Consider the following 144179-nt stretch of genomic DNA (forward strand, 5'->3'; position numbering starts at 1 on the left):
TTGTCCTTTGGATGTGGTTTAAGGGTGTTTGCTTTAACTAATCACCTAGTTTAATGATAATAAAGTAATCTTAATTAATTTAGGGTCAGGTGGTTCAAATTTGTCTCGATTAGATCACACTAGTTTATATAAACTTATATTATTAATAATTTATTATACCTGGTGGTTCAAATTTGTCTCGATTAGATCACACTAGTTTATGTAAACTTATATTATTAATAATTTATTATACCAAGTACTAGTGTTAAAGTCTAAAATGGACGACTGTCAATATTATAAACAATTTTATAAAACAGTGGTTTAATATTTTCGTATTAAATTTAGTATCCCCAAAGTGTCAACATTTTAGTTCCATTCAATTGTTAATATTTGAGTTCAATATCGTTAACATCTGAGTAAGGAGACCAAGGGAGGGGCAACATCTGAGTAAGGAGACCAAGGGAGGGGCAACATCTGAGTAAGGAGACCAAGGGAGGGGCAGTGAAGATGAAGTAGGGTGAAAAATATTGTGTAAGCTAAACCTACTAAAGTTAATAAAAGATAATAAGGTATTCTAAAAAATATTAAAGGATTATCTCAAAAGGAAAATTTATTACAACTAAACAAACACTGACATGCTCTTGAAACTTCTGTTTCTTTTATAGTAACTCGTCACTCAGTCGGTACAACAAGAACTTCATCTTGAATTGATTTTTTTTTTATGTTTTCTTATCTTTATTTGGTCCAAATTAAACAACAGAAAACATTAACTTACATTCTCAACAGCAGAAAGAGCAAAAAGTGACCATTCATGTCTTCTAAAACTTATTACAGTATTACTAAAGAAAAAACTAGTTTATCAACAGCGCAACCTTCATGGGATGTTCGGATTGCTCTCTGCAGGTTATCCTCCTCGAAACTCTCGACATTAAAAGTGTTACTTATTACACTACTAAAGGAAAAGCAGTTTATCAACAGCGCCAACCTTCACTGAATGTTCGGATTGCTATCTGCATGTTATCCTCGTCGATACCCTCGACATAAAAGTGCTCATGCGCTCAGCAGTTTATCATCGACTCGGTTGTAAACAATGACCTTGTACTCAATTGCTTGTGCCGGTTGCCTTGGCCATGGAAGTCAGATTCAACCTGTGATTCAAATATAATTGGACAAAAATTTTTTAGTCAGGTGGAGTGTTATCGCATTATGGTCAAAACTGAGGCAAAATCTCAATAGTGCTATTGCAAATATTCTAGATTGATAATGTTATTTATATACTTATATAAAGGGTATTGGCGCTTGAAATATACCTATTTGGACACATGAAACCTTAAAACCTACATTTTAGCTTTTACAATTTGGCTTTTGTACATGTCGACCATATTGGCCATTTTCCTTTCTATAAATGACCTTGCCAGAATTAGGAAACAGCCAGAAACTGGAGTGATTTTTGCCGGATCCGCTAATTACATCTCATATATCAATTTCCACCCACTAAAAACCTGATTTCATGATCTTGAGACAACAAATCATATGATGCAGTTACTTATATAAACGCGTATGTGTACACCAAATGTATACAACTATAGTGCTTTAAACACCCGACAAAACACTTTACGATCACAACTGAAAAGCCTTGTTCAATTCCTAATCAATAATATGATCCTTGAAAATTCAAACCAAAAATGCTTTTCCAAATCAGGCTAATTTTAAAATCTGGCGAGGGTATATTTCAGAAAAAAATAATAAAAGGGTCGAACTGTACAAAAGCCAAACTTGAACCGCTAATTTGAACATTTTTTTCCTTGAGGATTCATGTGTACAAACGGCCATACTTCAAGGGTCAATATATAAATAACCCTTATATCATATTAAGGAGCATTATTGTGGATTTTCATGTTGGCACTTCTTCAAAGGTGTATAGAAAAAAATATATATTAAACTAAAAAATGACTATTTTTACAAAAAAACATATATCCTCCTGACTATCAATGAATTTCTGATTGCTACCTGATTACCGGCTTCTTTTGTACCGCAGACATGGAACTCATGCCAGTAGAAGACGGCACTGAAAGCTCATCCGTAGCCTTCTTCAAAATAAACAAAACCATTATATAAAACAAATAAAAGAAAATGTATAATGCGTTAAAATTAACATTTGAATAACTTTAAAGTCCATATAAAATCAAGGAACTTGACATATGCTGATATGAAGGAACAGACAGAAAAAAGCAGCAGTTCCAGTAGAAGTGCTGCACACATCCTTGATGTGGGTGTGGCCGGATTAGGTGATATATATATATATATATAAGAAAAGTTTTATGGAGACCACATTTTTATCGGAGACCTCGGAGACCACATATGCTCTGCAATCAAAACACTATGAAATATATTATTTTGTGAAGTATGTTCTATGAATATCACTAATTCATTAAAATTGTTGAAGATCGTTTGAGTTTAATAAGTATAATGTGTATGTTATGCAATTTGAACAAATGTTCTGCAATTTGAACAAATGTTCTGCAAACTAAACATGTTTCGTAGAATAAAACTTTTTGTGATGTTCTACATGCGGTACATGTATGATATTCAAGATTTTGATTAAAATAATGATCTTTGTAGAACATTATTCGCAAAATAATACGTTTTGCAATATTTTTATGCAAATTTTTAGTTGCAGAACATAAGTGGTCTCCGTGGTCTCCAACGAAAACGTGGTCTCCATATATATATATATAAATCTAATTATGTAAGAGTGCAGTGCATAAAGAGAAGACAGATTAAAATGCACCATGAGTGAAGAAAAGATTATCTAAGCAAGACCTCGAGCTCATCTAAGCTTCCATTGAATGGAAAATGGGGGTTTATGTGTGTGGCCGGATTAGGTGAAATATATATATATATACAAAATACATATGTAAGAGTGCAGTGCATAAAGAGAAGACAGATTAAAATGCACCATGAGTGAAGAAAGGTTTATCAGAGTAAGACCTCCAGCTCTTCTAAGCTTCCATTGAATGAAAAATGGGGGTTTACGCAAGCACCGTTGCTGGTCATAACAGTAACTACGCCTGCTCCATTTTCTGTTGAGGACTGACCAAATCCTCTGCTTTCAGTGTTACTAACGATGTTCGCCTGGTCTTCATACTGAAAGCCTTCTTCAATTTCCCCAAGTTCTGCTACAGGTTGGTGCAAGCCAGGAATTTTATTCTCCGTTTCACGCTTCTCTGCCTCTCTAGAGCTTGTTGCTCCATTCATTGCAGATGACAATCCAACCAGATTCACAGATTCATTAACTGCCCCACCATTCCACGAAGATAATGTAGGCAGATTCGTAAACCTCTCTGATCCTTCATTGACACTACTCTTGCTAATTTCACTCCAAGTATCCCCAGACTCATTTGCATCTATATTACTGACATCTTTAGGACATGACTTTGCAGATCTCAGGTCCGTCCCATCACCACCATCCTCCAGCATTCTTTTCCTTGAACCATCAGATACATCAGCAGAGACCATATTTTCACATACCTTGCCAGGAACTTGCTCTTCAGAAGAAACTCGCCTCCTCTCTCCAGGCAATCTAACTGGACGAGGACGGGCCCCACCAGGAAATACAAAACTAGGTATGTTTCTACGCCTTACATGGGTTACACGTATCTCCATTCCTGGTTTCCACATTGTGTAATTAGCGACTGATTGCTTAAATTCATCAACAGTCAGTCTGATATCATACTGTTCCCCTTCATTAGCTGGAACACCTTGTTTCCTTTGCAGGCCCATGAAGTAAGAACAGTGGAATGGTCTACTTTTGTCTGGGAATCCACCTGGGTGTGGATGGCACTGAAGCATGTTGAAAGTGTGTCTCTCAATCTACATCTCCAACGAACAGAAGTCAGTAACATTGAGAAATAATCGAAGGAAACGGAAATACTGAAATATAGTTATACACACACACACACGTGTTACATGTTGTCACCTTTAATGTAAGCTGGCGAAGACGAGATTCGACCCATCCTTTCCAATTTCTAAGGTCATCTTCATTTGCTGCACATATATCAATCTGCAAATAATTCTTGTACGATTCGAAGAAAGGATATGGCTCAAAAAGTCTATCCCATTCAGTCCTGTTAGCCTCCATAACCTGCATTTGAAGCAATAAGCATATCTCAAGGATATTGTTCGAATAAATTATGGAACTTGAGGGTGTTTAAAAATAGTAGCTTCTTTTGCACGAGAGGCAAATAAGCCACTCCTAATATTATAGTATACAGAAAAAAATATGCTTGTCTCGTCATTTAGGTTTTAAAAAATACCTTCTTTTAGGACAAAGGAGCCACATAGGCACATCCAATATTCCAGCACAAAGCACTCAACATCTAGGTTGATCTCTTATATAGTTAAAGCAATTTCACTGGTTTCCAACTTTAACCATTTTAAAAACTTTAAGCACTCAGCAAACCTACAGACTATGTTTTAAACCCGCTTAAATTGCAACAAACAATAATACACCAAACATATAAACAAATCAAAAAGAAATTCAATGAACACAAAAATCTGATCAAGATTCAAAAGTGCACAATGTTTATTAGCTAGAGACCTAACAGGTAACAACTAACCATTCACCAACATATAGTAATTAATAGTTTACTAGGCATTAACAGTTTAATGACATTTAACAAGAAGAATGACAAAGCTTTACCCATAAGAAATGAATAGAATTGCAAAATACATGTTAAATATACCAATAATAATCCTCCAAAAATTCTTTGATAACAATGGGCATTATATACACACTTAGAATCTGTTCATGGTGTTGTATTTTTTATACATAGGTTTATACAAATGAATGAGGTTTACCTCACATATATCATACCCCCTTTGAAACTCTTCTGTCATAATCCGCAAAGTACTTGATGACACGTTATAGCTAGAGTTCATGCAGGGATAAGCTGGGGTAATAATAGGCATCAAGTGAAACCTGTCTTTAGGATTCCTTCTAGGATCCCAAATTTGTAGGCCAAGTGATCGCTCTTCATTAGCACAGAGCATGACTGGATTTGGCCAACGCCACTGAGTGTATACCCTAAAGAACCGAGCAACTAGCATATTGGGTAGAGCATTAGGGTATAGCTGACATATCCGAGCAACAAGCAGTGCCCAGTTTATGCCCCCTAAAAAACCTGCAACCTGATCATTCAATTGAAAGAGATGCCACCGTATTACTGGCAAGGCCAACAAATAAAACTTTGTCAGGAAAGAAAAAACCCCATACGTTAGAATAAACACCACGTCGTTTTGCCCAGAATCTCATACACCTAAGTGTTGTTCGAAAGCTCTGCACAGCAGGAAATACATAGAAACAAAAAGTTAGTAATACAGAAACTCCAAACAGCAGATTGCCTGTCAGTCGAAGCGAGACCCGCATAAAATTATCACAATAGAATCTTATGTTGACAAAAATATGAACCTGAATGTTCGGCACCAGTCGCAGGATTTGGTCTGTCACTCTACAACCATTAAGACTACGGACCGTCGCATCATCTGTGTTCTGAAGTATGGAGTCTTGTGAAATATCCAAATCCTGTATCATTTTAAATTTAAAAAAAAAACAATAATGGTGGATCTATTTTAAATTTGAGAATTATAAACATCTTCAATAGTGTGTTATTTGATAACAAGCACATTATGTATACAAGTAACAATAGGTTTTCTTACTATTAGTGTGGAATACCGGATCTGTGGTTCTACAATTTGTTAGATGACAAATAAAATATAGTCGCTTCATCATTTTATAGATATATATTTAGTTTTAAATTCAAAATCAGAAGTGAAAACGAAGAAGTACAATGCTCGCGGTCTTATTTCCAGGGAAGAACCTCCATCTCACCAGAATAGCCTTGCAGATTCTAGCAGAATCCCATACAACTTTTCGCCATAGCAAATAAAAAAAAAGTTCCAATTTCATCCTATCTAACAGTGTTGCTTAAACTTAGTAAAGAACAATTGACATCACAAGGAAGCATCGCAGATCTAACAGCTGGTATCAGGATCACAGGAAAATACATAACAAGCTTAAAAACCTCGACCTGAGTTGTATATGTCACAATTTTATCCCTACTTCTAAGGCCCAGAACCAGCCTCCGCAAACAATTTTTTATCTTCAGCATGTCTTTTCCCGGAGATAACCATGGAAAGGTTTACATGGACTTCGTTCGGGGAAATTCTAGTCTTCACAACCTACAATTGGTTCCTTCTATCAAATGACTAGTTATTTTGTGATCCTCGTGTCAAGTTATAATAAATTGCTTTGTAACTTTGGCCTCTAAATAGTCCTTAAAACATTCCCATGTCTGATAATTTGCATGAGCCTGTTGGGGTTAATCCCAATAGGTAGTATGGTCAATAGGTAGTATGGTCTTGGTGATAGAAAACATAATTGAATTGGGTAATAATTGTATGGGTAGACAATTATTATCATAATTGAGTTGGGTAATAATTGTATGTGTTGACAATTATTATTATAATGGGAATGGGTAATAATTGTATGGGTAGACAATTATTATTGTAATCAGATTAGGTATGTCTTGTTGGCTAAGTTTGTGATGGCTATATATACATAGTCATGTTATTATTTTGATGTATGCTTGAGTATTGTTTGACTTAAGTATCGCTTGAGTGAATACCGTTTGGTGAGATTGATTGTATTATTGATAATTGTTTTGATTAATAATACAAGTTGGGACGTGGGTTTTTCCGCGTCATATATTGAGTGTGTGTTTTGCATTGTTTGTTTGGTTCTATACTTGTGTGTGTTCCCCCTAACAATTGGTATCAGAGTCAAGAGCCAAGGTTCATGATGGAAAAGGTTGGGGGATTTGAAATTGAATTGTTTAATGGAAGAAACAATTTTACCTTGTGGCAAAGTACGGTAAAAGATCTGTTAATTCAACGAGGGTTATATGCGACTCTCGGAGGGAAGAAGCCTACTGAAGTTGATGATACAAAGTGGGGAGACATGAAGTTACGTGCGGCATCAACGATCCGGTTGGCCCTTGCACCGGAAATCAAGTATGATGTTCTTGAAGAGGACAATCCCAAGAATTTGTGGGAGAAGTTAACGAAGACTTATCACTCAAAGTCTTTGGCCAACAAGCTGTTTCTCAAGAAAGATTTGTTTGGGCTCAAGATGGAAGAAGACGGAGATTTAAGAGATCATCTGAATCGTTTTAATGGCTTAATCAACCAGCTAAATAATTTGGATGAAAAATTAAAGGATGAGGACAAAGTTGTTCTACTACTAGTGTCTCTACCGAAGAAGTATAATACTGTGATGACTTCTTTATTGGTTGGGAAAACGAAGTTAGATTTGGATGAGACTATTGTTGTTCTTCTGGAGGCCGAAAGATTGATGAAACAAGAATCGAGTGACACATCTGATGGAAACATCTGATGGAAGTATATTTGTGGTACGTGCGCGTGACACGGAAAAGAAGTATGCTAAGAAACATAACCCTAATATCAGGTGTTTTTATTGTGAGGAATTGGGTCATCTACAATTTATGTGTCCAAAGGCAAGAGAAGACTTGAGAGAGTTGAAGAAAAACCGAGGGGGTAGTGTTTCGATTGTAGAAACTGATGAAGATGTTCTTTTGGTTCAAGAAGAGAAGGGATCAAAAGAAGAATGGGTGCTTGACTCGGGATGTTCTCATCACATATGTGGTAGGAGAGAGTGGTTCTCGTCCTATAAAAAGTGTGAGGGAAAGATTGTAACTTTACCGAACGGTAAAACGGTAAAGGTTGCTGGCATTGGTGAGGTAACAATGAAACGTCACAACGGTCGTGTTCAGAAGTTAACTCAAGTAAGATACATACCGGAGTTAAATCGAAATCTGATTTCGTTGGGTAAATTAGTTGATTTGGGATATACTGTTATGATGAAGAACAGTATGTTGAAAGTCACTAAAGGAGATTTAGAGATACTCAAAGGTCGAAAAGATAAGAGAAATCTTTTTGTACTAGAAGGAGGGGTTATTGTTCGAGGGGAGGTATTGGGCGATCGACGTCGATGGCTTGATGGTAACCGTTAATTCGGTTGTGCATGAAATCATATTGGGTTGAAGGGGAGGATTGTTGGGGTTAAACTCAATAGGTAGTATGGTCTTGGTGATAGAAAACATAATTGAATTGGGTAATAATTGTATGGGTAGACAATTATTATCATAATTGAGTTGGGTAATAATTGTATGTGTTGACAACTATTATTATAATGGGAATGGGTAATAATTGTATGGGTAGACAATTATTATTATAATCAGATTAGGTATGTCTTGTTGGCTAAGTTTGTGATGGCTATATATATATAGTCATGTTATTGTTTTGATGTATGCTTGAGTATTGTTTGACTTAAGTATCGCTTGAGTGAATACCACTTGGTGAGATTGATTGTATTATTGATAATTGTTTTGATTAATAATACAAGTTGGGACGTGGATTTTTCGGCGTCATATATTGAGTGTGTGTTTTGCATTGTTTGTTTGGTGCTATACTTGTGTGTGTTCCCCCTAACAGAGCCAGCAGCTAGCATTCAATTTTCTAGAACAACAGTACCCTAATATTTGTGCTCTTGAAAATTTAACTCCTTCCTGCATTCAGTTTAGAAAATTCTAAATTTACATTAACAACTTCTCTCGACGAATGATACAAGAACCTTTATTCACAAGTCAGATGGGATCTGGTTTTTATAAATGAGGATTACAGAGCTCTACAACACATCAATATGGAGGAAGCTTCGCTACAGGAATACAATGATCACATATCCAGTGTGAACCAATTTCATCAATGAGATTACTTGTGAGAGACGAAAAATAATAAAGATTCTAAAAAATGATAGAACCAAGGGCATTTAAATATAGGAATCTCACTCATAATCAGTGTCAACGGATTGATAGGGCAGAAATTAATCAATCAGCAAAAATTAACTAAGTTTGACAAACAGCAATAACAATAAAAGAAAAATATATATATATAGCAAGCACTTACATCAGGGATGACCCAAAGAGAGAGTCTAGCATATAAAAGATCTATAGAAACCCCTTTAAACTTGAATCCCAGCACCGGAACATGAGCATCAGGAATGGGGTGTAACTCTGTTACTTCAGGTATCTCCGAAAGCATTCTTTGTAGCTCTCCGAAGAAATCATCCTGTTTATAATTTGTTAAATAATTTAATTTCCAATATGCATACCCTAAATAGTTAAGTCAGTAATAAGTTCACAAGGCTAGGGCCAATCATAGTATCATACATCCCGTTCAGCATGTCTAGGCCCCACACAAAGTGTATCTATATCTGCACCAGGTCCATGTACCTGAAGATAAAAATTGATACAAACTGAATCTCAAACGTATACTTCACAATAAAAATGACAACAATAAACTTTGATAACTGTCAGAGAGCATAGTGATGTGATAAATCATCTTAATAAAAGGCTAATTAGTATATATAAAATGCCTAAAAAGTCGAACTATTAAATCAACATGCGCTAATCAAAAATCTTCCGTATAAATGCGAGTACTAACTCCTCGAGAAGCAATTTCATGGACAACAAGAAAAAGGAATCATAAAAAAAGCACACATACAAACAGATGTAAAAATCTCAAAACAAGCGAAGTTCAGCTTGCTAGACTTCTCGAAATCCCGCCCCATAAAAGCTTTAAACAGTTTGAGTAGAATCTACTACATTGAAGTTAAAGTTTACTAGCCCAAAATTTAGGTAAAATATATTTATGCCCCTTTTGGATTTTGAATATCAACTACATGGACATTCAATACCTCTACATGCAATCCTTATCTTAAGAGAAAAAGTTCAGCAGACATTCATGTAATCTTCTTAAAAACATAAGTCCAAGAAATAGCCACCCAGAAATCTGAGTAGTGATAATAATAGCTTCTCAATGCTTATTAATCTTGCATCCCTTTTCCATTTTAAGATTTTAGCTATTTATAAAGTAAAATAACTTGTCACTGAAACGAATTTATAGAAAAGAATCCTACCCCAAGACGATAAGAACCAAAAGTGAAAATCTTGGCATTGGCTTCATGTACCAGCTGCTCATTTAACCCCTTTGCGCGACTTATAGACTTTACCCATATCTTGACAAGCTATTCAAGTTAACAAACAACCAAAAATAATAACCTTGTTACATACTTACACAAGGAGTCTAGAATGTTAACCAAAATAAATTTAACTTGACGCTCAACCTGGTCAAGCCTCCCAAGTACTTCCTCCCGGGCAATCGATTCCTCATGACTCTCATACAAACCCGCATCAGCTAAAAACTACACAACCAAAATAATTCACACTGTAACACAATTCTTGAACAAATAAAAACGGCAAAAAACTACTAAACTTCGATCAAACACAAACCTTTTCAAGTTCACGGGTCTTCATCACATCATATTCCGTGGGTCCAGCCAACGAAATCGGTTCAGTGATTCCCAAGTGTGGAACATGATTCTGATTGTTAAACCCGGTCATTGCCATTTACACTTACAAAATTACGAACTTTTTTATAATATTTCTTTTTTTCAAATATAGGAACCTCGTAAACTCATCAAAATACAAAATCATCCATTTAAATTTACAATATTTTCCCCACAAGAATCTCAAATATGACTAAACACAACAACAAACACAATCAAAATCAAATTATTATAGAAAGTACAAAACTGGGCTAAAGGGTCCCTCAATTGAGACCAGAACAATACAATTTCAAATCTAAAACAGCTAAAGATACAACTTTACAACACCCAACTTAATCTTTTTGCATCTTTTTTCTTCTTTTCTCTTTTTTTTTTATTTTTTTATCAAAAAAAAATGAAACCCTAAAAATAAAAGGCACAAGTAAAATTGTTAAAAACCCAAGATTTCTTCTCCTCTTTGCTGCAGTTTTTCAGGCATAAATATTGATTGTAAGCATCAAAGCTGTGAGCCTGTAGATAGATATAAATATATGCACACAAAGAGTGAATCAGAATATACAGAAATTTTTCAAGAAAGAGAGATGTATACAGGAAGAGAGAATGCTTACAGGTGGATGAAAGTTGAGAAACAGATATTAAGAACTAGTAGTTTCATTGTGCGATTAAACTTACATAAAAACGTTTATTGTTTATGTTTGTCTCTGTGTGTGTAAGCAAGGACAGGTGTGGGTTTGCTAATCTGCGGCCTCGTTGTTTTGGTTTTGTGTTTTTTTCTTCGTTTTTCTTGGCTAAATAGTAATTTTTAATTTATTATTATTGTAATTAGAGATTTAAGAAATTGAAATTAATCATTTTTTTTAACAAGAAATAATGTTTTCATCAACAAATGTATTCAAAATATGATAAGAACATATTTTTTGGTCACAAAATTTAATCTAATCGAAGGTTATATAGAGATGCTCCTGGAAATATAAATAATAAAATCTTAAAATATAAAAAGACCCACAAAAAAGATCTCATTAGAGCATCTCTTACCTGAATGAAATCTTAAATTTAAAAATATAAGGAATTTGACGTACTGCTCGTCTCCCTCATTTTTAAATAACTCATGTCCGATCTCTTATTTCATTTTTATGAATAAAATATTCATTTCCTCCCTTTTTAGTCCTCATTTTACCGTCTTTCTCTGTTTACTTCTTTAAATTTAATAGTATAATAATGATAAGAAGCATATATAATAAATTTTGTTGAAATCGTGTTCTCTTGTAATCATGTTCACTTATAATCCTAAATCTTATTTTAATATATTTAATACATAAGGAATGTCCTAAGAGTCTCTGTTAACATGCTTTTAAAATCCTGCAAACTGTTGAAGAGTCTGTGCATCAAAATCTAAAATCAATCTTCACAAACTCAACAATAATTTCAACTTGTATTCCTCTTATTTATTTTTCATCAACGGGTATCCATCATCCGTTGATAAGTGATTGTCCTTCAACGGATATGTTTCCCAACAGTTATCTGTTGATAGTCACAACTACACCTTCAACGGATATCTCACATCCGTTGATAGTCACTGCACAACTTGTCATTTCTAAATCTATTACAAGTGTAGATGACTTAGTAGTTGTTCAATCACTTTTAGGATTGAGGGAAGGGGTGAACAGAGTGAGGAGGTTACTCCCAGGCAAAAGGAGAGCATGAGAGTTCATTAATGCACACTATTTCTTCCAGTGTGGCAAAAGTGAGTGGAGTTCCACCTTAGTAACTGAAGGTGAGGGTGTGAGTGTGGTGAGCTAGGGGGAGCCCCTGATGCAAGAAAAGATAGAAAATGAAAGAAATGTAGGTACAGGAGGAAAGGGTGGCAACCATTGCTAGTGAGTTAATGAATGTCAATGATGCTGAAGAGAAAAGACTATATCAGCAAGAATACAGAGCTGTAATATATTCTATTTCTTTGGATGTTGAGACATATACTCATCATGTTACAGCCTCTCAAACTTTGTCTATTCGGGGCAATGAGGGGGCTGAGAGGACTTTAAATCTAGTTCACGCAATTGCATCTATGCAAATAGCCAAAGATGCAATTTCAACCTTGCCTCTTACATCTAATGTTGACTCAGATTTTGGAGCTGATAATGATGATGAGTTTGATGAAGATTTTGATGAAGAAGTTGCCTTGAACATAGGGGAGAAGCAAGCCATAGTTCTACAACTAACACTCCTGACTGGATGTTTAGCAAGGAGTGCGGCTCTCATCATTTCACCTTCACAATTTTCAAATTGATCAATAAAACTCAGACAGCTCTAGCAGCCACTACTAATGCTGGTACAAGGTCAATTCTCCAAGCACATCTAGAGTCCCTCCAACTTCAAAAAATTCAAAATCTCCAACAAGATTTAGAACTGGATGGTCTCAAACTATCATTGATGAAGTGAAGAAGGATGTGTACACAAGGTTGGATGACAAGCTTCCTAAAACTACAATGAGAGCAATTCAGCTAAAGCTAAGAAAGAAAAGTGACATATCAAGAAAGATTGAGGCTTTGAGTACAAGGATGTCAAATGTTGAAAATTCAATAACCAAGATACTTCAGAATCAAGAGACTCAAACTCAATTGCTTCAACAGCTAGTGACTACACAAACTTCAACTCCTACACTTCAACTTGAGAAAAGGGGGAGAATGATGTGCAGGTTCAAGTCTCAAAAGTAATAGTTCCATCTATTACCATGTCAAAGGGGAGCTGGACAACATAAACCTCATAAATCTAATTGCAGCTTGGTTGGAGCTCAAAGAAAAGAAGAAGAAAATTGATGAAAAAATTGCTCAAGTTTTTGGCTCAACTCCACAACAATCAAAATATGTGAAACACAACACACAGTTGAGGCCACTAACTTTAGGAGAAATGAAGATGGGGAATGGTGCAAAGGGAGAAACTTCAATATCAAATGAATTCAAGCCCATTGTGGTGGTCAAGCCAAAACCATCAACTTCAACTCCCAGGCCTGATGAGCAAAAACTCATGAATAAAACAATTGTCAGTTATAAGACAACCATGGATGCCACTTTGAGAGACTGAATAACAAGGATTTATAAATATGGAGCAATGATCCGTGTGATAAGTGGACATCCAAGGTTTGAAGAAGCTAAGTAGGAAGAAGCCAAGAGGGTAAGGCCAAGGAAAAAACAGACTATTAAGGAAGCTCAAAAGAAATATGAGAAGCCTTCTACTATAACTGAACTGAAAATGGCTGAGAAGAAAGAAGAAAAGCCTGTGTGGCAGACAGAAAAAAGGGTGAAGGTAAAAGCAAAAAGACCAAGAAGTGCTACAAAAAAGAAAAGTGGATCATCTCAATCTATGCTTACAAGTCAACCATCTGTAACCATAATGGGAGCAATTGAAATTAAGGTCAATCATGAGGTCAACTTTCATGGTGAACCTATTGTGCCAAAGGATGAACCTATAGATTGGGATAGTTTACTAATTCCTGATCTAAACATTCCATTTCCAACAAAGAATAGAAATCCAAGAAAAAAATAAGGGAACCAAGCCAACCTTGTCTCCAACTAAAGCCATCTCAAAACCCAAGCCTACTGTCAACAAGGATGATCAACTCTACATCTGTGACATGAAGTAATTCTCAGACATTGTACTCTTTTTGGAAGAACTAGATGAAGTGAGAGAAATTGATGCTAATTATAGACTTCCAAAAAAATTGGTCTTTAGATACAAATGGGGTAATGAGATTACATGGCCTTTCTACATGATTCTCAATGAAAGCTACAATGTCTTGGTCAAAGTATTTTCTGTTATAAAGAGGGACTTTGGATTCACAAATATTGTCAAGTCTAAAACACACAAAAAAGATCAGTTCAACCAAACAAAGCTGGAGAGATCCTAGTGCACTATCAAGAATTCTAACTATTTCAAACACTGGGAATAGAGTGCATATGAAGCCCTACTGGATTATGGAGTTTAGGGATAAAAAGTATGTCAAAAGATTTTTTAGACTTGAAGACCACCATAAAATTTCAAGCAATGAAACTCTCAAGAAAATGCAGGAGATGTTGAATATCAATGAAGAAGATGAAGTTGAATTCTAAACTCCAGATAAAGGAAAATAATGAGAAATTAGGGAAGAAAACAAAGAAATCAAGGAAAAGGAAATGATCTGCTCAGTCTAGAGGAGCACTTTGTAAATGGCATGTAAACTTCTGTAAACTTTCTTTGTACGGTTCAATTTTAATGCAACATTTTGCAATTTTTCTACTCTTTATTGTATCAATTTTATAGGGTATTTTGTCATCATCAAGTCAACCTAAATTTATGCCTATAATTCTATTAGACATAAATTGGGGGAGATTGTTAGGAATATGTTGTAGTCTTGATGATAATTCACCAAAACACCTTAAGTAGATTTATTTAATGTCTTTTATAGTCTTCAACGGATAACCACAGTTATTTATCCGTTGAAGTAGTAGCTTATGTAAGTAAATATGCAGCATATTCTGTATACTAGAATAGTTAAGGGGTTTGGGAATTTTAGTAGTTTCTAATTTAAATTGACTACTAGCAAGATATATAAAATAGGTGGATTAATTATAAATATAAAATGCCTTGTAATTTTGTATAAGTAAAAGAGTATCAACTCCTATGGAAAAAACTTCAACTGCTAATCTACAAAGCTTTAATGGATTACTCTACAAGCTTAAACGGATAACTCAATATGCCTTCAACAGATAAGTCAAGCCTTCAACGGATATCAACTAAAGCTATCAACGGATGCTATCAATAAGCAGATGACACCAATATAATGTCAACGGATAACATCTATGAAGTTTCAATGGATAATCAACAAGATAACAGTTGAAAGGGACTTGACAGAAGCTGACAGAGTCACATGGGTTGATAGTGCACAAAAGGAATGTGGTAGCCTGATTGCAGGTGTTGAAAGAAAATGAAGCATTTCCATTTGTTGTGCAAGACATGTATCTACTATAATAAGACTAAGTCAAATTGACAACCCTAAGTAAGTTGTATTGTAATCCAAGTTTGCATTTTGTATTGTAACATTTAAGTCTGTAAAAATGTAAATAGACTAGACTGAAGTATTTTTCTGTAAACAGTCTCAAGCCTAAGAATAAGCTCCGGAAGAAGATCATGAAGATCATGCCTCAGAGAAAGTGTGAAGAAGCTTGAAGTTGAATAAATATGTTTTGTGAAAAACATTCTAAGTCAAAAAGTCTACAAGTCACAGATTAAGTGTTATAGAGAAGTCATTCGAGAACTCCAGAATGACTTATCGAGAAGTCAAGAAAAGTTTATAGAGAAGTCTCAGAGATATCGACAAGCCAAATTGAAGACATGAAGATTGGAGATATCGACAAGTCATTTCTTTACTAGCGAACTCTGAGATATCGACAAGTCAAAATGTCACTCGAGAACTCAGAGATATCGATAAGTAAATTCTACATGCAAAGAAATGAAGACCTCGATAAGTCAAGTTAACTCGAGGACTCAAAGACTTCGATAAGTCAAGTCCATTCGAGAACTCAGAGATCTCGATAACTCAAAATTACACTCGAGAACTCAGAGACTTCGATAAGTCATATCAACAATAGAGTAATGAGAGATCTCGATAAGTCATTATACTTGTCGATATATTGAGTTTTCTATATAACAAAATGGAGATCTCGAGGAAAAACTCAAAATACAAGATGCAGACCAGTTGAATATCCAAAATTATCAATCAACAAACAAATCAATCACTGATTTGAAAAGTCTACAAAAGCAGCTTGAAGAGTACAAGATCAAAGATCAAGATTAACTGGAAAAGTAAACTCACAGGCATGCATGGTTTGCAAAGATACACTAAGACATAAATAGAAAGATTTGGTTATCCAAAAGTAGGGTTTAGTACATGTTGTTGCATGCTGCGTAAAAACCAGTATTTACTGTTCTATAAATTAAACACTGGTTGCTCTGTTTTAAGTGTAACAAAATAGATATGAAAAATTCTTGTAACTCTCAAGAGAGAAGCCGAGTTCTTAACATGCTAAAAACCCACAAATTTGTAGCAAAACACTATCTTGATTTTAATATAAAATTAAGTGAGTTTTGGAAGGTAAGTGTGTTCATGTGCATGTTTTAATTATTCTGTTAAAGCACATTATCTCTATAATACATATTACTTTGTTCACCATTCTTAAAAGCTCGAAAAGCCATTAAAATTGTCTAAAACACATTCACCCCCTCCTCTTTGTGTTATATACATTACCCAACATCAGAGCAAAATCTAAAGCAAACAGATTAAAGATCTTGGAAGAATGAATACGGAGAAACTTAGCAATATCAAAATCCCCACCTTTGACAGATTTAACTATACACTATGGAAAAAGAAAATGTTGTTGTTCTTCAGAATGGCCAATCCACTATACATTCAGATCCTCAAGAATGGGCTTTTCACTCCTATGCTAAGAGTTGAGGAATTTACAGATGGAGACATGGTCATTCCAGCACATTATGCTCCTAAAGATCCTTCTGAATACACTGAACCTGAAAAGGAAAAAGTCTCTCTGGATAGGTTACAGCCAAATAAATCTGGGAGAAAATTGAGATCTTATGTGAAGGAACAAAGGAGTTTAGGTCAAACCAAATGAGGATTCTTGTTTCTCAGTATGAGGGGTTTATGGTTAAACCAAAAGAAGGAATCACTGAAGTTTTTGAAAGGTTCAATAAATTGATAAATGACTTGCAGCTACATGATTAATATTATGAGGCTGAGGAGGTTAACCTAAAGTTTCTGTTAGCTCTTCCTGACCATCTTGAACAGAAAATATCAGATATTAGAGAAGGAAGAGATTTGAGCAGAATAACTTTGGAAGTTCTGTATGGAATCTTTAAAACTTATGAACTTGAAATGATGCAAAGAAAGTCATTGAAAGCACACCATGGTCATATTGTTGATGGTTTAAGTGCTTTAATTGTAAATGACAGAGAAGAAAGTGAAGATGATCAAGATGATCAGGTTTCAGTTGTTCAAGTTGTAGAACAAAAGAACAAAGGACCTCATAAGTAAGTTGTGTTGGAACTGGAGGAAGATGAATATTATACCCTGGATGAGCTAGATGAGATGGATCAATCCATGGCTTACTTGGCTAGGAAATTCTCCAATATAAGGGTCAAGAAGCCAAGTTTTTTCAAAGGCACGGGACAATCCTCCAACAGCAACAATTGGAAACCAAAGACTAAGTACAATTCAGTTAGCAAAGGTGGATATAAAACTGGATCTGTGGACAGATCAAAGATATAGTGCTTCAACTATGATGAGTTGGGTCACTTTGCTACTGAATGCAGAAAGCCTAAAAAGGTGAAGAAAGGCAAGGCATATCTTGAACTACAAGCAAAGTATGGAGCTCTCTTGAAGAAGCAGTCTGGAAAAGCTTATATTGCAGATGGAAAAAGTTGGGATGACACTAATGCTGATGATGAAGATGAAGAAGTTAGAAACTATGCACTAATGGCTTTTGAGCATGGAGAAGCATTCACTTCAAAATCAAAGGTACCAACTCTAACCACCATTGATTTAAATGCTAGTCAATATAAGGAGACTGTTGAAAAGATGAGTGTGGAGATGTTCCATATACACACTAGCTTAGTAGCTGTTACTGAAGAAGTCAGTAGGCTAACAAAAGCTAATGAGAAGCTTGAGAGTGAGAAACAAAATATGGATCTACTGCTTGTGGAGCTTGAGTCAGTCAAACAAGAAAATGAATATTTGAAAAATAAACTAAAGTGTGCCAATGAGATTGAAGTTGTGTTAAGAGAGAAGATTGAAAAAAATGAAGTTAAGTTGAAATCTTTCAGGTGTGCATCTGAGTTAGTTGGACAGTACCATGAGAAGAACAAGCCATGTGCTAATATAACCATTGGTCTTGATTATGATGCTTTGAACAACAAGAAGAAAGATATAGGTGGTAAAGGAAAAATAATAGAAAATGAAGATGTTCCAGCTATGCAGAAAAAGGTTAAGTCACCCATGTTCAAAGCATGTGAGGCAGATTTCAGTGAGGAAGAGTTAATCATTATGCAAGAAATTACTGATGAAGACAATGAGAAGAAAAATGCAGAAACAACTCATATTTCTAAAGCTGAAAAGAAGCCCATGGTCAACCAAGATTCCAAGACACCTGTCAAAGAAATGAAAAATGAGGATGCAAGAAAGAAAAAGAAAAATAGAAATGGCAAGATTGGGATAAACAAAAGCAACAAATTTGCTTATGTTGCATATGCTCCAAGGAAACAATGTCAAAAATGTGGTTCTGTAAATCATCTAACTCACCTTTGTAAAAAGGTTGTTAGCAAGCCAGTAGAAGGAGCATGCAAGTACAATGAAGCAAATGCAAATGATCCCTACTCATTCTGTGACAAGTTTGATTGCATCCCTTGCAACTTGAAAGTGATGAAAAGTTGCCACAAGCTGAGAGTAGACCTCAAAAAAGTAAAAATCGGGTCTACATCAAAAAGGAAAAATGCACAACAGCTCATTGTGTGCAGGGGAAAAAAAAGAAAGTCATATGGATCATAGACAGTGGATGATGAAGACGTATGACAGGTTATATGACCCTGTTATCACAGTTTGAGGAGAAGGCTGGCCCATTCATAACTTTTGGAGACAACAACAAAGGTTTCATAATGGGATATGGCAAGTTGATTTCTAAAAATACTATCATTGAAGATGTAGCACTGGTAGCTGGTCTTGAAGTGAATCTTTTAAGTGTCAGCTAATTTGCAGATAAAGGTTTCAAGGTTTTATTCAACAAAGAGGAATGCACTTTTATCAGCAAGAAAATTGGTGAAGTTGCTCTGAAAGGAGCAAGCAAAGGAAGCTTATTTGTCGCAGACTTGGACTCAGCAAATGATAATGGAATTTGTTGCTTCTACACCAAGGCATCTGTGGAGCAAAGCAAACTATGGCATAAAAAGTTGTCTCATTTAAATTTCAAAGCAATCAATACTCTATTTAAAAAGGAGTTGGTGAGAGACATGCTTAATCTGTAATTTGCTCAAGATGAAGTCTGCGATGTTTGTCAAAAAGGAAAAATAAAAAGATCAAGTCACAAGAGTAAAGCTGTGAATTCTATAAGTGCACCGTTGCAACTTATTTACATGGATTTATTTGGACCAGTTAATGTCCAGTCAATTTCAAGAAAAAGGTATGCACTTGTGATGGTGGATGACTACTCAAGGTACACATGGGTAGAATTTATGTATTTTAAAGATAAGACTCCACACATCATAATTGAGCACATCAAGAAGATTGAGAAGAAGGCCGAAGATCATAATTGTGTGAAAAGATTGATGAGTGACAATGGAACATAATTTAGGAATGCAACTGAATTCTGCAAAGGCATTATTCAAGAATTCTCAGCAGCTAGGACACCTCAACAAAATGGTATAGTTGAGAAAAAGAACATAATATTGGTGGAGGCTGCTAGAACAATGCTACAAGATGCAAAAATGCCAACTAGTTTTTGGGAAGAGGCTGTTAACACTGCATGCTATACTCAAAACAGATATCTCATCAATAAGAATCTTGGCAAATCACCCTACTCAATTTTGTCTAAAAGAAAGCCTACTGTAAAGCATCTTCATGTGTTTGGAAGCAAGTTCTATGTATTGAAGGACAACTCTGAATATGTGGGAAAATTTGACTCCAAAGTTTTTGAGGCAATTTTTCTAGGATATTCATTGAAAAGAACTGCTTACAAAGTCTATGTGATTGAGCAAAAGAAGATCATGGAAAGCACATATGTTACTTTTGATGATGATAAGTGCCCCGGATTAGAATGCCTTGATGATAATGAAGCTGAAGCCCTTAAATTTGAAAATTTCAACATTGATAGTGATTCTAATGATGAAGTTGAAGTCAACACAAATCACAGAATAAATGAAGAGTCAACTGAACAAGTGAATCATAAGAGTGGAAGCTCATCTCATGGACCTAAATTTGATAGTACAAACTTAGGGGGAGAAAAAGAAGAAAATTATGGAAGACATGTCAGTAATGAAGAAGATGCAGAAAACACAAGTCAACAAACTCACATAAGGAAGTGGGACAGAAGTCACACTAGAGAAGCAATTATTAGTGATCCAACTGCCGGATTGAGGACTAGAAGTACAATTGTAAATGAATGTCTTCATGCATATTTTCTATCACAAGTTGAGCCAAAGAAAACTGAGAAAGCCCTTTTTGATCCTGATTGGATATCTGCTATGCAAGAAGAGTTAAATCAGTTTGAGAGAAATAAAGTTTGGAAATTGGTTCCTGCACCAAAGAATAGAAGTATTATTGGAACAAAGTGGGTGTTCAGGAACAAGATGGATGAAAATGGAATTGTTACCAGAAACAAAGCAAGGTTGGTTGCAAAAGGCTACTCACAGGAGGAATAAATTGATTATGATGAAACTTTTGCTCCAGTTGCAAGACTTGAAGCAATAAGGATTTTTCTGGCATTTGATGCACATTCATATTTCAAGGTATATCAAATGGATGTGAAGAGTGCATTTATTAATGGTGAGTTGGAAGAAGAGGTTTATGTGCAACAGCCACCTAGCTTTGAAGATCCAGAATTTCCAAATTTTGTATACAAGCTCCTTAAGGCTCTTTATGGACTTAAACAAGCACCTAGAGCTTGGTATGACACACTGTCATAATTTTTGATTAAGCATGGATTCACTAGAGGTACAATTGACAAAACTCTCTTTTAAAAGAAGCATGGTGATGATATGATCCTAGTACAGATCTATGTGGATGATATTATCTTTGGTTCTACTAATGAAAAACTGTGTCAAAGATTCTCTAAGCTTATGCAGAGTGAATATGAAATGAGTATGATGGGGGACTTAAGTTACTTTCTTGGACTTCAAGTCAGTCAAAGAAGTGATGGAATCTTCATCAGCCAACTAAGTATGTCAGAGATTTATTGAAAAAGTTTGGCATGAATGATTGTTCACCTGCATCTACACCTATGTCTACAGCAACAAAGTTGGATGAAGATAAAAAGGGCAAGAGTGTAGATATTTCAAGCTATAGAGGAATGATTGGATCATTGCTTTACTTAACTACAAATAGACTAGACATCATGTTTGCAACATGTCTGTGTGCAAGATTTCAAGCCAATCCAAAATAATCACATTTGATGGCTGTAAAGAGAATTTTCAGATACTTAAAAGAGACTCCAAACTTGGGATTATGATATCCTAAGGGAACTGATTTTGAAGCTGTTGGATACACAGATGCATATTTTACTGGATGCAGGGTTGACAGAAAGAGTACCAGTGGAAGTTATCAGTTTCTTGGACAAAGACTTGTATCCTGGTATAGCAAGAAACAATAATTTGTGTTAACTTCCACAACTGAGGCTGAATACATAGCTGCTGGAAGTTGATGTGCTCAAGTGCTCTAAATTATAAATCAGCTAATGGACTACGGCCTCGTGTTACACAAAATTCCAATCATGTGTGACAATACTGGTGCTATATCTATTGTGGCTAATCTAGTTAATCATTCTAGAACAAAAAACATTGATGTAAGGTACCATTTTATTAGAGTTAATATTACAAATAGTATCATTGAGCTTATTTTTGTTCCAACAGAAAACAATTAGCTAACATTTTTACTAAATCTTAGGATGAAGCAACTTTCACTAGACTTGTAGGTGGAATTGGTATGTTAAATTCTTCATCCTAAGACAAGAACTCGGCTAATGTGTTGCAACAGATTAATTTCTAGTAAATCAAAATTAATTTAATTAATTGGAAATTAACTGAAATATGAAGTATAAATATTTCAGAAATCTCTATATATTTATTTTTCAAAATTCAGAATTCAGCTTGGAATTTTTCAAATTCTAAGTAAACTGCCTGATTGTTGATTTACATTTTTAATATGTAAAATTAGCACAAGGCAGAATCAAAGTGATCAAAAGTATATTGAGAACTGAGTTCTCGATAAGTCTAATTGACTTATCGACAAGTCATTTTAAGACTCCTCGAGTGAGTTCTCGATAAGCCATTTTTCTGACTTCCCGAGTGACTTTATTATGACTTATCGATAAGTTATTGTAGAGTTCTCTATAAGTGTTAACTCATAGAATTCTCTACAAGTATAATTTTAGACTTATAAATAACTCAGAACTGAAATAATTTAATCCAATAAATTATTTTGGTAAAATACTTTTGGCAAAATTATTCTGATTTTATTTTGATTTATTTAAATAAAAATTGGAAATAATTCAGTCCATTTTGGACAAACTGGATATATATTAGACATCTCGATAAGCCTATTTTTAGTTTTCTACAAGAATAAAACAAAATAACTTATCGATATGTCTTTCACTGTTCAAAATGACTTCTCGATAGACAAATCTCAAACGTCAATTTTTGAGTTCTCGACAAGTCATTTACTTTTACTGTAAATACCCAGACATCTCAACATACATATACTTACGCCTTCGAGAACTCTAAGTGACCTAGCCTTTTCAATTCCAAACCGATTTCTATCTCGTTTTAAATCCTTTCTCACTAATTTCTTTTATCCATTATTAATCCTCACAATCACAACAATGGCAGCAAACATTATTGTACCCTTCATCCCAAAGGAGACCAACTTCCTTGCATTCTCAGATGCAAATCAAGCATCTGAAGCTTTTAAAATATTTGTCAAGTTCTTATTTGAAACCTACTTTGTTGCAGCTCTTACAGCTAACCCAGTTCTCTATCTCGATGTATTGGGTGATTTCTGGAACACAACTGTAGCTAGGACAATTGTGCATGAAGATCAATATTCAAGTCTAGTGGTTAACTGTCAAATCAAAGGACAACAAATTGAGATAACTGAAGCTGATATGAACCTGGCCTTGAACATTCCAACTGACAATGTAGTAGAGATTCCAACTCAGGAGGAGTTGTATGAATTCTTGGATTTTATCAACTACTCTGAGAAGATTAACTTGGCTAGCTTGAACAAGAAAAATTTAATAAGGGAGTGGTCGTTTCTGTTTGACTCTGTGATAAGAGCTTTCACATGCAGGAAATCAGGATTTGATAATATTTCTAGTGTTGTTCAGAAGCTGGTCTACTCAATGGCTCACAACAAGCAGATTAATGTAGGACAATACATTATGGAGGAATTGAGCACCAGGCTCATCATGTCATTCACTTCAAGTGGTAAAGAAAATTTTCTTCCTAGATTCATAATGTCTGCTTTAAATCATAAAGTAAATGACATACATATGCTTGAGGGTGTAGATAGGTTATTAATAGGCAACTGTAAGCAAGTGTCCAAAATCTTATTTGGATCACTTACTACTAAGAATAAGTTACATGTGGGTCTTAGATTAACACCTTTCATGATTGAAATATTTAAGACCTATCCTTACCCTATGCCTAACATGAGAACCAATGTAGTTCAATCTAGTGCAATAATGGTCCCTAATCCTGTGGAAGTACCCATGTTGAGCCTACTTCTTCAAAACCAATAGTTGCTAGGAAATCAACCATTTCATTTTTTCAAAAGGGTGAAGTGAGTAAAAAGAAGAGAAATGAGATAACCCTTAATGTATTGAGTGAGAGTAGTGAAGAACAAACACCAACTGAGTCACCCTTGGTCAAAAAACCAAAGAAGGCTAAGCAAACTGAGTTAACCACTCTAGATATCTCTGCATCCTCCCAAAAGGATGTAGTTGTAAACAAGGGTCTTGAATAGACTCTAGAGGCATCCTCTCAATAGGGTGTCTCTATTGAAAAGAGCATTCTCCCAAATATTCCCTGTAAAGAGTCTGCACAACCATCACTTTATCAAATACAAGTGTATGAAAGAAGAAATAAGGATGACACACACAAGGAGAGCACATCCCTTGAAGTTCCCTCATCCATTCAGGGGGAGCTGCCAACACTCACTACTCACCAACAACTCTTAATCTCTCAAATTTCTTTTTCACATACTGCACTTGAATCCATTCCTCAAGTGCAAACTCAATCAAGTGGCATGGTTCAAGAAACCTTGCTCACCACCCAGACACCAAATTTAGATGGTGAGAGGCTACTAAATGGGGTAGACCTTGATGACACCATCACAAACATGAGGGATTCATCAGTTTTTACTGAAGACCCCATGGTGATCACTAATGCACCTTCATGTGCAAATCAGCCTTTACATGCTGTTAGGTTTGAGGGTAGTACTCCTGAGGGGGAGCTATCTAAATCATCTCCAATACAATTGGAGGTTCCTGTTCCAGGAATAACTCCCCTCAAAACCCTAGCAGAAATTGCATTAGCAATTGATGCTAGGAGTACAATTGTCAATGACCCTGTTATGGGAGAGGCAAGTATAGCACATTTAAGTGATAGTGTGGTGCAAAACACACAAGGGTTTGAGGTTGTTGCAAATGACAGTAGCACAGTCAAATCCCCTCCAATTCAAATGGAGGTTCCCACAACTAGTGAGGAATAACACCTTGTCATAACCACATTGCAAACTGTGAGTCCAACTGTGACTCATGTTACAGGTGTTCCTGGCTTCTCTCAAATCCAAACTAATGAACCTTCAACCTCTCAACGAACTCATCTAGTCTCTAACTAGCTACAAGAAGCTGCAACTCAACCTACTTTTGAAGATTTCATGGTTGACCAGCTAGCAGGACTTGCACAGATCTCTCAACAACTCCTCACATCAGATATGTCCAATCAGGACTATCAAGCAACAATGTTGTCTTATTAAACAGATGTGGAGGACCAACAGGCCAAAATAGTAGATGAAGTTGGTAGATATGCAAAATGTGATGCCTGGTTGGATAAGGAGTTCAAGATAGAAATGGACACACTCCTAGCACAGTTTAGAGAATAGTATCTCACCATTCTAGAAGCAATGCCAGATGCCTGTCTCCACAGGAATTCTATGATGCAGTAAATGTAGTGACTAAAGCTCAAATCAAGGCCTTTCATAATTTTGGGAAGGCCCTCACTGTCACATTAACTGGCCATCAAGACAAAATTATGGGAATGGTGAGGAAAAAGATGAATGAGATAATCCCCTCACAGGTAGAGATCAAGAATCAATTCAAAATCTTTTCAGAACAAATGTCAAGGTATGATCTAAGTGGTGTGGACAAGAGTGTGAAACTATCTACAGGGCAGTAGTTGTGAATGTTGATAACTATCTACTTGGCCAAGACAATCAACTCTAGAAGGGCAGTAGTTATGAATGTTGATAACTATCTACAGAAGAAGATTGTTGTTAACATCAATGATGGTGGTGTGGATAGATGCCTTCAAGTCTCTCTATGAAATCTCAGAACCCTAAGGGTATCTGAGCTAGATGTTGTGATTGACAAAGTTCATGTAGTCATCACAGAGGACACTCAGTTTCTTCATGAGCTCAAAAATGCACAGATAACAGCTTTTCCTGAAGCCTATCTATATCCAAGCAAAGAGATATCCTACATCTGCTCACAAACCAAGAAGAACAAAATTTTTAATGTTCCCAAGAACTATGTGAGAGGGAACATGAGGCTGGTCATGACTCTTTAATCCGATTTAAAGTACAAAAAGACCAAGAAAATTGAAGATGAAAAAATGATCAGGATTCTTGAAAGGTATCTGGTAAATGTTAACACCATGTTGCCATCTACTCAATTCAACTTAAAAGATGACAAGGATGATGACGAGCAGAAGGATGATAAACAAAAACCTTCTGGATCAAATCCAAGTCAATCTTCAAGAGCAACTGGCAGCAAGTATAAAAAGAAGGATGAGAAGAAGGATGATAATAAGAAGAGAGGAGATGATAGAAGGAGGAAAAAGACGGAAGACAATCCAGGACCACACCAACAAACCCTACAAATCCAAATGACACAATCTCAACCTACCAAATCTCTTAGCTCAAACACTCAACCATCTCTCACCTCAAAGCCAAAATTTTTATACAAGCCAACTGCAAACTCACTTCTCAAAATTCCAATCACTACCACTCAAACCATCTTGAAGAAAATCACAACCCTACCTTCATACAAACCTCCAATCCAGATACACATTAAATATGTTGGAAGAAAAGCAAAACAACTGCCAGTTACTGAGAGATCATTATGGAATTGCTATGATCAAACTGACTTTCTTGTACTAAATTGGTGCCTCACAGATGAAGAATATTTTCAACAGCTAGCTGAAGAAATAGTCGGAGTCTGGGTTGTATCATATACAGAAGTCAAAATCTATTATGATGATGGATCTTTCACTCTACTTGGCAGTAATCTAATGGACACACTTTCAACCACATAATTCAAAAGGGTGATCAGCTTAATGAAGGACAATGATACAATCACAAGATTTTGGAAACCTGCATATTGTGTATGGGTGAAAGAAAGGGATGAGAAAATTGCAAGGGCAAAGGCTGAAAAGGAAGAAAGAGATAGGAAGTATGAAGAAGAACTTGCAAGAATTGAGAAAAGATCAAATGAGCTTAAAGCAAAGGGGATGAGCAGACTCTCCAAAGATGGACTTTTTCTGAATATAAAAGTTGGCAGATTCTCTTGATTTAGAGCATAATATCTAAATGGTTATTCATTGGATGATTGGCTCAAGTTTGTGGAAGCCTAAGGGGAACTGAGATCTTAGAAGAAATAGAAGTGTTAGTAACTCTTAAAGATCTCATTAGAACAGAGCCAAACTATGAAGATTTTATGTAATCAATACTTGGGTAAAACTTCTATGACCACTCAATGATAAAGATTGTAATTCTATCAATTTTTGTGTTGTAAAGATTGTTTCTGTCCATTATAGCTTGGGGTTAGTCTTGTTAACATACATGAATTTGTGATAAGCAATCTTCTCACAAATTGGGGGAGATTGTTGTGCAAAACATGCCTGTTCTATAACAGGACTAAGTCAAATTGACAACCCTGAGTAAGTTGTATTGTAATCTAAGTTTGCATTTTATATTATAATATTTAAGTCTGTAAAAATATAAATAGACTAGACTGGAGTATTATTCTGTAAACAGTCTCAAGCCTAAGAATAAGCTCTAGAAGAAGATCATGGTGATCATGCCTCAGAGAAAGTGTGAAGAAGCTTGGAGTTGAATAAATCTGTTTTATGAAAAATATCCTAAGTCAAGAAGTCTACAAGTCACAGCTTAAGTGTTATAGAGAAGTCATTCGAGAACTCCAGAATGACTTATCAAGAAGTCAAAAAAAAGCTTATAGAGAAGTCTCAGAGATATCGACAAGCCAAATTGAAGACATGAAGATTGGAGATATCGACAAGTCATTTCTTTACTAGAGAACTCTGAGATATCGACAAGTCAAAATGTCACTCGAGAACTCAGAGATATCGATAAGTAAATTCTACATGCAAAGAAATGAAGACCTCGATAAGTCATGTTCATCCGAGGACTCAGAGACTTCGATAAGTCAAGTCCATTCGAGAACTCAGAGATCTCGATAACTCAAAATTACACTCGCGAACTCAGAGATTTCGATAAGTCATATCAACAATAGAGTAATGAGAGATCTCGATAAATCATTATACTTATCGAGATGTTGAGTTCTCTATATAACAAACTGGAGATCTCAAGGCAAAACTCAAAGTACAAGATGCAGACCAGTTGAATATCCAAGATTATCAATCAACAAACAAATCAATCACTGATTTGAAAAGTCTACAAAAGCAGCTTGAAAAGTACAAGATCAAAGGTCAAGATTAACTGGCAAAGTAAAGTCACAGGCATGCATGGTTTGCAAAGATACACTAAGCCAGAAATAGAAAGATTTGGTTATCCAAAATTAGGGTTTAGTACATGCTGCGTAAAAACCAGTGTTTACTGTTCTATAAAGTAAACACTGAATGCTTTGTTTTAAGTGTAACAAAATAGATCTGAAAAATTCTTATAACTCTCAAGAGAGAAGATGAGTTCTTAACATACTAAGAACCCAGAAATTTGTAGCAAAACACTAGCTTGATTTTAATATAAAATTAAGTGAGTTTTGAAAGATAAGTGTGTTCATGTGCATGTTTTAATTATTCTGTTAAAGCACATTATCTCTATAATACAAATTACTTTTTTCACCATTCTTAAAAGTTCGAAAAGCCATTAAAATTGTCTAAAACACGTTCAACCCCCCCCCCCCCCCCCGTGTTATATTCATATTCATTACCCAATACCATTTACATGCAAGACGAGCTTGTTCAAAGATGTTGTATTTAACTTGGATTGCATTGGACAGAGAAATGAAGAAATTTGTGAATGTACCTAGCTGATAGAAATATTATTTGTCTCATTGCATATGTAACTTGGTAATATTTAAACCAAATGCAGCAAGTAACTTAGATCTAAGAAATCAACTAGAACAACAAGAAAATAGAGCAAGTTGTATTTGTAGTACTCTCAAGTTCTAAGTTGTAAAATTTACTTGTAAGCAACTGTGTGCATTCTTGCATCACATAAATTTCTTCAATATATACATATTTGATGGAAATACAAATCCACCAGTAAGTTTTTAAACTTGTGTTTATTTCCTTTGTGAGTTAAATACTTTTAAAGTCTTATTTGCACTGTTGCATATTCAAAACACAATTGTATATTAAGAAAGAATTTTTCAGAAAAGCAAAAAGAAACCAAACTTCCATTCAACCCCATTCTGTAATTCTGTTGTTGTATTTTTAGGGAATAACAACCTGTATAAAGCATAAAACTATATCATTAATTTGACGGATCTTATAGGTCTCAGTCTCTATTTATTCAGAATTTTAGACCAACACAAAAATTTAAAATTTATAATATTATTTTAATTATATATATATAATTTAAAAACATGTTTATAAGGTGTACGAAGATCAGCTTCGTAAGGTAGTTGTATATGTTGAACATGTGGAATAAATAATTCTAGTTTGATTAAAATAACGAGAACATTAAAAATTTTAATATATTTAATTTACATTTTAAAATTTCTACTTATCCAGAAAATATGATTCAGATTTATCAATTGATCTAAATGAATTGTTATTGTTCAGAGAATCGACTCGTCCAGATTTTAACCATTCAGAAATTATTGTTCAGATTTATCAAATAACCCTAAACTTTATTCAAACAAAATTAATAAAATGGAATAATTTGGTAGAAAATTACCCTTTTCTAAAAATGCACATTGATCGAATTGATCGAATTTATAACATTTTAGCAACTTAACCGAATTAAATCAGTATAAATTCTTTTAACCTGATCCATAAAAAAATTGTAACACAAACTAACATAAACCGGATTGAAAAACCTAGTCTAACAAATTCGAGTTCAGTTACTATTTTGCTTCAATAACATACGTTAGCACTTCATTATATTTTGGTACAATAAAACCTCTATACAGTAATATCCTTGGGACTAGGAAAAAATATTACTATAGGGAGGTTATTCCTTAATAGAGGTTTACATATAAATTTATAAATTTTTAATTGAAAATCATAATTTAAATATATATATCTATTTATATAATAGTTGCTACTGCGTTATTGCTACAGTTATTACGTCTGCTGGACAATTGTCACTAATTTTCACAATATTTACAAATTTACCACCCTTTACCAGCCTCTAAACAGCGTCATGTTTCACTTCTGCGGCCCTGCTCACTGCACGTGCTTTCCTTCCTATGACTTTTCTACAATAAAAAATTGAACTGATGATACTTTAACTACACTGCATAAACCATTTTATATTTAATTTAATCAACAACTACATATCAAACTTCCACAGAAAGCCTCATTTGAAATTTGAAAATCCCAACTACAAGCTTATCTCTGGATTGTGTTTCGTCATTAAACCAAAAACAAGCTTCCTAGCTTAAACCAACGATGAAGGATGTGTGTAATTTTTTTTAATTTCATTTGCTTAAATCTTGCATGATCTTCAAATTATATGATATTCATTCATTTTTTATAGGATGATGAATCTCGAAAATCTGACCATCTTTTTACTTCTGAAGATATGATCCAAGGTACAAACTGAAAGTTTTTATAATTCTTGATTTAGTACTTAGTTTAAGGATAATAGTTGTATGACTTTGTTTTGCAGGTTATATGAACAGGAAGACAAGAAAAAGAAAACTTAACATCGGCAAAGAAAACATATTCCCCACTCCTAATTCTCCAGAGTGTCGAAATCTAAGAATATGTAATTATGTTTCTCAAGTTTACTATTAATGTTTCCAGTTTGTCTATCTTCATAACTAAGTTGCAGTATTTTTATTGCTGTTAAAACTCCACCTTTAATGTCAAATTCTACCCTTGACAATTCCACTCCTTTTTCAACCCGTGGATCAGGTGCACTCTGTTATTTATACTTGCTATTTTAACATTTACATGTATGTATCCTTATTGTTTGTCCTGATTAATTTTTGTTGTGTTATGAAAATGTCAGTTTCAAAGAATACTCCTCTGTCCAAAATTCGTTTCCGAGCTGTTAAACATGCTACCAGATCTCCATTGTCTAATCTAACAAACATTGGAAGTTCGTCATTTGGAAAACAAAATAATTCAAAGGGAAATGCCAAATTAAAAGATTGTGACTCAACAAGAAACTTATTTGAACAAGAATTTAAGACGGAGAAGGAAGATATGAATGATTTATATGATGATCAAATAGGTAATTTATTCAAACATGTTGTAAGTCATATGTCATAGACCTATTTGTATATTCGAGGATTCAACTCAACTCAAATAAGAATGTAATAAGTAAATAGTGGATCTACCGTCAGAGAGATCTCGCAAAGTAATATCTGTCAAAGGATTCAGAGACAAGGTTCATCTACAGACTTGAGGAATTAATTCACTGGAAGAAGTTCAAGAAATTGATCATGCCTCAGTGATATAAGTCAAGATCGTGGATTTAATCAAGTGACAGAGATCTCGTCAGAGTATCAATTAATTACAAGGATTTAATCTGAAGAAAATCAAAGTGTCAGAGTCAAGACATGAAGAAACGTCACGGAAGTTAGTCACTCATGAACCAGACAGTACATCGAGTGTCAACGTTGAAGTGGTGGAATTGATTCATAATTTTCAGTGATTTTCAGAAGATTTGCAGAAGAATGGTTGCTGCTCAAGACTAGAATTAATTCTCTATTAATTAATTAATTCATCTAATTTAATTAAGAAAATAAATTATATCTGCAAAGAATAATTTATTTATTAATTGAATTAATTGATTAATTAATTCTGAATTAATTTTAGGAATTTTCAGAAGTTTAATTGGATTAAATTCAAGCATTAAATCAGCAAGACAAATGGAAATGAACTAGCATGACAATCTGGATTGTCATACCGATTGTCATGCTAGGCCATTTTCCATTGTCATACCGAAAGTTACTCTAGGAGGATAATTGTCTTGCTAGTTCATTCTGATTGTCTTGCTAGTTCATTCAGATTGTCTTGCTAGTTCATTCAATTGTCTCACCGAAAGTCTTGCCAGCTATAGGATTGTCATGCCAAGTCAATTCTATTCGTTTGTTGATTTAAAAAGGAGCAGAGAAGCAGCAACTTATTTATTAAGAACACAGAAGTCAAGAAACAAGGCAGAAAAGAAAATCAAGAAGAAATATTTCATCTTTTCATCTGCATACTTCAAGATTAAATTTCTAGATTGTAAAGTTAAATCCAATCCACTAGAAATCTTTATCTTGCTCTTGTGTATCAATCTAGCGGATTAAAATCCCTAGAACTTAATCTCAAATCGCGTTTAGCATTTGATTCTAATTATTGCAAAAATAGAAAAAGTTCATGTCGAATTTATTCTAGATTTGTGATAATTGATTTGAGATTAATACCTTGTAATCGATACAGTTGTTGTAACACCTTTCAAGTTTAATAATATTTTTATTTAACTTGAATTTTGTTTCACATTTTTTATTCCGCATTTAATTCGATTATTCGGTACTGTTTGTATTCAACCCCCCCTTCTACAAACACATTGGGACCTAACACATGTGTTTGCACACATATTCATTTTGTCACTAACAAAATTTAACTGATATCTGTTGGTTAACTACCTTCTCTAGAGAACTCCATAGTGGATCCATTGCAGTTGACAGATGATGAGGTGAAATCAGATGATACAACAAGTGTTGCTTGGTTTTTGACATTATTTAAATGAGAATCATGTTTTACTAATGATACTCAAATGTTAAATGTATTTTCTCTTTTTAAGTTACCATTGTGATTTATCATTTGAAATGGACAGTGATAACAATTCTGATATGGGTAAGCAAGCAAAACAATTCTAATTAGTGTGGATATTGAAATATATGAAATGTTAATGTATTCATTCATCTTTGCAAAGGAAGAAAATAGACAGGATAATGTGGACGGTCATTCAGAGCAGAATATAAACAATATAATTCCTGAGGAATATGCAACATTGGGACCTCCTTCTGTCAACTGTTCAAAATGTAATGCAAGAATGTGGAAAGAAGAACGAGTTAATAAGAATGTTACAAAGGGACAACCAATATTTTCTATGTGTTGTAAGAAAGGTGAGGTGAAACTACCAGCCCCATTACCCACACCACCTTACTTGCGTGATCTTTATGCGGACAAACAGAAAGGACCCTTCTTTGAAAGATGCATAAACATGTACAATGCAATGTTTTCCTTCACGCAAACTGGTGGAAATGTAGATCATTCCATTAACCATACCAGGGGTCCGTATATTTATCGTTTGAACGGCCAAAACCACCATGTTTTTGGTTCGTTGATCCCAGATGATTGTGGCACTCCTAAATTCTGTCAGTTATATATATATGATACTGCAAATGAAGTTAATAACAGATTGCGTTGGGTTAACGTCAGTAATAATCAAGTTGTTGATGCAGAGGTTGTGCAGGGTCTTATAACTATGTTAGATCAGACTAATGAATTAGTTACAAGATTTAGGATGGCTCGGGATCGTTTTGAGAACAACGATTTAGTTGATTTGAAAGTGGAGCTTAAAATTTGTCGATCTCAAAGTGGCAGGGAGAACCATGTTTCTGCTAGTGATGAGGTTGCTGGGATAATGATTGATAGCGCTAATAACTGTCGTGACATTATTATTGAAACCAAGATGAAGAAACTATAACGTGTTTCGTACATTCATCCAAAATTAATGGCCCTTCAATATCCCATTCTATTTCCTAATGGCGAGGATGGTTATCATGATAAAATTCTATTTCAAAGTGCTCCTCCAGATTCCACCAAAGGTCGTGATTTTATATCGATGAAGGATTACTACTCCTATCAATTACAAGTTCGAGAAAATGAAGGTGTGTAATTGTATTACATATTTAATTTCCAGCATAACCATATGTGTAGCATTTTTAATTTCTATCTCTTGTTTATATTTTCCATAGCTATGACCCCTCGCTTGGGTGGTAGGTTGTTCCAGCAATACATAGTTGATGATTTTTCTTCAATGGAATAAACTCGATTGTGGTGGTTTCGGGAGCATCAAACTATTTTACGAAATGAACTGTATAGCCATATCTGTGATGCTATTCGTAATGGTGATTCAAATGGCGCCAATGTAGGTAAAAGTGTAATTCTACCTGCTGGCTTTGTTGTGTCTAAACGCTACATGCAACAAAATTTTCAAGACGCTTTGGCTGTTTGTCGGCATGTTGGGCATCCCGATATCTTTTTGACAATGACTTGTAATTCAATGTGGGATGAAATTCAACAAATGATGAAGTTTGTTCCTGGTTGTAAAGCTCCCAACTGTCCAGATATTATTTCTAGAGTTTTTAAACTCAAATTAGATCAACTTACCACTGACATTGAGAAGAAAAATTCTCCGGGACATGTAATGGAGGTATATTTCTATATTTCAATCTTTATTCGGGGAATTGATGTATTTGCTAAATAATTAATCGAGTTCAAATTTTTTTTTATCAAAAAATGCAGTCATGTACGTTGTTGAGTTTCAGAAAAGAGGTCTTTCGCACGTGCATATGTTAATATGGCTTGACAGTGCTTCGAAGAAGAACTTGAAACTCAATGTTGACAAATTTGTTTCCGCGGAGATTCCAGACCCGATCAAAGATCCTGTTGGATATGCTGCAGTGAAGGCTTTTATGATCCATGGACCATGTGGTCTGCAAAATCCAAAGTCTCCTTGCATGAACAAATGTAAATGTATAAGACATTTTCCTAAAAGGTAACAAATTAACCTTTTCAATTTGCAGCTGCCAGATTACTAATGACAATTTTAAAATTTGTCAGCAAGTATTTAAATATGTCATGTTTATAATTTGTTAATCAGGTACTGTGATAGAACTATCTTTGATGAAAGTGGATTTCCCATCTATATGCAAAAAAAACAAGCTACAATTGTCTGCAAAGGCAAGGCTGATTTAGACCATCAATGGGTTGTACCATTCAACCATGATTTATTGGTAAAGTATCAATGTCACATGAACATTAAAATTTGTTGTCATGCTCGCAGCTTGAAATATTTATTTAAATATTGTCTCAAAGGACATGATATGGCTACTGTGGAGGTCAGAGGGAGAAGAAGGAAGCAAAATACTCAAAATAATGGTGACTGTAATGATGAAATTCAAGCCTACTTTGATGGGAGATATGTTTGTGGTGCTGAAGCGAGTTATCGGATATTTGGTTTTCCTATACACATTAGAACTCTTTCGGTGGAGCGTCTACCATTCCATTTGCCAGGCCAAAAGAGTTGTACTTTCCGCGAAGGTGACTCTTTAACAACTGTTGCTGATAGAGAAAAAGAGCGAAAGAGCAAATTAGAACTTTTTTTTATTGAATACATTTGATAATAATGCACGTCAATACACATACGATGAAATTCCTCAATATTATGTTTGGAATGACGGTGAAAGGTGGAATAAAAGGAAAAGAGGTTTTCAAAATTGGAAGATTATCTTATGCTCATCATAGCAGTGGAGAAGTGTAGTACCTGCACATGTTGTTAATAAAATTATGAGGACCAACTTCTTTTGAAAGTTTAAGAACTGTTAACGGAGTTTGTTTATCTACTTTTCGTGATGTTTGTCAAGAATATGGATTGCTTGATGATGACAAAGAATGGCACGACGTCATGGATCAATGTGCAGTTGAAGGATTAGCACCGCAAATAAGACAACTTTTTGTTCATATAATAGTCAATTGTAAAGTTACTGCCTTGAAAGATTTGTGGGATTGTCATTGGAAGCATATGGTTGATGATATTTTATTGAAAAGAAGGAACTTGACTAAAGATGAAAAGCTAATTTTAAATGATAGACAATTGGAGTTTTATGCTCTTGCAGGTAATTTTATCTTCTTATTTTTTCATTAATCAAAGTTTTGGCCCATTATCACTAATTATGTTATCACATATTTTTGTTCTAATTTATGTATAAATAGATGAATTTTTTTGTACTGTTGCAGGTAATTTTATATTCTTATTGTTTCATTCATCAAATTTTTTGGCGCATTATCAGTAATTATGTTATGACATATTTTTCTTCTAATTTGTGTAGAGATAGATGATTTGCTTCGTTCTATTGGAAGATCTTTGAAAAATTATGCTCAACTGCCACAACCTCCAAGTACTTATCTACATCATGGTTCAAATAATTTAATTCTTGAAGAAACAAACTACGACATGAGCCAAATGGAGACAGAGTACAAGGAATTGTTGAGAAATTGCAATGAAGAACATGTCACTGTTTATAAAGCAATTTTGGATTCGATTGAAAACAAAGTTGGGGGTTTATTTTTTGTGTATGGAAGCGGAGGTTGCGGAATGACTTATTTATGGAGAACATTAATTTCCAAACTCAGATCTCAGGGTGATATTGTTTTACCAGTTGCCTCATCTGGCATTGCTGCCACTCTCATGTCGTGCGGACGTACAACTCACTCACGATTTAAAATTCCAATTGTGCTTGACGAATTTTCTCTTTGCAGTATTGGCAACAGTTCAGACATTACAGAGCTCATAAGGCATACAAAATTAATCATTTGGGATGAGGCCCCAATGCAAGATCGCTACACATTTGAATGCTTAGATCGAACTTTGAAGGATATAATGAAGTTTGTCAATCCAGAGTGTGCAACTATGCCTTTTGGAGGAATTACAGTGGTTCTAGGTGGAGATTTTAGGCAGATTCTACCAGTCATCAGTTATGGTAAGAGGAGTCACATTGTCTCTGCATGCATAACTAGATCAAGATTATGGTCCATTTGTAAAATATTTCTTCTAACAAAAAATATGAGGCTTCATAAAGGTGAATCGCAGAAAGAAAGAGAGGATCTCGAGAATTTTGCAAAGTGGGTTCTTGCAATTGGTGACGGAAAAGTTCTGCCTCCCCAAGAACTGGTGCCTCCTGAACATGAAGTCTCAAATTACAATGAAGATGATATTCTCATTCCATCACAATTTTGTGACTTGAATAATATCAATTCGGTTGATAATATGATCTCCGGTACTTATCCTAACTTTTTTGAGAACTGCCACAATCCAAAGTATCTCAGTGAGAGGGCAATACTTACTCCTACTAATGCCACTATAAGTCACCTAAACTCTTTTATTGTTGAAAAGCTTCCTGGTGAATGCATGAGTTATTACAGTGTAGATAGTGCCGAAGACTTTGGTGGAACTGAAGATGATCTTAATTCAGCCTTCCCCGTAGAATATTTAAATTCTAGAAGCATTCCTGGGATGCCATGTCATGACTTAAAATTGAAAGTTGGAGTTGTGGTTATGCTGATAAGAAATTTAAATCAAACCCTTGGTCTATGTAATGGTACTCGGATGATAGTTACCAAATGCCTGAAAAATTGTGTAGAATGTGAGGTGATTTATGGATCATTTGTTGGGATAAAGCATTTCATTCCTCGAATGGAACTATGTCCAAGTGATACAAAGATGCCATTCAAATTGATTCGAAAATAAATGCCCCTGCAAATTTGTTATGCCATGACGATTAACAAAGCTCAAGGCCAATCACTTGAGAATGTTGGTTTATTTCTTCCAAAGTCAGTGTTTACACATGGCCAGTTTTACGTAGCAATTAGCAGAGTCACCTCTCCCAAAGGTTTGAAGATCTTTATTGATGATGAAGTTGGGCAGCCTTCCAATATTACCCAAAATGTTGTGTACAAAGAAATATTCTATGCCTTACCACATAGTTAGGTTGTTTAGCATGCAACTGTAATTCATGTATGTACTACAACCTATTAATGTGAGCTAAAAAAATTGGTATCTATTTCAAGGTAACACTCACTATAATTTTGCTGGCTGAAGAAGCATAACCATTGCCCAACAATATTATATATTCGTTGATAATATTTTCATAATCAAATAAGGTTTACATGTTACCCCCAGAACAAAATCCTTGTCATTGAAAAATACATGAAATCTCTAACTGCAAAGTGTAACTTGAAACTTATACTCTTCCTCATAATCAAATCTAATTTTTTGTCCCTCCTTGAATGAGTTATCAGTAGTAAACTTATCCCAACCCTTTCCGAATCTGCACATGTTCTTCTTACGATGAACTTGAACATACCATGATTGATCTTTGTATTTCAGTATACATACAGTGTCATCCTTCCAGGGTCCAAATATATGCAAAAGAGTAGGAGGACAATACTGCAAATTTTATAAGCCACCAATTAATAATGTTAAAAATTATACTCTACAAATTCAAACAGGATCAGGGAATGCCAATTTAAATTTTACCACCCCATGTCCTCTTTTGTCCACATGAGATTTGGAAAAGGTTTGCATGAAACTTCTTAAAATGAAATATCGGTTACAAATTTTCAAAAAACAGTCATTCTTTGTAGTTATTAATGCCCACATCAATTCAGCTATTAATTCTGACTTCTGCTCCACTTTTGAGTGGCTCTATAAAACTGATCTGATTTTATTTTCAAATATATTTTATTCTACATTTAATAATATGGTCACAAAATTAACCCATTTCTAAAAGTCATCAAATTATTCTCTCAAAATCATTATTAAATTATTAAATTATTAAATTCTCTCAAAAGTGGACTTATCCGTTAAATATAATTAAATTATTCTATACCAATATTAAATTTAAATTAAATAGTAATAAATTATTTATGGTAATTTAGCGTGCTTTGGGGACGTACTAAAAGTAATTGTTTTTTATTTTAGTTTTTTTAATAAAATATAGACTTTGCATTTTTATTCAGAAAAATTATTTATGAAAATAATATTTTAAATTACATAGTCAAGCTTTCTTAAATTACGTGCACAAATACAACTGACTATACAAAAGGAAGAGAGAGTACATTAAATATATAGTAATTTACACTTATCCAGAAAAATATTATTCATTATGTGCAACTAACATTTCGTACTCATACTCATAGTTCTAAAATTCCCAATTTTATTGATTGATCCCCGATATATCTTTTATATAGTACGTAATTAAATCCTTTTTTGAAATTATAATAATTTAATTATTTATTATTATATATATAATTTAATTTTAAAATTATATTAAATACTTATCATATATATGTGAAATTTATATTAAAGCACAACTATTTTTTCATCCGATCAATTATTTTTATTATTTATCGATTTACTAATTATTCCTAAATCGATAATAAATTTTAATTTATATAACATTGGTTATAGTAAAATAATTGAAAAATGAAGATAACTATACACGATGCTCGAAGTTTGTTAATACCCACAAGAAAATTACAACTTTAGAAACACCATTTTACAGAGTATCATCTCATTATTACAGATCTGGAACGGAGTTATTGCAGTAGCCAACTACCAAGCTCAGCTTTGAAGACATATTGAAGTGAAGTTAAAGCACAAGGTATGTTCAACCCCATCTCGGCTTAAATTGGACTGCATGTTAATTTAACTTCAAATAATAACTACTATATGTTTATTGTAGTTTTCGATTCCTCTGAATGGACCTTAACAAGTATGATGCCATCCAAAACTTAGACTGTTCCACTTTCAACTGGAAGTGTAGATTAAGAGTACAGGCTGTATGAAAAGGAATAAACAGAGAGACCAAACAAATTTCTGGCCTTAACATCCTTTTTGTTGATGACTGCGTAAAATCTATCTCCGATCTATTATTGTTTTTGTCATTTAATATTTCTATGCAATCTACTATAACCTTTCGTTCAATTTGTAGAATGCTAGAATCCATGCCTTTGCCAACGCTAAATATTGTGAAGAACTTTTCAACGAAATAGTCGAAGGAGAGATTTATATTTTATCCAATTTTAAAGTGAAAGATTTCTTAGGAGACGAGATATCCCGTCCTGTACGAAATATCAAACATATCTATTTTACACCAAACACAAAAGTTAACAAGGACGAGAATGATGGTTTACCAATTGAGAAATTTGCTTTTGATATTTTTCAAATGGCGGATATTGACAAGGCTGCAAATGACAACCGTTTTCTTATATGTTGGTTGAATTTGGTTGATGTATTTCAAGTTTCTTGCATTCAAACTTGACTAATTTACGAAAAATGTAGATTTGGTGGGTGTAGTACAAAATCGACAACCGAAAATCACTACAACTAAAAATAATCAGGAGAAGTCGATGTACAAGTTTGAGATTTCTGATGGAAGGTTGGTACACAGTAATTAGTTACACAAATATTAGTGACATATTTTTATTTACTTACTACGCTTCTTTTAACTTAATTTTATGTACTCACAGGAATTGCGTAAAAGTGACACCGTTTGACGAGTTTGGTGACAAAGTCGAAGAATTATTCAACAATTTGAACACAGAAGATATTTTCATCATCCTTTCTTGCGCAAAAGTTGGGAGATACGAGGGTAATGTATTCCTGTTTTTGAAGTACATAAATTTCCTATCTTAATAAAATATAGTACACCAATATTAATGATCTTCCTTTAATAGGATTACCAAATGTGACAAACTATCCCGCGACAAGGATATATGTGAGCCCGGATCATTATAGTGTTGACGAATTGAAAAACAAGTAAACTCTTTATTTATGTTATTCCTAACAATTTCATAAATTATATCATTTTAATGATACATTTGTCTTAGGTTTCACAAAAGGTCAAATGTGGAAATATCAGAAAAAAAGGAGGAAGCTCCCCCAACCTTTCTTTCAGTAAAAGAGATCAAACAATTACCTCCAAACTTTGCTGATGTAAATACTTTAAAACTATTTCACCCATAATTATAATTATTCAATTTACAAAATACACTAAATTTTTATTTCTGCTCATTTGCAGAGACAAGTTATCTGTCAAGTAAAGGTCAAGAAATTTGAAAATCGAACAAATTGGTATTATGCTAAATGCACAGGATGTGACAAAGAGCTGAACCGGGAAAATGGAAAATTCAAGTGTGACCAATGTAACCGCATAATTCCTCATCCGGACAAGAGGTGAAATTTGTTCATTTACGGATGAATGCATTAATAAAGTTGATCAAACTAATGAACTACACAATCTAATATAATGTATTTTTCCCTTTACAGGTTCAGGGTATGCACCCTATGTTCTGACAAATCTGGATCAATTGCAATTATCTTTCCCGATAGTGAAATTAGTCGTTTAATTGACATCACTGTTTTTGGCATACATGCAGATTGTGTTGAGGTACGTACATTTCCATTGTCATGTAAAATTTATCTGGATAATAGTAATAACTAAAAATTATACACGTTATTAGGAAGCGGAGGAAGAGCTATTTCCTCACATTCTCAACCAATTTCTCAACCAACAATACAACATTACACTGGACATTAAATAACAAAATGTTATAAATCGATCCACCGTATTTGAGGCTTCTCAAATTGTAACTGAAGGAGACATGTGCAAAAGTTCTGATCCTAATCAACAAACCATTATTGAGGACAAAAATATGTCAATTGTACAGGTATATTTTAAATATTATCAATAAATTCTTTTAATTTTCTACAACTCATATGTTTGATATATTCTTTAGGAAACTCCTGTTGAGCAAAACGCAAAACAAATTCCTCTTACTACTGCTTCATCAAGTAAGACCAGAGTAAGAAAGATTGAAGAACCTGTTCATTTTGATGCAACTGATGACTCTCCCAAACAGCAGTTAAAAATTATCAAGATCGAAAAAGTGAGTATAAAAATTCAATGCTTTCAATTTTTCTTAGTTCAAATATTGATTTGTGATTATGTTATATTTGCAGAAATAATTTTGCAACCACAAATTCTTAAGGAATGACCAACCACTTTTGAAGAAATGTAAAAGGATATTTCCTTTTTGCAGAAATATATGAACTGTGTTTTATTGTAAAATTATGATCAACTTTTATGGTTTGTTGCTTGCTGAACTTATTTTGTAACCAAACTTTATGGTAATTATAAAAACTTTAAACCTTTTCTATTTGTTTCTGTAGATTTTTAAATTTCTTCCATTTCTGTTTTTTAATATATAACTTTATAAATGCATCACATCAACATAACTCCAAACTTTTCACATCTTCAAATCAAATATAAATGCAAGTTGTGTTAGGTGTACTCAACACCGGTTATAACCAATTTTTTATGTACAAACCAGAGTCACCAAAAACACAACTTTACAACATCAGTTTTATAAAATGTCAACAAACAAATATGAAGCTTTGTCCGATCTGAAGACAGCTACATACGACTACAAAATCAAGGTGCGAATAACTCGGAAGTGGAGAGGTGTTACCAAAACCGGAGAAAAATTCAAGAGCTTTAACATTATGCTCATAGATAGCAAGGTAATATTAAGTTGTGCAAAAATATTGCAAGTTGTTTAGTTTTTTAAAAAACCTAACTAAACGCTGAAAAACAGAGGACAAGGATGCACACATTCATTCCCGGTCCGTGTAGTGAAGAACTGGAAGATAAACTCAAAGTAGGAAATGTATGCAACATTCAAAACTTCACTGTTCAACCATATAAACCGGATGATAAGTATCGATGTCTACGTAACGACAACCAATTGGTATTTTCCAAGCATACCAAGATCCAACATGTGGAGGAAACAGGAAACCAAATTCCTGACCAAGGATTTGATTTTTATGATCACACTGAACTAAAACTACTAACAACACAAGTAACCTACTTGGAAGGTATGTATTTAGCAAATTAATGGTATATTTTTTCAGTCAAAACAATTGGAACTATACACATAAACACATGTTATTGGTAGATGTTGTTCGCATCATCAAGCTTCATCAGCCATTTAACAACAAAGTTAAAAACAAACTTGGAAATATTCAAAGTCAGGCAAAGTTTACCATTACTGACGGAAGGTAACATATGACTGTGACATTTAATACCTATTCACCATAAAGTTGTAAACATAATACTAACACTACTATCTCTGTCAAAGCTCTAATGTGAAGGTAATATTTTGGGACAAGTTTGGAGCTGAATTTGAAAATGCTATTCAACAAACAACAGAGAAACCAATCATCATTATTATTGCAAGTTGCAAAGTTGGATTATGGAATGGTATTAGTTGTATGAATTTGTATGTACTTACATTCTTAAACATATCGATAGTTACTGTATTTTTTTGTACCACAGGTTAAGTTGACTTAGGCAATGTAAACTCGACTAGATTCTATCTAAACTACAAGCATCACACTGTACTTCAACTGAGGAAAAGGTTAAGTAATCCAGAGTTTCAGAACCAAGTTTTTGCTACAAGTAAAAAAAAATTGCACAACTACTTACCATTTCACAAGTTCAAAAACTGACCAAAGATGACATTGAGGTAAAACTATTTATATTTTCATGATCACTCTTTATTACACCGTGTTCAATGTTTACTTGCATAATGACCTCATTATTATGTTGGGTTCTGATAAACATTCCATAGAGTGAGGTGCTAATATATGCGAACATCAAGTACGTTGAAGATCAAAAGATATGGTATTTCAATTGTTGCGGTGGATGCCATATTGAATGTGTAATCATTGAGAAACAGTTCTATTGCAACAAATGCAATAAAAGAGTTCCAAATCCAGAGCAAAAGTATGATCTCATTTGATTTCATTTGTAAGTTGTACGATTTTGTTTGATTTAAATGAAGTGAAAAGTAATCCAGAACAACTGCACATGTTCAAGATTTCAGTTGTGGTTTTAGATAAAACAGGTGAGATGGAAGTTGTTCTACAAGATTGTGAAGTGCACGCTTTAGTTGGGAAGAGAGCTTATGAAATTATCAATGAAAATGGCAATGACAAGTTTCCAGATATTGTCAAACAGATTGCAGACAAGCGCTATACAATCAAATTACAAATCAAACAAATGAATGTGGTTGACAACATTCAACTGTATTTTGCAACAAACATCTGCAATGGTTTCAAGATGCCTGCAGAAAACAAGACTGATTACATGCAAGAATCAACTACCCAAATAAGCAAATAATTTTAACAGTAACATTAATGTTTACTTCCAATCAACCCATTGGTTTATTTTCTACACTGTCATTAACAGGCAATATCATCAACATACAATCTCGCCGGATTGTCTGATCTGCATTTTCAATCTATCTAAGCTGGAGTAAGAACAAGAAAGACGGCGCACAGGGAAAAATACTTTTGTCAAAATTGCCATACATCATTTTACTAGATGTATCGTAGAAAATCATTTCCTTTTTTTTTTATTTCATGTAATCATTAAGTTCAAGAACAATGTATGTTATTTTCACGTTCTCTCTTTTAGAACATGGAACAATCTATTATTTTTATAAAAGACAAGCAACGCGGGCTTAATTACTAGTCATATATATTTTTTGATTTTTACGAGGCATATATATATATTGTATCTTAATACTAGAATTTCAAACATACTTTAATACTTTAATATTCATGAATATGCATTTATTTAAAATGTAGATACATTATGCATGCACAATGTAGATACATTATGCATGCACACTGTAGATACATTATGCATACATGTGCAATATCTTTTGGTATTTTTTAAATATAACACCATTGGATATATATTATATTATTCGAAGCCAACCTTTTCTAACTAGCCATGGCACCTAAGAGCAAGCGAACCCAAATTACTGAAAGTATTCGTGCTGAGTTACGTAAATTGAAAGAAACCAACCCCGATTGGAAGCAAAAAGATCTTGCAAAATGGTTAGAAGACACCCATAAGCTTAAGTTGTCACAACTAGCAATATCAAAGATAGTAAAAATGTGCCTGAGCAGCTAGGGGACCCAGTTTCAAACCCAAATGTAATACGTCAAAAGCACGTGAAGTATCCTTTAATGGAGTCTGCTCTTTATGAATGGTTTATGTGCAATCAAGAGCATGTCAATATTTCTGGTGAATTATTGAAAGAAAAAGGGAGCATATTTTTAAAAGAATTATATCCAGAAGCTAACTCATTTGAATGTTCAAATGGTTGGCTGGAGAAATTCAAGCAACGACATGCAATCAAGTCATTTCGTCGTTTTGGGGAGAGTGGCTCGGTTGATATGGAGAAAATTGAATCTATTTTGCCATCTATAAGAGAAGAACTAGACAAATGGGCCTGGAAAGACATTTACAACATGGATGAAACTGGTTTATTTTATCGCATGCAAGCAGATACTCTCTTGTAAAAAGCAGCTAGAGGGGAGAAAATAAAATCGAGAAAGAATTACGGTGGTTATTTGTTGTAATGGTGATGGCACTGACAAACTTCCTTTTTGGATCATTGGTAAGTTTCTTAATCTCAGATGCTTTAAAAACATTAATCGTGGCAATCTTGGTTGTACTTATCGAGCAAACTCAAATGCCTGGATGACATCTTTAATCTTTGAGGAATGGCTAAAATGGTTTGATAGTCGTTTGAACAAAAATGTGTTGCTTATTTTGGATAATTGTACATCACATGGTAAAAAAGATAACCTGCCCCCTCTTCGTCACACAACTGTTATGTTTTTACCACCAAATAACACTTCCAAAATTCAGCCATGTGATGCTGGCATTATTAGAAATTTTAAAGACTATTACCGTCGTCGATTTAATCGTTTACTTTTGAAGAGAATTGAAGATCATGTCCTGGAACATAAAAAATATCTCTCCTGGATGGAATTATAAATGCAGTTTCTTCATGGTCGCTTGATGTGAAACAAAAAACAATTGCAAATTATTTTATGCACTGTAAAATTCGAAGTGTTGAGGTTGATGACTTAAAAGTTACATAAGAATTAGACAAAGAGTATGAAAAAGTACTTGCAGATTTGAAGAATCAGATCAAGGAACTTCATTATAATAACCAGATGGATAACAATAAATTTTTTGAACATCCAGAAGAGCAACAAGTGGTGTATTCCTTAACTGAGAAAGAGATCATTGCAGGAATCAGGCAAGAAACGCAAGGTGATCATCCAGAGGATGATAGTACAGAAATTGAAAAAGTTTCATGTCAAGAAATTTCGAAGATGATAGAGAAACTGAAAATATTTTGGATACAACAAGAAGGTGATCGTGTTGACGAGCTACTATGGACACACAAATTAAAGGATGCCATGTCAGCCCAAACAATTAAATCATTGTCACAAGCAACATTGGATAAATATTTTATGAGGTCTTAAATTGCCATATATGTAACAAGACTATTGTTGGATATATATATATATATATATATATATATATATATAGGGAATTGCTCAAATGAGAACCAATCTAAAGTGAGATTTGAGATCTAATCTCAACCATTAATTTTTTACATTTAAATTAAATCCTATCAATTCGGTTATTATTTTAAATATTATTTTAATTCCTCACCCTCACCCATCAACCAACCTCGTTGTCCAACAGTCCCTTCATCCAACTCCTCCCTCCCTCCCTCCCCCCTCATGTCCTCCCTCCCTCATATATACATATAACCATACACACACAACTCCCTCGCCCATCTTCATCATCCCCCACCTCTATCTCTACGCACCCGCCCAACCTCCGCCGCCCAAACATCGGCAACCTCCGCCGCCCGGTCAACGATACCGCTTAGTTGCCAACGTCAAATCTAGTGTGATTATATTGTTGCGATTCTTGATTTAGGTAATAGATCATAGAATAATGTATATTTTGTAGTGATTTTGGTTTTTAGTTAATGATCCTTCAATAATTTGGGGTGTATGTAGATGATAGTGGTGGTATAAATGGTGGTGCTAATGCGGTGATTATAACTTAATTGTAGTCTTTTGTAATAAATTTGGTGATTTTTGTTATAGTATTGGTGATTGTAGTTGATGAACGGAGTTGGTGGCCGAATCTGGTGGGTAGAGGCAGTGACCAGTTGTGGTGATTTTTTTGTTCCGGTGGTGATTTTTTGTTTGTTGGTGGCCGGATGTGGTGATTTTTATGTTTCCAGTGGTGATTTTATATTTTAACGGTGGTGATTTTATATTTGACAATGGTGATTTTCTGGAAGTCGCCGGAATTGGTGGTGGCCGAAATGGTGGTTGCCGGTGATTGGAGGAGGTGGTGGGTGGTAAGTAGAAAGAAGATGATGGAAGAGGTGATGGTTGGAGATGATGATGAGATTTAAAATGAGTGGTCTAGATTAAAAATAAATTTAAATTTGTGTGGTTGAGATTAGATCTCATATCTCACCAAAAAAAGGTTCTCAATGGAGTAAGACCCTATATATATATAAATTACATTTTAAGCGATTTTATTCCTATATAGAGGTTAATTTATAAAGAATGGACTTGTAAAAAGTATAGAATATTACAATGTAAACGTTATTCCCAATTATAACTGGTCCCGAGTCGGGACTATAATTTTTTATTACTATATAGAGGTTATTACTATATAGAGTTTTACTATATAGAGGTTTTACTGTATATGTGTTTGTTTAGGGCGTGAAAATATTAGGCTGAATGAAAGAGGAAATTGAAAAGAAATATTCGTTAAGTACTTGGTCAGGCATGTTAATTGATGAATAATATGTTGTATTTCAAAATCATGCATGGATAAAACCCTATTTGGTATTTTTAAAGTCTGTTCCATCCCGTTGGCCTAAAAAAGACGACATATTTTCGTAATAGGATAACATTGTTTCTTCAAATTTTTGAAAAAATACGTTCCAATTTTTTTTTATAAAAAGCCCGAGCTTTTAAGTCCGGGATCAAAATGCTATGCAAGAAAATAATTTTCGACACACAAGATTCGCTTATTTTAATATGATTATATATAGTGTGCACGAAAAATTATAATATGATGAAATAATAGATTGTGTAAAATTACAATAAAATAACTCATAAAAATGAGAATATTGATTCATATAAAAGCAAATTATATTGATTTACTATACTAAAATTTTATTCATATATATAAGATTTAGAATATATTTAATTTTGGTAGTTCAGATGGGCCTTTAGCGGATCAGATCAGTGAAAATTAATATCCAATTCTTATTGGATCGGATCTTTATCAATCGTAATATTATCGGATCGATTTATTTTTATTAAATCCATATCCACATATTAAGATCGAACCTCCGATCCTTTGGCAAACCTAGACGGAAAAAATGTTATTGTAGTACAACCAATATTAATTTAGAATTTAAAATGATATTTAAAATTAATATTATTAAATCTCGTTTTGACTAATTCTAAAATAAATCTTAATTTTTGTTGAATTTTTCAATAAACAATAATATATTTATTTATGTCCTTCGTGTCTAATATTTTTTTGGAAATGTGTAAAAAATGTATAACTTATAATTACTTTTTGTAAAAATACAGTAAAAACAACATATAAGATATTTTTCAATTATTTTTGTAAAAATATTGTAAGTCGCAAATGATATTGCACTAAGGTCAATTACATACAGAATTGCACATTGACATATTAAATTACATCTTGCACCTTTATTTTGCGAAAAAAGTTGCAATTTGGATATTTTTGTAATTTTTTTTTATATTTTACTTCTCAATTATTTTTATTATTAATTTTTTGTTGGGAATTTGACCTTGTTAAAAATAAAAGGGGTAAATTCCAGAAATAAAAAATAAAAAATAAAAAATAAAACGGGTTCAGACTGACCAACCAATCAAGAAGTGTTTGGGGGCAATCGGGTTTGCAAACACTTGGAAGAAGCAGCAAAGAAAGGCAAGAGGCACAAGATGGAGAATGATAAATCACCAAATAATGATTCAGTTTCAGTTTCAGTTTCAGTTTCAAACCCCAACAAGCGCGATGCCCTTTTGGATTCTTGCTCTGATTCTCTCTCCAAAAAGTCCAAAACTGACACTACCCAACAACATAAAACTACAAACACCAGTCAAAAAATTGAAAATAATAATAATGATAAAGTGTTGTTTGTAATAGAAGCAGATGGGGCTGAAGATAAGGGGTCCAGGCATACTATGGAGGATAAATTTGTTGTTTTTCCTGATGCTACTCTTAACTTCCCTCCCGGAATCTTGAGGTTTTCTTCATTCCTTTTTGTTATTTCCTTTTTACTGCACACCCATTTGCTTAATTGATGTTCTTGATTTTTTTTATTTGAAATTTATTTAAGTGAAATTTGATGTTGTGTTGGTTGTGCATTTAGCAAATTGATTGATAAGATTACTGAGGTGAGATGCTTGTGGTTATGAATGTATGTTGTCTTGTTTGTGTTCGGTACAAGTAATGCGGTATGGGTTCGGATTTTTGGTAATTTTATGTGTTTTTGAGTTATGTGGTTGTATGGAGCAAGTTCCTTATTTACTGCCACTGCAGTAGCTCCGTAAATGAGACCAGCTCATGGGCTTGGTGTTTGCCTCGAATGAATCTTGTTTGTATATTAGACAATGTTGAGCACTATGTTAAGGGGCTCACTTTGTATATAAACAGCAGAGCTCTAGCACGTCAAAATCCGGCTCAAAATTTCACTAATAAACTCGGTTACAGGCCTAATTTTTGAAGTTGGTCTTCTCTCAGCTTGACTACAGGCCTGCACTGTGTCACACACTATAATTTTTAATACCAACTAATGATATGTGATATGCTTTGTAAGTTGTAGTCATCAATTTCTTATGATTGGGCGGTGTAGGTATAGTGCGCAGGTTTTTATTTGTGTATGAGTATTGAAAAATGTAGTTAGAGCGTATATGTTACTGGAGAAATATGTTTTGTAGCATGAATTTCATATTAATATACCTTTTGTAAATTAATATATGCAAAAATTGTTTTGCTAATAAATTTGGAAGGTAATTTATTCGTATTGTTTTATCTTGTTTGACAGATGTGCTCACTATGCGATATATGATGGTCATGGAGGTCAACTAGCTGCAGAATATGCCCAAAGGCATTTACATTCAAATATTATGTCTGCTGGCTTACCACGTGAGTTGGTGTGTGTTTGCTTGGTCTTATTTATTATATACTTAATATTCAGCAATTAGTAAGTGAAATGGTCTTGAGTTGTAACTTTTGACTTTTTCTTCCATTTCTGGTACCCTGGTCATGGGTCTTGACATATTACTGTATCAATAGCTACATTAAATATATATATTTTTATCTGAGCTCTCTGTAGTTAGTAGTTACAAGTATGTACTTTTTTTTGTGAAGGTAGTAGCAATTTATAAATTATTTTTTGAGCTCACGGTGTGTGTAAACTGTTACAAGGTGGCTTAGTTATATTTGTAGGAGTGGCTCAATATCTCCAGGTTCATTGTCTTGTAATATTCAGCGGTAGCACTACAATATCACCTGAATGCTTGCAATTATGAAGACATTATTTTAAGGGAAAATTGAATTTTTTATCACTCAACTATTTATTTCTTTAAAAACCTACCACTCAACTTGCATTTTTATTTTATTTGTCACTAACATTACATTTCTTTTTCATTTTAAACCATTCCGTTAATTTTGTCCATAAACGTTAATTTTAGGGTTTTATTTTGGTTAATCATTCACTAATTTTGAAGTTATGAATGTATAGATCGTTCGATTTTGAGTTCACATGTATTTATTTCGTGATTTTTGGGTTATAATTTCGTGTTCTCCAGAAAAGTAGACGCCACTTGTGTTCTTTATGTTTTAAGTTATTATTTGTTAGTATAAGTTGGTGTAATAGTCTTGTAGGAGTGTATTGGTTCATATGTATTAAGTTTTATTGAGTTTTGAATCAATTTTGCTATTACCGGATTTTAAACTTCTGAAATCTTGACTCCTCCTTTCTTTCTACTCAATGGAATCATCGAGAAGCACTTTGGTTGTGATTTTTGTTACTAGATATGAATTGTTGAGTTTGTATAAAGTGATTTGGACTGAAAAATCATAGAATACAGAGCCAATTTGACCATTAATTGAGTTGGCTGGAAAAATGATAGGTCACCGGAACCGTGCCGGCTTCTGGGCTGCCCGGATTCCGGCAACACTTTCTCTGTTTTCCGGTTCTTTTAACAGAAAGAAGTCAAACTTAACGGAATGAGGTAGTAATTCATACAAAAGTAACTTTAGTGACAATAAAATAAAAATGCAAGTTGGGTGGTAGGTTTCTAAAGAAATAAATAGTTGAGTGATAAAAAAATTGATTTCCCCTTATTTTAACTTGAAGTCATTTATGATATTATGTGTTTTGTTAAGTACTGGAATGAAGTTCAAAATTAAATTAAGTTAGTAATTAAATCAATTTATTATATTATATACAAGTTATATTTTTTATTATTAGTAACATTTATTAATAACCAGTAATTTTTTAAATTTATAATATTTGTTGGATGGAATGAAATAATTATCTTAAATTTGATGCATCATACCCTCTTTTCATATTTACCTCCCCTAGGGTGTCAGAAACAACTCATATCTGGTGGGTTTGAGGTTTGGATTTGACCAAACATGAGGTATGGATTTTGTTTATTTTTAAACCCATACCTGATTTTTAAAACCAGCAAACAAAACGACCCCTTAAAAGTTTATGTTCATTGCAGCACCATATTATCTTTGCTATTATATGCGGAGAACTAAAGAAATTTATGAGTTCCAATCACGACATCCCTGTTGAAATTATAATTATTTTGATTTGCGTTCTCACTTGGTAACCCTTATACTGATTGCAGTTGGATGTGAAAGCTGCGAAAAAAGCCATATTTGATGGTATGCTACTCCTATATATATCTTTAGTTGTAAGGCTTTTTAAATGTTGCCAACTAAAAGTTTCTGGTGATGTATTAACACACTGTGATTTATTCATCAGGGTTTCGGAAAACTGACGAATCTCTTCTGCAGGAGAGTGCTGCAGGTATTGAGTATTTGCAGATCATCTTGTATTTTAGTTATTGAAAATTTCAGTGTCACCAATGATATGGCAATGTACGGTATCTGATTTCACATATTCACATGCAACGGGTAAATTGATAAACTGAAGGGATGTTCAGAACGATGCCTTGGATTATAGAAATGAAATAGAAAGACCCTACAACATGCGAAATTTCCGCAGGTCAACTTTATGTTGTTCTGGAGTCTGGATGTTTGCTTATGTATATTATGGGAATTAGGAATATAAGTACATAGTAGGGTATGTGCAAGAACATTTTCATGACAAAAGACTTTTATTTGTAATATTTTTTCATCTTCCTCGTCTTTCATTGGCAATGGGAGAATTCATAAAGCCTCAGACTATTATCTGTGTCAACACTTAAGGTTAATGAGATTCTTTTCTAAACAAGTATATATTCGATATTAACACCTTAATGTTATGGATTCCTTATTTAAATGTAAAATTTCATTTAGTTATCAATTTGTATAAATTTCAATTGTTTTTTTTTCAATATTTAAATAATGGTTTCTGTGTGATCTTATTAGGGGGATGGATGGATGGTGCTACAGCTGTTTGTGTGTGGGTATTAGGTCAAACTGTAAGTTTCTACATTTTAGCCAAGTAGTTCTATTTAAATTATATAGCCTACTGGTAACTTTCTACATCTTATTATGTTTTTACTGACTGTATATAGGTGTTTGTTGCTAACATTGGAGATGCAAAGGCAGTTGTAGCGCGTTCTTCAACCACCAACGGTTCAGAGAATGAGTCGAATAAATTAAATCCGCTCAAAGCTATTGTCTTGACAAGGGAACACAAGGCCATTTATCCACAAGAACGGGCGCGTATACAAAAGGTTAGGAAACTTTGCTTATACCGGGCACATGTATATTATAACGTTTTACTGGATTGTACCTTCATGTTATCCAAGTTAGCACACCCTCAAAGAACATTCTTTAGGTGCTACCTTACACTATGGATACACTTCACCGACCTTTATTACAATAGTATGATAATATGATAAATAAAGCAGTAGGGATAATGTCACCATTTTTCCACTCATAAGCATGCTGCATGCCAATAATTTCAGGCGGGTGGTTCTGTGAGTGCGAATGGACGACTTCAGGGGCGACTTGAGGTTTCTAGGGCTTTTGGAGATCGCCAATTTAAGAAGGTTTTTTACAGAATCATGCCACGAGTTTTTTTCCGTTCTGTTGCCTAAACTTAGTTGTATATAGTTTTTTAGAGATTAAAGCAAGATACATGTATTTTATGGAAATGATAAGATTGAATATTTTTGTCTCATGCTCACACTTCTGTTGCCTGTTGGCACTCAGTACCACTGTGAGTTTATAAAGAATCATTACTCGTATTTTTTTTTAAAGAAAAACCCTGTAATAATTTAGCTATGAGAATCAAGGGTTTCTGGGCTGGTAGCAGGTGCACTTCCATGGCTCCACACCCAACCTTCAAACCTTATATAGAACCAGAAAACAGCTATTCTATTCAAGACCTAGCTTTTTTTCCCTTTCGTTTATAAATTATAATCTTTGAAGATTCAAGTTTTCTTTAGAATATAACTTTTGACAAGGTAATGCTAATTTAATTATGTACTTAATGGTAGTCGAGGAGATACTTAATGCAAGGTTGTTTTGAAATTGTTCTGTCTTTCTTTTTATCTTAACAGCTGGTTCTTTATTCTTACTGTAGGATTATTGTTTCAGTTTTCTTCCGGCTTATTTAAAAATATATCATGACACGTCAGATTGTATCTGGAACTTGTCGACTTTTACTTTCATATAATGCATCATTTCTTTGAAATATGTCAACTCCAGGTGGGTGTTGTTGCAACCCCAGATATCCATTCGTTCAGCCTTACAGAGAGGGACAAGTTCATTATTCTTGGCTGTGATGGTTTATGGGGGGTAATTTCCCTAGTAGCTATCCTCATTTACATTATTAACGTTTTATTCCATCTTACTCAAAATAGGCATATGTTATTTTGTCTTTCAGGTTTTTGGAACAAGTGACGCTGTTGAATTTGTTCACAAGTTGTTAAAGGTTAGTTTTTGCACCTTTACAATCATAATTTTATATGTAGTTGATCTATATAGTAGTTTTGATGTGTTGAGTTCCTACTTAAGTTTGGCGAAATCGAAATGACTACTTTCCCAGTGATTATTGATATGTGAGGTGTTTGACAGAAAATAAATTGGATTGCTGTCACCTAATATCCCCATCAGTTCATCACCCTATCTTTTTGTCTATTTTTTTTGGGGTTAAATATCAAAGTGGTTACTCAACTGAAGGTCATATATCAGTTTAATCATCAAACTTAACGGGGTATCATTTGGATCACTAAAGTAATAATAAATATCAAACAGATATCTCAAAATATGTGCTCGAGAATTAAAATTTATTTTATGGAGTTCTAAACATTTTTTTTAAATCTTATTACAACCAAATGAAAAGTTATGAATTCATAGTATTTTAGATGATTTTTTGAGATTTTTAAAAATTTATCTACTAATTGTTTTTATTTAAATAAAGCAAATGACTACAAAATTAAAAATAAATAGTAGATAAATTTTAAAAAATCTTATTATATTATAGAAAATACTAGAATTCATACATTTTCATTTGGTTGTAATAGGATTTAAGAAAAATATATAGAACTCCATAAAATAAATTTTAATTCTCGAGCACATATTTTGAGGTATATGTATGATATTTATTATGACTTTAGTGATTCAAATGATACCCCGTTAACTTTGATGATTAAACTGATATATGGCGTTCAGTTCAGTAACCACTTTGATATTTAACCCATTTTTTTTGGTCAAGGTCAGCCACATAAATTTAAACACACACAAGAGGAGAGTTGTACCCATATACATAAGCCTTGCAAATTTCAATGTAATATGGGTAAGCTCTAAATTTTTGTCAATGGAATTGTTGATTCAATTTCACTGCTCACCTATAATCGCTGTCGAGATGCTTTCCTCGTACCCAGGGACAGATTTAAGCAGGGGGGTCCCCACCAAAGCCTCCCCAAGAACTTATCTTCCTTAAATTTATTTTGTATAGAAAATGATTATGTAGTGTATTTAGTCCCCCCCCCCATAAGCTTATACAAATCTTCATGCCCCCCCCCAAATATTCACAAATTCACATATTTTTTTGGGTTCATACACAAAGCCATAGTGTTGCTCTCGAAAACCTAGAATGTCATGCATTTCCGTCTTCAAATTTTTTCTTCAAAATTTCCCCTCCAGTTTTTTCCTGGTTCCGTCCCTGCTCATACCTAGGATCTAGAAAGTTCCCAAACTAAAAGGAACAAAAAGACTAAAACGCAATAACAAACAGTTCAAGACATTGATATTCAATATTTCAGCACTTTTATCACAGACAAGGGAAACTCTATTATACATACATTTTATTATTCCAGTTATAATCATTTTTATCATTTCTATTGTGTCATAACCTTGCCTGGAAATTATGATGCTGCCTTCTTAAAACCTTTGCTGCCTTTAAACAGGAGGGATTATCCGTTGCAGCCGTGACTCGTCACCTAGTCAGGGAAGCTGTGCGTGAGCGGAACTGTAAAGATAACTGCACTGCAGTTGTTATCGTTTTCAAAAGGCAGTAGCGTTATCAAGAATTTAATCTTGTAGAATTAAGTTAGTAATTAGTTTTCCTGCCCAAGCAACATTGCTACTGGATGAGTCTACTATTTTTTTGTTGTGTCGTGCAAGTTGGCTGCCTTTAAGTACCCGAGTGATGTCAGATATTTTATTGAAGTGTTGATATCATTAGCGAAATCAGTCGTATTCTGAAGTGCAAGACATCAGTGTTTCATTTAAAGTCATTCAAATACATGTATCGTGTGTAACATTTTGATTCTTATTTCAGTACTGTTTTTTTGATTGAACCCTGAACTAAGTTTCTTAAAGAAAAGGTTATGAAATGTGAAGGAATATTCTCATTGTCAAAGTCCATCGCATCTTTGTTGCAACCTTTGGAGTGCCAAGTTAATGGGACACATCACAAAGTTCATGAATGTGGCAATTTTTTTACAAGTTGCCATTATATACCCCCTGACACTAGTTTGAATATAGTATTAGGCACTATCAAGTGCATGAATCATAAGATATTGGTAAAGTATCAATATATATTTTATTTTGTATTTGCCAAATGGGGCTGCAAACAGTCTTATAGTCAGTAGACTTGACTAAAAAGATTGAAAATTTGGAATTATAATGGGTAAAAATCTGTTTAAAGAATAGGGCAGCAAAAAATGTGGCATTTAAAGTGTAGTACCAAAACTCAACAAGGCTATTAACCAGTCAGAAAAATAAAAACATGTAATTGAGTATATATTCTTAGATATTGTCGGGGTTATTTTCGGGTGTTAGAGTTGAAACCAAGACCTGCGAGAACAGAAGATAAACCCTTATGGAGGGTTGTATGTAACGACTGAGAATTTTGTGACGTAATTAAGTGAATAAAGTATGATTTTGTGATATAATTATTAATTTTGTGATTAAGTGATAGTTAATTGTCTTTATTGTATATTAGTATTTGGGAGCGTATCTAGACACGTTCCAATTTAAAAAGTCAGCTTAGGGGTTAAGCTGTGTTGTCGGACCGTCAGATAGAGCGGAACCCGTTCTAAAAAGGGATTAAAGTGTTTAAAATGTGGAATATGTGTTAATATGTGAAATGAAATGTTTAAGTATTGCGTTCTAGTGACGTGTCGGTTGGTAAAAGTAATTGTGAAGCGTAATTGAAACGCTAAGCGTCGGGCTGTCAGGCAGAACGTGACCCGGTACGCGAAAAGAGGAATAATGATAAAAAGGGAAATTTTATGATCATACATGAGTTGTGATGTGTGAGTATATGTGCTTACTTGTCTGTATGCATGAATACGTGATCTGTTAATTTTTAAACGGATTTAAGGGAATTATTTGATTTAAATAAGGTTTATTGAACCTTTATACATTTTTATAAAATTATTCGAGTAAGGTCAAGGCATGAAATTTGTTTTGTTACCTTCAAAATAGTCCTAGAGACTTTCTAAAAATGATAGACGGATTTATTTCGAGACCGTGGCTTTTTAAAATGATTTTTATGTAATTAAAATTCTATTTTCAGCATAAACTTGTAAAATCATATAAAATCAACCGTACGCTAAAAAGTTTATTATGAGTAATGGTGGGAAAGCTAATTTCGAGATCTACGTCTTAAAATTTTTATTCACAATATTTTTCAACTTTCTGAGAGAGATATATTTAATATTTAAATTCGATTTTATTGGAGTAAAAAGAGAAAGGAAATCAAACTTAAAAGGGGATTAGTAATTTACTAAATTACCCCTGCCCTGTATTATAAATACTAGCTCATTTCCCCCTTCCTTTCTTTTTCTTTCCGTGACACTCTCATCACTCTATCTCTCTCGATCACTCTCATCTCTCTCTTTTCTCTCCATCACTCCCGAGTCTCTCTCTCTCTCTCTCTTAAAAACTCTCTTGGTAAAAAGAGAAAGGAAATCAAACTAAAAAGGGGATTAGTAATTTACTAAATTACCCCTGCCCTCTAGGTATGACAATCGGGTCAGATCGGATCGGGTATTGCAGAATCCATATCCTAACCCGAAAATTTTATCCATACCCGAACCCGACCCGAACCCGAAAAATACCCGAAAATGAATACCCGAATCTGATCCATCGGATTTCGGATCGGATTCGGGTATACTCGAAACCCGAATTTTTTTGAATTGGATATTCGTACCCGAACACGAAACCCGAACCCGAATTCGAAAACTGAAAATTTGTATAATTATTGATATTGCAAGTGCTTGGGATCGAACACGCAACTTGTAGAGAAAGAGTTTAAACGTGTCATCTTCAACCACTACACCACATCATTAATTGTGTTATTATATGTATAGCTAATATTTAAAAAATTACCTCAATTTATACCCAGTTTTTTAGATTTATTACTAAAAGATGTTTTGTTAACCTTATAAACCTTATCACCCGTTTAAATGAGTGAATAATTATATTTAATTAAACTTTATAATTAGTTAATTTTTAACATAAATATAAAAATATATATTCTAAAAATTATATAATAATATGTATAATGTATATTATTAATATATATATGTTATATTATAATATTATAATGTGTAATATATAAAATTCTAATATTATATATATAATTAATATATATATATAATAATTTGGGTTTTTTCGGATTTCGGGTTCAGATAGAGTTTCGGATTTCGGACCGGGTTTCGGATCGGTATACCTAATATCCAAATCCAAATAAAAAAAATTTCGGGTTTAAAAATTAAATCCATACCCAAATTCAAATCCAAAAAATCAAGTTCGGTAAATCCAAAATTTCGGGTCTCCGATCCGACGGATCCGATCGGGTATCCGTCGGATCGAATTATTTTACTATCTCTGCTGCCCTCTATTATAAATACTAGCTCATTCCCCCTTCCTTTCTTTTTCTTTCCGTAACACTCTCATCACTCTCTCTCTCTCTCGATCACTCTCATCTCTCTCCTTTCTCTCCATCACTCCCGAGTCTCTCTCTCTCTTAAAAACTCTCTTGGTATATCTCTTTTTCTTGTTATCTCTCAACAATCCTTCACGAAATTCTTTGATAATTATATATATATATCAATAGAAGAGTGTGCATGTATGAATATACACTTGCATGTAGGTGTATGTGTGTTGTATGTGTTCGATGTGTGTGTGTTCACCGAGAACCTCTCAGTTCTTATTGTTCTTGTTGTTGTTACCTTGTTTAAACATGGTTCCTTGCAAATGAATGATATCTAAGATGTGCATGTTAGTTATTTTGAGGAATTGATGGAAAATCGGGGGTTTTGTGGTTGGACACCCTCGAATGAGGGCACCACCGTGAAGCCACCGCCACCGGTGATGAACTCCGGTGAATCGGTGGTGAGTGATGATGTTATTACTGAGCTCTAATATTCATAAAACTTAATTTCGGTACTTGCATGTGGAGATTGCCTAAAAACCGAATGATTTTTGATCTTTAAAGTTATTAAGTTGATTTTGTTGAATAAAGTGAATTGATGATGGTTTTAAAAGTGTTTGAACTTGAGTAATTGTTTAAGTGCTTGAGAAATCAAAATTTGATGTTGCATGTTAAGGCTTTGGTTCGGTTTTTGTACAAATAAAAGGGAATTGGATTTTGTGACTTGATCTTGGTGTAAACTAAGTTTAATTAGTAAGAAATGAGATTGCATGTTGATTTAAAAGAGGAATTAGTGATGCATGCATGATAATTGGAAAATTTGATTAGGGTTTGAGTCATTAAGTGATGTTTTGTTGAGTAATTTGAAATTATGATGTAGGATGAGTTAAAGAGAATATGAGTTGGATTGATCCCCAGTTTTTATGCCATTTTGATATATGCATGTCATTGTTGATTCTTGGATTGTGATTTGTGGTTATAGCCGAATGAAAAATGGGTATAAAAGGGGTTGGTTTGATGCTAAGTGAATGCATGTGTGATTTTTTTAAAAATTATGTGATTTATGTGTGAGTTTTGATTCGAATTTTATGTTAAAAGAAGGGAAAATGATTCTTTTAAAGGTTTTGATTGAGCTATGTGTTTATGCGAGTTAAAGTGAAAATTGATTGATTTTGTGGTTGGTATTTGCAATAAGGCCGAATAGGCCATATGAATTTAAAATAAAAACTTGATTTTTGGTAATCAGAGAATGATGGAGTGTATATAGGTGAATATCTTTGGATTTGTTTGCTTGATTGTTGTTGTGGTTTGAATTAGGGAATAAAAGAAAATGGAAACTAAGTTGTTTGATTGTAAAGAATTATAAGTGATAGTTATGGTCGTAAAGATTTAGTTGTGAATGAATCATGTACTCGCATGAGTTATAATAGTTTGATTTGAGGAATAGTCGAGATAAAAGCGAATATAAGTTGATTATTGAGTATACAAAGATATTAAGGCTATGAGTAAAAAATGTGTTATGTGCTATGTGCATGTGTATAAGCTATACTCGTATAGTTCGAGTCAAGAGTATAATCGAGTTATCGTATTGAGTAAACGTTCTGGGAACGTGAGTTGAGAAACTAATTAAGGTTTTGGTTTTGGATTGTAGATTTGGAGCGTGAGGGCATTCATGCTAGGAAAGGGAAAAGTATACTAGGTGACAGTAGTTCAACCTTTGTGAAACAGGAAGTGAATTCAGGCAAGTAACTCTATTTACTTGTGTAAATGGTTATAAAGATGATATCGTTCATGCCACGTAGAGTATTGAACTGTTAAAGAAATGTACCCTTTTTATTGATTCTTGAGATACCCTGTCATTGATCTTATGAACTTGTTCTTGATAAGCTTATTGATCCAACCCTTTGGTAACCCCTTTTTCCTATTCTGATTACTTGTTATACCATGAACTGTTATAAACCCTATAAGTACCTTTACGAACCCCTTGTAATGATGCTTCATTCCTTGTTTACTAGGGGTGAGCAGTAAAAACCAAAACCGAAAAAATAATCGAACAAAACCGATAAATCACACCGAAAAAAACCAAACCGCTAAAAAAACTGAAAAAATCGAACCGACAAAAACCGAATTAGCGGTGCGGTTTCGGTTCCGGTTTTTAATCAAAACCGAATCGAAATTAACCAGACCGCTATATTATATTTATTTGTATATATATAATATTATTGTATATATATGTATAGATTCTCATAACTCGGTTCTAATATTTTGTTAAATAAATATTTACTTAACATTAGTATGATTAATTGTATAATATAATACCATAATTTTAATTAAGATCAGTATGTAAATACTCTTAAATTATAATTTTTTAATATGTATATAATCAAATTTATCATATATTTTGATATATACTCTTTTTCTTTCATTGTTGTGAACATATATTTTTATCATATTTCGTATCTATTATTTAAGATAATATGAATTATACATTCAAAAAATAACTTTATGAAATATATCAATTTTGTTTCACGAATTCTAAAGTGATAAATCTTTGGTGATTAATGTAATATTATCATTTAACTTGATGTTATTTTTTTATCAAACAAATTACCAATAAAAAATCGTACAAATAAAAAATGTATAAAAAACCGAAACCGATGAATGGTTAACCGAAACCGAGAAACCGTTTTAAACGGTTTGGTGGCGGTTAATAGCAATTAATCGAACCAAACCGCATGTATTGGTTTGACTACGGTTAATGCTAAAAACCGCACCAAACCGCACCATGTACACCCCTATTGTTTACCTTATACTCTATTGATCCTTGAAACGGTTTTGATTTCCCTAACTTGAGTACCTTGTTATCATTGATCAAGATCCCTAGAATTGAACTTTGCTTATCCTTGATTCATTTCCTTCACTTTGAATTCTTGAAATTGAACTTAAGAATGAGTTTCGACTTGAAAGAGTCCGAATGATTTCATATTCTTGGTATTGATAAAATGAATTTAGTAAACCATTCTTTTTCCAACTCAAGGTTTTCCAACAAATTCCTGATGGATTGGATTAAGACGTAAGAGGCTAGTGGGACTAGTCCAGTCATATTAAGAGGCTAGTGGGGCTAGTCCAGTTTAAAGCTGAAATTACGCCATTGGTACCTTAAAGATCGGATGGAGGTCGGTACGGGCTGATCACCCGTATTATTATGAAATGAAAGATAAAGTAGTCCAATCAAGGGTTCTATAACTATTTAAAAAGGAATTGAAATTTCCTACTCAATAATTGATTCTTTGAAAATGAAAAAGGTTTATATTATTTTTGAAAAGAGTTGATTGTGATATTGTGAAGCTTACAGCTTATGAACCCTGATTCTGATTCTGTTGATCATATAATTGATTCCCAATGATGAAAAGATTATTGCTTTCCATTTGAAAGATCATTTGTGATCCTGTTAATAATTTGTGATGAATGTTAGCTTTCGCCCTATCTTGAGCCTTATTCCTTGAAAGCCCAAAGTTTTCTTCATAAACCCCTTTCATAGCCTAAAAGATAGAAATCTGCCACCTACAAATGGTAAAGTAGAATGCCCTGTGAACAGTAATGGTATATTATGGATTTTGTATAGTAGAACTTCTTTATAGTTACTTGCTGAGTTTTATACTCATATGTTTTGTTTTAATCTAACCATGACAGTTAAGCAAGAAGATGGCTAGGCTTAGGCGCACTGCTCGTAAGAGCGTACCTGGTGGTCCCTACCGTGTTGAGGGCTTCCGGTTGCCAGAGTAGGTAGTACAGGTTTTGAGTGAGCAAACGCTTAGCCGAAAAGTTGTAAAGATATAATGGGTTATCTGTCGGTTCCATGACGGAATTGATTATTTAAATTTGGTTTTATTTTGGGTTGTAAATTATATTCAATGGTTGATAGTTGTAATCTTGTCTCATACTTTATCCTGTTTGATTCTGTTAGTAGCTAATCGGGGTTTATGCTTATTTAATTTCATAGATTAGAGGTGTGTGGGTCCTCATTTCCTAACCCGAGATTGAGGGCGTCACAAGTTGGTATCAGAGCTAAAGGATCTAGTCCCTGAGACAAGTTAGGATTAAAAAGGATATTTTGGGAATGTATATCTATATCGCGAGAGAGTTCGACTCATATAGAGTTGAGTTAGACTATTAGGTATAGTCTAAGGAAAGTGTATATTAGCTAAAGTGGTGACTAGAGTTAGGGTGTGAGTTAGATAGAAGCTTTATTTAACCCTAACGCTGTTTCTTGGTTGCTGTTTTATGTTTTCTCTTAGTATCCCAGTAGTTGTAGTGATTCCGATTCAGAGATTAGTTTGACCGGTACCCAAGTGGACCCCATTCCACCCTCTTCAAAAGAGCCTGTGTATGTTAGTTCAGATCCAGAGGAGGATCCATCTGAGAGTAGTGAGATCCCTATGTAGATATCGCCCTTGAGGCCAGAGTCAGAGACCCCTGCCCCTGAGCCAGAGTTTGAGATGCCTAAGATTGTGCCTGTCAGTGTTGGTGGCAAGTTAGCCCAGGATCGAGACTCTGTTTACTCCCATATTCCTGAGTTGGGAGCTTTGGTGGATAGGCTAGGTCGAGAGACTAGGCAGAGCACTTCGGTTATGGATGATGAGTGGCGAGTCCGGATTAAGATGGTGGAGCAGGTTGCCCGGAGGAGATTGGATGAGGGATCATCCACTAGTGATGCTGATGCTGAGGCGCGGAGGCTGCATAAGATCATTCGCTGGATGTTGGTTGTGTTGAGAGAGATTCTGGATGATTAGATGTTAGTGTTGATCAGGCGGGACTTTTGGTTGAGCCCGTAGTTGTTGTTTTTCAGTGCCTGTAGGCTTTGGGATACTTGGTCAGATGTCATGATCCCTTTTTTATTTGTTGTATCGTATCTCGGAACTTTGTAGTAGTAGTTGTTAGAAGTTAGGGGTAGATATGGGGATATTTTCCAGTTTTTCCTCTGTTTAACCCTGTTATATTATTGTACCTTATTCCTGGACTTGTGATAACCAGACTCTTATTTATGTACCCTTAGTTTGATGAATCCATTATATATCTTGTTTCCTATTGTGCACCCTAGCAATTTATATAACCTGTTCTGAATACCATGTTTTCATACAACTGTGTTTAAAATTCCGTAATATCATACCCTGTGCCATGAGAAAACAACATTGATATGAGAACTATATAGTAATAGGATTGTATGTGCAAAATTGGGTAAAGCTTAAAACCCGCAAAAAGAGATTTCATAATAAATGTTGTTATATATGCCATGCTATCGTATTGCTAAATAATTGCTTAATCAGGTTTGTAAGAAATGGCCAACTCACCAGATCACCAAAAAGAAGAAATTCAAACCCAAGACCCAGAAGTGAATCCAGAAACCACCATGATGAGCAGATTTGCTCAGCTTTTGCAACAACCCGTAGCCCCTAAAGTTGGAAACTTCAAACACTTTCAATCTGTTTATCCCCCAGAATTCTTAGGTTTTCCAGATCCGATAAAAGCTCAGTCGTGGTTAAGAGAAATGGAAAAAGCGTTTGAGTTAGCAGAATTTAAGGATGACAAGAAAGCTCAGTATGTGAGTTATTACCTTAAAAATGAAGCGAGTTTCTGGTGTGAATCTTCGAAGGCGTTGCTGAAAGGAAAGGACTTATCACGGGAGAAGTTTACTGAAATGTTTCTGGAATAATATTTGCCAATTTATATGCAAGATCAGTTGGAGATGAAGTTTTTGGACCTTAGACAAGAAGATATGTCGGTAGCGGAATATGAGGTGAAATTTTCGGAGTTGTCTAGATTCGTACCTGAGTATGTAAATACGGAGGCAAAGAAGGCCAAAAGGTTCCAACATGGACTTAGGCCATGGATTAGAAGTCAAGTGGCGTTGTTGGAGATCAAGAATTATGTCGCCTTGGTGCAGAAGGCAATGATAGTAGAAGGAGAGCGTGAAGCTGCGAAAAGAGAAAATGAAGGAAGAAAAAGGAAGTTTGAAAGCTCGGAGCAAGAGCAAGGAATTTTAAAGTTTAGAGGGAAATTTGGTAAGAATGGTGGAGGTCAGAACCAAAAGTTTCAGAAGTTTAAACCCGGTAACGGAGCTCAGAAGAACCGTTTCCAGAAAGCAGGACAACCTGGAAAGGATAACAGACCTCAGATTCAAGAATGCAAGGTTTGTGGGAAGAGACATTCGGGAAGATGTAATAAGTTGGACGTGACCTGTTTCAAGTGTAACCAGAAAGGGAATTACTCATCAGAGTGTCCAAATGGAGCAAAGAAGCCTGACTTATCTTGTTTCAAATGTGGAAAGGTGGGCCATATGGCCGGAAACTGCAAGGAGCCTGTTCAAAAGGCTAATGTCCTTAGGATTGCTGGACCGTCGTCTCTCCCATCACCATCAGCTCAACCCAGAGCTAGGACCTTTAATATGACAATGAAAGATGTTATGCAAGATGTGGACGTGGTGGCAGGGTATGCTCGTTATTAACTCAGTAGAAGTAAAAGTATTGATGGATTCTTGAGCCACTAGATCTTTTATTTTTGAAAGTATTCTTGATAGACTAAATTGTGTTGCGTACCCTCTGGAACCTAATTTGATTATAGAGGTAGCAAATCAAGAGAAAGTTATTGTTAATAAGGTTTGTCCCTATTGTGATGTGGTTATAGAAGGTCGGCACTTTTCTGCTAACATAATTCCTTTTAAGTTAGGAGAATTCAGGGTTATATTAGGAATGGATTGGTTGTCAAACCACGAGGCGCAAATAGAGTTTAAAAGTAAGAAGGTGAACTTAAGAATCAAGGATGGTGATGAAGTGATATTCAAAGGGAAAAGACAAGAGAAGAAATTTCTAACGGCTATCGAGACAAGGAGACTATTACGTCAAGGATGCGAAGTTTATTTGGTTCATGGTAAGAACGTGGAGAAAGAATCCGTGAGGATTGAAGATATTCCAGTAGTAAGAGATTTTCCTGATGTGTTTCCAGATGAATTGCCTGGACTACCTCCAGATTGAGAGATCGAGTTAACGATTGATTTGGCTCCTGGAACGGAACCAGTATCGAAAGCTCCCTATCGTATGACGTCAGTCGAGATGAAGGAATTGGTAGCGTAGTTGCAAGAATTGTTGGATAAAGGAGTAATTCGCCCGAGTGTATCCCCGTGGGGTGCACTGGTATTGTTTGTAAAGAAAAAGGATGAAAGTATGAGGTTGTGCATTGATTATCGCGAATTAAATAAGTTGACGATTAAGAATAAGTACCCTCTACCGCGAATCGATGACTTGTTTGATCAGTTAAAAGGAGCTTCGTGTTTCTCCAAAATTGATTTAAGATCTGGGTATCATCAACTAAAGATTAAAACGGAAGATATACCCAAGACAGCGTTTCGAACAAGATATGGACACTACGAGTTTTTGGTAATGGCGTTTGGTTTGACGAACACGCCAGCCGCATTTATGGATCTTATGAACAAAGTATTCAAGCAATATCTGGACAAGTTCGTTATAGTGTTTATCGATGATATATTGATTTATTCCAAAACAGAAGAAAATCACAAGGAGCATTTGAGGATTTCCTCGGAAATTTTGAGAAAATAAAGGTTGTACGCCAAGTTTTTGAAGTGTGAGTTTTGGCTAAAGGAAGTGCAATTTCTTGGTCATGTAGTTAATAGAGAGGGAATCAAAGTAGACCCAGCCAAGATAGAAGCTGTGATGAATTGGGAAAGACCCAAGACTCCTACGAAAGTCAGAAGTTTTTTGGGATTAGCCGGATACTATAGAAGGTTTGTGCAAGATTTCTCTAAGATTGCTGTTCTATTAATTAAGTTGACAAGAAAGAACGAGAAGTTTGTGTGGACGGATAAGTGCGAGGAAAGCTTTCAAGAATTAAAGAAGAGGTTGGTAACCGCCCCAGTGTTGGTGTTACCTGATGAAATAGGAGAATTTGTGATATTCAGCGATGCTTCGTATAAAGGACTTGGATGTGTGTTAATGTAACACGGGAAGGTAATAGCATATGCGTCAAGGCAACTCAAGCCGCATGAACAGAAGTATCCCACACATGATTTGGAATTGGCAACAATTGTGTTTGCCCTTAAGATATGGAGACATTATTTATACGGGGAAAAGTGCGAGATCTACACTGATCATAAGAGTTTAAAGTATATTTTCACTAAGAAGGAGTTGAATATGAGACAAAGAAGATGGTTAGAATTGATCAAAGATTACGATTGTGCGATAAACTATCATCCTGGAAAGGCAAATATGGTAGCAGACGCTCTAAGTCGCAAGGAAAGATTGACTAAGTTAACGTCATCGGAGGAATTGATCAAGGATTTCGAAAGGATGGAAATAGAAGTGCAGACTCCAGAATTTGGAGGTGAAGCAATATATGCGATGTCATTTCAACCTGAAATTTTGAAAAAGATCCGATGTTGTCAAGAGCAAGTGATGAATCGCGAAAAGAATAAGTTATCAGGAGAAGAAATCAAAGCTCAAAAGGATGAAAGAGGACGTATTTGGATACCTAATGTTGTGGAGCTAAAGCACGAGATTTTGCATGAAGCGCATAACTCGAGATTCTCAATTCGCTCTGGATGTACGAAAATGTACAAGGATTTAAAAGAGAGTTATTGGTAGCCAAACATAAAAAAGGAAATTGCGGAATGAATAAGTAAATGTTATACGTGTCAAAGAGTAAAAATGGAACATCAGATACCAAGTGGATTGCTTCAATCACTGGACATACCAGAATGGAAATGGGAACATATCGCGATGGATTTCGTGGTAGGATTACCTAAAACCAAGTCTAATCACGATGCGATTTGGGTAGTAATCGATCGATTGACGAAATCAGCACATTTCTTGCCGATAAATGAAAGATTTTCGTTAGAAAAATTGGTCAAATTGTACTTGGACGAGATTGTGATGCGTCACGGAGTTCCTGTATCTATTGTGTCTGATAGAGATCCAAGGTTTAACTCGAGATTTTGGCGACAATTTCATGATCATTGGGGAACTAAGCTGAAAATGAGTACGGCATATCATTCGCAGACTGACGGACAAAGTGAAAGGACAATACAGACGATCGAGGATATGTTACGTACTTGTGAAATAAATTTCAAAGGAAATTGGGACGATCATTTGCCATTGAACAGTTATCATGCGAGCATTGGGATGCCTCCTTATGAAGCGTTGTATGAAAGAAAGTGTAGATCCCCTACATATTGGGACGAAGTGGGTGAGCGAAAATTAATTAGCCCAGAGCTAGTTCAACAAACGAAAGAAAAGGTGGAAATGATTCAAAAAATATTAATTGCTGCTCAAGATCGACAAACGAAGTATGCAAATCGAGAACAAAAAGATATGTAATTCGAACCTGGAGACAAAGTCTTGTTAAAGATATCTCTTTGGAAAGGTTCAACCAAATTCGGAAAGAAAGGGAAGTTGAGTCCTAGGTATATTGGACCATTCGAAGTACTGTAACGAGTTAGAAAAGTGGCATATGAATTAGCGCCACCTACGCAAATGCAACATCTTCACAATGTATTTCATGTATCTCTTCTAAAGAAGTATAATGCTGATGTGAGCCATATGATCGAATTGGAACAAGTGGAAATTCAACCAGATTTGTCTTACGTGAAACAACAAGTTCGAATCTTAGATCGAAAGGGGAGGACACTTACAAATAAAGTTGTACCTCTAGTCAGAGTGTTGTGGAGAAATCCAATAGTGGAAGAATCAACTTGGAAATTAGAAAGTGAAATGCAAGAAAAGTATCCCCATCTATTTGCTTATACTAGATTTTGGGGATAGAATCCCTTTAAGGGGGGTAGAGAATTTTGCGACTTAATTAAGTGAATAAAGTATGATTTTGTGGTATAATTATTAATTTTGTGATTAAGTGATGGTTAATTGTCTTTTATGTATATTAGTATCTTGGAGCGTATTTAGACGCGTTCCAATTTAAAGAGTCAGCTTAGGGGTTAAGCTGTGTTGTCGGGCCGTCAGATAGAGCGGAACCCGTTCTAAAAAAGGATTAAAGTGTTTAAAATGTGGAATATGTGTTAATATGTGAAATGAAATGTTTAAGTAAGTATTGCGTTCTAGTGACGTGTCGGTTGGTAAAAGTAATTGTGAAGCGTAATTGAAACGCTAAGCGTCGGGCCGTCAGGCAGAACGTGACCCGGTACGCGAAAAGAGGAATAATGATAAAAAGGGAAATTTTATGATCATACATGAGTTGTGATGTGTGAGTATATGTGCTTGCTTGTCTGTATGCATGAATACGTGATCTGTTAATTTTTAAACGGATTTAAGGGAATTATTTGATTTAAATAAGGTTTATTGAACCTTTATACATTTTTATAAAATTATTCGAGTAAGGTCAAGGCATGAAATTTGTTTTGTTACCTTCAAAATAGTCCTAGAGACTTTCTAAAAATGATAGACGGATTTATTTCGAGACCGCGGCTTTTTAAAATAATTTTTATGTAATTAAAATGCTATTTTCAGTATAAACTTGTAAAATCATATAAAATCAACCGTACGCTAAAAAGTTTATTATGAGTAATGGTGGGAAAGCTAATTTCGAGATCTACGTCTTAAAATTGTTATTCGCAATATTTTTCAACTTTCTGAGAGAGATATATTTAATATTTAAATTCGATTTTATTGGAGTAAAAAGAGAAAGGAAATCAAACTTAAAAGGGGATTAGTAATTTACTAAATTACCCCTGCCCTGTATTATAAATACTAGCTCATCTCCCCCCTTCCTTTCTTTTTCTTTCCGTGACACTCTCATCACTCTATCTCTCTCGATCACTCTCATCTCTCTCTTTTCTCTCCATCACTCTCGAGTCTCTCTCTCTCTCTCTCTCTTAAAAACTCTCTTGGTATATCTCTTTTTCTTGTTATCTCTCAACAATCCTTCACGAAATTCTTTGATAATTATATATATATATATCAATAGTAGAGTGTGCATGTATGTATATACACTTGCATGTAGGTGTATGTGTGTTGTGTGTGTTCGATGTGTGTGTGTTCACCGAGAACCTCTCGGTTCTTATTGTTCTTGTCGTTGTTACCTTGTTTAAGCATGATTCCTTGCAAATGAATGATATCTAAGATGTGCATGTTAGTTATTTTAAGGAATTGATGGAAAATCGGGGGTTTTGTGGTTGGACACCCTCGAATGAGGGCACCACTGTGAAGCCATCGCCACCGGTGATGAATTACAGTGAACCGGTGGTGATTGATGATGTTATTACTGAGCTCTAATATTCATAAAACTTAATTTCGGTACTTGCATGTGGAGATTGCCTAAAAACCGAATGGTTTTTGATCTTTGAAGTTATTAAGTTGATTTTGTTGAATAAAGTGAATTGATGATGGTTTAAAAAGTGTTTGAACTTGAGTAATTGTTTAAGTGCTTGAGAAATCAAAATTTGATGTTGCATGTTAAGGCGTTGGTTCGGTTTTTGTACAAATAAAAGGGAATTGGATTTTGTGACTTGATCTTGGTGTAAACTAAGTTTAATTAGTAAGAAATGAGATTACATGTTGATTTAAAAATGGAATTAGTGATGCATGCATGATAATTGGAAAATTCGATTAGGGTTTGAGTCATTAAGTGATGTTTTGTTGAGTAATTTGAAATTATGATTTAGGATGAGTTAAAGAGAATAAGAGTTGGATTGATCCCCAGTTTTTATGCCATTTTGATATATGCATGTCATTTTTGATTCTTGGATTGTGATTTGTGGTTATAGCCGAATGAAAAATGGGTATAAAAGGGGTTGGTTTGATGCTAAGTGAATGCATGTGTGATTTTTTTAGAAATTATGTGATTTATGTGTGAGTTTTGGTTCAAATTTTATGTTAAAAGAAGGGAAAATGATTCTTTTAAAGGTTTTGATTGAGCTATGTGTTTATGTAAGCTAAAGTGAAAATTGATTGATTTTGTGGTTGGTATTTGCAATAAGGCCGAATAGGCCATATGAATTTAAAATAAAACTTGATTTTTGGTAATCAAAGAATGATGGAGTGTATATAGGTGAATATCTTTGGATTTGTTTGCTTGATTGTTGTTGTGGTTTGAATTAGGGAATAAAAGAAAATGGAAACTAAGTTGTTTGATTGTAAAGAACTATAAGTGATAGTTATGGTCGTAAAGATTTAGTTGTGAATGAATCGTGTACTCGTATGAGTTATAATAGTTTGATTTGAGGAATAGTCGAGATAAAAGCGAATATAAGTTGATTATTGAGTATACAAAGATATTAAGGCTATGAGTAAAAAATGTGTTATGTGCTATGTGCATGTGTATAAGCTATAATCGTATAGTTCGAGTCAAGAGTATAATCGAGTTATCGTATTGAGTAAACGTTCCGGGAACGTGAGTTGAGAAACTAATTAAGGTTTTGGTTTTCGATTGTAGATTCGGAGCGTGAGGGCATTCATGCTAGGAAAGGGAAAAGTATACTAGGTGACAGTAGTTCAACCTTTGTGAAACAGGAAAGCGAATTCAGGCAAGTAACTCTATTTACTTGTGTACATGGTTATAAAGAGGATATCGTTCATGCCATATACAGTATTGAACTATTAAAGAAATGTACCCCTGTTATTGATTCTTGAGATACCCTGTCATTGATCTTGTGAACTTGTTATTGATGAGTTTATTGATCCAACCCTTTGGTAACCCCTTTTTCCTATTCTGATTACTTGTTATACCATAAACTATTATAAACCCTATAAGTACCTTTACGAACCGCTTGTAATGATGCTTCATTCCTTGTTTACCTTATACTCTATTGATCCTTGAAACGGTTTTGATTTCCCTAACTTTAGTACCTTGTTATCAATGATCAAGATCCCTAGAATTGAACATTGCTTATCCTTGATTCATTTCCTTCACTTTGAATTCTTGAAATTGAACTTAAGAATGAGTTTCGAATTGAAAGAGTCCGAATGATTTCATATTCTTGGTATTGATAAAATGAATTTAGTAAACCATTCTTTTTCCAACTCAAGGTTTTCCAACAAATTCCTGATGGATTGGATTGAGACGTAAGAGGCTAGTGGGACTAGTCCAGTCATATTAAGAGGCTAGTGGGGCTAGTCCAGTTTAAAGCTGAAATTACGCCATTGGTACCTTAAAGACCGGATGGAGGTCGGTACGGGCTGATCACCCGTATTATTATGAAATGAAAGATAAAGTAGTCCAATCAAGGGTTCTATAACTATTTAAAAAGGAATTGAAATTTCCTACTCAGTAATTGATTCTTTGAAAATGAAAAAGGTTTATATTATTTTTGAAAAGAGTTGATTGTGATATTGTGAAGCTTACAGCTTATGAACCCTGATTCTGTTGATCATATAATTGATTCCCAATGATGAAAAGATTATCGCTTTCCATTTGAAAGATCATTTGTGATCCTGTTAATAATTTGTGATGAATGTCAGCTTTCGCCCTATCTTGAGCCTTATTACTTGAAAGCCCAAAGTTTTCTTCATAAACCCCTTTCATAGCCTAAAAGATAGAAATCTGCCACCTACAAATGGTAAAGTAGAATGCCCTGTGAACAGTAATGGTATATTGTGGATTTTGTATAGTAGAACTTCTTTATAGTTACTTGCTGAGTTTTATACTCATATGTTTTGTTTTAATCTAACCATGACAGTTAAGCAAGAAGATGGTTAGGCTTAGGCGCACTGCTCGTAAGAGCATACCTGGTGGTCCCTACCGTGTTGAGGGCTTCCGGTTGCCAGAGCAGGTAGTACATGTTTTGAGTGAGCAAACGCTTAGCCGAAAAGTTGTAAAGATACAATGGGTTATCTGTCGGTTCCATGACATAATCGATTATGTAAATTTGGTTTTATTTTGGGTTGTAAATTATATTCTATGGTTGGTAGTTGTAATCTTGTTTGATACTTTATCCTGTTTGATCCTGTTAGTAGCTAATCGGGGTTTGTGCTTATTTAATTTCATAGATTAGAGGTGTGTGGGTCCTCATTTCCTAACTCCGAGATTGAGGGCGTCACATTGTAAACGAACTCGGACTAATATTTTACGAACACGAACAAAAAATTAACGAACCGAACAAGGTTAGTTAACGTTTCGAAACAAAACATTTTTCCAAACTCAAGTCCGGTTATTCTCGAACCAAACACAAGTAGTTCGCGAACTTAACGAATCGAACTCGAATCCGAATCGAGTTCGGACAGCTCGTTAAAAAACTGATAGATTTGGTTTATCTATCCAAGTTTGGGCTTTTAATCCCTTGAGCTATCTAATTGTCCCGGTTTGGATTCATATTTAAGTTGCCTAATAGCATTGCTGCCTTAAGGGCACTCTGTGTACAGTCTGAACCAGGTGAAGTAATATTTTTCTCCTGTACCATAATGCGGTGTATTTTTACTCACCATAAACTCGCCAAAGTCATAATTCCTCTTCTCCCAACCCTATTACACACTAATTTAAATTTGAGTTACTGCACTGTTTTCTTTGAGTTGATATGATAGTTTGCCGGTATAATTCCTACAAACACCAATGATCATCGCGGTCTCGGTGGCATGGCATCTTTCAGGCATTCAGCTCATCTAGATATGCCAACATATGTCAATGGTATATTTATGTGATATAGCTTAGAATCATGTGTTCTGGTTCCTTTTTATTAAAAAACATCGTCTAATCAATTATATGCAAATTCATTGGAAGGACCACATGATATCTCTGATTACTTGAACAATTTTTAAGTTTTGTTTATTGTCTCTTGGGACATTTAGCAACTTTGCCCCCCCCTGTGACTCAATTATGATCACGAGAAGTTAATTTCGAACCCCATCACAATCTTAGTAGTTAAGATTATGGATTTAGGTTAGTGATGAAGATGTAAACTAATTTTAAGTGTTTCATTAATCTTTGGCCTTCACATCATTGTTTTCTACGGTTTTTTTCGGAATTTTAAATTATAAATTTTCTAATTAGTATTTTGTTGGCTTCATCTCTTGGATTTTGGTTCTTGTAGTTTTTGATATTAGTATATAAATAAATTTGTTGTGAACCCTGTGTGAGGCGAGTTGCAGTTGTTCTAACTGAGAATAAAGGGGAGATAGAGGTTAAAAGTTTTAGTAACCAAATTATGGCATTAGTTTACAAATTCAAAACAAAAACAAAAAAACCATGTGTGTTTGCTTAATAATAATTATGTACAAATGGAAGATGATTACAATTAACCTCAAGTTGCCTGTGATATTAGTTTGGTGGTAATATTTAATGGTCAGACTAAGCAAAAACTAATATATTTTGAGAGAAAGATTGTGCCATAATCAGTGAGTAGAAGAAGCCTGTCTTTTATCATATGCCATAGCTGCCTGTACAACATGCTTTACTTGCAATTTGTCTCCTAGACAGAGTCCAAAATTAAGTCAACAATCAAATTAAATTATTTCAAATATATGATTAGCAAATCATTAGTATACTTGCAAACAGGCTAATTCTTTTTCGTATGTCATAATGTAAGAGGGTATTTGCAGCAGAGTCCCTCAACTACAAAATAATCTACACTGTGGTTCATCACATTTAAATTTAAACTTAACATATTTCTGGCCTCCATGTTGCTAACTTTGCGATTAAGTTCCTAATTTTCGAAAGTTTGCCTACTACATTATGTGTCTTGCAATCTTAAGAAATAGTTTTGTTTTGTAGATGATCAGGGTAGAAGTTGTCATCTTATAATTGTCAAGTACTGTAGTTGAGATTAATAACAAAACCTGAAGGTATTGAACTACCACCATTCGAGCTTCTGAGTAATGGTTAGTTACTGGACGTACGTACAGTAGCTTATCGTACTTTTACATTAATAGGTTTGGCTAAACAAGTCACATGTATTTAATCTTTGTTACTTAATCAGAAGAAGAAGTGACAGTCAATAATTGGTTTGCCGCAGAATAGCTTACCAGAATTTTGCATTTACCATTTGGTTCGAAAAAGTCACAGCCTCACAGGTATGTCACTTTTATCTGCTTGTAAATGTACAGACTGTTGTCATGAACAAAGTCAGGAAACAGAAATAATTATGTATTGTGGAGTGATTTGTTAAATTATGTGGACTTGAAGACTTACTAACATTTTCTTTTCTGTATGGATTACTGGCACCTAATTATGTACTCCTATCATTTTTTTTAAAAAAGAAATGATTAATGTACTCTTCTTCTATAAATAGCAGTCACTATCTGATGTCTGTATATACTTAATAATTGCAGTCTGCAAGTGCAAAAGTAGGAAGAGTTGAGAGAGAAAAAGGAGAATCTAAAGAATGGGGAAAAATAAGTTTGTTTCCGATAAAATGAAGCTTCTCATAGCATTGCTTACTTTGCAGTGTTGCTATGCAGGGTTTCACATTGTCTCTAGAGTTGCGCTTAACATTGGTGTTAGCAAAGTTGTTTATCCAATCTATAGGAACATCATAGCATTGCTTTTACTAGGCCCTTTTGCTTATTTTTATGAGAAGTATGTCCCTCACATTTAATAATATACACATATGCACAAGTGATGTATTCCTAATGATATTTGGAATCTTCGAGTCCTTATTTTGTGTTCTTTGAGTTTTCAGGGATCAAAGGCCACCTCTTACTTTTTCCTTGCTGGTTCAGTTTTTCTTGCTAGCACTTGTGGGGTAAGCAGATATAAGCAACATCACTTTAGCTAACCATGTTATAGTCATGTTCAATATTTTCCTTTCATTTATTCACTAAAACTTTTTGTTTCTCCCTGATCAGAATTACTGCAAATCAAGGATTTTATATCTTAGGATTGTACTATGCATCCCCAACCTTGGCCTCTGCTATGCAGAACTCAGTGCCTGCAATAACCTTTGTCATGGCTTCTGCTTTGAGGTAAATTTAATATAAGAAAACAGAACAAGTATATAAATTAAAAACAAGTTGTATTTAAAAAAAATGTTGGTTCCGGGAGTATGTTTTTACATAATAAGTTGATTTGCACCTGTTGTTTCCAGACTAGAAAAAGTTAATATTATGAGGAGGGATGGCTTGGCCAAAATTCTTGGAACAATTGCTAGTGTCGGAGGTGCAACACTTATCACCTTGTATAAAGGTCCTCCACTGCTACAAAACAAGCAGTCACAGCAACCACCGGAAATTAATTCCCTGGACAATAAAGCACTGAATTATACGTGGGGTTGTATATATATACTTGGACACTGCTTATCATGGGCTGGTTGGATGGTCTTTCAGGTATTTAATCCGATTACTAATAGATCACTATTATCTATCATTAACATTTATTTTTCTTTCGTATGAGATGAACCTTTATATGTTTCTTATGTGTTTACATCCACTTTCTACACGGGGACATGCATGATTACATAACCGAGTGTGTTTATGCATATACTTTTTATTCTCCATAGAATTACGTTGGCTACAGCCTACAAGAAAAACATCATGCAAGGATTGCAACAAACCAACCGTTAGTACATCTGCTAAGCTATTGTCTATCAAATTTTGCAGGCTCCAGTGGTGAAGAAGTATCCAGCCAAACTATCACTTACATCATTTACATGTTTTTTCGGACTGATTCAGTTCTTAGTAATAGCAGCGTTTTTTGAAAGGGATCCCAAGAACTGGAAAATCCAGTCAGGAGAAGAGATATTTACAATCTTATATGCTGTAAGCGCTTCTAAAATATCAGATATTTGTGTATTATTCATATAGATTTATACATGTTCCTAATAATTTACGATTTTGTGTTTCGTTTAGGGTATTGTTGCCTCTGGAATAGTCATCTCTCTCCAGACATGGTGCATTTACAAAGGAGGACCAGTTTTTGTTGCTATCTTCCAACCGGTGCAAACAGTTCTAGTTGCTATTATGGCATTTATAATTCTTGGTGATCAGTTATACTCTGGAGGGTATGTTCATTATCAATTTTACAATTCAGTGCATATTTTTTGCTTTTTCTACTTACAAGCTATGTTAACCGTATTTTTTATTTCACCTCGAATATCCATGTGGAATACCTCCACGAGAGTCTGCCTATATCTTACCTGCCAAATTTTCAACTGCAGAATCATGGGGGCAATTCTCATTGTGATTGGTCTCTACACAGTTCTATGGGGTAAAAGCGAGGAAACTAGGGCGGAAAACATTCATAAGGAAAATACACTGACAAAGCATCTTCTTGATCCTACGGAGAGACAAACCGAAGAATGTGCTGTTGGCGTGATAGACATCCCTTGATCAAACAGTTCAAATTTATCACTTCTGTCTCATGTCAAAGATACTCTCAGTATGTACATGTAAATCTAAGTATAAGTATCTTTCCATTATTCATTTTATTAAACTATAGTCCATTTGTTTAATTGAGGAGCCCATTTCTATGTTGTTTATATTTTTAAAGTTTGAACTGGTCGGTTGGCATGACCAGGTTGTCAGTCACGTATTTGATGAGATTTTGAGGCTTCATGTATTGTGTTTCAACTGTACTGATGACTTTTGATGATTAAAAAGCCGGTTAGATGGTATAGCTGGATCCAGTTCTATTGTTTTTTTCCTCTCAATATGATTGTGTAAATTGCTTATTAACTGTTAAAATTCCCTGGTAATATGGTAGTGCAGACTGCAGATTCAGTCGAGGGTGACAATTTCCAGTTTCGGGTTATGTTGGTATTCATAAACGTGTCAATTTATTCTTTCTATTGAAATTCGATAAAGTGAATATACAAGATAAAGAATAACATTTCAAAAAACAGAATTTTTTCTTGACATATTCAGGCTAATCAAGTCGTATCTGTCATCTTGGGTTATGTTGCATAGTTGTTGAAAATGGACGTGTTCCAGTCAAGTTCTGTGTCATGTTGGACATGGCCACCCCTAAGTTTAGTGGTTCCCAGAATAACTAGCACTGGACTCATGCTTAATACAGATAACGATAGAATTATTCACGAACTAAATTAACAAGCCACACACAAACTATGTAAACTAGTCTGTAACAATAGACTTTAAGAACCCTTTCGAATAATGTTGCCGTGCTGTTACATTTAACATATCATGTCTGTAGTGTTCCTGAATGAATCTATCAATGGCCATTATGTGGGTACATATACAAGCATAGAACAAATTATGTTGCAGCTGCTGAAACTTGATAAAGGACAAACTCTTTACATGTGAACTCATTTAGCTGTTTGGCCTTTTGAGTTCTATTTAATTTGTAGCAAACCAAACAAACGGGCCGGGGAAACCACAACAACATTTTCAAATTCTTAATCAAAATCTGAATCAGCCCCATTTTAAAAGGCACGCTGATGGAGCAAAACTTCTGTAACCCTCCAAGAAACTAGCTAAAGCGGTTTCTTTTTTGCCTATATATAGCAAGAATCCAGTCCTTAATACTCACAATACCTCTTAAACATTCATCTTTACAACTCATTAAGCATAATGGCTTTAACCATCAAGCACCAGTGCATAGTAATGGCTCTGCTCTTCATCTTCGGAGCCTTGGCATCTCTTGCTGCAGCTCGTTCTTTGAATGAGGCATCAATGACTGAGACACATGACCAATGGATGACACGTTATGGACGTGTGTACAAAAGCGCTGACGAGAAAAATAGACGTTCTACCATCTTCGAAGAGAACCTCAAATATATCCAGACTTTTAATAAAGCAAATAACAAGCCATTCAAACTAGGGGTCAATGAATTTGCAGATCTGACCAATGAAGAGTTTACAACGTCAAGAAACAGATTCAAGAGCCATGTTTGTGCCACGTCTACAAATGTTTTCCGATATGAAAATGTTACTGCAATACCATCTACCATGGACTGGAGAAAGAAAGGCGCAGTTACACCTATCAAGGACCAGGGCCAGTGTGGTAAGTCTTAAGCTCATATATATGTCATGATATAATCTACTAATATATATGTTGGACTATTTTTAACACTTTTTTTTATAACAAATAGGATGCTGCTGGGCGTTTTCGGCTGTGGCAGCTATGGAAGGAATTACTCAGCTAAAAAGTGGCAAGTTGATCTCTCTATCCGAGCAAGAATTGGTAGATTGTGATACTAGCGGTGAAGATCAAGGCTGCGAGGGTGGTCTTATGGACAACGCATTTGATTTCATCCAACAAAACCACGGACTCTCAACTGAAACAAACTACCCTTACAGTGGAACTGATGGAACTTGCAACGCCAACAAAGAAGCAAACCATGCAGCCTCAATAACTGGGCATGAGGACGTGCCTGCAAATAGTGAGAGTGCGCTGCTTAAAGCTGTCGCCAATCAACCAATTTCCGTCGCCATTGATGCTAGTGGGTCAGATTTCCAGTTCTACTCAAGTGGTGTGTTTACGGGACAATGTGGGACTGATTTAGACCATGGAGTAACTGCTGTAGGCTATGGCAGTGCTGCTGATGGAACCAAGTACTGGCTGGTAAAGAACTCATGGGGCACAAGTTGGGGCGAAGAAGGTTACATTAGAATGCAAAGAGGCATAGCTGCGGCGGAAGGCCTATGTGGCATTGCAATGCAGGCTTCATATCCCACTGCTTAAAAAGTCGAGATGAATGGCAAATACTACTAATGCACATCGGCTATCTCCCGTGTGTGCATTATTGATACTATGTTCCTCTAGTCCAACTTATGCTTGTTTATACTTCAATTAAGAATGTGTACAATTTAAAAACTGGGTCACTGTATATACGCAAAATCATTCCAGTAAGAAATGATGCAAGTTCCTGAAAATACCTGTGTCCGTTCAACAATATATTTATTAAAAACCAATAATTAAAGTTGAGGAAATTAATAATGACTAATAAGCTCATAGTATGTTTCATATACAACAGTAAATTGGATAAAAAATATCTGATACACAACATTTCGAATTGCAGGTACGAATAAGTCGCCTTGATGACTTAATTTTTGAATATGCGTACGACAGGTTTCCATATTTATGTCCATAATTTTTAACCCAACTCAAAAAATAACAGAAAATGTATCTGCACCATCTCTACAACCTTGTTATGCAGTTACAGACTGCAGAAATTGTCTTCTTTTCCAAATAACAGAAAATGTATTGATGCATATATACTTTGTATTAGTAGTATTAGTTTATATGAAGTGCATCTTTAACCTAACTCAGAAGTTAATCATAAATGTAATTTTTCATCTCTTTATCACTATCAACAACCGCGTATACATGCATGTAATAACATGTTTGCAGGGGGAATGTCTTCATCAAATGTATCTGCAAATTGATGATGCTAACAAGATCCAACCGTTCATTTACCAAAATGTTTGTAAATAGCACTCGTTCATACTTTAGGGGCACCTCTTTAAGAGCATGTTCATCAAGTTTTTGTTCCACAACTATGTTAATAGAGAGTAATATCCCAATAACATATCTAATCAGAAAATTGTTGTTCAATTTTTGATAATTTTGTTTTCATGATGGGGTTGTTCAGAACCACATTTTATTTTTACGATATTTTTATGTATAGATATTTTTTGATAGATGAATTGAATATAGTGCTTCAAGGGCCTACCTACCATGCATCATATTATGTTTTTTTTGGTGTTTAAGTGTTTTCAATGCACCATCAAGGGTAGAGGTGTAATTCGACCTGCCCGGCTCTAACTCGTTTAAGTGTGCTCGATTCGACTCGTTTAGTTAATCGAACTGAGTTCAGGTAGAGGTTCCGGTTTGTTCAATTAAACTGATTGGCTTGACTCGTAAAAATTAACAAGCCGAGTTCGGGTAGAGTTTTAGGCTCGATTGAGTATAAAATTAAACGAGCTGGCTCGCCTGACTCGTGAAAATCGGTTCGTTTAGCTAAACGAGTTGGCTTGGCTCGTGAAATTAAACGAGTCGAGTTTGGACAGAGATTTAGTCTCGACTAGTTAAACAAGCCAAAGTACGCCCGGGTCGAAACTCGGCTCGGCCCGAATTACAGCCCTATACAAGGTGTTTTGGTGCAGTGGTTCATATCTCGGTTTCTTTGAGAGAGAGGTCCAGGGTTCGGCTCCTAACATGTGCGTGAGTTACGTGAGTTTAATTATAAAAAGAAAAAGAAGTGTTTTCAAGATCAAATCAGAGCTATGTAGTCTGAATTTCTTCCGATGACAGAGTGCAGAATTTCCTGAGAAGTCATTTTTATGTCTAAAAAATTGGAAAATTCGAAAAATTTACCAGATATGTGTAGTAATAAGAAACTTGGAAGTTTTTTTTTTTTAGTTTTTAAGATAGGCGCTACTCACAGATATGTCTCAGTTAAGATTAATCCCTCGTAAGTTTCAACTGGACGAGGGGGCTGTAGTCGCGTTATCAACCGTTCAGGTTCAGGTAGAACTTTAGCTGTGTGATCCGTACTTAATACATAACCTATGAATATGATTAATTTTGCAAAAATATAGTCCAAGATAGGTCTACCAAAAAACTTTTACAGATTCTCGGGGCTTTTGCAGATTTCTGGATGGCCTTATAAGCCATGTGCAGGGTGCACTTACTATGCAATGATCCAGCAGTACCGGACCTGCAAGGCCTACCACTCATCATCGTATATACATCTTATTCAGGAGTTTGCTATTGCAAGTTCAATGTCTTGGACAACATGTTGCACAAAAAGTATTAACAAGTTCAATGTTTAAGTAACCAGAGTCACCACATATGGAATAGTTGCATCATATGCCACTACACGTACAGTGTTTTTTTTTGTGGTAAGGCTATTGATAAGAATTTTTCTCTGGGTCCACTGTTTACTTAAGAAAAGTGTAGCTTAATAAGCAGCCCTTCATCTACTATAAATAGTGTTTGTTTCAAAGCTTCCAAATGCAAATTCATTCACTTACTTCTAACTAGTTATCGCTATTGGAGCTATCTAGTTAATCATGGCTGTTGTAGCACAAACGATCGAAATGCTGATGAAGGTAAAACCATACTTTGCCATGGTGTTTTTGCAGTTTGGATTTGCAGGAATGTTTATAATCGTCATGATTGCAATGCAACAAGGCATGAGTCATTGGGTGCTTGTGGTCTATCGTCATCTGCTTGCCACGTTAGCTATTGCTCCGTTTGCTTTTGTTCTTGAAAGGTTTCTTTTTATTATACTTCAGCTACGATCCCCTTATCTTTTACATGCCATATGGTTAACACCTTTTTCCTTATAATTTGTAGGAAAATCAGACCAAAGTTGACACTATCAGTGTTTCTCAAAGTGATGCTCCTGGGCTTATTAGAGTAATGCTCTAAACTATTCAAATAACTGTACAACATAAACGTTTAGTTTTAGAAGATTGCACCTTCTGATTTTGAACGTGTGGCAAAAATTACATTATAATTTCAGGCCAGTGATCGACCAAAATTTATACTATGTGGGGATGAAGTTCACCTCTGCCACATTTGCATCTGCCACCAACAATGTCATCCCAGCTCTTACCTTTATTATGGCAATTCTTTTCAGGTTTGTGTTTGCACGCACGCTATCCAAAATGGATTTGCCTCGTTGTAGTTAACCTTATTAAAGCAATCTCATCAATTTATAATGTCGAGAATATACTTGCATATCAAATTTAGGACTACATGTAGTGTATTTGTTAGCAAAACTAAAGCACTGATTATTAATATTTTTTTTTACTTGATAATTTTCAAATGGATAGGATGGAACGAGTTAACTTGAGACAGAAACACGGGCTAGCAAAGGTAATTGGAACGTCGCTTACAGTCTCTGGAGCAATGTTGATGACTTTGTACAAAGGTCCCATTGTCGATATCTTTGGCTACTCTCCAGAATCTGTCCACAGACACTCTAGTGCTGCATCCTCTGATCAACATTGGGCTGCTGGAACATTAATGCTTCTTCTGTGTTGCGTCGGTTGGTCGGCTTTCTTTATAGTTCAAGTAAGTTGGTTTACTCAGTAATTTGCAATAACACTCACCCTTGCACACACACACACAGGTTCTTTGCTAGGTACAGTGCACTTGATGCTTAGATTTTATGATTTCTGATGTCTTGACATACTAATTACACACCTTATTCATCTGTTAACTAATGCAATCACTTGTTATCATATGTTTTGATGAATTGCAGTCAATTACATTAAAGGAGTACCCTGCGGAGTTGTCATTAACAAGTTTAATATGTTTTACGGGGATGGTAGAAGGTGGCATTGTAGCCCTTGTAATGGAACGCGACCTATCTGCCTGGGCTATTGCTTTTGATTTCAAACTTCTTGCTGCTGTTTATTCTGTGAGTTGCATACATATAAATATGTCTCCAAATGTCAATGATTTTAAAGATAATTACTCTTAATTTTGTGTTCAGGGAGTGGTTGGCTCTGGAATCGCGTATTATGTGCAGGGTTATGTAAACAAAGTAAAGGGTCCAGTTTTTGTGACAGCTTTCACCCCTCTGTCAATGATCGTCACTGCCATTCTCGGTGTCGTCTTATTATCAGAGCAAGTCCATCTTGGAAGGTAATAATATACAGAGCGAGAGTCACATGCACATTGGACATTGCAATTGAATCAGTTTCCTAATTTTAATGTAATAAATACTAATGTGTATCGTTTGTATCAGTTTGCTCGGAGCTTGTGTCATAGTCATGGGGCTTTACTCAGTGGTGTGGGGAAAGAGCAAAGATGATCCAGTCTTAACAAGTGGAGAATCAAGTAAACTCAACACAGAGTTACCAGTGGTATGCGAGAAAAGTATAACTAAATCAGCTCATGACTTTCTCAATGGACCATCTGTACATCCAGAGATTGATGTACTGAAGATTTCTCATTCAGGAGAGCCATAGAGATTTACATTTTTTGTATCATTTAGTTTCTTAATTGCCTTTCTGAGGACCCAACTGAAAAATTAGAAGTAGGCTTTTTTTCATATTATGATTTTGTAACAGAACTTGATGTTTTAATATAGTCATAAACTTTAAGTTCTCCAGTAGTCGATAGACTTGACATATCAAACTGCTAGTTCAAAGCAATTGCACACTTCAAAAGCTTAACCTAATCCTAAGGCACACCCGGAATAAACTAGCATGCATAAACGAGCATACATCAACATAAAAACAATGATCCAGAAAATATCATCTTATTTAAAAGAATCAGGCCCCTTTTTGATGAAGCTAGACTCCTGAGAAGCTTGAAATGTATAATACGTCATTGCTTACCGCAATACTTTTATCAGTGATAAATCAACTAAAAAAAACTAACATTTTCTTTGAAGGATTTTTGTCAAGACATAACATTTTACAAACTCAACATCCGAAGAGCTTCCAGCAAAGTTGCTTTAAACCTACAAATGTCAAATTTTACATTTTGATTGTCCAAGTACGTAGACTTGAAAGATGCCCAACCCTCGTCTGCGATTGACCGAGGGTTATTGAGGACTTCACAATCAAGAGGGTACTTTTGCATCAGGGAACTCTCTGTTTTACTAATATTTCAAGTACCTTAAGTTGATAGTTTTTGAAGGATCTCCAGAAAAGGTTATAGCAAGCCATTCGAAAGTCGAAACCACCAAATGGTAACATTTGGATGAAAACAGCATTATTTGGAAGAACAACAATATTTGATAGCCCAGCACATCACAAGAATTCACCAACTGTAAAAATTCTGATAAATTTGAGTTGGCCTCTACAAGAACAACATATAACTCCGACTAAGTTTATACAAAATAAAATCGAAAATGACAAGATTAAAATTAATTATGGTGCGCATATTAGATTTTCTTTTTTCTGGAAATGATCAATTTCTAAAAATGTAAAAACTCAAACTGCCATGTCTTCTGAATGCAAACTCTCAACACTTCTTGTTACCAAGAATTGAGATATCCATTACACATAATCAACAGAATCAGGGCAACCATTATGTATCTTCAAATCTTCCAAAGTTATATCTCAAAAATTAGCACGTTCAAATCACTTCATACACAAAACTTACAGCATACTACATCTAAATCATTCTAAGAACTTAATAGAGTACCTAAACGCAGAATATGCTATTAATATTCCTCACCCATATGAATGTACCGACCAGAAGCACATATCAAACACACAAATATTCCATAAATTTAAGTTAAACGACGGGGTTAGGAAGGGTTGAATTCAAGAACTTTCCCTAAATCTTGATTAGCTCTCATAAGTAACCAACTCTCCTAAAACTTAAACGCGATAGTAGAATCCAATAACTTTATCATACACTATAAACAACTTATACGCGATAATATGCAAATGCACAATGCTATAATCAAACAACCAAACAAAGCTCCAAATCTCATCCTCTTCTGATCATGCTGGCTAAAACTTCTGGCAAACATGGAGTTGTACATCATATTTTCGAACAAATTACTTGTTACAGTTACAACTAGCACATAGAATTACTTGGCTGAAGTTAAAACTTATAATTATGAATGAGAAAGTAATTAGCTGGGAGATTAGTCTCTAGCTTAGAATCCAAGTAAAAAATAGTCAAACAAAAAACAATTTTGGATGGTTGCAAAGGAAGAAGATCGATCTTATTTTCTGGCTGTGTTACATGTATATAGTCATAAATTATATTATTGATTGGATATTAATGTAGTGATTACTTCTTATGCAAGGTTATTTATAGCACGTTTGTAATCCGGTGGAACTATGGAGTTCTGCCCCAAGTACAATTTATGAAAGGACTCTTCTGTTGACTACATTTTTATAAGTTGGACAAGCACACTGCAGAGATACAGCACTTCAGGAAAAAGAAGTTATTTCTTTGAAAGAATGCAGATAACATATTTTGTGACATTTGAACCGGAGAAAGCTATGTGAAGAATTTGCAGCAATCCTGAACTATTTAGAATTTACATACTTAGGATCCGAAGAGCTTCTACTAAAGTTGCTCTAAACCTACGGACATCAAGTTTTACATTTTGATTGTCCAAATACACAGACCTAAAATCAGCCCAACCCTTTTTCTGGATTGAGTAGGGGTCCTTAAAGACTATATGATCAAGTGGGTACTTTTGTATCAGAGAGCTCTCTCTTTCTTTAATTTTGTATTCCAAGTACCTTAAATTCATACTCTTCGAAGGATCCCCGAAATCAGTTGTAGCAAGCCATTCCAGACCACCCAATGGTAACACTTGGATGAAAACAGCATTATTTGGGAGAAAAACAAGGTTTGTTAGTCCAGCACCATGCACTCCCATCATCACATCGCAAGAATTCACCACCTCTGAAAATTCTGTCAAGTTTGAGTCGGCTTCGAGAAGAACAACCTCGAACTTTAACTTTTGAGCCATTTTAACAAGTTTTTGTTCATTGAGAAGAGTCCTGGTTCTTTTTCTAGAAACAATGAGGAGCCTTGGTTTTTTCTTCTCTTGCGGCCTTAGTCTAATCGCGTATTCCCTTTTCAACTGGTATGAACTTCTAAGAAATTCCCGAAAGCTCTTCATTGAATAATGTGGTGATTTTACTGAATCAATATTCAGCTCCTTATGTTTTTCGAGACCAAGTATCATGCTTGGAAAGCAATGTACTCCATCTTCTTTATCTATGTCAATAGCCTCATAATTTGACAACTTCTCTAACACAATTTTAAACTTGGTAGTCCACCAATCATTCTTGTCTGCTAGAAGAAATTTTACTTCACCGTTAAATTTTCGGGAAGTTGTATATAATGGAATTACTACATCAGTGAAGTCATGGAAGTTATTTCCTGCGTATCCTCCAATGGAGAAAACTACAGCTGGAACAGTGTGATTAGTTGTACAGCTGGGCAATTCTTGAGAAAATCTGAATTGTCTTACATTTTTCAGTGCACCTTCATCTCCTTTTCTTGCGTAAGGCTTTATACCTAGTGAATTGGATCCAGTAAATGAATCTGCAATGTTCAAATCAGTCACAAAAATCGTTGATGAATTGCCACGAATCCTTATGTCTCCATGCATCTTACAAAAATCTGACGCTGGTTCTGTAAAATTGCATATTATCTGGGATTCCATAGTTATCACTTCTGCAGCTTTAAAATTAAAACTACAATAAGGTTAGTTACTGATTTGCAGCGAAATATATTATCAGAGCAAGAAGTATTACTAATCTTTAAACAAGTGTGGAAGAATATACAAGTCTATACAAAAAAAACACAAGATTTAAGTGTGGATGAAAAAGATTTTAAAGATCAGTGTGCGTAAGGTACATGTATATTATAATTTGTCGTCCTTCTCCTACTAAACAGTTCATAACCATCAACATTATGAAAACTATATCGCACCTTCAACTATATATAACATGCTCGATCAGTTTTATATATTTCTAAACTATCTTGCGGAGAAGGGGATGACTTGGACTTAAATATGCAGTTATCAGATATGGACTGAGTTTATAACTTACACCTACATATTGTAAAAGATAAATTATCTGCGTACGTACTTAAGTTCTTTGGGTTGCTTGCTTCCTCAGCATTCATCTGCAACTTGAGGTTAATTCCAGTTGCCAACTTCAACTCTGCTGGAAACAAATACTTTTCAAAGAGAGTTACGGACTAATCAGCATGCACATCAGCTATGCATGCAGTATATGAACATTCTTACAAGACTACGCAAACAAAGAAGAAAGAGTTCATTATATATGTCGATGTTCAGCTGATAGTATATAATGTATGAACTATTGTTTGGTATACTCACCAGTTGGTAAAGGGCCGAGAGACGGATTGAAGAAGAAGGTGCAGATGCACAATGCAATAACCAAACAACCAATAAAAGCTCCGCATCCCATCTTCTTCTGCTCATGCTGGCTAAAACTTCTGGCAAAAATAGAGTTGTACATCGTATTTTCGAGCAGCTGACTTAGAATGAAGCAGAAGAACCAACTCGCAGAACTAATTATATGCGCATACACGAAAGACACATATGCGGATAGCTAGGCTTCTTATATTACTTAATGCGGAACACCAGTACGCAGCTGGGAAAAATCCTATAAAATCCAAGTAGAAAGAGTCAAAAAAAATTCCATGGACGGCAGCAGAGGCATGAGATTGTAATATCTGTGTCAAATGGACAAAGCCTGTAGATACTGAGTGTATGTTCTTATAATGATTGCTCCCCACGTTCGTAATTTAGAGCGGAGAGTTTTGTTAAAAAACAATTATATAAAATCCTAGCTATGGTGAAAGGTACCTTTCTGTTGACTGTTTGATAAGGAGTTGTGCGCAAGCATGAATATCCCAAGAGACGAGTATACATAGGCTATTTAAAGACAAATTCAAGACCAAATTGAAAAATTAGCCAAATTCTAAATTTGTTTTGAAAACCCATTCAAAAATGAGTAATGCTAGAGTCACAAAAAATGGTATAAAATATTGTTACAAAATGATGTGTCATGGGTGATGTTGTACTTTTGAATGATTTAATTGGTGCTTTTGATGTAAATGCAGGGGGTCCATTTTCATTTAGCCAATAAAAATTTAACAATTGACATTTTGTAGATTTTTTGGGAACCAATTTGGTGCCCCTAGTATTTTCTTCAAAAATTCAATCCAAATTGAAAATGAGTAAAACCGAAAGGAAAATATTTGGTGTACATAATGGTGTAGAAAATTTTGTACATAATAACATGTTATGTGTTTTAATTGGAATGAGTCCTTGTATTTATATAACAAAATCAATTAAAAGTTAAAACACCCCAAATTAAATGATATGCTGCCATGTCATTATGTACAAATATTTTGTACATATACCTAGCATTACTCAACCAAAAGGAAAAATAATCAGGAAGCTCAAAGCATAAGTGCTTAAAATAAGAAATACCTTTCAAGCTGAAGTTAAAAATTTGCGAGCTAAAATGTAAGATTAACAATCAAACTTCTTCCGAAACACTTTCACAAATTTTAAGCGGAATCTAGCGCAGCCTCTGTGAATCACACCTAAAACGGGATGGGTCAAAAATAATAAAAATAACATATGTACCGATTAATATTCTCGGGCTTGGAACTCATATAAAGAGAATTAACACTTCAAACATAAGTTCGAGAAGAACAAAGGAGGGAAATTATGGCTCGAGTATATTACACAAGAAACACAAACAGGGTGACCGAACGAGAATTTCGAAAAGAAGCTGAGATTAAATATCCAGTTAACCTTAACTCGTTATAATCTCGTTATAATCGCGCTGTTGTGTATTACAGCAGCAGCCCAGATATGACAAAGTTGTTCGTAAATGAACTTCCTCCAGATCTCCTCTTAACCTTTATGGTATGCATGATATACGATTTCTGTCTTCTAAATTTTGCACCAACCAAGGGAACAGTGAACACATATATGTGTGTACGAGAGAGACATTATTATTAATTAACATAGTACATTGTTATTATTATTGCATCCACTGCATTATTAGTGTTGTTAACCTCTCCGAAAGATGAGATGTTTCACCAGATTGTCACTAAACAATTATATATGCTCTTTTCTGCCTCACACCCACACTATAATGGACACGAACAAATGTCTACACAATTTCGTTTACCTGTATTGTGAATTAATCAAGATTTTGGACTTGATCGAAAGAGAGGGGACATCTACTTGTTAATTTGGTAAGTCAACTTTAGGTGGCAAGTCCGAGTGCACATCAGTTTCACTTTTATCAACTTCTAATTAAGCAGGTTTACCGTGAAAGAAAAACACGTAAATGAATAGATGTTTCCGATCATTAGTCACACGATGTAACAACCCGCACTTCCGGACTATTAGTTCTAAATCGAAAACTAAAAATAAAATATATTATTACTCGATAATTCTAATAGATCACGAAATTCAAAGCAGCGGTCAAACTCAATAATCAAAATCATAAAAATAGAGACGCAGCTCCACAAATCCGATAATAATTGTCTAACAGATAATTAAATTTATTCTCTAAAAACAAAATCTTTATTCTAATTCAAATAGCACAAAACGAAGCAGCACAGATCTCCTCATAGTTCTCATTCCTTAATTTTAATATGCTCCAAATTCCGAACCTGAAATGTTAAAAGGGGTGAGCTACACAGCTCAGCAAGTACAAATTGACTATCTCTTAAACAGAAAAACAATGGGTGTTTTCATAAAATGATTTTTCTCAAACAATAATAATTTTGTAAAACAATTTGTTAAGTAGATCCAACCCAAGTTTTATATTTTAAAATTCAGAATTTAAAACAGAACAGAGCAGATTTTATAACAGATCAGAACAAAATAAAATAGAACGAAACGATAATTCTAATAAATACCACAGTCTTGATCTACGGCCACACTTTGCCAGTAGCCGGCATCTAATTCTTATTCTTATTCTTTATACCACACTTTGCCAGTGGTCGGCATCTAAAGTTCAATAATTACGCGCCCTTAATAGGTATCTAAAGTTGCACACTTGTGCGCCTACTAAGGGTATCTAAGGCTAGTTCCGGAACTATAGCGTAAATTACGAACGGGTTCGAAAACGTAGAGACTGGGTTTCAAAAGATTCTCGTATCTTATTTCTTATACAGTTCGAAACAGAATTCTTTTATCTTATACAAAATTCGAAAATCAGAGTATCAAAACTTTTCCGAATATAAAAGCAAGTCAAAAAGTACTTACCTCAAAGCCTGACCAGATCTGAATTTACTCTTTTTGACCCTCTAAACGATATTTTCTTGAAAAACACGAAACACGAAAGCTGAAGATAACGAAAAGACCTTTCTGAAAAGTCCAGAATCACTGAATTCTGACTTACGATGAATTTTCTACGAATTTTACAAGACAGCTGATTTTTGCTGAGAAAGTCCTACGAATTTTAATGATAAAAACAAGGAATACGAATATGGTGTATTTATAACGATACAAAACCCTATATCTCAACTAGGAAATAATAATATTTCCTCCTAAAGATTTACAACCTCTCCAAGTAAATTCCATAAATAAAATATTTGATACACACAATTACCTAAACTAAAAAAATTTCGATTTTCTAAATTATTCTTACACTTATTTCCACAAATAACAAATCTTTTCACAAATCAACTACCTTGCACAAAATGTTTTCAGAATATTCTAATTTTAAAATATTTATCTAGACAAATTAATATCTAATTTCTAATAAATAAATTAAAAATAAAATTACGAATTTTACATTCTTCCCTCCTTAAAAGAATTTGGTCCCCAAATTCACATAACATAAATAAATTAAATAAGTCACTAAAGAAAAGAAATCATACCTTAATTGCGATAGTTGTCATTTCCTGTCAGCTGAAACACACGTCCTTTGCCCATCTTGTTATCTGCTTCCTTCCTTGGTGGCGGTGGCGGATTGTGCGGACAATTCGAAATCTTATGTCCTACTTCTCCGCAATGAAAACAAGCACCTGTATTCCAACGACAGACTTTGTCCGGATGATTCTTGCCGCACCTGGTACACGTCTCTCGATCACCTTGACCCCCGATGTTATCGTACACGTGTGGCTTCTTGAGTGGTCCCCCTTGAAAAGATTGCCCACTAGTTTGAGTGAACCGCCTCTTATTCCAACTGCCAGACGCCTTTTCAGATTCTGCCAAGCCCCTTTCGATCACTAACGCCTTGTTGAGGACAGCCTCGTACGTCTGAAGTTCAAACGACGCCACTGAATTCCTGATGTCACTTCGAAGTCCCTCCTCTAATCTTCGTGCTCGACTGCTCTCATCTGCTACTAGGGTCGACGCGTACTTCGCAAGCTTTGCAAATTCTGCTTCGTATTCAATGACGGTTCTTCCACCTTGTTGAAGTCGAATGAAGTCCCTCTCTTTCTGCAGACGAACTGTTCTCGGAAAGTACTTGTCCTCTAAAGCCTTCTTGAACTTTGCCCAAGTGTACGGTTCATGATTTTCTTCAAGATTTGTCGTCTCATTCTTTCTCTTTTCCATAAGCCACCAGTCGTAAGCGCTTCCTTGCAATTGGTACACAGCTAAGGTCACCTTCTGTTCCTCATTGCTCCCCAGAAGTCCGAAAGCTTTTTCCATCTCTTGGATCCACATCTCAACGATAGCCGAGTCTGTAGCTCCATCAAAAGCTGGCGGGTTCAAACGCTTGAATTGAGAGACGATGTTGGGCTTCGGTTGCTGATTCACAAGTACAGCTAGAGTTTCAGCCAGCTGGTCAAAGACGTTTCCTCCTTCATCATTATTGCCCTGATTTTCATTGTTGTTCTGATTTTCTCCATCCATCTTTACTAGAACACACAAAACAAATTCTAAACTTATAGTCAATAATCAAAAAAACACAAAAGTCAAACATATCAAATAATCACACAAATAAATGCCCTAAATCCAAAATAATTTTCTAAGACCTATACGATAGTCTAAAGGATCGCATCCTAGGGAATGTACTAGTCCCATACCTAATACATTCCGAAGGACAGCCTGCTCTTGATACCAACTGTAACAACCCGCACTTCCGGACTATTAGTTCTAAATCGAAAACTAAAAATAAAATATATTATTACTCGATAATTCTAATAGATCACGAAATTCAAAGCAGCGGTCAAACTCAATAATCAAAATCATAAAAATAGAGACGCAGCTCCACAAATCCGATAATAATTGTCTAACAGATAATTAAATTTATTCTCTAAAAACAAAATCTTTATTCTAATTCAAATAGCACAAAACGAAGCAGCACAGATCTCCTCATAGTTCTCATTCCTTAATTTTAATATGCTCCAAATTCCGAACCTGAAATGTTAAAAGGGGTGAGCTACACAGCTCAGCAAGTACAAATTGACTATCTCTTAAACAGAAAAACAATGGGTGTTTTCATAAAATGATTTTTCTCAAACAATAATAATTTTGTAAAACAATTTGTTAAGTAGATCCAACCCAAGTTTTATATTTTAAAATTCAGAATTTAAAACAGAACAGAGCAGATTTTATAACAGATCAGAACAAAATAAAATAGAACGAAACGATAATTCTAATAAATACCACAGTCTTGATCTACGGCCACACTTTGCCAGTAGCCGGCATCTAATTCTTATTCTTATTCTTTATACCACACTTTGCCAGTGGTCGGCATCTAAAGTTCAATAATTACGCGCCCTTAATAGGTATCTAAAGTTGCACACTTGTGCGCCTACTAAGGGTATCTAAGGCTAGTTCCGGAACTATAGCGTAAATTACGAACGGGTTCGAAAACGTAGAGACTGGGTTTCAAAAGATTCTCGTATCTTATTTCTTATACAGTTCGAAACAGAATTCTTTTATCTTATACAAAATTCGAAAATCAGAGTATCAAAACTTTTCCGAATATAAAAGCAAGTCAAAAAGTACTTACCTCAAAGCCTGACCAGATCTGAATTTACTCTTTTTGACCCTCTAAACGATATTTTCTTGAAAAACACGAAACACGAAAGCTGAAGATAACGAAAAGACCTTTCTGAAAAGTCCAGAATCACTGAATTCTGACTTACGATGAATTTTCTACGAATTTTACAAGACAGCTGATTTTTGCTGAGAAAGTCCTACGAATTTTAATGATAAAAACAAGGAATACGAATATGGTGTATTTATAACGATACAAAACCCTATATCTCAACTAGGAAATAATAATATTTCCTCCTAAAGATTTACAACCTCTCCAAGTAAATTCCATAAATAAAATATTTGATACACACAATTACCTAAACTAAAAAAATTTCGATTTTCTAAATTATTCTTACACTTATTTCCACAAATAACAAATCTTTTCACAAATCAACTACCTTGCACAAAATGTTTTCAGAATATTCTAATTTTAAAATATTTATCTAGACAAATTAATATCTAATTTCTAATAAATAAATTAAAAATAAAATTACGAATTTTACATTCTTCCCTCCTTAAAAGAATTTGGTCCCCAAATTCACATAACATAAATAAATTAAATAAGTCACTAAAGAAAAGAAATCATACCTTAATTGCGATAGTTGTCATTTCCTGTCAGCTGAAACACACGTCCTTTGCCCATCTTGTTATCTGCTTCCTTCCTTGGTGGCGGTGGCGGATTGTGCGGACAATTCGAAATCTTATGTCCTACTTCTCCGCAATGAAAACAAGCACCTGTATTCCAACGACAGACTTTGTCCGGATGATTCTTGCCGCACCTAGTACACGTCTCTCGATCACCTTGACCCCCGATGTTATCGTACACGTGTGGCTTCTTGAGTGGTCCCCCTTGAAAAGATTGCCCACTAGTTTGAGTGAACCGCCTCTTATTCCAACTGCCAGACGCCTTTTCAGATTCTGCCAAGCCCCTTTCGATCACTAACGCCTTGTTGAGGACAGCCTCGTACGTCTGAAGTTCAAACGACGCCACTGAATTCCTGATGTCACTTCGAAGTCCCTCCTCTAATCTTCGTGCTCGACTGCTCTCATCTGCTACTAGGGTCGACGCGTACTTCGCAAGCTTTGCAAATTCTGCTTCGTATTCAATGACGGTTCTTCCACCTTGTTGAAGTCGAATGAAGTCCCTCTCTTTCTGCAGACGAACTGTTCTCGGAAAGTACTTGTCCTCTAAAGCCTTCTTGAACTTTGCCCAAGTGTACGGTTCATGATTTTCTTCAAGATTTGTCGTCTCATTCTTTCTCTTTTCCATAAGCCACCAGTCGTAAGCGCTTCCTTGCAATTGGTACACAGCTAAGGTCACCTTCTGTTCCTCATTGCTCCCCAGAAGTCCGAAAGCTTTTTCCATCTCTTGGATCCACATCTCAACGATAGCCGGGTCTGTAGCTCCATCAAAAGCTGGCGGGTTCAAACGCTTGAATTGAGAGACGATGTTGGGCTTCGGTTGCTGATTCACAAGTACAGCTAGAGTTTCAGCCAGCTGGTCAAAGACGTTTCCTCCTTCATCATTATTGCCCTGATTTTCATTGTTGTTCTGATTTTCTCCATCCATCTTTACTAGAACACACAAAACAAATTCTAAACTTATAGTCAATAATCAAAAAAACACAAAAGTCAAACATATCAAATAATCACACAAATAAATGCCCTAAATCCAAAATAATTTTCTAAGACCTATACGATAGTCTAAAGGATCGCATCCTAGGGAATGTACTAGTCCCATACCTAATACATTCCGAAGGACAGCCTGCTCTTGATACCAACTGTAACAACCCGCACTTCCGGACTATTAGTTCTAAATCGAAAACTAAAAATAAAATATATTATTACTCGATAATTCTAATAGATCACGAAATTCAAAGCAGCGGTCAAACTCAATAATCAAAATCATAAAAATAGAGACGCAGCTCCACAAATCCGATAATAATTGTCTAACAGATAATTAAATTTATTCTCTAAAAACAAAATCTTTATTCTAATTCAAATAGCACAAAACGAAGCAGCACAGATCTCCTCATAGTTCTCATTCCTTAATTTTAATATGCTCCAAATTCCGAACCTGAAATGTTAAAAGGGGTGAGCTACACAGCTCAGCAAGTACAAATTGACTATCTCTTAAACAGAAAAACAATGGGTGTTTTCATAAAATGATTTTTCTCAAACAATAATAATTTTGTAAAACAATTTGTTAAGTAGATCCAACCCAAGTTTTATATTTTAAAATTCAGAATTTAAAACAGAACAGAGCAGATTTTATAACAGATCAGAACAAAATAAAATAGAACGAAACGATAATTCTAATAAATACCACAGTCTTGATCTACGGCCACACTTTGCCAGTAGCCGGCATCTAATTCTTATTCTTATTCTTTATACCACACTTTGCCAGTGGTCGGCATCTAAAGTTCAATAATTACGCGCCCTTAATAGGTATCTAAAGTTGCACACTTGTGCGCCTACTAAGGGTATCTAAGGCTAGTTCCGGAACTATAGCGTAAATTACGAACGGGTTCGAAAACGTAGAGACTGGGTTTCAAAAGATTCTCGTATCTTATTTCTTATACAGTTCGAAACAGAATTCTTTTATCTTATACAAAATTCGAAAATCAGAGTATCAAAACTTTTCCGAATATAAAAGCAAGTCAAAAAGTACTTACCTCAAAGCCTGACCAGATCTGAATTTACTCTTTTTGACCCTCTAAACGATATTTTCTTGAAAAACACGAAACACGAAAGCTGAAGATAACGAAAAGACCTTTCTGAAAAGTCCAGAATCACTGAATTCTGACTTACGATGAATTTTCTACGAATTTTACAAGACAGCTGATTTTTGCTGAGAAAGTCCTACGAATTTTAATGATAAAAACAAGGAATACGAATATGGTGTATTTATAACGATACAAAACCCTATATCTCAACTAGGAAATAATAATATTTCCTCCTAAAGATTTACAACCTCTCCAAGTAAATTCCATAAATAAAATATTTGATACACACAATTACCTAAACTAAAAAAATTTCGATTTTCTAAATTATTCTTACACTTATTTCCACAAATAACAAATCTTTTCACAAATCAACTACCTTGCACAAAATGTTTTCAGAATATTCTAATTTTAAAATATTTATCTAGACAAATTAATATCTAATTTCTAATAAATAAATTAAAAATAAAATTACGAATTTTACACACGACCTTAATCATTTTCACCTTGTCAGTCTAATGTGTGCTCATTCTAATGCTCTCCAGTAGAGCTCATATTTACGAAACTAGGCACTAGAAACACACCAAGAGCAATTGATGAGGTTCATGTTGTTTGCACAGCTACTCATTCTTCACGTTCATACGTGCACTAGGACATAATCATAAATTCAGCAAACCCTTTGCGGACTTCATTCACATGTTAAACTTTGGTTTTTGCAGAAAATTATTATGTGGTAAAAATTTTATGATTTTTTTCCTTCACCTATTATAAAAAATTGATATTTTAAATATATAACTGGATTTTTTTTTAAATTACACGAGATTACCGGCAAAGACATATAATTATCCTCTTGGTCACAGGTTCGAATCCCACGGGAGGAGAATTTATGATTAGACTTGTCGCTTAAATGTGATTTACCTGATTCACGTGATTTGCAGGTTATTACCGAATAGTAGCAGTTCCGGGTTCCTTACGATAAAAAAGACATAATACATGTGCCTTAAAATTTTTGAAAAACAAAAATTAGAAATACTAAAAATAACCTCACACCATATTTGACACGTAGTTTAGAGCTTATTTTAGGGTTTAGGGTATTAATTAGGTTATAGCTTTTAATTTAATTTTCGAGTAATTTAACCGTACAGATATTTTTGATATGTACTATTTTTCCCCAAATTATAGCTAATTAGAATATTCTACAAAATAATTATGTTAAATTTGAATCTTTTCAGTTGTATATAACTATGTTCGACGGTTTCAGCTGTATATTGATTTTTAGGATATTTGAAATTCATTGTGGGTGTCGTACAAGACTTGCTTGTGCTATAAAAAGACTAAATCAAATTGACAACAATGAGTAAGTGGTATAATAATCTAAGTTTGCATTTTGTATTGTACTAGTAGATAACCCATGCGAAGCACGGGTATCAATTTTTAATAAAAATTATGAAATTTTATTTTAATTTTTTATTAAAATATATAATAAATAAAATTGTACGATTATTGCAATTTTCATTTTTAAATTATATGTAACTTTCATTAATTCAAATCTTATTATAAAAACAAACTCAACGTTATTATGTATCTATTGTTCAAAAAAACATAACTAATATTTTACATCAAAACTTTAATCGCGACACGATTGATGGATAATTTAACAAAAAATTAAATCAACACTAAGTAATTGCATATTAAATTTCTTATTGTTAGCTGAATTTGTGTTTTTATATAGTTTGTGATTGCATAATTTTTTCTAATAAAATATTCATTATTTATGTATAAATTTGCAATTGGTGCTAAAATAGCATTCTGTAGGTATGAATCTAGAAATTATAATGTATATACGATTTTGTTTATATAAAAAAATATAAATATGTGGTATATAAGAATCAAAAAGCGGGCAAAGTATTCCATATAGAATTATAAGTCATATATGAATAAAAAAGAATAAAATTGGTATATTTAGAGCTATAGCAAGATTTAAAAAAAGGTGAAACCAAAAGTTCGTAAAACCGAAAAGAGGTGAAACCAAAGTATCCTTTAAAAGATAAATTCTTTATTAATTAATAATAACATTGTTTAAACGATTCCATTTTATTATTTTAATAAAAAATAAAAAAGAATTCTACGAAAAATAGAAATAATTTGGAGTTCTACGAAAATAGAATTGTAATCATATTACGGTTTGTACAATTTTATTATTTTCTAGTGATGAAACCAAAATACATTTTTTTATAATATTCATACCATTTTATTAAAATGAAATTCTACCAACAAATTAAAAAAATTTAAATTAAAAAATTTCAATTTAAAAACTTGGCATATTTACTTGGTCGTGGTTTATATTTCTCGGAACCTATTTAGTTGAGCCAATTTATGAACTTATTTATTTTAAAATAAAATTAAAAATAGAATTCAAACCTATAAAAATAATAAAAAATTATGGCTTATAAAAAATTTAAAAATGAGTAAAAATAATACATATACAATTATAAGGCATATAGGAATAAAAAGTGATAAAAATAATATACTTGGAGTTATAAAAGGTGAAACCAAAAGGCGGTGAAACTAAAAAATAAGTGAATATGTTTTGTTTATTAATAAAGAAAAATGGGTAAAAATAATACATATAGAATTATAATTCATATAGGAATCAAAAAGGATAAAAATATTACACCTAGAGTTACACCATGAATCATAAAAACAAAAAAAATAAAAGGTGATAGAACCAAAATATAAGTGAAAACAAAGTATCACATAAAAAATTTCTTAATAAAGAAAAACGGGTAAAAATAATATAATATATATATATATAGAATTATAAGTCATATAGGAATCAAAAACGATAATAATTATACGATTAGAGTTAGAGTTATAACATGAATCATGAAAAGTGAAACCAAAGGTGGTGGTACCAAAAAAATAAGTGAAACCAAGTACTTGAAAGGAGGTTTCGCTTATTAATAAAGGTTATTAATTACTTGAGTCCTTAAAAATGTAAATAGATTAGACTGGAGTATTTTTCTGTGAACAGTCTCAAGCCTAAGAATAAACTCTAGAAATATATCATGAAGATCATGCCTCAGAGAAAGTGTGAAAAAACTTGGAGTTGAATAAATTTGTTTTGGCAAAAATATTCTAAGTCAAGAAATCTACAAGTCACAGATTAAGTCATATAGAGAAGTCATTCGAGAACTCCAGAATGACTTATCGAGAAGTCAAGAAAAGCTACTAGAGAACTTAGAGATATCAACAAGACAAATGAAGATATGAAGATTGGAGATATCGATAAGTCAAATTATCACTAGAGATCCCAGAGATATCGATAAGTCAAAATATCACTAGAGATCTATGAGATATCGACAAGTCATTTCTGCACTTGAGATCTCAGAGATATCAATAAGTCAAAATTCATATAGAGATCTCTGAGATATCGACAAGTCAATTCTACATATAGAAATTTAGAGATCTCGACAAGCTTAAATCTCTTATAGAGAACTCAAAGACTTCGATAAGTCAAAACAGCTATAGAGTAATAAGAGATCTCGATAAGTCGTTATACTTATCGAGATGTCGAGTTCTCTATATAACGAACTGGAGATCTCGATGTAAAACTCAAGTACAAGATGCAGACCAATTAAAGATCCAAGATTGTCAATCAAAAAATAAATCAATCACTGATTTGAAAAGTCTACAAAAGCAGCTTGAAGAATACAAGATCAAAGGCCAAGATTAACTGACAAAGTAAAGTCACAGACATGCACGATTTGCAAATATACACTAAGCCAGAAATATAAAGTTTTAGTTAACTTAAATTAGGGTTTAGTACATGCTATTGCATGTTGTGGAAAACCCGTGTTTACTGTTTTATAAGGAGAATATGCATGAAGAGAAAATCATGGAATTGGATTAAATATTGGCGCAAAGGAAGGATTTTCAAATGAGACAGCTATGAGGAAGGATAATATCCATTCTAATCCCACAAAACACGGGGTTACTATTTTAGAGAGTAAAAAGCGCAGGATTGGAGATGGGCCGGATCAGACAAATGAGATGACTAGAAATACAGAACTGGACTTGAGCTCAGAGGAAGAACCTATAACTAGAATGGATCAAGATGTTCAAATAAACTCACCTGTTTTAAAAAATGTCAAGATGGCGGGCCTTGTAAAAGGGGTCCGCCAAGGACCATGAGTACTCTAAGCTGGAATTGCCATGAGTTTGGGACCCCATGGGCTTTACAATTCCTTAAGGAGTCAATACTCCAAAAGAGCCCATATTTTGTATTTCTTAGTGAGATATTATGTAAACAAGACAGAGTTGAAAAAGTAAAAAACATCATAGGTTTTGATGGTGCTTTCAAAGTAGACACCCAAGGTCACAACGGGGGTATAGCTCTTCTTTGGAGGAACCGGCAAGAGGTAGAGCTGTTATCTCATAGTACAAATCATATGGATGTACTCATTGAAACAAAAGGTTAGAATACGTATCTCCTCACAGGTCTCTATGGAGAACCTGACCGTACGAAGAGGAAGGATACATGGGAGTTAATTAGAAAGCTTCATAGTCAAAACTCTGTCCCTTGGGTAATTCTCTGAGATATGAATAACATTACTCGTCAAGAACAAAAGCTTGGAGGACGTCCGTACCCAACCTGGCTTATTCAAGGTTTTCAACAATGTATTGATGACTGTGGCTTGCTTGATTTAGGTATGGAAGGCTACCTTTGTGAAAAAGTTTCAAGAATTCCATTCAACCCCCCTTCTGTAATTCTTGTTTCATTGTTAGGGACTAACAATTGGTATCAGAGCAAGCTCTTGATAAACAAAGAGTTTAAAGATCACAACAAAACAGCATGATGAACAAGAAGGATGTTGGAGTCAAGATTCCTTTTTCTGGACAAAGACAATTACCATCACCGGAAGTTAAAGATGCATCTTCATTTACTTTCTCAAGATGAGGCCTATGTGGATTGCATAGAAAGAGGCCCTCATGTACCAATGAGAGCTGCAACTGGAAATGAGCCATCTGTCCCCAAGCCTAAGCATGAATGGTCTGATCCTGATATTGAACAAGTCAGGAAAGATAAGAAGGCCATGAATATCCTGTTCAATGGAGTTGATGGTGACATGTTTGACAACATCATCAATTGTAAAACTGCCAAGGAGGTTTTGGATACTATACAGATTATCTGTGATGACACTGAACAAGTAAGGGAAAATAAGATGCAGCTACTTATTCAGCAATATGAGCATTTTCATAGTGAAGAAAGTGAGTCTCTCTCTGACATCTTTAATAGGTTTTAAAAACTACTAAATGCTCTGAAGTTGCATGGAAGGGTCTATCAGACAAAAGAATCCAATCTTAAATTCCTTAGATCTCTTCCAAAGGAATGGAAACCTATGACAGTCTCATTGAGAAACTCTCAAGATTACAAGGAGTTTACTCTGGAGAGACTGTATGGCATCCTGAAAACTTATGAGCTTGGAATAGAGCAAGATGAGAGGATGGAGAGAGGAAAGAAGAAAGGAGGATCCATTGCACTAGTTGATGAGTTAAAGAAAGAGAAGGAGATGAAGATGGAAGCTGTTGAGTGAACTTCAAAGGTCTGTGAAAACAAGGGCAATGGGCTGGTAGAAGAAAATGAAGATTCTTTGAGCCAAGATGACATGGAAGATATTGATGAACATCTAGCATTTCTTTCCAGAAGATTTGCCAAGCTCAAGTTCAAGAAAAACTTTGGAGCATCCAAGCCAAATAGAAACATGGTGGATAAATCAAAATTCAAATGTTTCAAATGTGGCTTGGCAGGGCACTTTGCCAGTGAGTGTAGAAAGTCAGATTCCAGCAAGATAAAGTTTGAGCATGTGGATTATAAATAGAAATACTTTGAGTTGCTCAAACAAAAGGAAAGGGCTTTCATTATACAAGAAAATGACTGGGCAGCAGATGGTCTGGACGAAGATGAAGATGTCAGCTATGTTAATCTAGCCCTAATGGCTAAGTCTGATGAAACAGAGACAAGTTCTTCAAGTAATCTGGTAATCACCACCAATCTTGCAAATTTATCTAAAGCTGAGTGTAATGATGCCATAAATGACATGTCTACAGAATTATATCATTTGCGTGTTACACTTAAGTCTCTTACTAAGGAAAATGCTAAAATCAAAGAAAATAATTTATTTTTAAGTGAGAGGAATAATGTGCTAGAGTCTCAGTTCATTGAATTTAGAAAATTAAGAATTGAGTGTAAAATTGCTAAGGATGAATTAACTGAGTCCTTGAAGAAAGAAGAGATCTTGAAGAAGCAGCTTGAACGAGAACATGAGGTGATTAAGGCATAGAAAACATCTAGAGATGTTCATGCTCAAATCACCAAAGTTCAAGGAATTGAGTCCTTTTATGATGCAGCCTGGAAAAAGAATAAGGAGAAGCTGGAATCCAATTTGGTGGAAGGATTGCTAACATATGTAGACTCGACGGATGATGAGGGTCATCCGTCGGATAACAAAATGGGTTATCCGTCGAGGGATGTAAATCCTCATCCGTCGACTGTGAGCAAGCCTGTCAGTAAAGCCAAACTTGTCAAGTTAAATGAGAAATATGGATCAGATTCCAAGAACTTTGTTCCAGGAGAATCCAGTCAAGTGAAGAAGGAGAAAAAGGCTAATGTTGGTCATATGACTGTCAAGCAATTGAGTGACAGACTGGAAAAGATTGAAGTTAAAACAGAGGCTAAAAGGAAAAATAATAGAAATGGAAAAGTAGGAATTAACAAGTATAACAACTACATACCTGATAAATATGCCCCAAGAAAAATATGTGTTAAGTGTGGTAGTGTAAATCATTTGTCTGTTAATTGCAAAACTGCCATGCCTACTTCCATATCCGTGCCACCTCATTTTCCCAACATGAATGCCATTCCCTAATGCCTATGAATGTTATGTGTACACAGAATATGAATGCACAGTTTGCTAATATGCCATTTGCACCTAATCCTTATTATGCTGCATTTAGTATGCCACAAATGCCATTTAACATGCCTTACTGGAATAACATGTTTACTAATAGCATGCCATTCCCTGGTATCAAATATGTATGATAATTCTGCTGTAATGAATGGTTTCAAAGGTCCAACTCAAATGACTAAGGATGAATCTGATATCCCCAAGTCAAATGAGATCAAACCTAAGAAACAGAAAAAGAAAGCTAACAAGGCAGGACCCAAGGAAACTTAGGTACCAAAATCAACTTGATTTGATTTTGATGTGTGCAGGGAAACAAAAAGAATCTATGGTACTTGGATAGTGGTTGTTCAAGACAGATGACTGGTGATTCTACCCTGCGCATATAGTTCAAGGAGAGAGCTGGCCCAAGTATTACTTTTGGAGATGACAGCAAGGGTTATACTGCGGGATATGGCTTGATTTCAAAAGACAATATCATCATTGAAGAGGTTTCCTTAGTGGATGGTCTCAAGCACAATTTGCTGAGTATCAGCCAACTTTGTGATAAATGCAATTCAGTAACCTTCAACTCAGAAGCCTGTGTTGTGACTAACAAGAGGAACAACAAAGTGGTTCTCACTGGTGTGAGAAAAGGAAATGTGTACCTAGCTGACTTCGACTCATCAAATGTAGAATCTGTTACTTTTTTTCTTAGTAAAGCAAGTCAAGATGAAAGTTGGCTATGACACAAGAAGCTATCCCATTTAAACTTCAAGACCATGAATGAACTTGTAAAGAAAGAACTGGTAAGAGGCATTCCTCAAGTGGAGTTTTCTAAGGATGGATTGTGTTATGCCTGCCAAAAAGGAAAGCAGATCAAAGCATCATTCAGGAAGAAGCTTAAATCAACAATTGAAGAACCTTTGCAACTTCTATATATGGATTTGTTTGGACCAGTCAATGTGTTGTCCATCTCAAGGAAAATATTTTGCCTAGTAATTGTAGATAATTTCTCAAAGTTCTCTTAGACATATAGCCTAAAGTCTAAAGATGAGGCTAATGAAATCATCATCAATCACATAAGGCAAGTCAATAATCATCCTGATTTCAAAGTTAGAAGAATCAGGAGTGACAATGGAACTGATTTCAAGAATTCTGTCATGAGAGCATTTTGTGAAGAAAATGGGGTTTTACATGAGTTTTCAGCAGCAAGAACTCCATAACAAAATGGAGTAGTAGAAAGGAAGAACATATCACTTATTGAAGCTGCAAGGACAATGCTTAAAGAGTCTAAGTTACCAACATATTTCTGGGCTGAAGCTGTAAATACTGCATACTATACTCAGAATATTTCTCTGGTTAATCAAGCAAAATGCATGACTCCCTATCAATTGTTCAAGAACAAGAAGCCAACTCTAAATTTTCTTCATGTCTTTGGCTGCAAATGCTACATCTTGAGAAATCAAACTGATCAGAATGGGAAGTTTGATGCTAAAGCAGATGAAGAAATTTTTGTTGGATATGTTGTTGGTAAAGCATATAGAGTCTATAATCTAAGAACCAACATTGTTGTGGAATCAATACATGTTGTGTTTGATGATAAAAAGATTGAAGGACTGCAAAATGGAGATTACCATGAGATCCTCAAATTTGACAATGTGGAGATGGTTAGTGATGACAGTGATGATGAAAGTGATCAAGAAACAGTATCAAAGGATAATGCAGAAAAATCCACCACCAATGAAGCACAAAATTCAACATCTGTCGAGTTGCAAAATGCTTCATCTGTCGGGAGACAATCTTCCTTATCCGTCGGGAGACAACCAGCCTCATCCGTCGGTACTCAAAATTCACCATCCGTCAGGAATTCAAAAGAAGCTGGGAGTCAGAATAGATCACTTACAGAAAGCTCCCCTTTCTCAAATCAAAGATCCATTAACTCAGGGGGAGTTTCTAATAATCAAAACTCAATCACATATCAAGACAACAATGAGGCCTCTTCATCTAGAGCTAATCTACCTCAACAAAGGAAATGGACAAAGGATCACCCCTTTGAGCTTATCATTGGTGATGTATCTTCTAGAGTTTAAACAAGGAGAGCAACTCAAGAAGAATGTCTATACAGCAGCTTTCTTTCTAAGGAAGAACCAAAGAAGGTAGAAGAAACATTGTTGGATCCTGATTGGATTTTAGCTATCCAGGAGGAGCTAAAATAATTTGAGAGGAATAAGGTATGGAAGCTGGTGCCTAAACCTAGAGGAAAGGATCCAATAGACACCAAATGGGTATTTAGAAACAAGATGGATGAAAATGGCATAGTAGTTAGGAACAAAGGCAAATTGGTTGCTAAAGGGCTATTGTCAACAAAAAGGAATATATTTTGATGAAACATTTTCTCCTGTTATAAGACTTGAAGCCATCAGAATCTTCTTAGCCTATGCAGCCCATGCCAATTTCAAGGTCTATCAAATGGATGTCAAAAGTGCCTTTCTGAATGGAGATTTGGAGGAGGAAGTCTATGTCAGTCAACCTCCTGGTTTTGAAGATCCAAATTTTCCAGAATATGTTTAATATCTTTTGAAAGCACTTTATGGACTAAAGCAAGCACCTAGAGCCTGGTATGACACTTTGTCAAAGTTTCTTTTAGAGAATCACTTCACTAGAGGTACTGTAGACAAAACTCTTTTCTTTAGAAATGTTAATGGCTCTAGTATACTTGTTCAAATTTATATAGATGACATTATTTTTGGCTCTACAGATGAAAAACTTTGCAAAACGTTTGCCAAATTGATGCAAAGTAAGTATGAAATGAGTATAATGGGAGAACTAACTTACTTTCTTGGCTTGCAAGTTAAGCAAGTTAGTGATGGAATATTAATTAGTCAAACTAAATATATTTATGATCTTTTAAAGAAGTTTGATCTAATGGATTGCACATCTGCGAAAACTCCCATGGCCACTGCAACTAAGCTTGAATTAAACACTACTGAAAAGTTTGTGGATATTTCAAGTTATAGGGGCATGGTTGGCTCACTTCTGTACTTAACAGCAAGTAGGCCAGATATAATGTTTGCTATATGTTTGTGTGCTAGATTTCAGGCTGATCCTAGAGAATCTCACTTAGTAGCTATTAAGAGAATTTTCAGATATCTCAAGGGAACACCAAAACTTGGCATTTGGTACCCTAAAGATTCTGGTTTTGATCTAACTGGTTATTCAAATACAGATTATGCAGGTTGTAGAATTGATAGAAAAAGTACAACAGGATCCTGTCAATTTCTATGAAACAAGCTTGTGTCCTGGTTCAGTTAAAAGCAAAATTCAGTTTCTACCTCTACAGCTGAAGCTGAATATATTGCTGCTGGCAGTTGCTGTGCATAGATTTTGTGGATGAAAAACCAATTGCTAGACTATGGTCTGCAAGTGGAAAGAATTCCCATTTTCTGTGATAACACAAGTGCAATTGCCATCACTGAAAATCCAGTGCAACATTCAAGAACAAAGCACATAGACATCAAGTACCACTTCATAAGGGAACATGTGATGAATGGTACTATGGAACTACATTTTGTTCCAAGTGAAAAGCAGCTTGCAGATATATTTACCAAGCCACTGGATGAATCCACCTTTTTAAGGTTGGTAAGTGAGTTAGGTATGCTAAATTACTCTTGAATCTTTATGAGATAATTTTCAAGTTGAATTGCAGCCAGAAATTTAATTGATTTTTCAGTCTCAGATGGAATTTTGGCCAAGTCAAAATTTACATCTCGACGAATGATCTTTATCTATCGAGTTTGATCATCCGTCGGAATACTATTTGTTAATAAAAATCAATTATTCTTCTAGAATATTTTATGACTCGACGGATAACAGTTTATCCTCATCCGTCGAATTGTCTGAATCCTAGCCGTTAATTTCTTGAACATTATCCATCGAGTATACTTACAGTTTGTAAGCATAACACGCCGGATGATTGGTGGAATTTTTACAGTTTATTTTTTAAAACGGCTATTTTGGGCAATTCTTATTGGTTACTTTATTTCACTTTATTATTTTTAACAGTTATTTTTTAGACAGGATAAAAGCATAATTCATTTTCATTGCTTTTCTTTTATCATTCACAAATCATCTGCTCTAAATTCTCTCTTTCTCTAAAGCAACTACCATCTCTATCTCCGCAATTTCCACTCTCTAACAATGGCACCAGTAGTCAAGATCATGTCACAAACTGGATACATCTATGAGAAAAACAACTTCATGGCTCTAGTAAATAAGGCGATTCAACATTCAAGTGACTACCACAAAATGATGGATTTTGTGAAGAACTGCAAACTCAGCTATGCAATGCTAGAATCACCCACCATCGTCTGTGAGGTTGTTGAAGAGATGTGGATGACTGCTACATACAACTCTACTGATAAGACCATCACACTCACTATTAAAGGTAAGGAATTCTGTATCAATAGTGATGTTATTAAAGCATGTTTCAAAATTCCTGATAATACTGTGACCTCACCACAAACAGATACTGATATTGTTAATATGCTTAATTCCATGAACTATGCACTCTCTACTTCTAAGTTAAGTGATATTAGGAGGTTGGGTCTTAGGAAATGTTAGGTCCCAATGTGTTTGTAGAAGGGGGGGTTGAATACAAACAGTACCGAATAATCGAATAAATGCGGAATAAAAAAATGTGAAACAAAATTCAAGTTAAATAAGAATATTATTAAACTTGAAATGTGTTACAACAACTGTATCGATTACAAGGAATTAATCTCAAATCAATTATCACAAATTTAGAATAAATTCAACATGAACTTTTTCTATTTTTGCAATAATTAGAATCAAATGCTAAACGCGATTTGAGATTAAGTTCTAGGGATTTTGATCCGCTAGATTGTTACACAAGAACAAGATAAAGATTTCTAGTTGATTGGATTTAACTTTACAATCTAGAAATTGATCTTGAAGTTTGCAGATGAGATGAAATATTTTTCTGCTTCTTTTTCTTTTGTTCTCGGGTTCTGTTTTTGTTGGATTGGATTCTGTAAGAGTGTTGATCAATAAAAGTCTTCTGCTTCTTTTATCAAACACCGAACTGAAAAATGTACTGGCATGACAATCTCTTTGGCCAGCAAGACTTTCGGTATGACAATATTTACAACTAGCAAGACAATCAAAATTAACTAGCAAGACTTTCGGTATGACTATTGATTGTCATACCGATTGTCATATTAGTTCAAATAAATTGTCTTGCTGAATTAATAACAGATTTTAATCTAAACAGAAATTCTAATAAGACAATTAAATGTATTGGCATGACTTTCGGTATGACTATCAATTGTCATACCGATTGTCATACTAGTTCAAATGAATTGTCTTGTTTTGAATTTAAGCAGATTTTAAACCAATTAAAATCTTGTATATCCTCAATATTAATTCTAAATTAATTAATCAATTTAATTTAATTAATCAATAAATTAATCTTTGCAGATATAATTTATTTTCTTAATTAAATTAAATGACTTAATTAGTTAATAGAGAATTAATACTAACCCTGAGCAGCATCCATTCTTCTAACAATCTTCTGAAAATCACTGAGACTTATGAATCAATTCCGCCACTTCAATGCTGACACTCGATGTACTGTCTGGTTCATGAGTGACTAACTTCCGTGACGTTTCTTCATGTCTTGACTTTGATACTTTTGATTTTCTTCAGATTAAATCCTTGTAATTAATGATACTCTGACGAGATCTCTGTCACTTGATTAAATCCACGATCTTGATTTATATCACTGAGGCATGATCAACTTCTTGAACTTCTTCCAGTGAATTAACTCCTCAAGTCTGTAGATGAACCTTGTTTCTGAATCCTTTGACAGATATTACTTTGCGAGATCTCTCTGACGGTCGATCCACTATTTACTTATTACATTCTTATTTGAGTTGAGTTGAATCCTCGAATATACAAATAGGCCTATGACATATGACTTATAGGAAAGAATGGAGTTTCATGTGTGATGTATTTACCAAGGTCTTTTATGGTAAAATCAGTAATTTTGATTCTGTCAATATTTCTATGCTTAACATGCTTTACATGCTAGTTACATATAATTTCTTTAATTTTAGTGATCTTGTTTTGTTTGAGTTGGGGTTTAAATTAGGGGAGTTAAACAAGAGGGGTAAAAATGTTTACTATGCTAGATTTTTTATGATGCTAGCTAACCACCTCTCTGAGGAAATTGTGCTTGAGAACCCAAACAACAAATTAGATTGTTGGGTTCAAGAGAGAAGAATTATTGCAGATTTAAATAAGGAAAACCATCACAAGGAGGTGCCACTCTTCTATTTCCCCTGTAATGGAAGCACCCCAGGTAAGTGGGGTAAGTTCATCTGTCCATACTCTTCCAACCTCACAGATTTCTTTGAATTCTAGTGTAGCTATGGCAACTGTGTCAATGACCCAACAGTTGCCTACCCAAGCTACTAAACCATCAAAAATTTCAAAATCCAAATCAAAGAAAGCCCCCTCTGGTATCTCTCAAAAGATGCCAGTTGTAAAATCCACCAAACCCAAAGAGGGGAGTGTGAAGGTGGGTAAGGTAGGTGAGGGACATGGTGAACATAAAAGAAACCCTAAGGATAAGGTTGGAGAGGTGAGTATTTCCCAGCCTGGCCACACTGCAGTTTCCCAACAAACTGCAGTGCTTAGAAAGAACAAAAGCTCATTTCTAGTTGCATCCTCCGAAAAGGATGTGGCTATTGAACAAAGCTCTCAGCCAAGAGCACAGGCCAAAAGGGTGAGGGACACTAGCTCATCCCAAACTTATGCCAGAAAGGAAAAATCAAAAACCTTTAGGGGATGCACAGGGTTCACACACTGTGCAAACTGATGCTAAAGACATAGTCACTGCACCTTCTCAAATTCAGTTTGATGTGGCTCCAATAAATGTGGAGTCACAACCAAAATCTTTAGTTATAGAAGCACCTCACACACCAAATTCTCCCATAAACTCTCTGGATATGGATATGATCAACACATTAATTCCTGATTCCCCTTCTTTAACTCTATTGGGGAAGCCAAAATCTAATACAAGTGAGCATCATCTTTTAGATGATTTGTTGGCTCACTTGCCAATTCTTTCAGAAACTGTTGAAACATCTGTGCCCAAAATCTAATCAATCTGCACATAGTCCACAATAGTTTCAATTCCAAGTTCACTCATTTCTACTCTCTCGATGGATATTTCTCATTCGTTGAGTAGTGATTGTATCCCTACGGATAAGCTTAACAGCAGTTATCCGTCGGATAGTCAAACTGCTAACCCGACGGATATCCCTTATCCGTCGAGTGTCTCTGCATAACTTAAAATTTCATCAATTATCTCAAGTGCAGAAGACTTAGTGGTAGTACAGTCACTCTTAGGATTGAGGTAAGAGAGTGTTATGAGTGAGAGTATGGGTTGCTCCCAGGAAAAAGGAGAGGAAAAGAGTGAATATAAGCAATCCAGTTCTTCAGGATTGGTAAAAGAGAGTGAGAAGAGTCCCACCTTAGATGGTAAAGGTGAGGGTGTGAGTGTGGGGAGCCAAGGTGAGATCTTGATGCAACAAAAGAGAGAACACGAGAGAAATGCAGGTACATGAGCTATAAGGATGGATGTCGTTGCAAGTGAGTTAATGGATGTCCAGGATGCAGACAGGGAAGGACTATCTCAGCAACCTCAAGCTGTTATAGATTCCACCTCCCTTGATGCTGAGACATTTACTCACCCTGTTCCAGCTTTTCAACTTCTAGCTGAACAGGGCAATGACAATGCAGAACGGATGCTCAACTTGGTGCACACCACACAGTCAATGCTAAGGGCTAAGGATGCCATCTCAGTTTTGCCCTCTACAGCTGGTGATGTTGATATGAGACTGGTGGTTCAGCAGATTTCTTTGGAGATGAAGGTGGAGATAGTGAAGAAGAGCCATTGGACATAGGGGGAGAAGTAGGTTCTAGCTCAAGATCAGGCATGCAATCATGGGCATTTTCAAAGCATTTTGATGAACACTACTTCAAGACAACCCTGATTCAACTCATAAATCAGACAAATTTCTGCTCTTCAAACCACCACAAATGCCAACACCAAGAAGCTCCTTCAAGCACATTTTGCTTCTCTGCAACTACAACAAATTCAAGGCTTCCAATATGCTAGAGATGTCAACACCATCAAAGGAGATATTGATGAGATGAAGAAGGCTATTTCTGACAAAATAGACTCTAAGCTTCCAGAAGCTACAATTCTTGATATTAAGTATAACACCCTCCAAATCCGGGGTATAGATTTGGGGCATTATTAACAATAATTACCAACTATACATGCACAAGCGGAATATAAATATAATAATTACCCCGAACTATCATTACTCAGGATCTTTTAAGGTCTGAGTTTGAAAACAAGAATCACGCACTACACTTTATTACAAACCCAACTAAATAAAACCTGTCTCAAGAACTATCTTTGATACAAAACTTTATTCTATCTACAGTTTCACTACACAACTTTTATTCAAACTACACAAGACTTTTATTCAACCCAACATTACTACTTATCCTGCTACACCTGATCTGGCAATTCAAAGCTCTCTTCGGGAAAAGGAAGGAACACTCTTGGTATAAGAGGGTCCCGCTGCTTGACTCGCTTCTTGACTATGCGGGTCCTGATGGGTTTCATTCTCTACCTTAACTGTAAAACAATAGGAGTAACAATAAAAAGGGATGAGCCAAAATTGCTCAACAAGCCTGCAAAAATATATATATGGTATAGAGAAAGAGAAATGAGAGAAATAATAAGCTGTTGGTTGTAACAACCATCTGTATCTGTATCGAATAGTAATTTGCCAATGATGGCGAGTGCCAAATGAACAAGACTGGAAACAAGAACCAATATATGCACTATAATCTGCTGATCAGTCAGAATATAGTGCGGATCTATACCCAACTGCATAGACCCAACCAACATAAGGAGTACTCAGGCAACTATGGCCTATTAAATAATGGTCTGGGTAAAACCCAGCCCGTATAGTAACCATCCAGTCCAAGGCTTAGCATCCGGAACAATCGGAATGCTATTGATATATCCCAACACCAGGATATACCAGAGTATATGTAACAAGGGTAAAGGAATTGAAATATGAACAGGGAATTCAATAAAATTGGGTAAATCAAGAATTGAAATGAAATTGGAAACAAGCAATAATAATTGGATAACAGTGTATATGAACAATGATTATCAAAGAGAACTGATACGATAGAAAAGAAATATAAATCACTATTCTGAATTTAGAATAGGGGAAAAACTTGCCTTGCGCGTACTTAACCTGGTTTAACTCACTGCCTTCTGACCCTAGCTTGCTCTGCCTTGCTAACACTGAACAAATCATGGAAAGATAGGCGTTTAGATAACTTACTATATACGTGTATCTTGAATTGATAACACGCAACCTTATCAGTCTACCCATGCGTTTCTATCTGACTCGTATATATACACATACATTTATACAACACATAGGTTCACATAATCACGTAAAGCACGTAGCACATAAAGCACATAATCAATTTCTAGATTTATAATTATTTTTAGAATCAATTCTAGACTTATACCTGCATTACTAGTCTTATCTGATTTTATTATAATTTTTCGGGATTTATTCGGCTCAATTATAACCCTACTAGGACCTACGAACTATCAATTATCACCAAACTACTCTCTTTCGGAAGAAATTATAACTTACAACTATTTTTATTGGATCCGTCTCATTTTTCTGAGTCTAGGGGTCTTCGTTTCACTCAAATTATACTAACGGTTGAATTATTATGAATTAAACAAGATTTAATTAATTAATAATTAATTATAAATAATTAATTATAATTAAACAATCCTTAATCATATTTTTAAATAATTAATTAATAATTATTGTATTTTAAAATAATTAATCCCTAATTATTAGGAATTATTATTATTTATTATAAATTATTATTACTTATTCGATCAGATCGATTATTTACAAATAATCAATCGATTTAATTAACCGATATGCTATTTATCAAATAACTACGAATTACTCGAATTATAGACCAACTTAACGATTAATCACTCGTATAACTACGAGCTACTCGCGATTCTCGCCTAATTACCGAACTATTCTATTATTATTGAAACTCATACGATTCGCTAAACAGATAATTACCGATAACTATTATACGATACGAATAATTATCACAATATTATTCGAATAACTAACGCTCGAATAATAATTCTAATTATCGAATCATTATTCACACTATTAACTAATTATTAGATTATTAATTACCTCACTTAATTATTTCTAATCTTTATTTACTAATTAATTAACTAATTATTAATTAATTATCCAATTATTAATTAATTAGATAATTAATAAATAATTAGATAAATAGTTAAATAATTAATTAAATAAATAAATTCGAATTTATAATTTAATAAAATAATTCAGAAATTATAAATACTATTTTTCAGAATATAAAACTAATTTTTAATTATTTTTAGAATTATTAAAACTGATTTTTAATTACTAAAATATAAATAAATAATTAATTTATTCAGAAACACAAAAACATAACAGGATTTAGGGTTGCAAGGATCAATCCCGGGTCGTAACCGGGTTGCAACCGGGTCGTCCCCAACCCAAACGGGTTGGGAAGAACACCAACTGTAATTCCAGAATCCGACGCCGGCGGACTGATTCCGGCGAGACGAAAAACATGGCCAAAATGTTCGATTCCAGGCGCGTTCTTCCCCGTTCTTGTTCCACAGCAATCACACGTCGTTCCCTTCTAATCCTCCTTCCTCGTTCATCGACACAGCAGCCGGAAAACGAAGAAACGCGGCGGCGGCGGCTAAACTCCGGCGAGCTCGAAACGGACATCAACAAACACAAACCCGGTACCAATCGACAGGAAAAACGACGATCTACACGACTATGCTAACAGAATCATCAAACAATCAACAGAAATCAAAACCCGAATTCAAGAATTAAACCCGAAAATATAAATTTCTATTCAATCAATCAAACACGAAAAACAATTACATAATTGAAAACTAGAGATCATAAGCTTCAAAACGAATAATCACACGCTCGATTTGGACTCCGGAATCACGATCAAAATCGCCTTTGATCCTCCTGCTCTGTTCTTCACAAACCCTAACCCTAATTCCCTTTTTCTTTTTCTTTTTATTTTTCTGATTTTTCTGTATAATTAACTGATTTAATTAATAATAATTCAGGTATTTATATTTATGAAAATAATACCCCTAAGTAAAATTAAGGGTCTAATTACACTCCTAATAAAAATATTTGGCCCCAATTTTTATAATTTTTGGGTATTAATATTGAATTTTTAAATATCCAATAAATACTAAATAAATACTAAAAATTCCCAAAAATTGTGAAAATTACAAAAATACAAAGAAAAATGATATATGATAATTTCATGATCATATAAAAATAAAAATATAATTTTTGTGGGGTTTTTGATACCCGAAGGGATCCGGAAAAGTCGTTTTTCGCGAAAAAGGTCAATTGGTAAAACGTCTAGGGGTTCAGAATAGCGATATGGTATAGGGCATTTTTGGCAAAATAGGGCCAATGATTTTGTTTGAAATACGGGCTTTTAAAACATAGTTTTGAGCTGTACAGGTTTTGATATAATATATATAACTGACGATAAAACGTTCAATAAATATCCAAAACACGTTTGGATCAAAACAGCCAACACATAACACATAGCAGTTAGGGTTTAACAACTTACACATTTAATCACATCATAATACACATAATTTATCATTATTATAATATAATACCAGCGTAATTCCTCGGTCGTTATATTCTCCCCCCCTTTAACAAGATTCCGTCCTGAGAATCACATTATGCAAATAACTGAGGATACCTTTCTAACATTTCACTCTCAAGCTCCCAGGTTGATTCTTCAACCACTGGGTTTCTCCATAAAACTCTCACTAATGACACAGACTTATTTCTTAATACCCTCTCTTGCCTATCTAGAATTCTTATTGGCTGTTCTACATACGACAAATCTGCCTGAAATTCTACTGGTTCATATTCTATTACATGCCTTGTATCAGGATTATACTTCTTAAGCATAGATACATGAAATACGTTGTGAATGTGCTGCATATGGGGTGGTAGAGCTAACTCGTACGCAACCTTCCCAATTTTCTTCAAAATCTCAAATGGTCCAACGTATCGTGGCTTCAATTTCCCTTTATTGCCAAATCTGGTCAATCCTTTCCATGGCGATATTTTGAGCAATACGTGTTCTCCTTCCTGATAGTCCATATCATTCCTTGCTTGGTCTGCATATCTGTTTTGTCTGTTTTGTGCTGCCTCGATTCGTTTTCGAATAAGTTTAATCTTTTCTTTTGTCTTCTGAATTAATTATGGACCCAAAATCTTGCGTTCTCCAACTTCATCCCAATGCACTGGTGATCTGCATTTCCTTCCATATAATGCTTCATACGGTGGCATTCCAATACTGGCGTGATAGCTGTTATTATAAGAAAATTCCACTAGGGGTAAATGTTCATCCCAACTACCTTCAAAATCGATCGCACAAACTCGTAGCATGTCTTCAATTGTTTGAATTGTCCTTTCACTTTGACCGTCAGTTTGCGGATGATAGGCTGTACTCATATTCAACTTCGTTCCTAGACATTCTTGGAATTGTCTCCAAAATCTTGAATTGAAACGAGGATCTCGATCCGATACAATTGATACTGGTACTCCATGACGCATCACAATTTCTTTAAGATATAAGTGCACTAGCTTGTCCAATGAAAATCTCTCATTAATTGGAAGAAAATGTGCTGATTTCGTCAATCGATCAATAATAACCCAAATTGCATCGTGATTGGCTTTCGTCCTTGGAAGTCCCACTACGAAATCCATCGCTAGATGTTCCCATTTCCATTCTGGAATGTCTAATGGTTGCAATAACCCACTCGGACGTTGATGCTCTGCTTTAACTCGCTGGCATGTGTAGCATTTACTCACCCATTCTGCTATCTCCTTCTTCATATTCGGCCACCAAAAGTTTTCCTTCAAATCGCGATACATTTTCGTGCTTCCTGGATGAATGGAATACTTCGAATTGTGTGCATCTCGCATAATTTCTTCTTTTAATTCTGCCACGTTAGGGATCCAGATTCTTGACGCAAAATGTAAAATTCCTTCATTATCTTTCTGAGTTGTAATCTCTTCTCCTGTTAAGTTGTCGTCTTGACTCATCACTTTATCTTGACAATGGCGAATCTTTTCTAGCAACCCTGGTTGAAAAGTCATAGCGTAAATAGTTCCTGCAGATTCATGAGGAATACGAATCTCAATTTCCAATTTGTCGAATTCTTTAACCAATTCATCACATGAAGTTAACCGATTCAATCTTTCTTTTCTGCTTAGTGCATCTGCTACAACATTTGCTTTTCCTGGATGATAACTGATTGTAACATCATAATCTTTAATTAATTCCAGCCATCGACGTTGTCGCATGTTTAGTTCCTTTTGCGTGAAGATATACTTCAGACTTTTATGATCCGTGTAGATTTCGCATTTTTTCACCATACAGATAGTGTCTCCAAAGCTTCAATGCAAATACAATTGCTGCCAATTCCAGATCATGCGTAGGATATTTCTGCTCATGAGGTTTAAGTTGTCTCGACGCATATGCAATGACGTTACCATGTTGCATCAACACACATCCTAAACCGCGATATGAAGCGGCACTGTAAATAACAAAATTTCCTTGCTCGTCTGGCAGTACTAATACTGGTGCAGTCACCAACCGATTTTTCAATTCTTGAAAACTTTCTTCACACTTACTATTCCATTCAAACTTTTCACTTTGTCGAGTTAACTTGGTCAGCGGTGTCGCTATCTTCGCAAAATCTTTGACAAATCTTCGATAATATCCTGCCAATCCTAAGAAACTTCGAACCTCTGTTAGCGTCTTTGGTCTTTCCCAATTCAACACAGCTTCAATCTTTGCTGGATCAACTTGAATGCCTTCTCTACTGATGATATGCCCTAGAAACTGCACTTCTTTCAACCAAAATTCACATTTAGAAAATTTTGCATAAAGCTGCTCCTTTCGTAATATCTCAAATGTCGTTCTTAAATGCGCTGCATGCTCTGCTTCCGTCTTTGAGTAGATCAAGATGTCATCAATAAATACAATGATAAACTTATCCAAATACTTCTTGAATATTCGATTCATCAAATCCATAAATGCTGCAGGTGCATTCGTTAATCCAAAAGCCATCACAAGAAATTCATAGTGTCCGTACCTCGTTCTAAACGCTGTCTTTGGAATATCTTCGGCCTTGATCTTTAACTGATGATAGCCTGATCGTAAGTCGATTTTTGAAAACCATGCTGCTCCTTTTAGTTGATCAAATAAATCATCGATGCGAGGTAAAGGATATTTATTCTTGATAGTTAACTTGTTCAGCTCACGATAATCAATACACAGTCGCATACTACCATCCTTCTTTTTCACGAACAATATTGGCGCACCCCATGGGGATACACTTGGCCTTATAATTCCTTTGTCAAGAAGTTCTTGCAACTGCTTTGCTAATTCCCTCATTTCAACAGGTGCCATTCAATATGGAGCTTTCGAAATTGGTTCGGTCCCTGGCGTCAAGTCAATAGTGAACTCGATTTCTCGATCTGGTGGAAGTCCTGGTAATTCGTCTGGAAAAACATCAAGAAATTCACAAACTACAGGAATATCTTCAATCTTCAAATTTCCCTTATCAGCATCCCGTACATAGGCTAAGTAAGTTTGACATCCTTGACGTAGCAATCTTCTCGTCTGCATTATTGATAGGAATTTCTGCTTTTGCTTCTCACCTTTAAATATTACCGTTTCATTTTCTTCAGTTTGCAATTTCACTCTCTTATTCGCACAGTCAATTTGAGCATTATTACTAGATAGCCAATCCATTCCTAAAATAACATCAAACTCCCCTAACCTAAAAGGTATCAAATCAACTGAAAAATGACATCTCCCTATCTCAATATCACAACTCGGGCATACTCGATCTACTGTAACCTGATCATTATTCGCTAATTTTATGACTAACACTTCATCCAACCACTGAACCTCACAATCTATCTTAGAGATAAAAGCTTCAGAAATAAAAGATCTAGTAGCTCCTGAATCAATCAATACCAAAGCATTTACAGAATTTACAGGGAGTGTACCTGCAACCACATTCGGACTCTGTACCGCTTCCTTCATTGACATGTTGAAAGTCCTTACTCTGGGCTGATTTTGCTGTGGTAGTGGAGGTGGAGGTAATACTAAAACTCTTGGAATACTAGCAGCCATTGCAATTCCTCTGCAGTCTCTGGCGATATGTCCTTTTCTCCCATATTGAAAATAAGTAACTTCTGCTTTTCCCATCGGACATTCTCCAGAATAGTGTCCCCTTTGCTTACACTTGAAACACGTGACATTTGGCTTGTTGCAAATTCCCGTATGCTTTCTACCACACGTTCTGCAATTAGGTACAGGCGGTCGAATAAGCCTTTGCTGAGTTGGGGCAGGTAGTCGATTACCCATCCTCTGGTTGTTTTGTTCTGGCCTCCTAAAGTTTACTTTTCCTCGAGCTTGAAATCCCGGCCTTTTGTTGAAACGATTCTGAAAATTCCCTGGTCCTTTCTCTTTCTGAGCTGCTTCGCTTTCTCCTTCAATAATCATAGCCTTCTGAACAACAGCCGTATAAGTTGTCAATTCAAACACAGCTACCCTGCTACAAATCCATGGTTTCAGTCCTTGCTGAAATCTCTTGGCCCGCTTCTCGTCCGTATCCACCTGCTCTGGAACAAACCTTGCCAATTTAGTAAACTTGGTCTCATAATCCGCAACCGATAAGTTGTCTTGTTTCAGCTCCAGGAACTTGATCTCTATCTAGTTCTTCATAAAACGAGGAAAATATTTCTCCAAGAAAAGATCAGTGAATCTATTCCAGGTCACCACACCTTCTTCTTCCAAAGCTTTCTTCGATTCCCACCAGTAATTAGCTTCGCCTTTTAGGAAATAGCTAGCGAAATCCGTCTTCTGCTCTTCCTCAACCTTCACCAACGAAAAAGCCTTTTCCATCTCTTTCAGCCAAGCTCTCGCTTTTGTAGGATCCGTGGAACCCATAAATTCCGGTGGCTTCACCGACTGAAATTGCTTAAAAGTAGTCGTATGTGCTGCTGGTGGTATTTGATGTCCTGGATGAGCGGCTTGCTGTAACATCTGTTGCTGGAACTGCTGTTATTGCTGCTGTATTTGTTGTTGCATCATCAACATCTGCTGTTGCATGAGATTAAACATTTGATCCATCTGTTTATTATTGTTTTGGCCCTCGGTGTTTCCATTCGATGAGTCGGGTTGTGCTTTTCTTTTAGGTGCCATCTTTCTGGTAAATAAACAATGAGTCTTCTTTAATAACAGTATATTAAACATGTATTAAAACAGTCGATTTGAGAAAATAAAACAGCTTATTAAATAACTGAATAGATAAAACAGTATGATGTGTTTTTTTTTAAATTTTTTTTTTAAAACATAAGGGTACAACATGATCGTAAATAAAACAACATTTGTAAATATGCAATGGTACTGAAATAAATATAAATGCTTAAATAACTGGAAATAAAATAAAGAAAACGTGCAAAAGATCATCTCGTATATATATATAGGTAGAACACCAACTACAGGTGTCAGTGCTTGATACAAAAACCTATGATATAACAGTCATACTGCTACTACTACTATCGGTCAAAGTCAGTAACTACACTCATACAAACTAGTCATACAATACTATACTGCCTCTATCTACAAAATATATATAATACAACACTCATCGATCTGCTAGTCTCAAAATTCTGGTGGCACGTGGTTCAACTGCTCCTGTAATGCCTCTAGCACTGCCTCGGTACGTCCTAATGCTCTGCGATATGCTGTCTCCGCACTAAGATCCTGCTGTCTCAAATCAGTAAGCTGCTGAGAACTAATCCGATGAATCTGATGTAGCCTCTCTCTCAGTATATAATCTGGTCGTAATGCTCTGACAGGACCATCTGCCTGCGTCTCATACAATCCAAGGATCTCTCTACACTGGTTCTGCCATCTAATCCTCTCCTCCCTCTCTGCCTGAAAGCCCTGGTAAGTCACTGTATAATGCTCACGAAGATCAGTGCTGGAACCTCGAGAAGGTAATGGTCCATCTACCACGATCTCATCCATAAACTCTGGCTGAGGAAACTGATAAACTCCAGGAACAGGTACATAAATGGCTAATGGGGCAGGAAATAAGACAGGCTGCTCCATAGGCGCATACACTGGCGGCTCTGCCTCTGGCTCCATCTGTGGCATCTCTGGAATCTCGACTGGTGGCATCGGAATCTGAGGCTCTAAATCCTCCCACTGCGGAAGATCAACCATATCAGGAATATCAAACATCGAAAACTCTAATGGTGGAATATCTGGTATCTCTGGCTCAAAGTATGGAAAATAATCTGCAAAACCTGGTACCTCTGGGGGAAGTGGTATCTCTGGTGGTGGTCCAGGTGGCAATGATGGAGGTGGTGGCAATGAAGGTAAGATCTGCTCTGACACTGGGCTACTACCGGTGCATCCACTGGTTCTGTCTCGGTCCTCTCCGTAGACGATGATAAAGAAGCCATCTAATATACATAAAAATAATAACACAAAAACAATCAAATCATAATCCTACAACTCATAACTTCTAATCACATAGACAAACAATCCTAACACTCTTACTCTCATCCTATCTCATTTTCCTATCTTATCTTAACCCTAACGTTCTTGTTTTCAAAGGTCAAACCTAAGCTCTGATGCCAACTATAACACCCTCCAAATCCGGGGTATAGATTTGGGGCATTATTAACAACAATTACCAACTATACCTGCACAAGCGGAATATAAATATAATAATTACCACGAACTATCATTACTCAGGATCTTTTAAGGTCTGAGTTTGAAAAACAAGAATCACGCACTACACTTTATTACAAACCCAACTAAATAAAACCTGTCTCAAGAACTATCTTTGATACAAAACTTTATTCGATCTACAGTTTCACTACACAACTTTTATTCAAACTACACAAGACTTTTATTCAACCCAACATTACTACTTATCCTGCTACACCTGATCTGGCAATTCAAAGCTCTCTTCGGGAATAGGAAGGAACACTCTTGGTATAAGAGGGTCCCGCTGCTTGACTCGCTTCTAGACTATGCGGGTCCTGATGGGTTTCATTTTCTACCTTAACTGTAAAACAATAGGAGTAACAATAAAAAGGGATGAGCCAAAATTGCTCAACAAGCCTGCAAAAATATATATATGGTATAGAGAAAGAGAAATGAGAGAAACAATAAGCTGTTGGTTGTAACAACCATCTGTATCTGTATCGAATAGTAATTTGCCAATGATGGCGAGTGCCAAATGAACAAGACTGGAAACAAGAACCAACATATGCACTATAATCTGCTGATCAGTCAGAATATAGTGCGGATCTATACCCAACTGCATAGACCCAACCAACATAAGGAGTACTCAGGCAACTATGGCCTATTAAATAATGGTCTGGGTAAAACCCAGCCCGTATAGTAACCATCCAGTCCAAGGCTTAGCATCCGGAACAATCGGAATGCTATTGATATATCCCAACACCAGGATATACCAGAGTATATGTAACAAGGGTAAAGGAATTGAAATATGAACAGGGAATTCAATAAAATTGGGTAAATCAAGAATTGAAATGAAATTAGAAACAAGCAATAATAATTGGATAACAGTGTATATGAACAATGATTATCAAAGAGAACTGATACGATAGAAAAGAAATATAAATCACTATTCTGAATTTAGAATAGGGGAAAAACTTGCCTTGCGCGTACTTAACCTGGTTTAACTCACTGCCTTCTGACCCTAGCTTGCTCTGCCTTGCTAACACTGAACAAATCATGGAAAGATAGGCGTTTAGATAACTTACTATATACGTGTATCTTGAATTGATAACACGCAACCTTATCAGTCTACCCATGCGTTTCTATCTGACTCGTATATATACACATACATTTATACAACACATAGGTTCACATAATCACGTAAAGCACGTAGCACATAAAGCACATAATCAATTTCTAGATTTATAATTATTTTTAGAATCAATTCTAGACTTGTACCTGCATTACTAGTCTTATCTGATTTTATTATAATTTTTCGGGATTTATTCGGCTCAATTATACCCCTACTAGGACCTACGAACTATCAATTATCACCAAACTACTCTCTTTCGGAAGAAATTATAACTTACAACTATTTTTATTGGATTCATCTCATTTTTATAGAGTCTAGGGGTCTTCGTTTCACTCAAATCGGACTAACGGTTGAATTATTATGAATTAAACAAGATTTAATTAATTAATAATTAATTATAAATAATTAATTATAATTAAACAATCCTTAATCATATTTTTAAATAATTAATTAATAATTATTGTATTTTAAAATAATTAATCCCTAATTATTAGGAATTATTATTATTTATTATAAATTATTATTACTTATTCGATCAGATCTATTATTTACAAATAATCAATCGATTTAATTAACCGATACGCTATTTATCAAATAACTATGAATTACTCGAATTATAGACCAACTTAACAATTAATCACTCGTATAACTACGAGCTACTCGCGATTCTCGCCTAATTACCGAACTATTCTATTATTATTGAAACTCATACGATTCGCTAAACAGATAATTACCGATAACTATTATACGATACGAATAATTATCACAATATTATTCGAATAACTAACGCTCAAATAATAATTCTAATTATCGAATCATTATTCGCACTATTAACTAATTATTAGATTATTAATTACCTCACTTAATTATTTCTAATCCTTATTTACTAATTAATTACCTAATTATTAATTAATTATCCAATTATTAATTAATTAGATAATTAATAAATAATTAGATAAATAGTTAAATAATTAATTAAATAAATAAATTTGAATTGATAATTTAATAAAATAATTCAGAAATTATAAATACTATTTTTCAGAATATAAAACTAATTTTTAATTAATTTTTAGAATTATTAAAACTGATTTTTAATTACTAAAATATAAATAAATAATTAATTTATTCAGAAACACAAAAACATAACAGGATTTAGGGTTGCAAGGATCAATCCCGGGTCGTAACCGGGTTGCAACCGGGTCGTCCCCAACCCAAACGGGCCGGGAAGAACACCGGCTGTAATTCCAGAATCCGACGCCGGCGGACTGATTCCGGCGAGACGAAAAACATGGCCAAAACGTTCGATTCCAGGCACGTTCTTCCCCGTTCTTGTTCCACAGCAATCACACGTCGTTCCCTTCTAATCCTCCTTCCTCGTTCATCGACACAGCAGCCGGAAAACGAAGAAACGCGGCGGCGGCGGCTAAACTCCGGCTAGCTCGAAACGGACATCAACAAACACAAACCCGGTACCAATCGACAGGAAAAACGACGATCTACACGACTATGCTAACAGAATCATCAAACAATCAACAGAAATCAAAACCCGAATTCAAGAATTAAACCCGAAAATATAAATTTCTATTCAATGAATCAAACACGAAAAACAATTACATAATTGAAAACTAGAGATCATAAGCTTCAAAACGAATACTCACACGCTCGATTTGGACTCCGGAATCACGATCAAAATCGCCTTTGATCCTCCTGCTCTGTTCTTCACAAACCCTAACCCTAATTCCCTTTTTCTTTTTCTTTTTATTTTTCTGATTTTTCTGTATAATTAACTGATTTAATTAATAATAATTCAGGTATTTATATTTATGAAAATAATACCCCTAAGTAAAATTAAGGGTCTAATTACACTCCTAATAAAAATATTTGGCCCCAATTTTTATAATTTTTGGGTATTAATATTGAATTTTTAAATATCCAATAAATACTAAATAAATACTAAAAATTCCCAAAAATTGTGAAAATTACAAAAATACAAAGAAAAATGATATATGATAATTTCATGATCATATAAAAATAAAAATATAATTTTTGTGGGGTTTTTGATACCCGAAGGGATCCGGAAAAGTCATTTTTCGCGAAAAAGGTCAATTGGTAAAACGTCTAGGGGTTCAGAATTGCGATATGGTATAGGGCATTTTTGGCAAAATAGGGTCAATGATTTTGTTTGAAATACGGGCTTTTAAAACATAGTTTTGAGCTGTACAGGTTTTGATATAATATATATAACTGACGATAAAACGTTCAATAAATATCCAAAACACGTTTGGATCAAAACAGCCAACACATAACACATAGCAGTTAGGGTTTAACAACTTACACATTTAATCACATCATAATACACATAATTTATCATTATTATAATATAATACCAGCGTAATTCCTCGGTCGTTACATTAAGAGACAGCTCAGGAAAAATTCTGATCTTACCACAAAGATAGATGCCTTGGATACAAGGATGACATCTATGGAAGCATCTCTTACAGCAAATCATCTTTATCAAGCTCAACATACAGACTTGCTTCAGAAACTGGTGGTTGCACAAACCTCCTCCTCTACTCAACTTGATGATAACAAAAAGGGGGAGAAAGGACCAAGTGAGGGGGATAAACATCTTAACATTCAAATCAGTAAAGTAATTGTGCCTATAATTTCTTTCACCAAGTCACCAGTTACAGAAAGCATTGATATGATAAATGAAGCAGCAGCCAATATAAGAGCAGCTGAAAAGAAACAGTTGAGTCCAATCAACTGTGAGAAAAATGATGAGGACATTCAAAAGAAGTTTGGGCTAGTAAAGAAGCCAGAAAAGTCAGCCATTCATCACTCTCAAGTCAGGAAAATCTCTGTGAATGAAATGAGCATGAACTATCTGGAAAGGGGACATCCATCCTGCTTCAAATCTCCAAAGGCTGAAATAATTCTGAAGCCAAGGGTGAAATATCCAAAATCATCATTAAAGAACCCTTTGGATACAGTGTATGAGACACCTAAGCCTGATAAGAAGAAACTGTTGTCAAGGTCAATTGCCTTCTACAAGGATCCAGCTAATTCAGCCTTAAAAAGGAGAATTGCTAAAGTTTTCAGGAATGGGAAATAAATTTGTGTGGTGGCTGGACATCCTCAATTTTCTCAAGCAAAGAGAGAAGAAAAGGCAAGATTGAAGCAAGAAAAGAAGCAAGTTGCTCTAGATGCTAAAAAGGCTAAATAAAAGAAAGAGCAAGCTGCTATCTTGGCCAGGCTACAGGCTGTGAGACCAACACAACAAATTCCTGCTCAGCCATCTGAAATCACTGAATCTCAAGATCCAAAGAAGCAAGTTGAACCACAACGGAAGAAACCTCAAAGATACAAGGAATTGGCCAAAAGAATCAAAAGGAAATTGGACTTTGTTGATAAGGAATTGGAGGATCAGTTTTCCAAGGAATCCACTCCAACTACAACTCAAGCATCAAAACCCTCTGTGGTATTTAAAGACATTAAAGTGGTGGATCCTTACAGGAACATTCATGGTGAACCTATTGTGCATAAGGATGAACCAATAGACTGGGAGAGTCTACCAATTCCTGACTTTAATTTACCAGTCCTCAGCAAGCCAAAAAGAACAAAGTCAAGAGTAGTCAAGAAAGTGAAGTTGTCACCTCTCAAGTCCAAATCTCTAATTAAAGCACAGTCCAAAGTCAACAAGGGAGATTATATGTACTTTTATGGCATCAAGGAATTCTCTGATCTAAATCTCTATCTAGATGAACTAGAAGAAGTGAGAGGGATTGATGCCTACAGGAATCTACCTGAAAGGTTAGTTTTCAAGTACAAGGGAGGAAATGAGATTCAATGGCCACTTCACAGGATCCTTCAAGAAAGCCAAGCTGTACTGATAAAGGTTTATTCATCATTCAAGAAGAACTTTGGATTCAATGTAACTGCAAGAAGACTGGTTCTAAAGAAGATTGAAAAACTGAGGAGTATTAGAGCTAAAGATGCACTCCCAAAGACTCTAATTATTCCTTACACAGGGAGAAGAGTGCATCTAAGGCCCTACTGAATGATGGAGTTCATGGATGACAAAGGAGTGAGAAGATTTTTCAGATTAGAAGACCAATTGAGCATCTCTAGTAATGAGACTCTTTTGGAAATGCAAGAAAAGCTAAATCTCCCAGAATCTGATGAACTGGAATTCCACAGACAGCTCCAAAATCAGATAGAAGAAAACAACAGAAAGCTTGGAAAGAGATCCAGATCTTCAAGGAAATAGATTAACCTGCTCAGGCTAGAGGAGCACCTTAAAAATGACTGTGAGCAAATCTTTGTACATTTTATTAATTGAAGCACTTTACAGTTTTATCTACTTACTTTCAAAGTTATATTTTTAGGGTGTTTTGTTATCATCAAGTTTCTCTTAATTTATGGCTAAAATTCCAGTAGACATAAATTGGGGGAGATTGTTGTGGATATGTTGTGAACTTGATGATTTCATTAACAAAATACCTTGGTAGATTTTACTTAGTGAAAAATGTAGCACTCGATGGATAAGGATTATAGTCCCGACGGATGATTCAATATAGTCCCGACGGATGATGATTTATTATCCATCGAGTGAGTAACTTGTGTAACAATAAGTCTGTAGCACATTTCTGCATACACATTGTTTAGATTCTGTAGTAGTACTCAAGTCATGTTGACTTTAACTAGATATGCAGAATAGGTTGATTAATTGTACATAGATGGTGTCTTGTAATTCTGTATAAATAAAATGAAGTCAAGTGCTAGATAGCTACCCGACGGATAAACAAGAATGCCACTCGACGGATGATCAACAAGGCAACCCGACGGATGATCATGAACCTGACAGATAAAGAATTCAAACATCTGTTGACAGTGACAACACAGTCACATGCGTCAAATGTATGCAAATGGAATGTGGAAGCCTATTCAACTGGGTTTTAGAGAACAAAGAAACATTGCCATTTCCATGCTATTATGAAGATATTCAAAGATGCTGGAATAGAGTAATGAAGTAGCACAGTATTAGACTTGATAGTTTTTATTCTATCATCTTGTCTTATTACTTTGTAATCTTGGTGTTATATAAACCAAGAAGTAGCAAATAGAACAACAAGCAACTGAGCAAGATAATTATTCTCAGAAAAACATTTGTAAGCTGCATTCTTAGCATTTCTCTGTAAACTTAGTTGTTCAAATTTGTAAGCAGCTGTGAGCTAATTGCTACACAGAGTTCTCTTGATATAATATATATCTCTGGTGGATACATTCTAATCCACCAGAAAGTTTTTAAAGACTTGTTTTTTTAATTACTTGTGTCTTGATTCATTCCAAGATATTATTCCGCAGTTTGCAAATCAATTCACACAATTATATATTATTAGGATAGAACATTTTATATCTTTGTGAAAAAGTTTCAAGAATTTCATTCAAACCCCCTTCTATAATTCTTGTTGCATTGTTAGGGATTAACAAGGACGATTATTCTATCCAGTTATATCAAGAAAATGCAAAGCAGCTGATGGAAATTTACTCCCAACAGGAGGTTTTCTGGTGACAGAGATGCAAGCAATTATGGCTTAAAGAAGAAGATAGTAACAACAAATATTTCCACGTAGCTACAAAATCTCGTCGTAAAATGAATAAGATCAGTTCTCTAAAAAATGAAAATGGTGCAGTTGTCAAGGGGGATCTGGCTTAGAAGAAATAATGGTACAGTATTTCTCAAATTTTTTTAAAGCTACAGACACAGATTTTTCCGAAGTAATTAATTGTGTTTTTAGTCGTGTCAATGAAAATCAAAACGTAGATATGCTAGCACCAGTTGATCCAAAAGATGTGAAGTTTTCTTTATTTAGTGTTAGATATATTTGTGATGTCATGTCTAATAATGATTTATGTTTAGTTTTCAGATCTTGACTAACAGGACAAATCAGGACTTAACTGGAAATCAGTACTTATACTGAAGTCAGAACTTAAGATATCAAAACTTAAGTTATATATTTTAGGATACAGAATCATATTCGATATCAATTAGAGATTATCTCGTAATTATATGGCATATAAACACAACATAGGGTTTACACTAGACGTGTTATCATTATCGAGAATATTATTCATTGTAACCCTAGCAGCTCTCATGATATTTGTTCATCACTGAGAGAGAACGGTTCCATTGCAATATTGTTTTATTAATAAGATTATTCTTTGTTACATACTTGTGTTCTTAATTCGATTTGATTGTATTATACACTGTATTCAACCCCCTTTTACAGTGTGTGTGTGTGTGACCTAACAAGTGGTATCAGAGCCTATCTGTTAACACATATACAGTAAATATCCAAAACAATCATGTCTGAAGAAGAACAAACTCCAACCAAGCCCACCAAAACTGAAGAAACTCCAAAGACTCAAATCCATAGTTGATATGAGACTATTAGGGTTCCCATGCTGAGACCTTCTGAGTATCCCATATGGAAAGTGAGGATGGTTATGTTTCTGGAAGCTACAGATCCAGAATACCTTGACAGAATTAATGAAGGACCACATAAGCCAACCAAGCTCTCTATTGTAGTTGCAGATCAGTCAGAAAAGACTGTACCAAAGGAGAAAAGTGAGTATACAGCTGAAGATATCTCATCTATTGCCAAGGATGCAAAGGTAAGGCATTTGCTGCATAGTACCATTGATAATGTCATGTCAAACAGGGTAATTAACTACAAGATTGCAAAGGAGATATAGGATGCCTTGGAAACAAGATGCCAGGGAAGTGATGCAATTAAGAAGAACAGGAGGACTATACTCACTCAAGACTATGAGCACTTTGACTCAAAACCTGATGAGTCATTAACTGGTTTATATGACAGATTTGTCAAACTCTTGAATGATCTGTCACTGGTGGATAAGGAATATGATCTTGAAGATTCTAATCTTAAATTCCTTTTAGCTCTTCCTGAAAGTTAGGATTTGAAGGCAACTACTATAAGAGACAACTATGCTCTTGATGAAACTACTCTTGATGAAATTTATGGTATGCTCAAAACTCATGAACTTGAGATGGATCAAAGAAGCAAGAGACATGGGAGAAAGTCAAGGACAGTTGCTCTTAAGGCTGAGGAAGAATCCCCCAAAGTGGCTGTCTCAAAGAAAGGCAAAGGAAAGGCTCTCATCACAAAGTCTGATTCAGATTCATCAAGTTCTGATAATGATGAGGATTCAGAAACTGAAAGTCTATCTGAGATGGATGCTGATGAAGAGATGATGAAATTGTGTGCTCTTATGGTGAGGGTATCACAAAGATAGCCTACAGGAAATTCAGAAAGGGAAAGAAGTTTTCCAGGAAAAGTGGAAGTTCTGATAAGAAGGGATTCAGAAAATCTGAAGGCAAAACAGGAAAGTCTGACAAAGGAGATTACTCAAATGTTAAATGCTACAATTATGGTGAGAAAGGCCACATATCTCATGATTGCAAGAAAGGAAAATGTGACAAAGGCAAGGCACTTGTCACAAAGAAGAAAAGATGGACAAACACTTCAGATTCTGAAGATGAGGTGAACTATGCCTTGATGGCAAGTGCTGATAGCAGTTCTGATGCTGCTGAGTTAAAGGTACCTCAAACAACTTATACTTTTCATACTGATGATATTACTGAGTTGAGATCTTATCTTAAAACCATATTCATTAGCTATAGAGATCAGACTTTAACATGTGATAGGTTAACTTTTGAAAATCTGGCTTTTAAGAAAAGGAATGACTATTTAGAAAAGGAGTTAGTTATGTTCCATCAAACTCAGAAAGAAAGAGATGATGCTTTTTATGTTAGAGATGAAGTATTAAAATTGAATCAATCTCTAAAAACTGAGTTAGAAAAGGAAAGAGAGATTATCAGGACTTGGACTAACTCTTGCAGAACAACTCATAATTTGCAAGTAGTGGAAACTGGAAATAGGGCTTAGGTTATGGAGATGATAAAAGTGAAATAGGAACTGAACAAATTAAGCCAATTATTGTTAAACAAACCGTTAAGCCAAGGGTAAATCCTGTTAAGTTTGTAGCTAAAACTGTAAAGTCTGATTCTGAAAAGATGAAAGATACTGAGACAGAAGTTAAGGCAGAGTCAACTTCTGACAAATTAAAACAGGATAGGCCAACTGAAGTCAACATAGGCTTAATGACAAAAAGGCAGCTTAAGCATAAGCTGAAAGAGATTAAGAATGTAAACAAGGTAAAGCCACCTAGGAAAAATAGGAATTGAAAGGATGGTGTGAATAAAAGCAATAATTATAATCCTGTTCCTAATGCTCCTAGAAAGAAATGCTATAACTGTGGAAAATCTAACCATCTTGCTTCTTTTTGCAGGAAGAATAAGGATATAAACTCTTTACCTCCTAAATCAGGAGTTAAGAGTCGGTCTGTTAGGTTTAAACCACAAAATCCTTGTTTTCATTGTGGTAGTTTATGGCATTCAATTTATACTTGTAAGGAATATCATAGTTTGTACTATGATTATTATCAAATAAAACCTTCTTTAAAGAAAGTTAGCATTATTCCTTCTAGTTTAAGTTCTGATGCAAAGTCTGATACTGTAAATTCTGATAAACAGCATGTTAGCATAAACTCTGAAATTAAATCCACTGTAAATGCTAACAAACTTAATAAGGCCAAAGGATCCAAGCAAGTCCGGGTCCTTAAAACTAATCATTAGTGGTTTTTGTGATTGCAGGGCAACAGGAAAAACATCCTAGTACTGGACAGTGGATGTTCAGGACATATGACTGGAAATAAAGCCCTGATATCAGACTTTGTGGAGAAAGCTGGCCCAGGAGTTTCTTATGGAGATGGCAACATGGGAAAAACTCTGGGATATGGCAATATCAATCTTGGGAATGTCATCATTGAAAAAGTAGCTCTAATCTCAGGACTTAAACACAATCTGCTGAGTGTTAGTCAAATCTGTGACAGAGGTTATTATATGGATTTCTTTGAAGAACATTGTGAAGTTGTAAGCAAATCTACAGGAAAAGTTGTTCTGAAGGGATACAGGCATGGTAACATTTATGAAGCCAAGCTTTCAACAAGTTCTGATGGTTCTGCAATCTCTGTTAAGAAGAGCATCAATTGAAGAAAGCTGGGATTGGCACAAGAAACTCTCTCATTTAAATTTTAACAATATAAATGAACTAGTCAAGAAAGATCTTGTGAGAGGACTGCCAAAATCAGTATTTGCTCCTGATATCCTTTGTGATTCATGTCAAAAGGCAAAATAAAGAAAATCTTCATTCAAGAGCAAGACTAAATCTTCAATTCTTGAGCCTTATCACCTACTACATATTGATCTATTTGGTCCAGTGAATGTCATGTCTATTACAAAGAAGAAATATGATATGGTCATAGTAGATGAGTTTACCAGATACACATGGGTGTATTTCTTGCACACAAAAAGTGAAATTGCATCTATCTTGATTGATCATGTCAAACAACTGAATAAATTGGTCAAAGACTCTGTGAAAATCATAAAAAGTGATAATGGCACTGAGTTCAAGAATTTGATCATGGAAGAGTTCTGCAAAGACCATGGAATAAAGCAGGAATTCTCTGCTTCTGGAACTCCACAGCAAAATAGAGTTGTTGAAAGAAAGAATAGAACTCTTATTGAAGCTGCAAGAACTATGCTTGATGAAGCAAAGTTACCAACCTACTTTTGGGCTGAAGCTGTGCAGACTGCTTGTTTTACTCAGAATGTAACACTTATCAACAAGCATGGAAAAACACCATATGAGATGGTGAAGAAAAAGAATCCAAATCTAAAGTACTTTTATGTATTTGGATGCAAGTATTTTGTTCTTAAGACTCATCCTGAACAGCTATCCAAATTTGATCTAAAAGCTGATGAAGGAATATTTGTTGGATATCCACTTTCCATAAAAGCCTTCATAGTCTACAATTTAAGAACAAGGATTGTCATGGAATCTATCAATGTCTCTTTTGATGATAAGAAGATTACTGGGCTTGAAGATTTCAATGATCATGATCAGCTGAGATTTGAGAATGAATTTTTAAATTCTGATTCTGTAAATTCTGATAGTCTAAATCCTGATATTGCAAACTCTGATGGGTTAAACTCTGATGTTATTGAAACTGCGATGACTACGCCAAAGGAAAATGCACCTGTGCAGGGGGAGCATATTGAAGATCCAACCACATCTCAAGAAGCATCAGAACTTAGAACGGGCTCTTCAAGTTCTGATTCATCAAGTTCTGATGGGCCAAGTTCTGATAATTCTGAAACCTCAAATTCTGAAGAATCCAACTCAGATAGCATAATTTCAGGGGGAGCATCAGAAAATGTTGATGGAGACAGCATGGATCATGGGGGAGCATCCAGTTCTAGAGATCACCTTCCATCTGCAAGGAAGTGGACTGAAGCAAATACACCTGACTTGATTATTGGGGATCCTGAAGCAGGTATTAGAACTAGAACAACAACATCAAATGAATGTCTCTATCATTCTTTTCTTTCTCAGGCTGAACTAAAGAAAGTGGAAGAAGCTCTTCAAGATGCTGATTGGGTGCAAGCAATGCAGGAAGAGTTAAATGAATTTAAAAGAAATAAAGTCTGGACCCTAGTGCCAAGACCAAATAACAGATCAGTTGTTGGTACAAAATGGGTGTTCAGAACAAAATTGATAGTGATGACATAATTACAAGAAATAAAGCAAGGCTACTTGCAAAAGGATATTCTCAACATGAGGGAATTGATTATGATGAAACATTTGCACCTGTTGCTAGATTGGAAGCCATAAGGATATTTTTGGCTTATGCTGCTCACAAAAAGTTTAAAGTCTTTCAAATGGATGTAAAAAGTGCTTTTCTTAATGGAGAATTGGAAGAAGAAGTATATGTTGAACAACCTCCAGGTTTTGTAGATTCAAAATTTCCTAATCATGTCTACAGACTTGATAAAGCACTTTATGGCCTTAAGCAAGCTCCTAGAGCATGTTATGAGACTTTAGCTCAGTTTCTTTTGGAAAGTGGATTTAACAGAGGGACTATTGGCAAAACTTTATTCTATCTCAATCATGGAAAAGAATTACTTTTGGTACAGATATATGTTGATGATATCATTTTTGGTTCTATAAATGACAGACTTTGTAAGAAGTTTGCCAAGCTAATGCAGTCAAGATATCAAATGAGTATGATGGGAGAACTTAGTTATTTTCTGGGCCTTCAAGTCAAGCAGAATGAAGAAGGAACTTTTATTTGTCAATCTAAGTACACCAGAAATCTGTTGAAGAAATTTGGAATGTAAGGCTGTACAAGTGCATCCACTCCCATGGCCACTGTAATAAAGTTGGATAAGGATACTGGTACATCAGTAGATATTACTGATTACAGAGGTATGATTGGCTCACTACTCTATCTAACTACATGTAGACCTGATATTATATATGCTACCTGTCTTTGTGCAAGATTTCAAGCAGATCCAAGAGAACCTCACTTAACAGCTGTGAAAAGAATTTTCAAGTACCTTAAGGGTACAGCTGATCTAGGATTGTGGTATCCTAGGGAATCAGATTTTAAGCTAATAGGTTACTCAGATGCAGATTTTGCAGGGTGCAAAATTGACTGGAAAAGCACAAGCGGAAGCTGCCAATTTCTTGGAGGCAGATTGGTTTCTTGGTAGCAAGAAACAGAAGTCAATTTCCACATCAACTGCAGAAGCAGAATATATTGCTGCAGGAAGCTGTTGTGCACAAATTCTTTGGATGAAGAATCAGTTACTGGATTATGGGTTAACATTTTCTAAAATACCCATTTACTGTGATAATCAAAGTGCTATTATTATGACAGGTAATCCAGTTCAGCACTCAATGACAAAGTATATCAGCATTAGGTACCACTTCATAAGGGAACATGTGATGGAAGGTACAGTGGAATTGCATTTTGTTCCAACAGATCAACAACTAGCAGATATCTTCACAAAACCACTGTGTGAAGCTACTTTTACAAGATTGGTAAATGAACTTGGAATGATTTCAGGTTCTTCCTCTAAATCTGTTTAGTTTATGTTCTGATACATCAGACCTTATGATCAGTATTTAGAGATATTACTATCTTTATATAATTTGTGCTTAAATTGAAATTTACCTAAGTGTTGATTGTTGTCTGATGTGAATTTCTAAACTCTGATAGTGATATGAATCTTTCTGTGACTATTCAATCCAATGAGGATAACTGTGCTAGATGCTAACCTAGTAGTCTCTAATATACTAAAGATCCCATGTTTGAAGTAATTTTTTATGTGGAAATCTTTTAACACAGGCAAATTCTGATATTGAGCTTGGTTAGGTTTACTTTGTGTATCTTATTACTAAGTCAAAAACTAGAATAATGCTTCTTATCTGTTAAGTTCTGATGTTGGTAAATCTTATGAATGTACTAAGTGCTGATAAGCCTCACTTATCAAAAGAAAAAGTAAAGAAAAAAAATAAATATCAGGTACTCCTTTGAGATCTAGAGAAAAATATATGTGGAAGGGAAGACCCAAGTGCATTGCTGGTATTAAGTAATATACATTAGAAAAGCAAAATAAAATTTTCTTGGTGAATTTTCACATTCTCTGATTACTGGAGAAATACTCTGATAACAGCATAAATTCTGATAAGCAATCGTGACTCACTTACACTGAGAAGCCACTGTAAAAAAGAATTTCAAAAGATGCATAAAATGAGCATAAAAACAGTTGAGGTGGACTCATGCATGAACTCATTCTAAAGTAGACTTCAGAATAATGACATATTTTGAGCAAAGTTCTTAGTTATGCCTTATTTTTAAGATGTACTGAAGTGAATCAGACTTTACTCTTTGTCTGATATATAGCTTAAAGCACACACTTACACTCCATATGAATGATAAAAATTACTGTGGTGATCAATGTTATTTTAGATGAACAGTTTAAGTGTTAGTTGCATAAATTCTGAGGACAATTTCTGATGAAAGTTCTGATGATTAAGTTTTTCTGAAACAATATCAGTGTTGTGTGAAGAATTACAGAAATAAACATTCACATTTTGAGTACAAGAGCCATATTCTGATGACCTTTAAATTCTGATAATAATCAAGTTCTGATGCTTACGTGGCAGTATTTATTTACTTGATTTATTTTTGGTCAATACTTGAATGGTTATATTTTATCAGAATATTGGTTTATGTGAGATAAAGACAGTAATAATCATTTGTTTCGTGGGAACCATTTTTTTTGAAAAACTGCATGTGCATAGTAATCATTACTTATTTCATGTGCCCATTAACTTTTGTCTTAACTACTGCATGGCTGACAGTAGAGTGGGCAATCGGCTCGTGTCGTGTACTTTCGTGTCGTGTAATTTCGTGTTTTGTGTACGTAAACATGAAACCCATATCCGACCCGAAATGATTTCGTGTACCCATATGTGAAACCCATATCCGATTCAAATCGTGTCGTGTACTTTCCGTGTACTTTTCGTGTATATTAAATAAAAAGATAATATAATATATAAATATATATAATATATTAAAAAATCTATTTTAATGTATAATTTAATGAAATATGGAGAATGGATATATAAATATATATTTTTTTACATAGTATTTTATAAAAACTTGTAAATATTTATATTATATTTATATTATAAACATAAATATATGCATGTATTATATATATTAATTTATAAATATATTTATCTCGTGTAATTTCGTGTACTTTCGTGTACCTAAATTGAAACACATATCCGACACTAAATCTATCGTGTAATTTCGTGTTCGTGTACATTCGTGTTTCGTGTACCAAAAATTAAAACCCATATCCATATTTTTCGTGTCATTTCGTGTCGTGTTCACGTGTCATGTACCAAATTGCCCGCTCTAGCTGACAGGTGTAAAGTCTGTTCCACTTCTCAATAACTGCTGTCAAGTGGAGCGTATAAGTAAAAGAGATAAAAGATTTTAAAATATTTTACTTACATTTCTTTCTATACTCTCTCTTTTTCTTATTTTCTCATATTCTCTGACGATTTTTTATCCAGACATTTTATCAAACACCTTTCAGGCACTCTAAATTTTCACTCATTTTTAATGGCCCCAAGGATATAATCTTTAATGGAGCAAAGTTCGTCCCAAACAACTACGCTGCCATTCTCACTAAGAGTGAAGCTCCTTCGGAACTTCATTTTATTCAGAATTTCTTATCTCATAGTGAAATTGGGTTCGCATTGACGCAACCATCCAGTTTATCTGAACCTCAAGTTCTGACGTTCTGGCGTACGGGACTTTATGATGATGGTGGTAAGAATGGGACTCCAAGCATCGTGTTTACAACAAAGGAGGTTGAGTATGTTGTTACTCCGACAACAGTTCGAAAAGCTCTACACCTACCTGAAAACTATCAATTCAGTTCTGCTGTGGAGGAGCCCTTGCCACAATAAATGATGGCTAATCTAGGGTATGAAAAGAGTTTGGCTAAGATGGGTCAACTCAAACGCCCACATATTCGAGGGAATGGAGCTTCTTCTTCGATTACAACACGAAGATGTTTTCCAACAAGTGCTCAACTTTTGATGCCATTCCAATTCTGACACAACAAATTGGGTATGCACTCTTAAACCAGTCTCACTTTGATTATGCCAAGACTGTGTTATGTTTTATAGGAGATAGAATGAAAGATGACAGGAATGTAGTTTACTTTGCTAGGTTCTGTCAGTTAATTTATAGTTACTATACATCAGATGAACCACAACTAGCAAGTGAACTCATAGAGCAAAGAGGACTAAGACAGTACTCAGTCACAGCAGAAAAGAAGGAAGATGATTTTAAGAGATGAGTCTGATGATGAGGTACAGGTTCAACCATCAGAACCTGTTGCTGAAGTAGCTGAGAAGGTCTCTTCTCAGACAAGTCAAGAAACTGGGAGTTCTAGGCCCCTAAAAAGGCTTAGAAAGTTAAACTCTGATGATCAAACTCCTAGAGTCTCTCCAACAGCTAAGAGACTTAAAAAGCAAAGAGCAAGGAGGGCTGTAGAAGAATCAACCTCTGAAGAAGGAATGGAAGCAGCAACTGTGAAAGGGGGTCAGGAATCTCTGATCCCACAAGACCCTACTGTAGTTGAATCTCTTCCAAGTTTTGATCCAGAACTTCATGAAGCTCACAAATCTCCAATCCAAGAGCCAGAGACTACTCCAATGCCTACACCTCCTATGTCTCCAATAGACTCTCCAGTACATGCTGACAATCCAGGCATAAGTGCTGAAATTGATATCAACAATTTGGATGTGCCTATGGTCTTGTATCTGGAAGCTCCACTTATTTCACTCACTTCACAGCAAACTCTACCAGCAACTCCACTGCTAGATGCTGATGTTCATGCAGATGAATCTTCTATTGCTTCACATACAATTATTCTATCACAAGATGCTGATACTGAAGATTCTGCAAGTTCTGTTGAAGTAAATGCTGATAATACTGGTGAAACTGCTACAAATGTAAATGCTGATGCAGCTGGTCCTTCAGGACATGCACCTCTGCAAACAATTGATAAAGCTGATTTGATTAAGAAGTTTGTGAGAGAGGATACACCAGTATCTTGGAGTGAAACCTCCAGAGGAAGAGAGTGGATCGAGGAGTGGAACAAAGTTGATTTTGTTCCTACTGCAAATGTTCTTGCTGAGCACCTGGCTAAAGCTGATGAGATGCTAATGAATGATGACTTCAAAGCACAGCTCAGAGTTACTGCATTGTGTACCAGGAACCTTCAAGGTCAACACTCAATAACTCAAGCCAAAGTGGACAAACTTCAAGAAACACTGATTAAACAAGACATGAATGTCACATTGGACAAGAAAAGGTTTTTTAAGCCAGCCTTTGACCGCATTGAGTATATAGAAAAGACTCAAGAAAAGTAGTAAGCTCAACTATCTGATATTTTAAATAATCAAGCTGCTCAACAAAACCAACTCAATGAAATCCAAAACTTTGTGGAATTGCTTGTCTCCCTGCTTCTACCAGATGATGCCAAAATTGGGGAGAAAGTAATTAAGTCCAAATACACAACTAATCAACCACTGAAGGGTAAAGATGATGATAATGAAGACCAGGGAAACTCTGAAAGGAGTAGAGGTCTAAGTCAAGGCAGGGGTTCTTTATCAAGCAAAGCCAGAACTACAAGTCAAAGAACAAGTTCTGATGCTGGGAGAAGAACAAGTTCTGATACTGGTAAAAGGATAAGTTCTAATGAACAAACTCTGAAACTTAATGAAGAGATCTCCAAAAGGCTGTTCCTAAAGGATAATCCATGCATGGATTTTGAAAGCCTGAAGGAAGAAGAGATTAGACTGAAAGCTGAAAATGACAAATCTAAGTCAAAGTATAAAGCTCAAGTCATAGCAAAGAAACCACATAAGCCTAAGGGCATTGTGATCAAAGAGAGGAAAAATACTGAGGCATCTAAGGCCAAGTCCAAATCATAGGTGGAAGTTGATCCTAGATTCAAGGGTAAGGCAAAAGTTGATGAATCTATAAGGTTATATCTGCCAACCATGGATCTGGAAGTAAATGCTGATGAAGACACAAGTCTGATTTTGAAGGAGAAAAGGAATGTTCAAGCAACCTCTGACAAAGCTCAAGTTGTCTTGACATCAGAAGAAAAGGAAACCTCTGACATTGCTCATGTTAAACCTTCAACAGTTTTACTACCTGGGTTTACTAAAGCTCAACAATCTGCTCAACCTATGAAGATTTTAATAAATGTTTTTATTTTATTATCTTGTCTTATTACTTTGTAATCTTGGTGTTATATAAACCAAGAAGTAGCAAATAGAACAACAAGCAATTGAGCAAGATAATTATTCTCAGAGAAACATTTGTAAGCTGCATTCTTAGCATTTCTCTGTAAACTTAGTTGTTCAAATTTGCAAGCAGCTGTGAGCTAATTGCTACACAGAGTTCTTTTGATATAATATATATCTCTGGTGGATACATTCTAATCCACCAGAAAGTTTTTAAAGACTTGTGTTTTTAATTACTTATGTTTTGATTCATTCCAAGATATTATTCCGCAGTTTGCAAATCAATTCACACAATTATATATTATTAAGATAGAACATTTTATATCTTTGTGAAAAAGTTTCAAGAATTCCATTCAACCCCCCTTCTATAATTCTTGTTGCATTGTTAGGGACTAACAAGGACGATTATTCCATCCAGTTGTATCAAGAAAATGCAAAGCAGCTGATGGAAATTTACTCCCAACAGGAGGTTTTTTGGCGACAGAGATGCAAGCAATTATGGCTTAAAGAAGAAGATAATAACAACAAATATTTCCACGTAGCTACAAAAGCTCGTAGTAAAATGAATAAGATCAGTTCTCTAAAAAATGAAAATGGTGCAGTTGTTCAAGGGGGATCTGGCTTAGAAGAAACAATGGTACAATATTTCTCAAATCTTTTTTAAAGCTACAGACACAGATTTTTCCGAAGTAATTAATTATGTTTTTAGTCGTGTCAATGAAAATCAAAACGTAGCTATGCTAGCACCAGTTGATCCAAAAGATGTGAAGTCTGCTTTATTTAGTGTTAGATATATTTGTGATGTCATGTCTAATAATGATTTGTGTTTAGTTTTTAGATCTTGACTAACAGGACAAATCAGGACTTAACTGGAAATCAGTACTTATACTGAAGTTAGAACTTAAGATATCAGAACTTAAGTTATCAGAACTTAAGATATCAGAAGATATTCATCAGAAGATAATATCAGGACTTAAGAAGACTTTCAGATAAGGAAGGCGGCTGATTAAAGGGAAAGAAGATCAAGACTAAAATAAGAAAAGATATGCGTGAAGAAGAATTATATGAAGAATAGAAGACTTGGAAGAAAAGATAACTAATTGATATATTTTAGGATACAGAATCATATTCGATATCAATTAGAGATTATCTTGTAACTGTGTGGTATATAAACACAACATAGGGTTTACACTAGACGTGTTATCATTATCGAGAATATTATTCATTATAACCCTAACAGCTCTCGTGATATTTGTTCATCACTGAGAGAGAACGGTTCCATTGCAATACTATTTTATTAATAAGATTATTCTTTGTTACATACTTGTGTTCTTAATTCGATTTGATTGTATTATACACTCTATTCAACCCCCTTCTATAGTGTGTGTGACCTAACATTTAGTATGCACCCTGATAAGTCCCCTGGCCCAGAAGGAATGAGCCCAGGTTTTTACCAAAAATATTGACAAATTGTGGGAGATGATATTATTCAGTTGACTCAACATTTTTTCTTAACAGGAAAATTTGATGACTCTCTCATGGACACTAATATTGTTTTGATTCCAAAAAAGCCAATTCCAGAGTCAATGATCGATTTCTGGCCTATATCTTTATGTAATGTGGTGTATAAAGTTATATTGAAGGTCCTGGCAAACCGACTCAAAAGTGTTCTTGATGGAATCATTTCTGATTCTCAAAGCGCATTTATCCCAAGAAGATTGATTTCAGATAATATAATGATTTCTTAGGAAATCATGCACTACATGAAACGAAAATTTGCTGGAAAAACGGGTTAGATGGCTCTGAAGTTAGATATGAGTAAAGCCTACGATCGTGTGGAGTGGAGCTTTTTGAAGGCAATGCTAAAGAATTTGGGTTTTGAGGAAAAGTTGATATCTCTATTTCCGGAGTGTGTAACGTCATTGAAGTATAAAATCACCCATTCTGGGAAGGAGGTTGGTTCAATTATTCTAAGTCGAGGCATTAGACAGGGAGACCCTCTATCCTCGTATCTGTTTCTAATTTGTATGGAGGGACTCACAACTCTAATTAATGACTATGAGAGGAGGAATCTGATGACAGGAATTAAAGTGGCAAGAGGTGCTCCAATTTTAACTCACATGTTTTTTGCAGATGACTCTTTTATTTACTGTAAAGAAAATGCAGATATGACAGAGCAAATATGCGAAATGCTTCAAGTTTATAAAAAAGCGTCAGGGCAGAAAATAAATCAAGCAAAGTCCTTTGTGTTTTTTAATTGCAATACGAGTCATGAAGTGAAGGAGGTCATTTGTCAAACTTTGGGTTTTCAAGAAGCGGATGAGAATACAACTTACCTGGATCTTCCTAATTGTATAGGGAGAAACAAAAGTGCTATTTTCGGATATCTTAAAAATTGTATGCAAAATCGTATTGAAGGATGGGATAAGAAATAATTGTCGAGGGGGGGGGGGGGGAAGATTTGCTTATCAAAACAGTGCCTCAAGCGCTCCCAACCTATGCCATGAGCGTTTTTATACTGCCTAAGAGTATTTGCACCAAGTTAGAAAGCTTGATGTGTAAGTATTGGTGGAGGAGCTCAATAAATAAACCGAAAGGAATACACTGGATGTCGTGGGATCGTATGTGCATGAAAAAGTCTGAAGGTGGCTTAGGTTTTCGAAAATTACACGACTTTAATTTAGCTCTCTTGGGGAAGCAAGCGTGGAGACTAACCATGAAGCCTGACAGTATGGTTGGCAAAATTTATAAAGCGAGATATTATCCCGGTGAGAATTTTCTTACAGCTAAACTTGGAGTGAATCCAAGGTATGTTTGGAGAAGCGTCCTAGAATCTCAGGAGCTATTGAAAGTAGGTCTTGGTTGTCGAGTGGGTAGTGGAATGAATATTAATATTTTGCATGAGATCTGGCTTCCATGTGACATGGATCCTTGTTGTAAAAGACATGCCTGTACTTTAACAAGACTAAGACAACTTGTCAACCCTAAGTAAGTTGTATTGTTATCTAAATTTATATTCTGTACTTGTAACACTTAAAGTCTGTAAAAATGCAAAGGAGCAGACTAGAGCCTTTTTCCTAAAACAATATCAAGCCTAAGGATTCTATTTGGAAGAAGATCAAGAAGATCATGCCTCAGAAGAATTTTGAAGAAACTTGGAGTTAAATAAATCTGTTTGGAGAAAAATGTTCTAAGTCAAGATCTCTTCAAGTCACAGATTTAATGTTATAGAGAAGTAATTCGAGAACTCCAGAATGACTTATCGAGAAGTCATTTAAACTCCAGAGAGTACCGATGGAAAAGCAATATCTACTCGACGGATGAGCTATATATCTACTCGATGGATGAACAATATCTACTCGACGGATGAGCAATATCTACTCGATGGATAAGCTATATATCTACTCAATGGATGAGCTATAAATCTACTCAACAGATAAGCAATATCCACCGGGAGTAGAGAAGTCAGGAAAGCTACTCGAGAACTCAAAAAGATATCGACAAGTCATTCTTTCACTAGAGAACTCAGAGTTATCGACAAGTCTATATCCATTCGAGAACTCAGAGATATCTACAAGTCAAGTGAAATTATGAAGACTAGAGATCTCGATGAGTTGAAGACCTCTACAAACCAAACTCATTATGGAGTACTAGAGATCTCGATAAGCCTTTGTACTTATCGAGATATCAAGTGTTCAAATAAATCATACTGGAGCCTTTTTCCTAAAACAGTATCAAGCCTAAGGATTCTATTTGGAAGAAGATCAAGAAGATCATGCCTCGAAAGAATTTTGAAGAAGCTTGGAGTTGAATAAATCTGTTTGGAGAAAAATGTCCTAAGTCAAGATCTCTACAAGTCACAGATTTAATGTTATAGAGAAGTAATTCAAATACTTAAGAATGACTTATCGAGAAGTAATTTAAACTCTAGAGAGTACCGACGGATAAGCAATATCTACTCGACGGATGAGCTATATATTAACTCGATGGATGAACAACATCTACTCGACGTATGAACAATATCTACTCGACGAATAAGCTATATATCTACTTGATGGATGAGCAATATATCTACTCAACCGATAAGCAATATCCACAAAGAGTAGAGAAGTCAGGAAACCTACTCGAGAAGTCAAAAAGATATCGACAAGTCATTCTTTCACTAGAGAACTTAGAGTTATCGACAAGTCTATATCCATTCGAGAACTCAGAGATATCTACAAGTCAAGTGAAGTTATGAAGACTAGATATCTCAATGAGTTGAAGACCTCTACAAGCCAAACTCATTATGGAGTACTAGAGATCTCGATAAGCCTTTGTACTTATCGAGATATCAAGTGTTCAAATGAATCAAACTTGAGATCTCAAAGTACAGTCTCAAAGTACAGAATTGCAGATCAGTTTAATATCCAAGATAAACAATCAACAAACAATCCAACAGCGGGATTGACAAGTCTACAAAAAATATCTTGAAGTGTGTGCAAGATCAATGACAAAGATTAACTGACAGAGGAAGATTAAAGTAAACACGGGATACTAAAGATATGCTAAGCCAGAAATGGAAGATTTGTTTTTCTATAAATAGAAATGACAAGTGACAGTTTGGAAAAGCTAATAGCATGTTTATTATCCACTCTGTAAACCAGCAGTTAACTGAGCTATAAAGTTAACACTGGTCCTCTAGTTAGAAGTAACAATTTAGATCAAAATTCTTGTAAGACTCTCGAGAAGAAGCTGAGCTCTTTAACTTTGAAGAGCTCAGAAATTTTGTAGCAAAGCATCTTAATTTTTAATACAAAAATTAAGTGAGTTTTGAAGATCTGTGTTCTTTATTTTGTGCAAGTTTAATTTCTGCATGAACACTTTTCTATACAAGATTTAATTTACTTTGTTCAACTATTATCTTTCAAGAAAATCCAAAAATCAGAAAAATACATTCACCCCCCCTCTGTGTGTGATTCATTACCTAACAAGTGGTATCAGAGCAAAATCTAAAGGAAAATAGATTCAAGGTCTTGGAAGAATGAATACACAGTAAATCAGTAGCATCAAAATTCCTACCTTTGACAAAGCTAATTACACTCTTTGGAAAAAGAAAATGATGTTGTTTATCAGGATGGCAAATCCATTCTACATTCAGATCCTCAAGAATGGACCCTTCATTCCTATGGTAAGGGTTGAGGAATCTACAGATGAAGACATTGTCATACTAACTCATTATGCCCCAAAAGATCCTGCAGAGTATATAGATCCTGAAAAGGAGGAAGTTTCCCTGGATAGCAGCTTGCAAATGATATTGATTGAGTCACTTGACAATGTAATGTACAACAATATTAACAACTGTGACACTGCCAAGAAGATATGGGAAAAGATTGAGATACTGTGTGAAGGAACTGAGGAGGTTAGATCCAATCAAAGAAGGATACTGATTTCACAGTATGAGGGTTTCATGGCTAAGCCTAAGGAAAGCATTACTGATGTGTTTGAAAGATTCAACAAGCTGATAAATGACTTACAACTTCATGACAAATACTATGAAGCTAAAGAAGTGAATATAAAGTTCTTGCTTACTTTCCCCGACCATTTGGAACAAAAAATCTCAGCAATCAGGAAAGGAAGAGTCTTGAGCAGAATAACTCTGGAAGTTATGTACGGGATTCTTAAAACATATGAACTAGAGATGATTCAAAGGCAATCGCTGAGGTCTAGTCAAGGACATGTTGTGGATGGATCAAGTACTTTATTTGTTAATGAAATCCATTCATTCAATAATGAACTAAGATACCAAACTTCAGATGCCTTATCAAGTGAGCAGAGAACAAATGATTCACAGGAGCAAGTCATTTTAGAGTTGGAAAAGGATGAGT

General features: G+C 34.8%; 10 protein-coding genes across 15 annotated transcripts; 6 read left to right on the forward strand and 4 right to left on the reverse strand.

The window, feature by feature from the left end:
• Positions 1-675: 675 nt before the first annotated feature.
• On the reverse strand, positions 676-11227 carry LOC141712163 (nuclear poly(A) polymerase 1). 3 transcript variants are annotated; one of them, XM_074514989.1, is made up of 13 exons: positions 11071-11227; positions 10407-10972; positions 10241-10318; positions 10034-10141; positions 9285-9347; positions 9022-9183; positions 5450-5563; positions 5255-5317; positions 4840-5169; positions 3959-4123; positions 2971-3852; positions 1990-2066; positions 676-1127 (listed from the first exon to the last, which is right to left on the reverse strand). In XM_074514989.1, the coding sequence occupies exons 2-13, from the start codon at positions 10521-10523 to the stop codon at positions 1082-1084; spliced, it is 2205 nt and encodes a 734-aa protein (XP_074371090.1). In that variant the 5' UTR covers positions 10524-10972; positions 11071-11227; the 3' UTR covers positions 676-1081. The 3 variants fall into 3 exon arrangements, with proteins under 3 accessions (XP_074371090.1, XP_074371089.1, XP_074371091.1); XM_074514988.1 differs by having other exon boundaries at positions 1990-2069; XM_074514990.1 differs by lacking the exon at positions 10034-10141 and having other exon boundaries at positions 1990-2069.
• Positions 11228-33650: 22423 nt separating this feature from the next.
• On the forward strand, positions 33651-35322 carry LOC141714143 (uncharacterized). The gene is made up of 4 exons (XM_074517679.1): positions 33651-33807; positions 34072-34352; positions 34468-34697; positions 34803-35322. Exons 1-4 carry the CDS (start codon positions 33651-33653, stop codon positions 35320-35322), a joined length of 1188 nt encoding a protein of 395 aa, XP_074373780.1.
• A 9479-nt stretch (positions 35323-44801) lies between these two features.
• Positions 44802-45137, forward strand: LOC141714144 (CENP-B homolog protein 2-like). The gene has a single exon (XM_074517680.1). It carries the CDS (start codon positions 44802-44804, stop codon positions 45135-45137), a length of 336 nt encoding a protein of 111 aa, XP_074373781.1.
• A 3443-nt stretch (positions 45138-48580) lies between these two features.
• LOC141712164 (putative protein phosphatase 2C 8) lies at positions 48581-55771 on the forward strand. The gene is made up of 10 exons (XM_074514991.1): positions 48581-48958; positions 49760-49868; positions 51579-51615; positions 51716-51760; positions 52324-52376; positions 52473-52634; positions 52869-52952; positions 53614-53703; positions 53792-53839; positions 55317-55771. Exons 1-10 carry the CDS (start codon positions 48654-48656, stop codon positions 55425-55427), a joined length of 1044 nt encoding a protein of 347 aa, XP_074371092.1. The 5' UTR covers positions 48581-48653; the 3' UTR covers positions 55428-55771.
• Positions 55772-72628: 16857 nt separating this feature from the next.
• On the forward strand, positions 72629-76870 carry LOC141712166 (WAT1-related protein At3g18200). 4 transcript variants are annotated; one of them, XM_074514992.1, is made up of 9 exons: positions 72629-72934; positions 74018-74316; positions 74575-74821; positions 74925-74987; positions 75091-75207; positions 75330-75567; positions 75841-75999; positions 76090-76241; positions 76398-76870. In XM_074514992.1, exons 3-9 carry the CDS (start codon positions 74628-74630, stop codon positions 76567-76569), a joined length of 1095 nt encoding a protein of 364 aa, XP_074371093.1. In that variant the 5' UTR covers positions 72629-72934; positions 74018-74316; positions 74575-74627; the 3' UTR covers positions 76570-76870. The 4 variants fall into 4 exon arrangements, with proteins under 4 accessions (XP_074371093.1, XP_074371094.1, XP_074371096.1 ...); XM_074514993.1 differs by having other exon boundaries at positions 72634-72934; positions 74259-74316; positions 74704-74821; positions 76398-76868; XM_074514995.1 differs by lacking the exon at positions 74575-74821 and having other exon boundaries at positions 72634-72934; positions 74264-74316; positions 76398-76868.
• A 560-nt stretch (positions 76871-77430) lies between these two features.
• On the forward strand, positions 77431-79077 carry LOC141710682 (senescence-specific cysteine protease SAG39-like). Its single transcript, XM_074513229.1, has 2 exons — positions 77431-78199; positions 78288-79077. The coding sequence occupies exons 1-2, from the start codon at positions 77767-77769 to the stop codon at positions 78878-78880; spliced, it is 1026 nt and encodes a 341-aa protein (XP_074369330.1). The 5' UTR covers positions 77431-77766; the 3' UTR covers positions 78881-79077.
• A 2039-nt stretch (positions 79078-81116) lies between these two features.
• Positions 81117-83263, forward strand: LOC141710683 (WAT1-related protein At1g21890-like). Its single transcript, XM_074513230.1, has 7 exons — positions 81117-81416; positions 81500-81562; positions 81669-81785; positions 81982-82222; positions 82413-82571; positions 82647-82798; positions 82902-83263. The coding sequence occupies exons 1-7, from the start codon at positions 81214-81216 to the stop codon at positions 83122-83124; spliced, it is 1158 nt and encodes a 385-aa protein (XP_074369331.1). The 5' UTR covers positions 81117-81213; the 3' UTR covers positions 83125-83263.
• Positions 83264-85119: 1856 nt separating this feature from the next.
• On the reverse strand, positions 85120-86315 carry LOC141710684 (alpha-1,3-arabinosyltransferase XAT2-like). Its single transcript, XM_074513232.1, has one exon. It carries the CDS (start codon positions 86304-86306, stop codon positions 85164-85166), a length of 1143 nt encoding a protein of 380 aa, XP_074369333.1. The 5' UTR covers positions 86307-86315; the 3' UTR covers positions 85120-85163.
• Positions 86316-90527: 4212 nt separating this feature from the next.
• On the reverse strand, positions 90528-91508 carry LOC141714145 (uncharacterized). The gene has a single exon (XM_074517681.1). It carries the CDS (start codon positions 91506-91508, stop codon positions 90528-90530), a length of 981 nt encoding a protein of 326 aa, XP_074373782.1.
• Positions 91509-93231: 1723 nt separating this feature from the next.
• Positions 93232-94212, reverse strand: LOC141714146 (uncharacterized). The gene has a single exon (XM_074517682.1). It carries the CDS (start codon positions 94210-94212, stop codon positions 93232-93234), a length of 981 nt encoding a protein of 326 aa, XP_074373783.1.
• Positions 94213-144179: the final 49967 nt, after the last annotated feature.

The sequence above is a fragment of the Apium graveolens genome, chromosome 3, assembly GCF_009905375.1.
Source record: "Apium graveolens cultivar Ventura chromosome 3, ASM990537v1, whole genome shotgun sequence".
Lineage (NCBI taxonomy): Eukaryota > Viridiplantae > Streptophyta > Magnoliopsida > Apiales > Apiaceae > Apium > Apium graveolens.

Coding starts and splice junctions, on each gene's coding strand:
- LOC141712163 (XM_074514988.1), bottom strand. CDS start 10,523: ATGGCAATGACCGGGTTTAACAATCAGAATCATGTTCCACACTTGGGA. Junction 10,142..10,240: donor TACTTGGGAGGCTTGACCAG/GTTGAGCGTCAA, acceptor TAACTTGAATAG/CTTGTCAAGATATGGGTAAA. Junction 9,348..10,033: donor TTGGTTCTTATCGTCTTGGG/GTAGGATTCTTT, acceptor TTTTATCTTCAG/GTACATGGACCTGGTGCAGA.
- LOC141714143 (XM_074517679.1), top strand. CDS start 33,651: ATGGCCCTTCAATATCCCATTCTATTTCCTAATGGCGAGGATGGTTAT. Junction 33,808..34,071: donor ACAAGTTCGAGAAAATGAAG/GTGTGTAATTGT, acceptor GCGCCAATGTAG/GTAAAAGTGTAATTCTACCT. Junction 34,353..34,467: donor CTCCGGGACATGTAATGGAG/GTATATTTCTAT, acceptor GTTGAGTTTCAG/AAAAGAGGTCTTTCGCACGT.
- LOC141714144 (XM_074517680.1), top strand. CDS start 44,802: ATGGAGTCTGCTCTTTATGAATGGTTTATGTGCAATCAAGAGCATGTC.
- LOC141712164 (XM_074514991.1), top strand. CDS start 48,654: ATGGAGAATGATAAATCACCAAATAATGATTCAGTTTCAGTTTCAGTT. Junction 49,869..51,578: donor CTGGCTTACCACGTGAGTTG/GTGTGTGTTTGC, acceptor TACTGATTGCAG/TTGGATGTGAAAGCTGCGAA. Junction 51,616..51,715: donor GAAAAAAGCCATATTTGATG/GTATGCTACTCC, acceptor TTTATTCATCAG/GGTTTCGGAAAACTGACGAA.
- LOC141712166 (XM_074514992.1), top strand. CDS start 74,628: ATGGGGAAAAATAAGTTTGTTTCCGATAAAATGAAGCTTCTCATAGCA. Junction 74,988..75,090: donor TTCTTGCTAGCACTTGTGGG/GTAAGCAGATAT, acceptor CTCCCTGATCAG/AATTACTGCAAATCAAGGAT. Junction 75,568..75,840: donor CTGGTTGGATGGTCTTTCAG/GTATTTAATCCG, acceptor CAAATTTTGCAG/GCTCCAGTGGTGAAGAAGTA.
- LOC141710682 (XM_074513229.1), top strand. CDS start 77,767: ATGGCTTTAACCATCAAGCACCAGTGCATAGTAATGGCTCTGCTCTTC. Junction 78,200..78,287: donor CAAGGACCAGGGCCAGTGTG/GTAAGTCTTAAG, acceptor TATAACAAATAG/GATGCTGCTGGGCGTTTTCG.
- LOC141710683 (XM_074513230.1), top strand. CDS start 81,214: ATGGCTGTTGTAGCACAAACGATCGAAATGCTGATGAAGGTAAAACCA. Junction 81,417..81,499: donor TTTGCTTTTGTTCTTGAAAG/GTTTCTTTTTAT, acceptor TATAATTTGTAG/GAAAATCAGACCAAAGTTGA. Junction 82,572..82,646: donor TTCTTGCTGCTGTTTATTCT/GTGAGTTGCATA, acceptor TTTTGTGTTCAG/GGAGTGGTTGGCTCTGGAAT.
- LOC141710684 (XM_074513232.1), bottom strand. CDS start 86,306: ATGGAATCCCAGATAATATGCAATTTTACAGAACCAGCGTCAGATTTT.
- LOC141714145 (XM_074517681.1), bottom strand. CDS start 91,508: ATGGATGGAGAAAATCAGAACAACAATGAAAATCAGGGCAATAATGAT.
- LOC141714146 (XM_074517682.1), bottom strand. CDS start 94,212: ATGGATGGAGAAAATCAGAACAACAATGAAAATCAGGGCAATAATGAT.